Source organism: Hyperolius riggenbachi, chromosome 12 (assembly GCF_040937935.1).
Source record: "Hyperolius riggenbachi isolate aHypRig1 chromosome 12, aHypRig1.pri, whole genome shotgun sequence".
Lineage (NCBI taxonomy): Eukaryota > Metazoa > Chordata > Amphibia > Anura > Hyperoliidae > Hyperolius > Hyperolius riggenbachi.
Genome location: NC_090657.1, coordinates 14332067 through 14476245, shown reverse-complemented (window position 1 = coordinate 14476245; position 144179 = coordinate 14332067). Strand labels below are relative to the sequence as shown.

General features: G+C 46.7%; 4 protein-coding genes across 4 annotated transcripts in view; 3 read left to right on the top strand and 1 right to left on the bottom strand.

Annotated features, from left to right (window-relative positions):
- The window catches only part of PPP1R9B (protein phosphatase 1 regulatory subunit 9B), a 113797-nt gene extending 110279 nt beyond the window's left edge, over window positions 1-3518 (top strand). Inside the window, exon 10 of the mRNA XM_068264335.1 lies at window positions 1242-3518. Within this exon, the coding sequence (XP_068120436.1) occupies window positions 1242-1295 (54 nt within the window). The 3' untranslated portion in view covers window positions 1296-3518. The remainder of the gene's footprint in view (window positions 1-1241) is intronic.
- A 16347-nt stretch (window positions 3519-19865) lies between these two features.
- Window positions 19866-22276, top strand: LOC137541375 (reticulon-4 receptor-like 2). Its single transcript, XM_068262644.1, has 2 exons — window positions 19866-19936; window positions 21073-22276. Exon 2 carries the CDS (start codon window positions 21152-21154, stop codon window positions 22223-22225), a length of 1074 nt encoding a protein of 357 aa, XP_068118745.1. The 5' UTR covers window positions 19866-19936; window positions 21073-21151; the 3' UTR covers window positions 22226-22276.
- A 28717-nt stretch (window positions 22277-50993) lies between these two features.
- Window positions 50994-74010, bottom strand: LSM12 (LSM12 homolog). The gene is made up of 5 exons (XM_068264325.1): window positions 73815-74010; window positions 66202-66335; window positions 61815-61924; window positions 55579-55705; window positions 50994-51670 (listed from the first exon to the last, which is right to left on the bottom strand). The coding sequence occupies exons 1-5, from the start codon at window positions 73933-73935 to the stop codon at window positions 51578-51580; spliced, it is 585 nt and encodes a 194-aa protein (XP_068120426.1). The 5' UTR covers window positions 73936-74010; the 3' UTR covers window positions 50994-51577.
- A 170-nt stretch (window positions 74011-74180) lies between these two features.
- Window positions 74181-127539, top strand: G6PC3 (glucose-6-phosphatase catalytic subunit 3). Its single transcript, XM_068264324.1, is given in 9 exon segments — window positions 74181-74281; window positions 97808-97947; window positions 99353-99570; window positions 104354-104454; window positions 112938-112973; window positions 112976-113015; window positions 119287-119405; window positions 122941-123082; window positions 125491-127539. Coding segments are annotated over 7 exon segments (1011 nt in total). The 5' UTR covers window positions 74181-74281; window positions 97808-97947; the 3' UTR covers window positions 125846-127539.
- The last annotated feature ends 16640 nt before the right edge of the window (window positions 127540-144179 follow it).

Genomic DNA, 144179 nt, shown 5'->3' with positions numbered 1-144179 from the left:
TATAGAGGGTCAACAAATGGCGTCAGTGCATCCAGCAGGGATATGGCTTGCATGGTGTAGCTCTACAGATAAATCACCTTTTCATATGTGATATTTGATATTTTCATGATTACTAAAATTAAAAAAGGTTTTTAACCACTTATCGACATTGTAGAATATTAAAACGTCATGTTTGAGCCTGTTAACGGCAACATGACGTTTTAATACGTTGCGCGTTCCCGCCGCCGCCGCTTCGCACATGGGCGCGCCGCTCCCGCTGCCGCCGGTTCCGTCGGGATTTTGTGTTCATCGATTGGGGAAGAGGACCGACTGGTCCTCTACCCAATCGCAATGCCTGGAATGAATGGACGTGACCGCGATCAGCGGCAACGTCCATTCATAAAACAGGAAGCCGTCACAGTGTAGTTAAATGTAGGAAAAAAAGTGAACACTTCTTATAACAGGAAAGTGATCACATACAGGCAAATACATACTTACTCAATACTAATAAAATTAAAAACTTATATTACCAAAGCCTCCCCCCCCCCCCACATAAAAAAACACTCGTAAAAAATCAGTTTAAAAAATGCAGCTTTTTAAATCTATATTTTATGAGGGAAAATTACTTTTACTTTACTACATAAGGGATTGTAATTTTGGACCAGACAAAAAAAAACAAAACAAAACAAAAAAAGAAAAATAACACCTATATTTCAAAATAATATATTGTCGCCATACATTGTGTTAGGGACATAATTTAAATGGTTTATTAACCGGGACAACTGGGCAAATAAAATGTGTTGGTTTTATCCAGGAGAACGTTTAATTTGAAAACTATACTGCCTGAAATCTGAGAAATAATAAATTTTTTTGCATTATTTTCTTATTTTTCCCATTAAAACGCATTCAGAATAAAATAATTCTTATCAAAATGTACTACCCACAGAAAGCCTAAGTGGTGGTGAAAAAAACGAGGTATAGATCATTTTCTTGTGATAAGTAGTAATAAAGTTATTAGGGAATAAAAGGGAGGAGCACTGACAAGTGAAAATTGCTCTGGTCCGTTAGGGTAAAAACCCTTGGGGGTGAACTGGTTAAAAATGTGTTTTTAGTAGTAAACCTGATTTAAAAAAAGCACAAAAATCATCGCTAAACATACTCCTTAATTACGGCATTTCCAAAATACACTAAAGGCGTAATTTGGGTGTTCCACAGACGTGTTGTTCTCTCAAGTTCAAGTTGTTCTCTCTCTTCCTTAATAGGTGGCCGAGTTAGAGAAGAAACTTGTGACTCTTCAGTGTCCCACTGCTCCTTAGAGCACACATTACAGAAGACGGAGACTGTCGGGCGCTTGGTTGGTGCGCTCTGCCCACCACTGCAAGATATGTGTTACTAGTGAGGTCTCCCCCATCTTACTTAAAACCCCAATGTACACGCAGGGGATTGAGCCTTACTCACTGGCATCCTGACATGTGATTGTGGTTCTCTGTCAACAAAGACCTGGACGTCGCTGGGATTCCAACTGACTGTGTTACGACTGTAGCTCTGAGGCCTACATCTATGTATTTGTGCAGACTTTAGGCCCATGTATTCTCGGTGGAACTTGGAACGTGCCATGTGGCAAGATATTGTATTCAGAGGCCTCTCAGGCTGTATCTCATAGGGACTTTGAAAAGACTGGGATCCATATGCCCCCTGGTGGCCTAAGCAATGACTGTGGCCTCCCTTTCTGGATTTTGCGTGTGTCTGTGCTGTGTTCGTGCTGGTGGTCTCTGTCTAATACCTGCCATTGGCATCTCAAGGAAAGTGTGTACCACTTGCCCTCCCCCTCTTCCTGCTTTCTTATGACGTCTGTGAATCCATGCCTATTCTGCTTGCATATAACTGGAGCAACGCTGTGCTGGAGGCTGCCATCCTGTTGGTTGTCACTCTTTGGATTCACTAGGAACTAGAGGTAACCTCAGGAAGAACATCTCATATAGAAAATGTTCGGTTGTCCGCGGCCACCAGTCAGATTTTTCCTGTTTGGCAGCAGGAATCTAAAAGAAGGTATTGCTTCATGGCCTTGAGCAACCCAATGATTTTTTATATCAGACACCCCGAAGAAGGATGTAGCTAAGAACCAATAAAACTGGACATTAAAAATGTTTTGTTGTCCATGCCAACCAGTCAGGTTTTTGGTAGCTGGAATATAAAAGACTTAAGTGATTGTTGGCGTTGAGCAAACCAATGTTTTTTACGTCAGATATCTTGGCAAACTGAGGCTTGGAGCATCAATAAAATGTTTCAGCAATGGGTGGATTCTAGTTGGCTGAAACTTGCACTAGTTTCCTCTATCTTTAGGGATCCTAGTGGCTGTTTCTGCTTGTTGAACGTGCCACAGTCTCTAGCCAAGGGACCTTCAGTATGAGGCCAGACCTAAAAGCATAGGTGTTGAGATATCTTTACTGGAGGACCCAAGAGATTTAGCAAGTTTCTGGTTTGTTCAACCCATCAGTATGTACCCAAAATAGAAATATCGGCTCTTGGTAGACTAACCAGCTCATCCTTTACTTCAAACATGGTGAACTAAATGGTATGTGTTACTGTAGCCCTCATCATGGTTGCCTCCATGGTAAACAAGCAGAAAATACACTGTAAGAAAATAGGTAAGGAATATGAGAGAAGAACGTGGACGTTTGAGCAAATGACATAAGGTAACGTGTATGAGAGTGTGTACATATGAATGCCTGACTGCACCGACCATGTGTGGCTATCATGACATATCCACCATTTTTACACGAAAAATGGCAATACCATCAAGATACGCCTCTTTTAAATGGCCTTGCCACTCATAAGGTCATTGTATCCTTATTGAAGCTGAGGATACTGAAATCTAGACCTACAGAGGCCTTATAGGCCCATATACCAGTAGTATTCCCTCCGGTGGTAATGCCACTGCGCGTACAGTCATGTGTGACATCATGTGCATGACCAGATTATGCAGTTTACATAGCAACAACTGTGACAACAAGCGTGTCTTTAGTGTGTGTGAATGTGTGTAGTGATTGAACATTAATGACGTACATCTATACACGTGAGCTTATTCCAAGAGTGGTGTGCAGAGCATAGTGGTTCAAAGCAACCAATAGATATACCTCTTTCGTAGATCCACTTTCAGTTAAACAAAAAACAAGATCGGATTGGTTGCTGTGGACTACTACATATCATCATTGCTCTCTGTGCTGCTTTTTAAGGCTATGAGTATACTGAGGTGTTTGCACAGCACACAAAGTTATTCTGTGACCGGTTGTGCTGAGTAATGACCAGACCGGAGCCGGCGTATCCACTTTCCAGCATACCCGTTAAACCAGCGTACATTTTCTTCTGCGCTTGCACAATGCATGCGCAGCACCGCCTCTTCACTATACTTGACAATTCGGCATACAAAGAAGTGCACCCAAGAGGGGCTAAGGTTAGATATCCACAGAGGGGGGTTAAGGTCAGCTGCCCAGGGGTGGGGTATAAGTTGTCCACAGGCGGGTGGAGTTTTATTAGTTGCCCACCGGGGGTTATGAGTTGCTCACTGGGGGGGGGGGGTTATTAGTTACCCACCAGAGGGTTGGTTGTTAGTTGACCACCAGGGGTGTTATTAATTGCCCTCCAGGGGGTTTATTAGTTGCCCACTGGGGTGGGGGGTGCCTACAGGGGGGGGGGGTATTAGTTGTCCACCAGGGGGGCTATTAGTTGCCCACCAGTAGAGGGTTCTTTGTGAGGGTAGGGAGAGGTTGGGTCATAGTACAATATCAGTAAGTATTACTACTGCAGCTATCCTAAGAATAGTGTATGGTGAATTGATAGGTATGTTAGTCTGTTGTTTTAACATGTTATACTAACATACAAGTATGCTACTTTGTCATGTATGCTAGATTGTTGGAACACCGGAACTTGTTTGGTTCATGGAGGCCTTCAGAACGGTACTGTCTGATGGTGAGTGCAGCAGAAAACAGCTGGATAGCACAAGTTCCCGTTCAGCTGCTTTCCGCCAGTGTTTGGGAAAAAGCCAATGGCGTACTGAGCTCAGAAAGAACCTAAAATGAGGATGGCCCATCAGGCTCCTGTTCTGGCTTTGCTGAAAGGAACAGAATCAGACTTGGCGAAAGCACAGTGCAGACACTTTGGTATCCAATAACCTTAAATTAGCCCAACAAATGTGTATGTACAGGCTTTCCTCATCCCCGCTGTATATAGCTTTTTAGAACTGTGAGTTAGTTTATAACATTCTAGGAACATCTGCATCTAGAGCAACACGTGCAACGCAGATGCACAGCTAATGATGACAATGCCACTGGCAAGGAAGCTGCCGGCAGCCATGTTTATTGCTGGCAATCCCTTTTTTGTGAAGGAAAGAAAGGATGGACAGACGGAAATAGGCTTCTGTGGTCATGTGACACCGAGAAATCTGGCGCTGCCCTCTAAAAGAAGAGGGTGGGGCTTATCTGTATATTTTGAACAAAAGGGATGCATGGGGCAAGAGGGACTGCCACTAGGGGGTGTGAAGAGGTATTAGAAAGAGGTTGAATGATGCTGTGCCAAATTACTATCTGTCTATTTATTGGTATGTTATGGGAAAAAAAGTGAATGGATGTACATAGGACATTTTAAAAGTGAAATGGACTGGAAAGTGGAAAAGCAAAGCATTCTGGGGGAATTTGAATCAAAGCAAACTTTGGCATTAAACAGACTCTGATCAATCTCATGTCGTTGCTTTTTTTGTGAAACTTGTGATACGGACAAAGGTGAATGCACCTCACAGACTAAACAAATTGCAGCAATATCGAATAATTCATTAACCTTCTTCATTAACCTTCATGACTGTGGCTGTCAGACTCCTGCAATGCACGCTCCCCCCCCCCCCCCCCCCAACTAAAGACCCAAAGTGGTTTGGGGAGAATGTCGCACCTCTTGCAATTTACAGTAAGGTAGAGTTATTAACATTATAATCCAGGTTATGACTTATAATACTGTATATGCAATGTTGTCATTTATTCAGAGGTTAGGCTATAGCTCAGTTTGCAGGGAAAATAACAATTAAGGGCTCGTTTCCACTATTGCGGTGCAGAATCGCCTGAATTCCACCGCTGATGAAATCGCATGCGGATGCGATTCCCCATGCGTTTTTGCCGCGAATTCGCATGCGAATTCTCATACGTGAGGGTATATGCGATTTTAACTATGTCACTGCCTGTGTGAATTTACATTCGTACCTATGCGAATTCGCGACCAAAAAACGCATGACAAAGCCGCATGCGATTTCCCTATTAAATACATTGCATGCGATTCGCATGCATTCCACTCGCAGGCGAATTCTGCGGCTCTTTTGTGCGTTTTTTCACCGCTGAAAAAAACGCACCTCAACAACGCTACAGTGGAAACAGGCCCATCCACTTGCATTACATGTGCGCATCCACGTGCGTTGGACGCATGCGGATTCGCGATAGTGGAAACGAGACCTAAAGGAGGAAGAGAGGGGAAAAGAAAGGAGGAAAAAGAGGAGGAAATAGAGAGAAGAGGAGAGGGTGGATCCCCAGAGAGCCAGCTCCTTCGGAATCCAGAGAGGAAGGAGAGAAGAGAAGCTAAGTTGAAGGGTCTACGCCGAACCAACCCAGTTTGACCTCGTGTTATCTGGTTGTTCACATAAGTTTGCCCAGAAAATTAAATGATCCCCATCACGAAGGGAATGAGATGTGGTGCTATGGGTCCAGAGAGCCAAGTTTTCCTATCACTGGCCTAGAGGCATAAAAAGTATAAATCAGGCCTTGCATAGTATAACAAGTCACCGTGTACACATAACGATTTACCAGGGCCTTACATGAGAGACAAGCTGTAGGGTCAGCCGTAACTGCTGTAGCTTCTCATTAAGGGCCACGCTTGGCATCACGTTTGGGAATTGACAGTACAGTTGCAGCTTAAGGTATCCATTCCAGGCATACATATATATTTCATGGGTCCGGATGTCTCGCTTGGACATGAAAGGCTCCCAGACAATGGTAACCAGAGGCAAGCTCTTAATTACGGTCAGTCATTAGGCAGAAGCACACCTGGGGACCCCATAAAAACCACAGCTGCTCCACATTTACACTAATAGGTGATCCTCAAACGGTGTGTATAGATAGCCAGTCTCTTGTGTTCTATAGAATTCTAATGATCATGATGTCTTTACTGGAAGCCCGGAGACATCTCCATAAACCACCTCACGGTGATGAGAAAAAGGGACGCCTTCAAACGCAAAACTATTAAGGGACAACTGAAGCACATCTATTTCCTGTTAAACAATACCAGTTGCCTGGCAGTCCTGCTGATCTATTTGGCTGCACTAGTGTCTAAATAACACCAGAAGCAAGCATGCAGCTAATCTTGTCAGATCGGACAATAATGTCATGCCTAGTACACACCATACAATTTTCTGTTAAGGTGGCCATACACTGGTCGATTTGCCATCAGATTCGACCAACAGATAGATCCCTCTCTGATCGAATCTGATCAGAGAGAGATCGTATGGCCACCTTTACTGCAAACAGATTGTGAATCGATTTCAGCCTGAAACTGATCACAATCTGTGGAGCTGCCCCTGCTACCGCCCCCTCCCCCCCCCTGCATACATTACTTGTTCCGGCTGGCCCGAGTCCCCCTCTGTCCCCGCAGCTTCTTCCGCACTCCAGACCGTTCCTGCAGCTACTGAACTTCCTGTCCAGGGGAAGTTTAATCAGTAGAGGGCGCTCTACTGTTTAAACTTCCTGCCGGGACAGGAAGTTCTGTGTAGCTGCAGCCGGTCCGGAACCCAGCGCGGAAAGAAGACAGCGGGGACCAGGGGACTCGCGCCGGCCGGAACAGGTAATGTATACCCGCTGTATTGCGTCGGTCGTCGGGCATTCGAACGCCGCTATCGATGCACACCCGACCCGCCGGTGATCGAGAATAATCTTCCGCATGGACCGACGGGAATCGACGGGAGCGATCGATTTCGGACGGAAATCGATCGTTCTGTCAGCGGTGTGCGTGGCGTTTTCACAGCCGATTCGATCACTGTGATCGAATCGGCCATATATCAGCGGGAAAATCGTTAGGTGTATGAGCCCCTTTAGATTATTTTCTGTAAAGTACTGGGAGAGGCTGGTGATTATCTCTGGTGCATTGTCTTCTGGTTATCTCCTGCTAAGTAGAACAATGCCTAATTGCTCGGCAGATAAATGGTTATGCTGGGAATACACGTTACGTTTTGTGCTTTCGATTCGGCACGCAATCTATTAGCCATTTGATTTTCTGCTCGATTCTCTTGTTTTCCACTCGTTTTTCTTATCTTTTTTCCATTCACTTCTATGAGAAATCGAGCGGAACATCGGACATGTTGGAATTTTATCATCGAAGGCATTGATCGGAACGATTCTTCGCAAAAAACGTACCGTGTAATCCCAGCATTAGATAGATCATTTCCAACATGTTGGCAATTATCTATCTTGCAGGTAAAGGTACGTACGCATGCACTACCGCCGGCAACGACGGGTCCGCCGGACCCTCCCGCTGGGCGGACGTTCCAGCGACAGTAGTGCGTGTGTACAGTCTGTCAGGCAGACTGATAAGGCTGTTTCTTAACGATCCGCTCTTGTTCAGAAACAGCCTTATCAGTCCATCAACAGCGCGTACACACTTGCTACTGTCGGCTGAACGTCCGCCCAGTGGGAGGGTCCGGCGGACCCGTCGTTGCCGGCGGTAGTGTGTGTGTACGCACCTTAAATCTAATGCTGGGAATACAAGGCTCGATTTTGAACCATTAAGATGGCTGAATTGATCATTTCCGACATGTCCGATCTCCCACCCAATCGTTCGCCGCTCGATTCTGCATGGAGGACAATGGAAAAAGATAAGCAACCCAAGCGGAAGATAAGAGAATCGCCCGCGGAAATGGAGCGGCGAAACGATCGAGCGGGAGAATCGAGCGTAAAATCAAGCCGTGTATGCCCAGCATAAAGGTTCATACACACATACCAACTATCTGTCCAACTATCTGCCAAACTGGTCTTTTATGCCTAATACACACAGTAAGATTTTCCGTGCGATAGATGGATTCGATAGATAAAATCCGTCATGTCCGCTACTGCTCACGATCGTTTCCGCGCTCGATTTCTCCTAGCGGTGAATGGAAAAAGATAAGAAAAATAAATGAAGAAACGAGAATCGAGCGCAGAATCGAGTGCGGAATCGTGCAGGAAAAATGATCGGGGCGCAAAATCGCACAGAAAATCTTACCGTGTGTACCCAGCATAAAGCCCCATTCACACCCTCAACAGCGGTCTTTTATGCAGCACAATTGTCAAACAGCTTTTGTTGTGAAACAAGTTTAACCACCCTGGCGTTCTATTAAGATCGCCAGGGCGGCTGCATGAGGGTTTTTTGTAAATAAAAAAAAAACTATTTTATGCAGCCAACTTTAGTTGGCTGCATGAAAGCCCACTAGATGGCGCTCCGGAGGCGTTCTTCTGATCGCCTCTGGCGGCCAAAATTAACACGGAAGGCCGCAATGAGCAGCCTTCCGTGTTTGGCTTCTCCTGTTGCCATGGCGACGAGCGGAGTGACGTCATGGACGTCAGCCGACGTCCTGACGTCCGCCGCCTCCGATCCAGCCCTTAGCGCTGGCCGGAACTATTTGTTCCGGCTGCGCAGGGCGCAGGCGGCTGGGGGGACCCTCTTTCGCCGCTGCTCGCGGCGGATCGCCGCAGAGCGGCTGCGATCGGGCAGCACACGCGGCTGGCAAAGTGCCGGCTGCGTGTGCTGCTCTTTATTTCAGCAAAATCGGCCCAGCAGGGCCTGAGCGGCAGCCATCGGCGGTGATGGACGAGCTGAGCTCGTCCATACCGCTAAGATGGTTAAACAACTATAAAAATTATTTTGCTATTGTTCAAAAAGCTGATAAGAAGTCAATCCAACAGTTTATCAGTCTTGTCAGCTGTTTGAACAAGAGCAAAATACTTTTTTAGTTGTTTCAACTTGTTCCACAACAAAAGTTGTGTGGGGCTTAACCTCCCTGGCGGTAAGCCCGAGCTCAGCTCAGGGGGAGATCTCAGCCCCTGGTGGGGCGATTTTGATACTGTAAAGTGCTGTACGCGCAGCTAGCACTTTGCTAGCCGCGCATACAGCTTGATCGCCGCCGCTCTGCGGCGATCGCCCGCACGCAGCGGCGCAAGAGGCCCCCCCAGAGCCCTGCGCTGCCCGGACCAATGAGTTCCGGGCAGCGCTATGGGCTGGATCGGAGACGTCTAACGTCAGGACGTCCATGACGTCATTCCGATCGTCGCCATGGCGTTCCCCTGTTTGCTATTGTTGCCGGTGACGATCGAACTAGAGGGACACATGCGCCCTCTAGTGGAGTTTCATGTAGCTACCACTCTGGTAGCTTTACATGAAACATAAATTTTTTTTTTAAAAAATTGGATTTCTGCAATTTTTGCAGAAACAATTAACCACCAAGGAGGTTAAAGGAGTTCTGTGGGGGTGTCCTGGAGATAAAAACAGTCACTTACCTGGGGCTTCTATCAGCTCCCTGAAGTAGTTATGTCCCTCTGCCGATCTCCGCCGCCGGCTCCGGCTCCATGCTTTCAACTGCGGCGCGCACCTGCTCGGTTCCGCCCGCGTCATCAGAAGCTTACTGCACAGGCGCAGTACAAGAAACCTGTGTACTGCGCCTGCGCAGTAAGCTTCCAATGACACGTAAGGGAGCCCGCATTATTCGTCTGTCGTCAGACGAATAATTGACCGGGCTGGCGGCGGAGAGCGGCAGATCGGAGGAGGACGGCGTGGGACCTTACTGCTTCAGGGAGCTGATAGAAGCCCCAGGTAAGTGACAGTTTTTACTCCTAGGACATCCCCACAGAATCCCTTTAACCTCCTTAGCGGTAGCCCTGAGTCAGGCTCGGACGGAAATACGCAGCTCAGAGCAGTAATCCTGAATTGGATCCATGGGAGGTGAGGAATGTGCAGAGCTGGCGCAGATCTATCTAGTGGTAGGATTTTTAGGGTCTGAAAGCTTGTGAAAAGATTGCACTGCTTTTGGAAAAAGAATCTGGAAATAATCATACCGCCAGGGGTTATCAGACAAGTTTGGTAGATAGTTGGTAGGTGTGTATGAACCTTAAAGGGACTCCGAGCTCTGAAAAAAAAGGAAAGTTGTACTCACCAGGGGCTTTTTCCAGCCCAGTGCTGGTCGGGAGGTCCCACGCCGGCGTCCTGGCTCCTCTCCTTCTCCCCGCTCCGGAATGGCTGGCAGGCCGCAGCCCGGGCGACACTCTCCCGAGTGTCGGGCTGCTTCTTCCGCATGTGACGCGGATTACGTCACACGCCGGCCGCCTCGCGTCATCACGGCGGCCGGCGTGAAAGTACTGCGCATGCGCGCTTTGTTCGCGCATGCGCAGTACTTTCACGCCGGCCGCCGTGATGACGCGAGGCGGCCGGCGTGTGACGTAATCCGCGTCACATGCGGAAGAAGCAGCCCGACACTCGGGAGAGTGTCGCCCGGGCTGCGGCCTGCCAGCCATTCCGGAGCGGGGAGAAGGAGAGGAGCCAGGACGCCGGCGTGGGACCTCCCGACCAGCACTGGGCTGGAAAAAGCCCCTGGTGAGTACAACTTTCCTTTTTTTTCAGAGCTCTGAGTCCCTTTAACAGAAAGTCTAACTGAAAATTGTATGGTGAGTCCCTAGCATCAGAAACACCTGATCTGCTGCATGCTTGTGCAGGGTCTATGGATAAAAGTATTTTAGAGCCAAATAGATAGCAGGGCTACCAGGCAACTGGTATTGTTTACATGCAAATAAATATAGCAGCCTCCATATTATTCCCACTGCCGTTTCCAGTTAGCTGATGAAGAGACACGCTTTAGGTGGCCATACACTCTTTAGATTAGCAGCAGATAGATCATCAGATAGATTTCTGATCTATCTGATGTGTTTAGGAACATTTTTTATTAGGAACAGATTTCCAATAGATTTCAGTAGGAAATGTATTGAAAATCGATCTGATGGCATTTTTTTGCCATCAGATTTCAATTAGGTCCAATGCAAAATGATAAGCAATCTCAACAGATCGACCTAGATTTTCCAGCATGTCAGATCGATTGAAATCGATCGAAATTGGCCGCAAATCGGTCGGCCAGTCAATCGATTTGCGATCGGCCGCTAATCGGCTCAGTGTATGAGACCCTCTTGACTTAGCTCTGGTCAGACCGTTTGTGGGACAGGTAAAGGAAGCTTTGGAATGGGGAGAAGATGAATCTCCCTTGAAGTCTAAAAGAAAGAAGTATTATAAGCACCTAAATAAAGTTTCCCTATGATGGAAGAAGTAAAAGATATTGATGTACAAGAGTGGGAAAGAACAGTAAATAAGTTGAGAAACAAACTTAAAGTGGATCTGAAATGAAAAACTAACTATAACAAGTAACTTGTCTATATATCTTATCTAAAGTTTAGATAGTTTACACAGCAAATCTAGCTGCAAACAGCTTCAATAGTTTATGATTATTTATTCATGTGATACGAGGCCAGCCATGTTCTGTTTGTCACATTGTCACAGGCTGAGGGCTAGAGATGCTATCAGCTTGCCTGTGTGTAAATTCAGTCCCCTCTCCTCCTCCCCTCTGAAATCTCTGGCTAGTAACCTACTCCTCCTCCTACCCAGACTGAGCTCCCATAAGCCCTTGCTACAGTGCCAAGGCACTCTATAAAGCTGTGGGCAAGGCTTGTTTAGTTTATAGGGAAATAGTGTATTTAAACAAAACAAAACAAGTATTTGGTTTGAGGAATGCCCTATAAACTATATGAAAGGAACACAATTATGCAATGAGTAAAAGTTTATCTCGGATCCACTTTAAGAGATTGTACCCCATGACTGAACAAGATGAGAAAGAGTTTGAATCTGCGGCAATCGTGGATGCATCCATTATGAAATTGGCTGGGAATGTCACCCTGCCATTAGAAGACGCAATCGCTTTCCGAGATTTAATGGATCGTCGTTTCGTTACATAGTCATAGAACTGAAAAGAACTTATCTGGCAACTGGGGAAGCAGCTAGGCCTGAGGTTGCTGTCTTCAGTAGCCAAGGCTTGCAAAGTGTGGACCACTAATAATCAGAGTACAGTAAGACGTGGTGTAGATCAGGGGGCGATTATTACAGCGTTGGATGAACTGAAGTTAGCCACAGATTTCATAGGTGAGGCGGCAGTGGATATGCTCAGATGTATGGGAAGAACAATGTTTTCTACTATGGCTAAAAGAGCCCTGTGATGCCCTGAGCTGCCAACTCATCATCGGAATAGATTTGTACTAAGATTCCGTACCATGGAGTAACTCTGTTTGGTCCCAAAATGGATAAGGCTATTTCCCGTGTGACTGGCAACATTTTGGTATACTGTATGTTTAAACAATAAAGGGATAGATTTGAGGTTTAGATAGATTTTTCAAGACAAACACACATAATTTAGAGCTGTTAAATTGGACATAGACATTTGATTCTTACATGGTTGGTAGCAACGATGGGGTCATCTATTGGTTGTTCATGGTATTAAAGAGGAACTTAAACCAAGAATTTGGCTTCATTCCAATCAGTAGCCGATACCCCCTTTCCCCTGAGAAGTCCTTACCTTTTCCTCGAAATAGATAATAAGGTCTGTATGGCTGATATTGTGGTGAAACCCCTCCCACAGTGTGATGTCATGACCATGGTCCTGACAGTTTGCTGCCTGTGAACCTGGAACCTTGTTGTGGGAAATAACTTATTTTTCCAACCACCTCTGTGCATAGAACTCTCTGTGTGTATTTAGAGCTAACAGCCTGTCTAATTCTCCCTTATCTGGAAGTAATGAGCCACTGTAATTTGAGCTGTCATCTTTGTCTGAACTGTGTGTTGTGCTGTTTAGACAGGCTATTTGTAAACAACCCAACTCAGGGGTATCAAACTCAAATACAAAGTAGGCTGAACACTGTACACTGGGACCTAGTTGCAGGCCAATCTCAATGTCTACTGGCCACCTTCCTCCCTTATGAAGTCGTCTGGTGTCTAGCGGTCCTTCCTTCCCTATACAGTTCCCTGGTGTTTAGTGGCCCCCATCTTCCCCCATACAGTTCCCTGGTGTCTAGAGACCCTCACCCCTTCCTATACAGTTTCCTGGTGTTTAGTGCTATTCCCTTAGCTCCCCATATTATTTGGCTTCCCTGGTGCTCTAGGGCTCCACCTCCAATATAGCTTCCCTGGTGGTCTAGAGGGGGCCAAACATAATGCAAAGTGGGGAAAGCACTTGAGGGCCAAATTTAATGGCTCTGAGGGCCTAAATTTGGCCCGCGGGCCGGAGTTTGACAAGTATGCTTTAACTATTTCTGTGATCCCATCAAACCAAGAAGTAACTACACTGCAGAATCTCTGAGGAACTATAACCTCTAACAAGGAAATATTTTTCTGTAAAATGTATTATGCTGGTGTAGAGCAGAGAGGAAGTCCTCCGGGGTTTAGGTCCGCTTTAAGCACGGAGCCTTCAATGCAGCAGCACCAAGTCTTGTACACCAGTAAGTAACAGAACACCTCTAATGTTCCCTTTGCACCGTCTGCTTGCTGGAGAATTCAGCCATCTGTGTCAGTGAGAGATAACAGACTGCACTGCTGGAAAGAGGAGTACAGATGGTCAATGGAATGCTAATAATTCTGTGCACCATGCAAATTTAATGCAGGTCGTATGCAGCTGAGAACCGGGCCAAATACAATTAACAGGAAATGTATTTGTTTGCCCGACATCCAATCTGCATCCATTAAAGGGACTCCGAGCACCTCTCATGGGCATGTCTTTAAGACTCCGACCAGTACGGCAAAGTAAAGATGCATATCTTTCTGTAGCGTGTGCTCTCCTCTTTCATTTGATGCCTGAATCGCCGTTCTACACCAAATCATTTTTGTTCGATTTCAATTTAAATATCGTGGCTGCCATCTTGGCTATGTTATAACATCCGGGTCACCCCCATCTTCTCTGTTAGAGAAGTGCATCACTGAATGAAGCAGGAAGAGGAAGTGACACGCATGGCCATTGCAAGAGGCTCCTCCAGAGGGGTCATAGCACGACTTTGTTGGAAGTCATCTGGCTTAAAGGCATGCTCATGAGAGGTGCTCGGAGTCCCTTTAAATTTGCTGGCAAAGCAACTCTCTTACCTTGCAACACTGAGTCCTCGATTCATATCCCAGCTTGGGCACTATCTGCAAAGAGTTTGTATGTTCTCCCCTTGTCTGTGTGGGTTTCCTCCTGGCACTCTGTTTCTTCCCACATCCCAAAAAAAACATGCAGAAAAGTTAATTGGCTTTCCCCTTAAAGCCCTAGACTGTGATACATACACCACCGCACAATAATACATACATAGCCAATGCCATATGACTGTGGTGGAGATTAGATTGTGAGTCCCTCTGAGGGACAGTCAGTGACAAGACAACATACTCTGTACAGCGCTGCGGAAGATGTCAGCACTATATAAATACTAAATAATAATAGGCGGACTTCATTCTATCAATTGCCCTTTTTTATCCAATATGAGTTGTTAAAGGTGAACTTCAGCCTAAACAAACATTCTGTCATTAAGTTACATTAGTTATGTTAATTAAAATAGTGTAATTATTATTATTATTCAGTATTTATATAGCGCCAACATATTACGCAGCGCTGTACAGTGTATATATATATCTTGTCACTAACTGTCCCTCAAAGGAGCTCACAATCTAATCCCTACCATTGCCATATGTCTATATAATGTAGTGTAAGTACTGTAGTCTAGGGCCAATTTTTTTTTTTTTAGAGGTAGCCAATTAACTTATCTGTATGTTTTTTGGAATGTGGGAGGAAACCGGGGTGCCCAGAGGAAACCCACGCAGACACAGAGAGAACATACAAACTCTTTGCAGATAGTGCCCTGGCTGGGATTCGAACCAGGGACCCAGCGCTGCAAGGCGAGAGAGCTAACCACTACACCACCGTGCTGCCCTAATTGTAATACAATTTCTTACCCGCCCTGTTTTAAAAGAACAGGCAAATCTTTATTTCATGGGGACAGCCATGTTTTTCATGGGGGCAGACATCTTTTTGGTTGAAAGGAGGTGACAGGGAGCATGAGACACAGTTCCAACTGTCCTATGTCCTGATCACCCCTCCCAGCTGCTAGGCAATGAGAACAACAACATCAGAAATCCCATCATGCTTTGCACAGCATCAGGGGACAAATGCCCAGGCAGATTTCTTTGATGGGGCGGAGCTTAGCTTCTGTGCAGCTAAAAATGAGGCTTGGGTAAGAAAAACAAAGTTCTGATGCTGTGAAACTATTAAAGAAACGCCAAGCCTTTTCAGTGCTGCTGAGTAGATTTTTAGTCTGGAGGTTCACTTTAAGATTGTACAAAGATTGTGCAATCAGATTGTATAGTTTATGACCAATACTTCCTTTAGCTCTGAGTTTTACATAACAGGCATGGAAAGTTCTGGGGAGAGCATGTCTGCCAATATAGGTGCACACAGAAGTGACACAACTGGTGGTGAAATGATTCATGGTGGCTGGCTGGCACTGGCTGCACTTTCTCCCACGAGACGTAAACTGTAGGCCTGCATTTTACGGTACACGCTGCTAAGGAAACCCGCGGTAATGAACAGGTCAGCTTACGTGTGAGATGTATCACTGATTACACTACCCGGCGCAGAAATAGCATAGGCCAGCAGGAAGAATACGAGCATTAAAAATACATGGGCAGCATGCATATTTCATGCCTTAGCTGGTGTTGTGGGGGTAGAGGAACTTAGAGAAGCTGCAGGTCTCCCACCTTGTACAAGCGTCTGTTGGCCATTACTGAGATGCTGCTGGACTCGATGGGTAACAGAGGACCTTGCTGAGATCTTCAACAGGTAGGTGCGAGTCTCATCTTCTCCTGTCAGTATGGGGCAATGGTGTACATACTATAAGGCTCCCCAAACTTATCCCTCCTCATGGGAAGGTTGGCCAGCAGTCACCTGCTGCATCTGCAGACAGGGCCGGTGCTACCATAGAGGAAAAGGGGGCAATTGCCCTGGGGCCCCAGAGCCTGTAAGGGCCCCCAAGGTGTCTCCCCCAACTTAACTGTTGCTCCTCAGTGCCCCTGCAGAGTCTTTGGCTGAGCCAGATGGTGTCATACTCAGCATCAGGGTCCATGGGTGGAAATTTGGCTGCAACAAAGGGTCCCTACTGCCAATTTGTGATTGGGGGGTGTCTATTGGAGGCCCCGGGTTTAATCTTGCCCAGGGGCCCCATTGTTATTAGAACTGGCCCTGTCTGCAGACACTAGAGTGCTGGACAAGGCACCTGCTGTCCCATGTCTACAGCAGGTAAAAGTACAACTCCATCTTTCTGTTTAAAGGGGCACTATGGCGAAAAATTGTAAAATTTAAAATATGTGCAAACATATACAAATAAGAAGTACGTTTTTTCCAGAGTAAAATGAGCCCTAAATGACTTTTCTCCAATGTTGCTGTCACTTACTGTAGGTAGTAGAAATCTGACAGAAGCGACAGGTTTTGGACTAGCCCATCTCTTTATGGGGGATTCTTGGGGATTTATTTATTTTCAAAAGCACTTTGTGAATGGCATTGCATAGCGCCAAGCGGATCGCACAAGTCCAGTCTTATCAGCTGAACGACAAACTGTACACGCGCCCTATTTGACGTCCAAACGACCGGTCGTTCAAACATCCAAACGACAGGTTGTTTGTGAAAATCCGACGTGTGTATGTACCTTAAAGTGAATGTTTACCGAATTAAAAAAGAAAAAGTCAGATACTCACCTAAGGAGAGGGAAGGCTCGGTCCTAATGAGCCTTCCCCCTCCTCTCCCGGTGCCCGGTCCCGCGCAGGATCCCCCGTGGCAGTATTCGACCAGTTCGGTCAAATACTGCCACTTCCGCATGCCTTTGGGAGGTTTCGGAAGCCTTCGGGAGCACTCGGGCTCCCGAAGACGGGCCGCTCCATACTACGCATGCGCGAGCGCCCTCTATGATGCACTCGCGCGTACGTAGTATGGAGCGGCCCGTCTTCGGAAGCCCGAGTGCTCCCGAAGACCTCCGACGTCCCTGCAGTGGCGGACGCGAACGGGGGAGCCAGCGCAGCACCGAGGGCACCGGGAGAGGAGAGGGAAGGCTCATTAGGACCGAGCCTTCCCTCTCCTTAGGTGAGTATCTGACTTTTTCTTTTGTAATCCGGTACCCATTGGCTTTAAGGCTAAAAGTATTAGAGGCAGAGGATCAGCAGGACTGCAAGGCAACTGGTATTGCTTATAAGGAAATAAACATGGTAGCCTCCATAACCCTCTCATTTCCATTGTCCTGTAATAGAGTGGTAGCCATAATAGAAAATCATTTAGAGGTGTGGCTTAAAACAATGCAGGCTGGACTTTTACTTCTCTTGATATAACCCTCTGCCAGGTTGTGAGAACGAAATGTAATTGTTCCACTAATGTAATCTAATTGGCCAGAGTGTGTAATTAGACCGGCAACACAACAGTGTGTACTAATGGCCCATACTCACGAGCAACATTTCTGCACTGTCGCTAGCACATGGGAGTGTGTGCGCGACAGTTCGGCGTCGCCACGTCCCTGCGCGTACACACGCGGAAGAGGGATCAGCGGTGCGACGGAAGCTGTCGCCGACGTTCCTCCTCCCCCCGCCGGAAGCTCCGTGTTCTAAAAGAGGTTGCTGTCGCTAGTCCGCATACTCACGCACCAATCGCCTGGCGACATCAGCGACGAGCGACGGTTCGGGGAGCGCGCCCGTGCAACGCCTCATACGCGCGCGCCGCGTGTTGCGGCGACAATTGTAGCCCGTGAGTATGAGCCATCAGCCTTGGAACTAGTGGACCTTGTTATGACACTGCAGCTAGGGGCTGGTTCTTGCAGACAAATTACATTAACATTATTATTTATATAGAGCTGACATCTACCGCAGCGCAGTACAGAGTATACTGTCTTGTCACTAACTGTCTCTCAGAGGGGCTCACAATCGAATCCCTGCCATATTCGTATGTCCATCATTGTCTAGGGACAATTTTATAGGGAAGCCAATCAACTTATTTGCATGTTTTTGTGATGTGGGAGGAAACTGGAGTGCCCGGAGGAAACCCACACAGACACTGGGAGAACATACAAACTCCGTGCAGATAGTGCCCTGGCTGGGATTGGAACCAGAGTCCATCGTGCTGCCCATTATTTATTTATTTATTTATTGTATTTATAGAGCGCCAACATATTACGCAGCACTGAACATTAATTTAGGTTACAAACAATATTTAGGGGTGACATACAGCAATATGACAATACAGGAATACAAGAAAGACCAGATCACACAGCACAGTATGAGTACAAGGTAATGCTTAGTCACTGGATGGAGCATGGAGATCACACAGCACAGTATGAGTACCAGGTAATGCTTAGTCACTGGATGGAGCATGGAGATCACACAGCACAGTATGAGTACAAGGCAATGCTTAGTCAGTCACTGGATGGAGCATGGAGATCACACAGCACAGTATGAGTACAAGGTAATGCTTAGTCACTGGAGGGGAGCATGGAGATCACACAGCACAGTATGAGTACAAGGTAATGCTTAGTCACTGGATGGAGCATGGAGATCACACAGCACAGTATGAGTACAAGGTAATGCTTAGTCACTGGATGGAGCATGGAGATCACACAGCACAGTATGAGTACAAGGTAATGCTTAGTCACTGGAGGGGAGCATGGAGATCACACAGCACAGTATGAGTACAAGGTAATGCTTAGTCACTGGATGGAGCATGGAGATCACACAGCCCAGTATGAGTACAAGGTAATGCTTAGTCACTGGATGGAGCATAGAGATCACACAGCCCAGTATGAGTAGAAGGTAATGCTTAGTCACCGGAGGGAAGCATGGAGATTAGGCAAGTTAGGTTCACTCAGATGCATAGGATGGGTGCACAGTAATGGAGGTGCATGATCAGGTAGGACACAAAAGGAGGAGGACCCTGCCCAAAGGCTTACAATCTAGAGGGAGAGGTAGGGACACGAGAGGTAGGGGACCAGAGTTCAGCTGCGGGTTTAGAGCAATAATGAGGGGGGTAGGCCAGAGTGAAAAGGTGAGTTTTGAGGGCTTTCTTGAAGGTGTTGAAGGAGGGGGCTGCCCTAATGGGTGGAGGTAGGGAGTTCCATAGTGTTGGAGCAGCTCTTGAGAAGTCCTGGAGGCGTGCATGTGACTGGGTGATGCGGGGGGGCGGTCAGGCGAAGTTCATTGGAAGAGCGGAGTAAGCGGTAAGGTGTGTATCTCTGAGTAAGATCAGAAATGTAGGTTGGACAGGTTTTGTGGACGGATTTGTAGGTCAGACACAATATCTTGAATCTGATTCTGGACTGGATAGGAAGCCAGCGGAGGGATTCACGGAGGGGATCCGCCGTGGTGGAGCGATGGGAGGAGTGGATAATTCTGGCTGCCGCATTCATGATGGACTGCAGTGGGGCTGTTCGGGTCATAGGGAGACCAGACAGCAGGGCATTGCAGTACATTCATCGTGCTGCAAATCAGAATACAACTGTGATTGGGTAAGAGTCATAGATATATAATGGAGGTTTGGTAATATTACAGATTCCACTGATCTCAGCTCTCACCCGACTAGAGAAATATAAATCAGAGAATATCATGCCTGCTGGACTTTGTGGTTCCTCACCCTCAGACTGCAGTGATACAGGGGGTAGACTAGGCTGCGTGGTGCAGCCCCTGATGCCGGAGGGATAAAATGCTCATAATCCTCCCTTATTAATCCCAAAGAGGGATTTGATTTCTATGCGAGGCTTATGCTGCGAGGCACATATCTGACCCACATCTGCAAGATAACGATGGACAGCGGGAGCGGACATCACCGGTATGTGACACAATTCAAATGTCCTGATGGCAGGAGGAGGTGTACTACTCACATTATATCAATACAGCGGGGAAGGGGCAGAGATCAGGGTAACACAATGAAGGAAAAACTCAGCCACAGAGGGGTAACCACAGGCACAGCGTCTTAATCCCAAACTATGGGGCCTACAATGTAGGCACGCACACACACACACACACACACACACTGTACACACACATACATATACACACTGTACACACAGTGTACACACACACTGTACACACACACTATACACACACTCACTCACTGTACACACACTCTCACTGTACACACACACACCACACACACACACACACACACACACTATACACACACACACACACACACACACACACACACACACACACTCTCACTGTACACACACTCTCACTGTACACACACACACACACACACACACACTATACACACACTCTCACTGTACACACACACACACACACACACACACTATACACACACACTACACACACACTCTCACTGTACACACACTCTCACTGTACACACACACACACACACACACACACACACACACACACACACACACACACACTGTACACACACTGTACACACACTGTACACACACTGTACACACACACACACACACACACACACACTGTACACATACTGTACACTGTACACACACACACTGTACACATACATACACACACACACACAAACTGTACACACACACACACTGTACACAAGCACACACTGTACACACACTGTACGGGGGGTAGCGGCTGTGACCTAGCGCCCGTTTAACGGGCGGGCCTTTTTACTAGTATCTTTATAAAGAATAAAAGCCTCGCTGAGAATGCCCTATGAAGAGATGGACTAGTCCAAAACCTGTCACTTATGTCAGATTTCTACAACCTACTGTAAGTGACAGCAACACAGGAGAAAGGTAATTTATGGCTCATTTTACTCTGGAAAAAACGTCCTTCTTATTTGTCTATGTTTGCACATATTATACATTTTACCATTTTTTGCCATAGTGCCCCTTTGAAAAGCATTATCAAACATTTTAGGGTTTAGCAGATTTGAGGCAAATAAAACACGTAAATGTTTTTACTAACGTAGCTTTATTACTATTGTTTTAGAAGACAAGATAGCTCTGAAGAATCCCTAGCTGGATGCTTGTGAAGAATGAGTTGGTAACTACTCAAAGACTTCATAAACATGTTCTCCGATATGACAGTTCTGCTGTCCCTCTTGCACCTTGCTTGTTCTTTACATGCGAACCCTCCACAAACCTGCCCTGAGTCTTGCCTTTGTTATGATTCTTCCAACCTAGTGGAGTGCAGAGGGCTGGAGCTCAACACGGTTCCTCAACACCTTCCTCACAGCACCTGGATGTTGGACCTTCGTCACAACAACCTCAGCCGGCTGGAGCCTTCTTCATTCCAGGCCTTGTGGTCACTTCGCATCCTTCTTCTGTCTGACAATTACATCGAAGTTATGTCTGCAAGATGTTTCCGCTCGCTTGGTTTTCTGGAACGCTTAGACATATCAAGTAACCTGCTCCGCAGCCTTCCTCTTGACTTTTCTCGAGGCTTAGTATCTCTACGAGAGCTGAAAGTCCCTGCCAACAGGTTGGTGGCCCTTACTTATGAGAGCTTAAGACATTTGGAGAGCCTGGAAAAGTTGGACCTAAGTCGGAATTACTTGAGTACTATAGAACAAGGGGCCTTTCGTGGTCTCTCAAGGCTTCGACATCTCCACCTCCAGTCCAACCTTCTTGATTCAGTAAAAGGTGGTTATTTCTTTATGCTTCAGAATCTAGAACTTCTGGATCTATCAGATAACAATATCAGTAGCATCGCTGTGGAGTCCTTTACCTCTCTGCACTCTTTGAGACTCCTGTCTCTCTCGGAAAACCAACTCAGTCACCTCAAGTTCAAGACTTTTCTCAACCTCCAGACCCCCAGCACACACATCCAAGTATCTGGGAACCCCTGGGTGTGCGACTGTGACTTGCAGCGAGTGTTTGGAAAGATTAACAGTGTTAGGCACCTTCACATAGATGATTACGATAATCTGACTTGTGAGGGACCTCCACAGCTCTCAGGAGCAGCTCTGGTCTCAGTGGACAACCAGTTGTGTGTAGCAGAAACAGCCACCGTCTTGGTCATTACGATCACCGTTCTAGTCACTGTCATTGCTGCTATTGTGATGGCTGAACGGAACCGCAAGAAAAACCAAGATAAGAACTGGAATGAGCCTGATGGACCATTTGAAACCCAGGATAAGTGATAGACATGCATTATGCTTAAAGGACCCCCCAAGCGAGAATAAACTAATGAAATAAACAAGTGTAGTTATCTTACATGGTCAGTGTGATGATTGGTTGTTCCCAGGGGCGGACTGACCATTCGGGCACTCGGGCACGGACCGGGGGGAGGGGGGGGGGGGGGCCCAGAGAACCCTGAGCGGGAGGGGAGGCAGCCAGTGAATGGGAGCGATGGGCACAGTGGTGGAGAAGGGGGGCCCCACTTCCTGGCTCTCCCCACTGGATAATGTTTAAGTCTCGGCGCAGTGGCTGACAGCGGGCGGGGACTTACCGCTGTTACAGCCACTGGAGGGAGCTTTGATCTGTGTGCCGCTAATCTGGTCTACTAGACCAGACTAGCGGCGCACAGAGCAGAGCTCCCTCAGCCGGCTGTCAGCCACTGTGGAGGGGAGAGCCAGGAAAGGGGGGGGAGGTGTGGGGGGGGGGGGGAGTTGTCCCCCCTTCTCCGCCACTGTGCCCATCGCTCCCTTTCGCTGGCTGCCTCCCTTACTGGGGACACCTATAGACCTAGCTACATATACTGGGGACACCTATCCACCTGGCTACATATACTGGGGACACCTATCCACCTGGCTACATATACTGGGAACACCTATACAGCTGGCTACATATACTGGGCACACCTATACAGCTGGCTACATATACTGGGGAGTCGACACCTACAAACCTGGCTGCATATACTGGGAACACCTATCCGCCTGGCTACATATACTGGGGACACCTATCCACCTGGCTACATATACTGTGGACACCTATCCACCTGGCTACATATACTGGGAACACCTATCCACCTGGCTACATATACTAGGAAGTCGACACCTACAAACCTGGCTGCATATACTGGGAACACCTATACGCCTGGCTACATATACTGGGGACACCTATAGACCTGGCTACATATATTGGGGACACCTATACACCTGGCTACATATACTGGGGACACCTATAGACCTGGCTACATATACATATACTGGGGAGTCGACACCTACAAACCTGGCTGCATATACTGGGAACACCTATACGCCTGGCTACATATACTGGGGACACCTATCCACCTGGCTACATATACTGTGGACACCTATCCACCTGGCTACATATACTGGGAACACCTATCCACCTGGCTACATATACTAGGGAGTCGACACCTACAAATCTGGCTGCATATACTGGGAACACCTATACGCCTGGATACATATACTGGGGACACCTATAGACCTGGCTACATATATTCGGGACACCTATACACCTGGCTACATATACTGGGGACACCTATACACCTGGCTACATATATTGGGGACACCTATCCACCTGGGTACATATACTGGGGACACCTATCCACCTGGGTACATATACTGGGGACACCTATAGACCTGGCTATACTGGGAACACCTATACACCTGGCTACATATACTGGGGACACCTATACACCTGGCTATCTATACAGGAGACACCTATAGACCTGCCTATCTGTATTGGGGACACCTATAGGCCTGGTGACTACCTATTCTGGAGACACCTGTAAACCTGGCTACCTATACTGGGGACACCCATAGACCTGGCTACCTATTCTGGGGACACCTATAGACCTGGCTATCTAAACTGGGGACATCTATAGACCTGGTTATCTATTTTGGGAACACCTATAGACCTGGCTACTTATACTGGGGACACCTATAGACAGGGGAGGACTGGCCCAGGGGGACGGGGGGCAATTGCCCCCCGGACTGCCCGAATCTTAAGTAATTAGGGCTGGCCGCTGCTATACGCAGCGGCCGCAGACATACCACAGGTGACAGGTTCGCAGTGGGGATCGCAACCTCGCGCGATATTTCCCGGCAAGTTGAAGTATCCAATCAAAGAAGGGGCTGAGGCGGCCGGCCGTGGTGTGCCCTTGTGCGTGGCTGCGCCTGCGGTGGATGTGAGCGGCACAAGGACACAAATAGCCTAGGTCCTCTCCGGCCAGGTGGGTTGAAACTGCTTGACTCCGCACCCCCCCTGGAGCCATTGCCGCCCGCAACGTGCTGCTGTGCCTGCGGTGTCATCGGAGTGAGCTGTCTCACTCTTCAGCTTTCTGTGCTGGGGGGGCTGGGGGCCTGGAGCTGTGGCTACGAGTGGCTGGCTGGAGGAGTCGGACACAGTCCTCCCCTGTGCTGCTGTGCCTGAGGTGTCGTCGGAGTGAGCTGTCTCACTCTTCAGCTTTCTGTGCTGGGGGGCTGGGGACCTGGAGCTGTGGCTACGAGTGGCTGGCTGGAGGAGTCGGACACAGTCCTCCCCTGTGCTGCTGTGCCTGAGGTGTCGTCGGAGTGAGCTGTCTCACTCTTCAGCTTTCTGTGCTGGGGGGGCTGGGGGCCTGGAGCTGTGGCTACGAGTGGCTGGCTGGCTGGAGGAGTCGGACACAGTCCTCCCCTGTGCTGCTGTGCCTGAGGTGTCGTCGGAGTGAGCTGTCTCACTCTTCAGCTTTCTGTGCTGGGGGGGCTGGGGGCCTGGAGCTGCGGCTACGAGTGGCTGGCTGGCTGTCCTGGCTGGAGGAGTCGGACACTCTTGGGGCTGGGAGTTGGAGATGCCACCTATAGCTGCTTGCTGCTGTGGAGGAGGAGGAGGTGTAGGACTGAGGAGACAGGAGGATAGAGGAGGTCGGGTCCAGGTTGCCAGAGGAGAAGGTGTTTTTTATAAATTTTGTTTCTGTACTTCTTCTCCCTTCTTGTCACTGAGTTACTCACACTTTGCTGCCAGCCTGCCTGCTACTGCTGTCAAATTCAATTCTCTGCCCAGGCCAGTGCCCTCTGAGTTTTTTTTTTGTGTGATAATCATCCCCATTCTGACCCTGGCCTGAGGGGAAATGTTTTTTCTTCTTGTGGTGTGATTGGCGGCAGGGGAGGGGGGAGGCAGGCAGTTAGGCACTGTCAAACAGGTAGTTGGAGGGGGGGGGGGGGAGTAGGTGTCAGAAAAGTAGTTTGTATGGTGGGTGGGCAGGAGTGGGGTGTGTGTGTGTGTGTGTGTGTGTGTGTGTGTGTGTGTGTGTGTGTGTGTGTGTGTGTGTGTGTGTGTGTGTGTGTGTGTGTGTGTGTGTGTGTGTGTGTGTGTGTGTGTGTGTGTGTGTGTGTGTGTGTGTGTGTGTGTGTGTGTGTGTGTGTGTGTGTGTGTGTGTGTGTGTGTGTGTGTGTGTGTGTGTGTGTGTGTGTGTGTGTGTGTGTGTGTGTGTGTGTGTGTGTGTGTGTGTGTGTGTGTGTGTGTGTGTGTGTGTGTGTGTGTGTGTGTGTGTGTGTGTGTGTGTGTGTGTGTGTGTGTGTGTGTGTGTGTGTGTGTGTGTCCCTCGCCGCAGCTCTGCAGTCAGCCATTCGCTGCCGCTGCCTCCCAGTCCTTGGCGATAGCACCAGTCCGACCTGGATGTCGGCCTGTACTGCGCCTGTGCGAGCAGCACTGTCAATCACCGCCACTTGGACCGGAGTGTACTGCGCAGGCGCAGTAGTTCTGCGTCTGCAGAGTACGCTCTGGTCCATGTGGCGGTGATTGACAGCGCCGCTTGCACAGGCGCAGTTGGCCTGACGTCATCGCCGGGGGCTGGGAGGCAGCGGCAGTGAACAGCTGACTGCAGAGCGTGCGGCAAGGGACATGCTGGGAGCTTGGGGCTGGACGAGCCCTGGGTAAGTAGCACTTATTTTCATTAAAAAAAAAAAAAAAAGCCTGATAACTCCTTTAAGGTTAGGCATCAGACACAGACAGGTAGATTGTGCGGAGAAATGGGGTTAGGCATCAGGTACATAGTGTGTGTGTGTGTGTGGCTGGGGCTGTTAGTCATCACAATTTGAAGATTTGCACACAAGAAAGATATGGCTTTGGGCTGGGGATGCCGTGAAACGGGCCTCTAGTTTGTGTTGTCCCCCCAGGCCAAAAGGTCCCAGTCCTCCCCTGCCTATAGACCTAGATACCTGCACTGGGTAAACCTATAAACCTGGTTACTTCCACTGGGGATACCTTTTGACCTGGTTACCTATACTGGGGGGCACCTATTTTGGAGGAACTGCTGCCAGATTAACTATTTTTGGGGAACTGCTGCTGCCGGATTAAGTGTATTTTGGGAAACAGCTGCCAGGTTATGTGTATTTTGGGGAACTGCTGCTGCCAGATTATGTGTATTTTGGGGAACCGCTGCTGCCAGATTATGTGTATTTTGGGGAACCGCTGCTGCCAGGTTATGTGTATTTTTGGGGAACTGCTGCTTCCAGATTATGTGTATTTTTGAGGAACCGCTGCTTCCAGATTATGGGTGATCCGCTGCCAGATTACACATATTTTGGGGAGCCGCTGCCAAATTATGTGTATTTGGGGGAACTGCTGCTGCCAGATTACATGTATTTTGGGTGATCCGCTGCCAGATTACACATATTTTGGGGAGCCGCTGCCAAATTATGTGTATTTGGGGGAACTGCTACTGCCAGATGTCTATTTTGGGGGAACGACTGCCATATTATCTGTATTTTGGAGGAACCTCTGCCAGATTGCATGGATTTTTGGTGAAATGCTGTCAGATTACATGTATTTTGGGGGGAAACACTATGGCAGAGTTCAGACTTCCCCGGCAGACCTATTATACCACTGCTAAGGTCATGTATATTTTGCCCCACCCATGACCACGCCCACATTCTATTGCGTGACCACACCCATTTATCAGTGTAAAATGTCTGTTGTCAGTAAATTATTATATCTTTGTCTGTAAAAATATACCGTGCAAGGTGAGAAACACTGGTATGGGGGGACCCATGAGTTGTCAGTCCGCCCCTGTGTCCCCTTATGTGGTCAGTGTGATGATTGGCTGTTCCTGCATCCCCTTATGTGGTCAGTGTGATGACTGGTTGTTCCTGTGTCCCCTTATGTGGTCAGTGTGATGATTGGCTGTTCCTGTGTCCCCTTATGTGGTCAGTGTGATGATTGGCTGTTCCTGCATCCCCTTATGTGGTCAGTGTGATGACTGGTTGTTCCTGTGTCCCCTTATGTGGTCAGTGTGATGATTGGCTGTTCCTGTGTCCCCTTATGTGGTCAGTGTGATGATTGGTTGTTCTTGTGTCTCCTTATGTGGTCAGTGTGATGATTGGTTATTCCTGTGTCCCCTTATGTGGTCAGTGTGATGATTGGCTGTTCCTGTGTCCCCTTATGTGGTCAGTGTGATGATTGGTTGTTCCTGCGTCCCCTTATGTGGTCAGTGTGATGATTGGTTGCTCCTGTGTCCCGCCTACGTGGTGAGTGTGATGATTGGTTGTTCTTGTGTCCCCTTATGTGGTCAGTGTGATGATTGGTTGTTCTTGTGTCCCCTTATGTGGTCAGTGTGATGATTGGTTGTTCTTGTGTCCCCTTATGTGGTCAGTGTGATGACTGGTTGTTCCTGTGTCCGGCCTACGTGGTCAGTGTGATGATTGGTTGTTCTTGTGTCCCCTTATGTGGTCAGTGTGATGATTGGTTGTTCCTGTGTCCCGCCTACGTGGTCAGTGTGATGATTGGTTGTTCTTATGTCCCCTTATGTGGTCAGTGTGATGACTGGTTGTTCCTGTGTCCCGCCTACGTGGTCAGTGTGATGATTGGTTGTTCCTGTGTCAGCCTACGTGGTCAGTGTGATGATTGGTTGTTCCTGTGTCCCCTTATGCGGTCAGTGTGATGACTGGTTGTTCCTGTGTCCCGCCTACGTAGTCAGTGTGATGATTGGCTGTTCCTGCGTCCCCTTATGCGGTCAGTGTGATGATTGGCTGTTCCTGTGTTCCACCTACATGGTCAGTGTGATGATTGGTTGTTCCTGTGTCCCGCCTACGTGGTCAGTGTGATGATTGGCTGTTCCTGTGTTCCGCCTAGGTGGTCAGTGTGATGATTGGTTGTTCCTGTGTCCCCTTATGTGGTCAGTGTGATGATTGGTTGTTCCTGTGTCCCGCCTACGTTGGTCAGTGTGATGATTGGCTGTTCCTGCGTCCCGCCTACGTGGTCAGTGTGATGTTTGGTTGTTCCTGTGTCCCGCCTACATGGTCAGTGTGATGATTGGTTGCTCCTGTGTCCCTCCTACGTGGTCAGTGTGATGATTGGCTGTTCCTGCATCCCGCCTAGGTGGTCAGTGTGATGATTGGTTGTTCCTCTGTCCCTCCTACGTGGTCAGTGTGATGATTGGTTGTTCCTGTGTCCCCTTATGTGGTTAGTGTGATGATTGGTTGTTCCTGTGTCCCCTTATGTGGTCAGTGTGATGACTGGTTGTTCCTGTGTCCCGCCTACGTGGTCAGTGTGATGATTGGTTGTTCCTGTGTCCCCTTATGTGGTCAGTGTGATGATTGGTTGTTCCTGTGTCCCGCCTACGTGGTCAGTGTGATGATTGGTTGTTCTTATGTCCCCTTATGTGGTCAGTGTGATGACTGGTTGTTCCTGTGTCCCGCCTACGTGGTCAGTGTGATGATTGGTTGTTCCTGTGTCCCGCCTACGTGGTCAGTGTGATGATTGGCTGTTCCTGTGTTCCGCCTAGGTGGTCAGTGTGATGATTGGTTGTTCCTGTGTCCCCTTATGTGGTCAGTGTGATGATTGGTTGTTCCTGTGTCCCGCCTACGTTGGTCAGTGTGATGATTGGCTGTTCCTGCGTCCCGCCTACGTGGTCAGTGTGATGTTTGGTTGTTCCTGTGTCCCGCCTACATGGTCAGTGTGATGATTGGTTGCTCCTGTGTCCCTCCTACGTGGTCAGTGTGATGATTGGCTGTTCCTGCATCCCGCCTAGGTGGTCAGTGTGATGATTGGTTGTTCCTCTGTCCCTCCTACGTGGTCAGTGTGATGATTGGTTGTTCCTGTGTCCCCTTATGTGGTTAGTGTGATGATTGGTTGTTCCTGTGTCCCCTTATGTGGTCAGTGTGATGACTGGTTGTTCCTGTGTCCCGCCTACGTGGTCAGTGTGATGATTGGTTGTTCCTGTGTCCCCTTATGTGGTCAGTGTGATGATTGGTTGTTCCTGTGTCCCGCCTACGTGGTCAGTGTGATGATTGGTTGTTCTTATGTCCCCTTATGTGGTCAGTGTGATGACTGGTTGTTCCTGTGTCCCGCCTACGTGGTCAGTGTGATGATTGGTTGTTCCTGTGTCAGCCTACGTGGTCAGTGTGATGATTGGTTGTTCCTGTGTCCCCTTATGCGGTCAGTGTGATGACTGGTTGTTCCTGTGTCCCGCCTACGTAGTCAGAGTGATGATTGGCTGTTCCTGCGTCCCCTTATGTGGTCAGTGTGATGATTGGCTGTTCCTGTGTTCCACCTACATGGTCAGTGTGATGATTGGTTGTTCCTGTGTCCCGCCTACGTGGTCAGTGTGATGATTGGCTGTTCCTGTGTTCCGCCTAGGTGGTCAGTGTGATGATTGGTTGTTCCTGTGTCCCCTTATGTGGTCAGTGTGATGATTGGCTGTTCCTGTGTCCCGCCTACGTGGTCAGTGTGATGATTGGCTGTTCCTGTGGTCCGCCTACATGGTCAGTGTGATGATTGGTTGTTCCTGTGTCCCGCCTACGTTGGTCAGTGTGATGATTGGCTGTTCCTGCGTCCCGCCTACGTGGTCAGTGTGATGTTTGGTTGTTCCTGTGTCCCGCCTACATGGTCAGTGTGATGATTGGTTGTTCCTGTGTCCCTCCTACGTGGTCAGTGTGATGATTGGTTGTTCCTGTGTCCCCTTATGTGGTCAGTGTGATGATTGGTTGTTCTTGTGTCCCCTTATGTGGTCAGTGTGATGACTGGTTGTTCCTGTGTCCCGCCTACGCGGACAGTGTGATGATTGGTTGTTCCTGTGTCCCCTTATGTGGTCAGTGTGATGATTGGTTGTTCCTGTGTCCCCTTATGTGGTCAGTGTGATGACTGGTTGTTCCTGTGTCCCGCCTACGTGGTCAGTGTGATGATTGGCTGTTCCTGTGTTCCGCCTAGGTGGTCAGTGTGATGATTGGTTGTTCCTGTGTCCCCTTATGTGGTCAGTGTGATGATTGGCTGTTCCTGCGTCCCCTTATGTGGTCAGTGTGATGATTGGCTGTTCCTGTGTCCCGCCTACGTGGTCAGTGTGATGATTGGCTGTTCCTGCGTCCCCTTATGTGGTCAGTGTGATGATTGGCTGTTCCTGTGTCCCCTTATGCGGTCAGTGTGATGACTGGTTGTTCCTGTGTCCCGCCTACGTAGTCAGTGTGATGATTGGCTGTTCCTGCGTCCCCTTATGTGGTCAGTGTGATGATTGGTTGTTCCTGTGTCCCGCGTACGTGGTCAGTGTGATGATTGGTTGTTCCTGTGTCCCTTTATGTGGTCAGTGTGATGACTGGTTGTTCCTGTGTCCCGCGTACGTGGTCAGTGTGATGATTGGTTGTTCCTGTGTCCCTTTATGTGGTCAGTATATATAAAGTCAAGGTGCGTACACACTTCCAAATTCTGTCACCCAACAGGATTGGGACTCGATCCCTTGGGCGACAGCGTTGGGCTAAGGCAGTACAGATATACTGCTAACCTCCAAGCTAGTGAAGTGTTCTGCTGCTGTTAGTAGAGAGGCAACCAATTCCTGCATGCATGCCATTTTTATGCAGTTTGTAAATGGACCATACAAGTTAACTTCCTGTCTATTTTGATTGGTCCAATCTCAAGCTGCTAACAATCTGCCAAAATGCGCATATAACTGGCCCACTTTCACACTGCATACAATTTACATGCTAGCTAGGATTGTCGGCGCTAGTCTACTTTATGGGACCCAGCAGGAAAGTTCATAGGAAAATTCAGCTAACCTGATTGGGTGGACGGCACCCTTTTGAACGGCTAAGTTTCCAATAGGTTGTAGTAAACTACACTCAGGCCCAGTGCACACCAAAAAGCGCTTGCGTAATCGCAAACGCTCATCGCTTTTGGAAGTGTTTTTTCAGAGCGATTCTAGGCATGTGCCTAGCAATTTTCCAATCATGCTTAGCGATTTTTGGAGCATTTTGGTGTGGCATATTTTATTTTTTGTTACAGTAGAGCTTTAAAGAGAACCCGAGGTGGGTTCTAAGAATGCAATTAGCATACAGAGGCGGGGTCTGCATATAATGCCCAGCCTCTGTGGCTATACCGCCTCCCCTCAGCCCGCCTCTGCGCTCTGCTGTCCCCCATAAATCAATCGCCGTGCTAGCGACACACAGCGTGTCACCACCCGGCTGTTTACATGCGAAGTATCAGTCTGCCACTACCCCGCCTCCTCCATAGCACCGGTCCCCGCCCGTGTCCCTTCCCTCCAATCAGCAGACAGAGAAGGGACGCAGGTGGGGACCAGCGCTATGCAGGAGGTGGGGGAGCGGCAGACTGACACTTCACATGTAAACAGCCATCGCCAGCACGGCGATTGATTTATGGGGCATAGCAGAGCGCAGGGGGGAGACTGGGACAAACAGTATAGCAACAGAGGCTGGGCATTATATGCAGACCCAGCCTCTGTGTGCTAATAGGAGTCTTACAAGCCACCTCGGGTTCTCTTTAACTGAACAGCTTCTGTAACAAAAATGATTGGTAAATCGCTCTGATCTAGCGCTTTTCAGAGAGATTTTCCACTTTCCTATACTTTACACTGAGGCAGAAATCTGCAAAAATGCTGCAGGACCCGAGTTTGCGTTTGAGGAAAAAACGAATCGCTCTGGTGTGCAGCAGACCATTGAATACATTTACCAAGCGCTTTTCAAAGCACAAGTATTGTTTAAAAAAATCTCTCTTGGTGTGCAGCAGCCCTCACACTTGGCCAATCACAACACTTTGTGCTGTAAGGGGTTATCTACATAATATTTTTTTTTAAGCGCTGGCAAATTTGCAGATCGCCCTGAAAGCACTTGTGCCATCATTTCCTATCAGAGTGTTCACATGTGCACGTTTTGATTTGTTAGAAATCGCAAACGCTCCACGTGTGCCATTTTCTGAGCGTTTTTGCTCAGTGCAAGGTATAGGGAAATCACAAAGGGCTTGAAAAAACGCTTTGTATAGCGATTTCCCGAGCACTTCTATGAATAAATACATTGTATTTATTCTTTTCCGGCTCAAGGAGTCCACTTCCTGACTGACGGCAGGAAGTGAATATCACAATCGCTCAGCAAAAGCGCTTAGAAAAAAGCTCACCAAATCGCTCAGCACTTGCGCTAACGATTTCTAATGTGGACAAGGCCTAAAGGTGGCCATACACTGATAGATTTGCAGCAGATTCGACCATCAGATAGATTTCTGTCAGATGCCTCTTAAAAAGAGTCTGAAGCGAGAATAAATCTCGCTTCAGACCTCATAGTTAGCAGGGGCACGTGTGCCCCTGCTAAACCGCCGCTATCCCGCGGCTAAACGGGGGGTCCCTGATCCCCCCCCCAAATCCCCTCGGTGCAGCGCTTCCTGGTTGGGGCAGGGCTAACCGCCGCAGCCCTGCCCCACGCGCGTCTGTCAGCCACGTATCTCCGCCTCTCCCCCGCCCCTCTCAGTCTTCCTTCACTGAGAGGGGCGGGGGAGAGGCGGCGATGCGCGTCTGCAGGGCCGGGCCGAGGCATAGGCTGGAGAGGCTCCAGCCTCAGGGGGCAGTGCAGGAGTGGGCGCAGAATTCATTCAGCTGTCATTCCTAATTGTGTTTGAAGCAGAAAGAAATAAGAAAAGGGGATACATGGCAGTGACTGCAAGCCAGATAACTAGATATTAAGTTGTTGGGGAGGTTGTGGGACCTGTGGCGCCTCTTAGTCTAATAGCAATCAGTGTGTGATGGCTGGGGTGGCAGGGATGGAGGGGCACACTTTGCTGTCTCAGCCTTGGGTGCTGGAGGATCTTGTCCTGGCTCTGCGCGTCTGATAGAGGCGACTGGAGGCAGGGCTGCAGCCGTTAGCCCTGCCTCCAGGAAGAAGATAATTTACGACCAACTTGCGACCAAGTCTTGCGGGGGTGGGTTTGGGGGTGAAGGGACCCCCGTTTAGCCGCGGGATAGCGGCGGTTTAGCAGGGGCACACATGCCCTGCTAACTATGAGCTCTGAAGCGAAATTTATTCTCGCTTCAGACTCTCTTTAAGTCAAATCTGACAGGAATCTATCTGACGTGTGCCACACACTAGGAACAGATTTCTAATAGATTTCAGAATGAAATTGTTTAACTAGAAGAATGCAACTGTACCTAACGCTGCGTGCTGTGAATTTCTATAAAGCGCTTTTCAAATCGCTCTGCGCTTTGTTTTTGCGTCAGGAAGTGAACTGTTTGCGTCAGGAAGTGAACTGTTTGACCCGGAAAATAAACACAATGTATTTATCCTTAAAAACGCTGGGGAAATCGCTATACCAAGCGCTTTGCGATTTCCTTATACCTTCCATTAAGCAAAAACGCTGAGGCTGGTTTCACAGTGGGACGTTGCGTTTTAGGGGACGTTATAGTCGCTTAACGTGCCCCTAACGTAACGCCTGGTGCTCTCTAAGGTGGACGTCAGAGTGAGCCGTGTTGTGCAGCTCACTCTGGCGTCCGCGATGCGTACTCTTGTGCGCATGCGGCATCACGTGGTCCCGCCGGCCAATCGCTGCACAGAGCGGCCGCTCCAGGAAGTAAACACTGCACGTCACTGAGTGCAGTGAATATTAATTAGCCATGTGCCTGGCTGCTCTCCGCTCCTCCCCAACGTTACTGAGCATGTGCAAACAGTCTAACGCGGCTCTGCCGCTTACAAAGTACTGCATGCAGTACGTTGTCTGGTGGCAGAGCGTTACTATGTAACGCAACGTGGGCACTGTAAACAGCCCATTGATTTTTCATTGCTGTGCGGTGGGCTGCGTTACAGACTGCTCTAACGTGCGCCTGTAACGTCCCACTGTGAAACCAGCCTCAGAGAATGGTACAGGCTGCACTTTGCTGAGCGGATCGCAAACTAACTGCTCAGATGTGAACTCTCTCATAAGGAATAATTACCCAAGCGCTTTTAGGGCAATTTTGAAAATCGCTGGTGCTTAAAAAAACAAAAAAAAACAAAAACACAAACCGCCCTATGTGTGAACGAGTCCTTGTTGAAATATGACAGAGCTAAACTCTATGAATTATTGACCCTTTTTATCTCTTTCCTGCTCTCAGAAGCCATTTAATGACAGGAAAGTGTTTTATGGCTGTAATTACTTATCAGTGAGAGTTATGCAATAGCCTGACCCGGACAGAAACTGTCACTTGCATACCTGATGACTCTTTCAGGTATAAAAAGAAAAAAAGGAACACAGCCTAGTTATGTGTGTGCTTGGCACTGTACATACACATGTCTATCTCATCGTGTCACCTTGGATGTCCTTTAGTAGGCATAGCGGTACTATTCCGTTAGCCGGGCGCAACTCCCAGGTAGCACTAATTACTATTCCCCCTCCAGGCCGCCATGGATAGTAGGGAAAGATGTAATTCTGGTGGAGTTTTATCACCACCTAGTGGATGCGCCCGGCTAATGGAAAAGAACCGACATAGCTTATGCCAAGGGTGTCCATTGTGCAGATCGTGATCTGCTGGTAGATCTCAAAGGACTTCTTGGTAGATCCCACACCAGCCACCTAAGTAATGAGTCGTACTCTTGTCCCTTTGACATGAGCTTAGGGCTGAGACACACTGGCCCATATGCAATTCCCTCCTGAGTTTTCTCCTCCTAGGACAGTGTTTCTCAAACCTGTCCTGGTGACTCCCCAACGGTGCATGTTTTGCAGGCAAACTCATCTATGCACAGGTGGGGTAATTAGTGTCTCAGCTAGGTGGATTCCATGTAGCTGAGACACTAATTACCCCACCTGTGCATAAGTGAGGCTGCCTGCAAAACATGGGGAATCACCAGGGCAGGTTTTCGGCTGGGTGCACACGTAGAAACACTAGCGTTGCGCAAAAATTTGCAGCTAATGGAAGTCTATGGGCTGCAGGAAAAAACAAAAAACGCAGGTACTTATCCGTTAGCCGGGCACATCCGGCAGGTGGCGCTAATTGCATTCATACTTACTTCACATAACAAAAATGTGAATATAACCGCCGCAGGTGGAGCTAATTGCATTCATAGTTAACGTAACAAAAGTGTGTTAATGTAAACGATGGAATTGTGTTTGAAGTGGTCGTCTCGCTGCGGCTAAATGTATTGTAAAGTGTGAGTTAATGGAATTAAAATGAAGCCGCCGGCTTCAGTCCTCTCTCTCCTATAGAACACTGGCAGCCGACGGGGACGTGTGTGCCCCCCCCCCCACAGTCGTTTGTCGCAAGCAAACAACCAGGATTCCCTGCCGCGACGAACAACTCTGGGGGGACATGCATATGATTTTTAAAACCTGCGTTTTTAAAAACGCTGGTTTTGTTGCATTATATTCATAGACACATCAAAATCGCACATAATGAAAGACAATGGGTATGCGTATTTCATGCATTTTTTTCCCCAAAAAATGTTTTGCTGTATTTCCGTTTCCTGTTGTCTTTCTAGTGATTTGCATAAATGGAAATATAAAAATGCATGAAAAACGCATACAAGACGCATATGCAAACTATGCATTAAACCGCAAGCAAAACGCTTTAAAAACACCGCAAACGCACCAAAAACGCACACAACATTAACATAAAATATGACAAACTGCAGCCTTTCACGCTGTGTTATGTGTGAACCCGGCCTCAGAAACACCATTACATTTTATTGCTCCATTTCCAAGCTGCATGAATTATAAAAGTAGTATAACATTTTGCATCAGCTCAGAATTATTTGAATTGCATTGACTATTCTTAGCTGATGCTGGCTAAAATGTTGTGTTCTACTTCTTGGCCAGCAGTTAACAGTTTAACCACAAGATGGCACTATTGTAGCATTCACTATTAACGCTAAAGGGAATCTGAAGCGAGTAAAAGTATTTAAAATAAACACATGATGTACCTGCAAATGAATATTACATACTAATCTCACTGTCAGTTCCTCTCAGAAGCTCACTATTTTCTTCTTCCAGTGCTGACAATATTTTGTCAGAACTAAAATATACCAGTTGCTCTGTTATATATCAGCAGCTGTCAGTTACAACTGAATGTGCAAGGTAATGTCCATGTCTCCCTATGGCTCAAGTGGGTGATATTACAGTGTAACAGTGTGCTGACCAGGAGGCTGTTAGGGGATAATGGCCATTTTTAAAATGGAGGATGGAGAAGTCCATTGATCACGGTGGACAAACAGGACACAGGAGAGGAGAAAGAGATTGAGGAGTTGACTACACAGGAGGCATGTATGACCTGTGTATTGTTGTTTTGACTATTTTCAGTTCAGGTTCTCTTTAAAGTGCTCCCCAGTCTATTCTCAGAAAACACCACAAGTTGCAGCCTAATGGAGGTCCAGGTACAGGGCCTCCTATGGAAAAGAGGACAAGATGACAACACCCTTTCCGCTGAACTGTACTACGGATTCCTGGCTTAGAAGTGATGTTGCAGCTACAGAAATAGCACACTGAGAATGGCATGATCAGATGTTACAGAACGCCCATAGACTGCACTCCTGCCCTGTGCTGCAATGTCAGCGCCAATGATCACATCTGGCTAGTCTGAAGTAAAGGTGACCATAGATCAGGTAACTTGGTCAATCGACCATCCAATACCATTATAAATCGGAAGAAAACCGCTACAGCAAAATGCATGCTCGATCGACAATTCGATCAATTTCAGCCCGAAATTGATCGTACCAATCGGTAGAACATGCTGCAAGATGTAGGGCTGACTTGCTCGATCGGGTGCACAGCGGTTATGGCGAACCCCCCGTGCTGTTCCCGCAAAGTATAAATGTGCTTTTTATATAAAAGAGCTTTTAAACCGCTACAGATTTTAAAAGCCCTTTCTAATGCAATGGGGGATTGTTTTTTTTTTGTACAAAATCACATCACTCCAGTGTGAACCCTCACATAGGACAACATTAGCAAGAGCTTTTAAAATCGCAAAGCACTTAGAAAAGCTCTTGTAGAGTGAACAAAGCCCTTATGCCGGGCATACACGACTGCGATTATGAGCTGGATCGATGCCGGCGCATCCCTGCTCGTCCCCGTGGGCGGCTGCTAATCAGCCGCTCGTTTATTCTATTGTTCTCCCCGCCGGTATCGAACAAAGTATCGATCCGGCGGGGTATCGGACACGTCGGATAATCCTCCCCAGCAGCAGTGTATGCCCAGCATAAGGGCCCTTTTCCACTAGCAATCGCTAGCGTTCACGCTGAACGCTAGCGATTGTTGAATCGCAATTACCGCCGATTCCCCGACGTTCGCGGCCGCGATTTTGCTATGCTATGCACTGCATAGCAAAATCGCGGCAAAAGTCGCTCCGCGGCGCAATCGCGATCAAGTAAAAACGAATCGCGGTAGTGGAAATTACCTACCGCGATTCCTATGTTAAAAAAGCAAACCGTAGCGATTGTAAAATCGCTAGCGGTTTGCGTTTTTGCGATTCAGCCAGCGCAAACGCGCTGGTGGAAAATAATGGCAGTATTTGTATAGCGCCTTTCTCCTGTCGGACTCAAAGCGCTTGTGAGGCAGCCACTGGAGCGCACTCAGTAGGCAGTAGCAGTGTTAAGGAGACTTGTCCAAGAATCTCCTTACTGAAATAGGTGCTGGCTTACTGAACAGGCAGAGCCGAGATTTGAACTCAGGTCTCCTGTGTCAGCGGCAGAGCCCTTAACCATTACACTTTCCAGCCACTGCTGAAAAGGGCCCTAAGAGAGATTTTCTAAACATGCCTAGTATTTTTTGGAGCGTTTTTGTGTAGCAGATTACAAATATTGTTACAGTAAAGCTGTTACTGAACAGCTTCTGTAACAAAACAGCTCTGATCTAACGTTTTTTAGAGCGGTTTTCCACTTTCCGATACTTTTAACATTGAGGCAGAAACGCCTCAGAAATCTAAAAAAATGCTGCAGCCTCCAAGTTTGCGTTTGTGGAAAAAACAATCCGCTCAGGTGTGCACCATCCCATTGAAATACATTACCCGGTACTTATCCGTTAGCCGGGCGCATCCGGCAGGTGGCGCTAATTACTATTCCCCCTCCAGGCCGACATGGATAGTAGGGAAAGATGTAACTCTGGTGGAGTTTTGTCGCCACCTAGAGGATGCGCCCGGCTAACGGATAAGTACCCATTACCCAAGCGATTTTCAAACATCTAGTGTTTTTAAAAACACTCCAGAACCGCTCTGGTGTGCACCAGCCCTTCGTGTGCATTTACTATGTCGCGGTGCACGTCTGTCTTCCGGCGCTCTTCTATTAGCCGCATACACGCTACCGGCGCATAACGTCACACACACACACGCTTCCCGACAAAGCGTGTATGCAGCTAATAGAAGAGCGGCAAAAGCACCTGTTAGTCTTACCGGTAACGGTGTTTCTGTACAGCAGCTGGGATACCATCAGAGTAATGGCTCCGCCCATGCTCTGAAGAAACACACACAAAAAAAGAAAGTATAAAAAGCTCCCGCCCCCCTCCAACCTCAGTGTATAAAAAGTAAGAGACCGAAACACCGGGAGAAGAGGAGTGAAGCACCTCCTAGTGACCCACTCAAAACAGAAGACAGGTATAAGGAAATGCGACAGGCCAAGGGAGGGTAGTAGACGGTATCCCAGCTGCTGTACAGAAACACCGTTACCGGTAAGACTAACAGGTGCTTTCTCATGTCCATCAGCTGGGATACCCTCTGAGTGATAAACAAGTAAATACCCACCTAGGGAGGGACTACCGCCTGTAGCACCTTTCTGCCAAACGACTGATCCTGTTGCGATAATACATCCACTCTGTAGTGTTTGATAAAAGTGGAAGGACTTGCCCAGGTAGCCGCTATCTGTTGAATCGAGGCACCAGCTCTCTCTGCCCAAAATATTGACAAGGACCGTGTAGAATGAGCCTTGATGCTTGATGGTGGAGTGGAGTCTGAGACCTTATACGCTAGTGAAATACTCTCACAAATCCATCTCGCTATAGTCTGTCTAGATGCCTGCTGACCCTTGTTTTTCTGCCAAAAAAGAACAAATAAATGAGAGGACTTCCTGAATTCTCTTGTCCTCGCTAAATATGCAAGGATTGCTCTCCTAACATCTAAGCAATGAAATTCAGCCTCTTTCGCACAGGAAGGATTGTTGCAAAAAAAAGGTAAGACAATATTCTGGGTACGATGAAAATCAGAAGACACTTTAGGTAAATAGTTGGGATTCAGACGTAAAACAACTTTGTCTGGTAAAATAGTAAGAAAAGGATCTTTAATCGAGAGAGCTTGAAGATCCCCTAAGCGTCTGGCCAACGTAATCGCCACCAAGAAGGCGACTTTCAAGGTAAGAAATTTAAGTTCAATTTCTTCAATGGGTTCAAAGGGGGCTTTAGTTAAAACATTCAAAACTAGAGATAAGTCCAATTGCAGCAAAACCTTTTGTCTCACCGGGGTGGATTTCTGGACTGCACGAAAAAAATCCTTTAACAACCTTTCCTGTGCCAAAGGTCTGTCCAGTAATATTGACAAGGCCGAACACTGAAGCCTTAAGGTGTTTAAAGCCGACCCTTTTTCTAGGCCTTGTGGAAGCAACCTGAGAGGACGAAAGGCATAACCTAGGTTGAATGTCCAAGGGATCGATAGGGCATCTAACCCTAGAGAACTCGGACAATCGTGGATCGAGAGGAATTGCGGAAGTTTTGGGGAGGTGAAGAGGTCCATCTCTGGCTTCCCTAACTTTTCTGTGATCTAGAGAAAAATCTCTGGATTCAATTCCCATTCTGCATGATCCACTTCGTGGCGGCTTAAATAGTCCGCCTTCAGGTTCAAAACTCCCTTGACATGGACCGCTTCCAATGACAGGAGATTTTCTTCTGCCCAAAGCAGAATTTCCACCGTCAGTTGAGCCAAAACCGTCGATCTAGTTCCCCCTTGTTTGTTAATATACGCTATTACTGACACATTGTCTGAAAAAATGAGGACATGTCTGGATAAGATCATGTTTTGGAAGGCTAGAATCGCCTCCTTTACTGCCCGAAGTTCTCTGAAATTGGAGGATTTCCTGGCTATTGGTCTGGACCATCTCCTTTGAGCATGATGTCCCATTGCTGTGGCCCCCCAGCCCCAGGCATCTGTATGAATCCTTACTGGATCTGATTGTTTCCAGATCCTACCTTGTGTTAAATGAATGGGCTGCAACCACCAGTGAAGACTTTGCTTTACATACGCTGGAACCTATACTGACTGCTCCAACGTTAGCTGCGTCTTGTCCCACGTCTTTAACAGCCAATTTTGAATAGATCGACTGTGAGACTGGGCCCAAGGTACTGCTGGAATGGAGGCGGTCAACAGACCCAACACCTTCATGATCTGTCTGGTTGACATCTCTTGAAGCAATAAAAGTTCTCTTATTGCCTCTTGCAATTTTTCTATCTTCCCTGTAGTGAGACAAATTCTTTCCCCCACTGAGTCTATCACATAACCTAGAAATACAATGGACTGGGTTGGATTTAGATTCGATTTCTGGTAATTCAGCATCCACTCCAAGCGAGATAGAATCTGGATCACCAGATCCCTGTGCATCCTGACCTTCTCCTCTGAATTGGCAAAGATAAGAAGGTCGTCTAAGTAAGGGACAATTATTATCCCCTGCTGTCTTATCACCTTCATGACTTCTGATAACACCTTCGTGAATATTCGGGGGGCCGAGGCAATTCCGAACAGTAGGGCCTGGAATTGAAAATGGTAGATCTGGCTCCCTATCCGAACCGCAAATCTCAGGAACTTTTGGTGGGACTCTGCAATCGGAATGTGTAGATAAGCGTCCTGTAGGTCTATCGACACAAAGAATTCCCTTCCTTGTAGAAGAGACCTTACCGAATATATGTTTTCCATCATGAACTTTTTGTATATGTTACGGCCAGAACCCGAAGTTTGGCCACTTCTAGTTCTGGCATGCCACTTCTAGTTCTGGCCGGCCAATGCGCGAAGTGGCCGCTGCGCTGCGGCCAATGTTAGAAATGGATTGATTCCTCTGAGGTTAATGTATCTTCTGGCCGCAGCGCAGCGGCCAAACGTATAACAACTTCGTTAATTTAATGCAATTCAGCCGGCGGCAATGTAACAATTCAAGCCGCCGGCTTTTTCTCTGCCTCTCTCTCCTCCTTCCCCCCGCCTCTCTCGCTCTTCTATGGGCAGCCGGCGGGGACACGCGTGTCCCCCCTCCGGAGTCGTTCGTCGCGGCAGGGTTATCCTGCCGTTCTTGCAGAGCGGGTGCTGGCAGAAGGAATGTCTGCAGCCTCCCCGCTCTGCTGCCCTGGCGCCACGAACGACTCTCGGGGATACGCATGTCCCCGCCGGCTGCCCATAAGAGGAGAGAGAGAGGCAGAAAAAAAAAAAGCCGGCGGCTTGAATTGTTACATTGCCGCCGGCTGAATTGCAATAAATTAACGAAGTTGTTATACGTTTGGCCGCTGCACTGCGGCCAGAAGATACATTAACCTCAGAGGACTCAATCCATTTCTAACATTGGCCGCAGCGCAGTGGCCACTTCGCGCATTGGCCGGCCAGAACCCGAGGTTACCGGCCAGAACTAGAAGTGGCCAAACTTCGGGTTCTGGCCGTAACATATACAAGCAACGGATTCAGGGACTTTAGATTCAGTATAAACCTGAATTCTCCATTTGCTTTGGATACTAGAAACACATGAGAGTAATATCCTTTTAGTTCCTGCAGTCGAGGAACCGAGACAATTACTCTCTTTGCAATTAATTTCTCTATTTCTTCTATCAGACCTCTGGCTTTGGCCTAATCCTGAGGAAGCTTGTTTATGAACACCCTGGGAGGAGGTTGAACAGAAAATTGAGGACGACATCCCTCCTTTATAAGGCCCCGTTCACACTTGCGTTTTGCCATGCAAACGGACCGGATACTGATTGGATCAGGACCTGATCCGATCCGGATCCGATCCAGATCCGGTCCGTTTGTATCAGGCATGCATCAGGCTGCCATCCGGATCCGTGGGCAAAATATAGCGAAATTTTAAGAAAGAAATGTTGGGGTCAGCAGAAGGTGCACCTGTAGAATCAGGTTCCTCCGCTGTAGGCCTCACTTCCACCTCCGACATTCTGCCAAACAGCTCCAGCACGTCTGTCACTGCTGCTCCACTCCAGATATGCTGGGCCCATGTGTCCCCATCCGAAATGGCCGCTTGCATACGCATAGGAAGTGGGGTAGAACATCAGATTTTTGTAGGCAGTGTGTTCTGTGCCTTCCGTTCCCCATTGGTTTCTGTGTTCCTGATGGTGCTGTCAGGCTCAGGTCCGGCTCTGGTCCGGGTGCGTGGGCCAGAGATCCGGACCCAAAAAATAGCGCATGTTGGAAAAGAGTCCGGATCCGATCCAGCTCCGGTACGTACGGAACGGACGCGTGTGAACGTCCGCATAGACTTTACATTGCTATACGGAACGTACGTTCCGTTTGTACTGTTTGCGGTCCGGATCAGATCCGGAAAATCCGGATAGCGAACGCTAATGTGAACCGGGCCTTATTTTCAAAATAAACGGATCTGGCTCGATTGCTTCCCATTCTGACTGAAAATAATGTAGCCTTCCTCCCACGGGCTAGAAGTCATTTGTTGTCTTTGGGGGATTCGGTTTTGCAAGTGCAAAACCCCCCCTGCCTTTACCCCCAGGAAAGGACCATTTCCTTTGCTGTGGCTGATTTTTTGACTGTTCCACTATTGGTTTTTTGAAAAGACCCTGAGGTCTGTTTTTAAAACTTTTTCGTCTAGTTGGAAATTGTTTACCTTTCTCTGCGGATCTAGAAAGGTCTAATCTAATTCTTTCCCAAATGAAAGCTCCCCTGAGAAAGGTATGGCACATAACTTGTTTTTGGAAGTTAGATCACCCTCCCAAGTTTTGAGCCATAAGGCTCTTCTGGCTGCGTTGATAAGGGCCGTAGTTCGTGCTGAAATACGAACTATTTCCAAGAACGCGTCCGCCAAAAAAGCTACCGATTTAAGGACTACTGGCAGAGACTTAACAATCATTTAAGTCTGAACCAGATTTAATGTGGGTTAGTAAATTATCCATCCATACCCTTAAATTGCGGGATATACATGTAGCCGAGACTCCTGGTAAAAAGGCGAAAGACGCCGATTCCCAAGCCTTTTTGAGTAACAGATCTATCTTTTTGTCCATGGCGTCCCTTCAGGACACCCACATCCTCAAAGGATAGATCCGAACCTTTGGAGTATTTGGATAAGGCTGCATCCAACTTTGGACACTTAATGAATTGATTAATATCAGACTCAGAAAAGGGAAACTTCCTTTTTGCTGCCTTAGAAATAAAAAGTTTCCTCTCCGGCTCCTTCCACTGTGATCCAATAATTTCCTTAATTGACTGATGGAAGGAAAAAACCCGACCTGACTGTTGGGCAAGACTAGAGTAAACTAGATCCTGAGCTGATAACTCTTTTGGTGTCTCAGGAATCTGCTAAGTGGCGTAGACCGCCTTCAATAATTCATTGACATCGTCTGTATTACACAAAAATCTAGACGCCCTTTTCATATCATCCTCTGAGTCCTCCCCTGAGTAAACATTTTCCCCCTTTTCTATATCAGAAACATATTCCCTGCCCTTGAACTCTTCCACCTCCTCCCCCAGTAGCCCAGGTACTAACGGAAAAGACATTGGCGGAAGGTCAGGAGCAGGCGCAACCGGAGCAGGAGGGATTGTCGGAATGGGAGCGGGAGGAGCCGCCTCTGTTGCAGAAGAAGGACCAGCAACTGCCACTGAGGCAGAAGTAGTAGAGGGTAAAATAGACTCTTTACATTTCTCTAAAGTATCATTCATATCCCTTTTAACTGATTTCATAATGTTTTTTAAAAATAGAGGACGGCTCAGAAGCAATCACTGCATCTATACATGCCTGACACAAAGTTTTTGCATAACTAGATGACAGTTTAGTAAAGCATTGGCAACATTTCTTAGACCTTTGTCGCCCTGCTGAACCTGCACTAGATCCAGACTCCACTCTAGCCTGAAAAATATGACAACATGATAGAGGGTTGATTAGGATCCAATTAATCATGTACAAACATAAAAAGTAAGCAGGGATCAAAGACCCCCACTCACCCCACCATCAGAGTGTGCGTGACCAGCGGCTGCACTGGATGAAGACGACGCCGTAGATCCATCCAGGGCTGTGGAGGCAGCAGCCGGGTTAGCAGAAGACTCCTGCATAATGCGGCCACCTCCACACGCCAGGCGTTTCTTTTAACCTCCTCGCCGGAGGTCGCCGCTCAGGCCCTGCTGGGCCGATTTTTACAAAATAAAAAGCAGCACACGCAGTCGGCACTTTGCCAGCCGCGTGTGCTGCCTGATCGCCGCCGCCCGAGCCCTGCGCAGCCGGAACCAAAGTTCGGGCCAGCGCTAAGGGCTGGATCGGAGGCGGCTGACGTCAGGACGTCGGCTGACGTCACTCCGCTCGTCGCTATGGTGACGATGTAAGCAAAACAAGGAAGGCTGCTCATTGCGGCCTTCCTTGTTTATTCTGGGCGCCGGAGGCGATCGAAAGAACGCCTCCGGAGCGCCCTCTAGTGGGCTTTCATGCAGCCAACTTTCAGTTGGCTGCATGAAAGTTTTTTTTTTATTTAAAAAAAAACCCTCCCGCAGCCGCCCTGGCGATCTTAATAGAACGCCAGGGAGGTTAAATGCTCCACGCCGTCCCGCAATGCAACTTCCGGCCCGCCTCCTATGATGACTTCCGGAACTGACGTCACCGCCAGATATCGTCATAACTCCCAGAACTGCCCTGCGCAGGAGGAAGGCGGCAGCCGGACAGCCCAATCCCACCCGTGGGCGTCCAGGCGTAATGGCGGCACCGGCAGCAGCCACCTCGCGTCCTGCGACCGACTCCAGCCACAAGGTACTGTACTCCATGACCCTCTCACCCTCCGGCGAGGCCATAAAAATAATAAAATGGGAGCTGCACTTTCTTCTGTATTTCCGGACAGAAACACAAATGAAGTCTTCTGTTTTGAGCGGGTCACTAGGAGGTGCTTCACTCCTCTTCTCCCGGTGTTTCGGTCTCTTACTTTTTATACACTGAGGTTGGAGGGGGGCGGGAGCTTTTTATACTTTCTTTTTTGTGTGTTTCCTCAGAGCATGGGCGGAGCCATTACTCAAAGGGTATCCCAGCTGATGGACATGAGAAAGACAGAACGTGACACACGACAGGTAATATATAAACACACACTTACAGCACATTTATACATTAGTGGAACAGTGGCAGGTTCGGACGATTCCTGAGAGATTTCATGCTCAAATCGATCGGAAATCAGCCTGTGGTGTATGAGCAGCGGACAGATCTCTCCAATCAGATTCAATTAAGAGGAGATTTGTCTCTTGGTCGAATCTGCCCATCATTGCTAGGTGTATGGCTACCTTAAAGTGTACCTTAACCCTGGGAGGGGGGAGTTTCACTTACCGGGGTCTTCCCCAAGCCCCCTGCAGCCGTCCTGTGCCATCGTAGCTCCTCGAGTGCCCACCGGTTCCCCTGCCACAGCTCAGTTTAGTTTTCAGCTGACAGTGGGCCTCTGCCAATGCGTCTTCTTCGCCTTCCCCGCTGTCAAGCGCATGACACGCTTGACGGCAGGACAGCCGAAAACTAAGACACGGCAGGGGAACCGGAGGGCACTCAGGGAGCTGCGAGGGCACAGGACGGCTGCAGGGGGCTTGGGGAAGCCACAGGTGATTTTTTTTTCCCCACAGGATTAAAGGATACCTGAACTGACATGTGATAGACATGTGTATGTACAGTGCCTAGCACACAAATAACTATGCTGTGTTCCTTTTTTTTCTTTCTCTGCCTGAAAGAGTTAAATATCAGGTATGTAAGTGGCTGACTCAGTCCTGACTCAGACAGGAAGTGACTACAGTGTGACCCTCACTGATTACAACTATAAAACATTTTCCCAGAGGAAAATGGTTACTGAGAGCAGGAAAGAGAAGGATCAATTGGTAATAGAGTTTAGCAGGGCTGTGGCTACACAGCCCTGGATTTTAGCTCTGGCATACTTCAATGAATGTGTCGTTGAGCAAAAACAAAACAGTCGAAATGTAAAAAGTAGATTTAAATAAAATAAACCTGTGGAATATCTTAAAAAGCCATTTTTAGGAGAAGGAAGATAGATACAATCGTTTATTTCATTAGTTTATTTCCGCTTTGGGTGTCCTTTAACCACTTGAGGACCCAGCCTTTACCCCCCCCCCCCATTAAGGACCAGCGTGGTTTTTTATGATCTGTGCTGGGTGGGCTCTGCAGCCCCCAGCACAGATCAGGTTACATGCAGAGCGATCAGATCAACCCCCTTTTTCCCCCCATGGGGATGATGTGCAGGGGGGGTCTGATCGCTCCGGTCTGCCTGGGTGTTGCGGGGGGGGGCACCTCAAAGCCCCCCTCCCTCTCACCCCTGGTGATCGGGGCTGCACAGGACGCTATCCATCCTGTGCAGGCTGTCCTCTGTCACATGGCGGCGATCCCAGGCCGCTGATTGGCCGGGGATCGCCGATCTGCCTTACGGTGCTGCTGTAGCAGCAGCGCCGTTCAATGTAAACAAAGGAGACAAACGTCTCCTGCGTTTACATTTAGTCTGCGAGCCGCGATAAGCGGCTCGCAGGCTATTCATGGAGACCCGCTCCGTGATCTAACAGGAAACGGCCGCTCTTGATTAATTAGGGAGGCACCTGGCAACGCAGATGTGCGTCGCTAGTCCTCCAGCTACCACTTTGCAGCCGCACGGTATGAGTGTGCAGTCGGCAAGTGGTTAAGGTTCACTTTAAGTCGTAGTGTCAGCAGCAGGGATGTCCAATGAGAAGCAAATTTGCATCAACTTAGTCAATCTACAAATACAATTTTTATGCTAAATTTATGGAAACAGATTTAATATTGACCAAATGCTGAAGCTGCAGTTCAATTAGTCTATTTTTAAGCTCAATACATTTCCATAAACATTTGCATCAGCTCAATTATTTGTATATCTAGTAAGGCTCGCCACACACCGTACAACCTTGGTTGTTCAATCTTACCACGTTCATGTAGTATAAAAGCAGATCAAAACAATCCTTTCAAAGTATGAACCTGTTGGCCCTGATACTACATATACAATAGCAAGAAAAAGTATGTGAACCCTTTGGCATGATATAGATTTCTGCACAAATTTGTCATAAAATGTGATCTGATCTTCATCTAAGTCACAACAATAGACAATCCGTCTGCTTAAAGGGACAATGTCCAAGCTGCAAAAAAAAAACCTACTTAGGGCTTCCTCCAGCCCCTATGACCCTCGCCGCAGCTCCGCTCACAAGTCCCCGACAGTGCAGAGGCCGACCTCTCTGCGTCTGCGCAGTACACTCCTTGCCACACTACATGCGAGTGATTAACAATGGCACTCCTGCAGGCACAGTGGAGGGCGACCTGGCGAGGCCTCTGCAGTGTCAGGGACTGGAAGCCAGCAGCTGAGAGTGTAACTGCGGTGAGGGACATAGTGGCTGGAGGGGTTTGTTACAGCTGCCCTGCTCTATAAAAAAAAAAAAAAACACCAGTATTGGGTTTGCTTTTGCCAAGGAGCATTGCCTGATGTGAATGATGCCTCGCACAAAGCAGCTCTCAGAAGACCAATAAGAATTGTTGACTTGCATAAAGCTGGAAAAGGTTATAAAAATATCTCCAAAAGCCCTGCAGTTCATCAGTTCATGGCAAGACAAATGGTCTATAAATGGAGATATGGCTGCTACTCTCCCTTGGAGTGGCCATCCTATAAAGATGACCGCAAGAGCACAGTGCAGAATGCTCAATGAGGTGAAGAAGAATCCTAGAGTGTCAGCTAAAGGCTTACAAAAGTCTCTGGCATATGTTAACATCCATGTTAGCGAATTTATGATGCATATAACAACAAGAATTGAGTTCATGGGAGGATACCACAGAGGAAGCCACTGCTGTCCAAAGAAAACATAGCTGCACATTTAAAGCTTGCAAAAGAGCACCTGGATGTTCCACAGCAGTACTGGTAAAATATTCTGTGGACAGATGAAACCAAAGTTGAGTTGTTTGGAAGAAAAACATCACCATGTGTAGAGAGAAAGAGGCACAGTACACCAACATCAAAAATTCATCCCAACTGTGAAGTATGGTGGTGGGGAATGATGGTTCGGGGCTGCTTTGCTGCATCAGGGCCTGGACAGATTGCAATCATTGAAGGAAAAATGAATTAGAAAGTTTATTAAGACAATTTGGAGGAGAACGCAAGGCCATCTTGTCCACCACCTGAAGCTCAGCAGAAGATGGGTGTTCCAACAGGACAATGACCCAAAGCATAGAAGTAAATCAACAGAATGGCTGAAACAGAAGAAAATACACCTACTGGAGTGGCCCAGTCAGAGTCCGGACCTTAACCCGATTGAGATGCTGCGACTTGACCTCAAGAAAGTGATTTAAACCAGACATCCCAGAATATTGCTGAACTGAAAAAGTTCTGTAAAGAGGAATAATCAAGAATTACTCCTGACCGTTGTCACGTCTGATCTGCAACTACAGGAAACGTTTGGTTGCAGTTATTAGAGCCAATACTTTTGCCACCAGAATGTTTACATGGTTTGTTTAATAAACACATGGAAACATTATTTGTGTGGTATTAGTTTAAGCAGACTGGGCTTGTTAATGGTTGTGACGGATTTCTGCACAAATTGGGCATAAAATGTAATCTGATCGTTATCTAATTCCAAAGGGTTCACATACTTTTTCTTGCTACTGTATTTGATAAATCTGTACAACCAAGATTGTATAGTGTGTATTGATCATTAGTCAGCAGGGTAGGCGCAGGTACACTTCCATCATGTCACATAGGCTTCAAAAAAAGTGTGGAAAAATAAATATTTGCATTGTTAGACTGCTGCAGCACCACTTGGGTACCATTGTTCAGGCTATGGCTTTCACTTTACTGAAACCTTTTGGGATGCTGGATGCAGCTACCATGTGGCTTTACCCAGGCCAGTAGTGGTCTATCAGCCTATGGCAGTGGTTCTCACACATTTCCATGGGAGGACACACTTGGTGATATACAAAGAAAATTCAAGGCACCCCTTGGTAGACAGGAGGCTGAAGGTGGTAAATTCACCAGGCATCCCCCTCCCCAGTATAGTCATATATGCTTCCAGTATTAGGCAGCCTCCTCCCCAGTTTAGTCAAATCCAGTAGACCCCCACCCTCCTTGTAGGTCACCATATCCCAGAAACACCTTTGCAAAGCACCAAATCCCAGACACCCTTTTGTAGATCACTAAATACCAGAGATACTTGTAGCGCGCTAAATCCCAAAGACCCTCTTGTAGAGCGCCAAATCCTAGAAACCCTCTTGTAGAGCACAAATTCCCAGAGACCCTCTTGTAAAGCGCCAATTCCCAGAGACCCTGTTGTAAAGCGCCAATTCCCAGAGACCCTCTTGTAGATCACTAAATCCCAGAGACCCTCTTGTAGAGCGCCAATTCTCAAAGACCCTCTTGTAGATCACTAAATCCCAGAGACCCTCTTGTAGATCACTAAATCCCAGAGACCCTCTTGTAGATCACTAAATCCCAGAGACCCTCTTGTAGATCACTAAATCCCAGAGACCCTCTTGTAGATCACTAAATCCCAGAGACCCTCTTGTAGATCACTAAATCCCAGAGACCCTCTTGTAGAGCGCCAATTCTTAAAGACTCTCTTGTAAAGCGCCAATTCCCAGAGACCCTCTTGTAAAGCGCCAATTCCCAGAGACCCTCTTGTAGATCACTAAATCCCAGAGACCCTCTTGTAGAGCTGCAAATCCCAGAGACCCTCTTGTAGAGCTGCAAATCCCAGAGACCCTCTTGTAGAGCTGCAAATCCCAGAGACCCTCTTGTAGAGCTGCAAATCCCAGAGACCCTCTTGTAGAGCTGCAAATCCCAGAGACCCTCTTGTAGAGCTGCAAATCCCAGAGACCCTCTTGTAGAGCTGCAAATCCCAGAGACCCTCTTGTAGAGCTGCAAATCCCAGAGACCCTCTTGTAGAGCTGCAAATCCCAGAGACCCTCTTGTAGAGCTGCAAATCCCAGAGACCCTCTTGTAGAGCTGCAAATCCCAGAGACCCTCTTGTAGAGCTGCAAATCCCAGAGACCCTCTTGTAGAGCTGCAAATCCCAGAGACCCTCTTGTAGAGCTGCAAATCCCAGAGACCCTCTTGTAGAGCTGCAAATCCCAGAGACCCTCTTGTAGAGCTGCAAATCCCAGAGACCCTCTTGTAGAGTTACAAATCCCAGAGACCCTCTTGTAGAACTGCAAATCCCAGAGACCCTCTAGTAGAGTTGCAAATCCCAGAGACCCTCTTGTAGAGCTGCAAATCCCAGAGACCCTCCTGCAGATCACTAAATCCCAGAAACCCTCTCGAACAGCGCCAAATCCCAGAGACCATCTTGTAGAGCGTCAATTCTCAGAGACCCTCTTGCAGATCACTAAATCCCAGAGACCCTCTTGAAGAGTGCTAAATACCAGAGACTCTCGGAGCACGCCAAATCCAAGTGGAGCAAAGCACTATATATTAAGAGATGCTCCTGCCTCATGTACTTATGCATTTCCGCACATTAAAATAAAACCAGTTAGGTGGGTGTGTTTAGGGTGTTGAAAACAACTGTGTAAGAAATGGCTGCTCAGGCAAGTAATTTCCCCTTGCTGTATTCACATCACAATTTGAGAAATGTTGAGACAATGATGAATGGAGCCATACTTTAGCTTTTGTTTTTTCGGTTTTATTTTTTTTTTGTAATTTTTTTTGTTTGTTTTTTTCTCAAGTTTTTGTTCTTTTTACAGGCAATTTTATAACCTTGTTCTCAGTCAGAGGGCGACATGCCACGCATTGCCGTCCCGCTGACTGAGAAAAGGTTGGCGATTTCCCCCAACAACGGGAGAGAGCAGAAATAAAACGTAACTTTACACAAATAAAAAGACAGAACAAGGAAAGGGAAGAAAAATCCCGTTGTGGAAGAAATGCAATGCCGGGAAAACATCTGGAATTGGAGCCGGACAGGCTAATAAAAATGACCGGAGCCCAAGGGGTCTTCTGGAGCTCCACATCCCCTCAACCCCTTCCACACACAACCGGTAAACACAATGGCAGCTGTAAGGAAGGGTTGAGAGGGACTCGTCCGGAAATAAAAATCTACCCAATCCCCCACCCCAATCCACCCCCCTGCTCGCCCCCTCCCTTTGTCATCAACCCCCTCCCATCTCCAGCTCTCTGCAGGAACTCCCCACCATGACGGGGTGAAGAGCAGGCAATTCCGGGGCAGTGAGGCTGACACAGCTGAGGGTTCAGGAGGACGTACTCGTCTCTTTCTGTGATGGTTGGATGGGGTTTCGTTGCACCCCCTTCTGGCTTTCCATGTCCCTAAAATGCTTGTCAACCTGAGAAAAGATACATAGGTTTAGTGAAGAAGAAATCTCAGCAGCTGGACTTAAAAACAGATGTACCCCGCCCACCCTCCCCCCCCATCCCCCAGTAGTGCCTTTCCTGCCAGAGCTAGGTGCTGGGGAGGGACCATCAGTGGTGCTGCAGGTGGAAACTTGCTTGGAATTGGTGGGAAATTAACAGTTGTGGGTGGGGCTACATGTGTAAAAGCATTTGTTCAAACGCGTAGGTTTTCTAGGTTTCGCGTAGGCCCAGTTTTTGTTTTTTTTTATACCAAACACCAGTAGTCTCTTCCACTTTCCAGTCACAAGCAACACAACAAGCATGTCATATTGAAGTTCCCCAAACTATTTTAGTCAAGGGCTGGGTCAACATACTTTAGACTACTGGGGGCCGGAGTACACATAAAATGATGTAGAAAAACATTACATTGAACCTAGGTAGTGCAAACAGCGCCTGAAACACCATCCCCCACACGCAAAGCAATCAAGTGTTCAAAATACATACTGTATTTTCAAAAGTCCCCCCAAAACAACTCCCTTCCCCCAGTAATTGCAAGGACTGCAAATTATCCACCCCTACACACACGTGAGCACACAAACTGCTTTTATATTACCTCTAACCACACCACCACCACAATGTTTTTGCGCACCAGCCAGTGAAGCATACACCGGTGACAACCTGCCATACAATTGGACAGCAATGTCACTTGATGCGGAATTGGATTGGAAGCCAGCAAATTACTTCTTGCTGGCTTCCATGTGGAAACGTGGTGCCAGAACTGCTGCCGCATCTATAATACATTTTGTGTGGGAGGGGGCCGTTGAAAAACCCACAGGGGGGCGCATTCGGCCCGCGGGCCTTAGTTTGATGACCACTGTCATATTGTTCTGAAACATCACATTAAAGGTCTAACTAGTGAAGTCATAAGCAGTAAAGGTATTACTACAATTGCAAACATGTCTAGCACAAAAAAACAAAAAACAAAAATAAGTGTAGAATTTGGATGGCCCACAAGAGGGCAATGCTATTTGTAGGTATAGCGGTGCCCAGTGTATAATTTAGATGCAGCAGGTTGTAGTGGCACCTTACTTCATATAGCAGCAAAGATAGCAGTAGCATTGCATAGAGAACTCCCAATACTGGAAGATGGGGCCAAAGCAACTGAGAAACTGGTGCATAGAGTTAAGCAGGGAGGGTAATAGGGCATGCAGGGGTTCAGCAAAGTCCACACCGACTAACTGTAGTGTTAGGTGTGTGTGTGTGTGTGTGTGTGTGTGTGTGTGTGTGTGTGGTGTGTGTGGTGTGTGTGGTGTGTGTGGTGTGTGTGGTGTGTGTGGTGTGTGTGGTGTGTGTGGTGTGTGTGGTGTGTGTGGTGTGTGTGGTGTGTGTGGTGTGTGTGGTGTGTGTGGTGTGTGTGTGGTGTGTGATGTGTGTGTGGTGTGTGATGTGTGTGTGATGTGTGTGTGATGTGTGTGAGGTGTGTGTGTGGTGTGTGTGGTGTGGTGTGTGGTGTGTGGTGTGTGATGTGTGTGTGGTGTGTGTCTGTTGTGTGTGTTGTGTGTGTTGTGTGTGTGGTGTGTGTGGTGTGTGTGGTGTGTGTGGTGTGTGTGTGGTGTGTGTGTGGTGTGTGTGTGGTGTGTGTGTGGTGTGTGTGTGGTGTGTGTGTGGTGTGTGTGTGGTGTGTGTGTGGTGTGTGTGTGGTGTGTGTGTGTGTTGTGTGTGTGGGGTGTGTGTGGGGTGTGTGTGGGGTGTGTGTGTGTGTGTGTGTGTGGTGTGTGTGGTGTGTGTGGTGTGTGTGGTGTGTGTGGTGTGTGTGGTGTGTGTGGTGTGTGTGGTGTGTGTGGTGTGTGTGGTGTGTGATGTGTGTGATGTGTGTGTGATGTGTGTGATGTGTGTGATGTGTGTGATGTGTGTGTGGTGTGTGATGTGTGTGTGATGTGTGTGTGATGTGTGTGAGGTGTGTGTGTGGTGTGTGTGGTGTGGTGTGGTGTGTGATGTGTGTGTGTGTGTGTGTGTGTGTGTGTGTGTGTGTGTGTGTGTGTGTGTGTGTGTGTGTGGTGTGTGTCTGTGGTGTGTGTGTGTTGTGTGTGGGTGTGTGTGTGTGTGTGTGTGTGTGTGTGTGTGTGTGTGTGTATGTGTGTGTATGTGTGTGGTGTGTGTGTGTGTGTGTGTGTGTGTGTGTGGTGTGTGTGGTGTGTGGTGTGTGTGGGTGTGTGTGTATGTGTGTGTATGTGTATGTGTGTGGGTGTGGGTGTGTGTATGTGTGTGGGTGTGGGTGTGTGTATGTGTGTGTATGTAGTGTGTGTATGTGTGTGTATGTAGTGTGTGTATGTAGTGTGTGTATGTAGTGTGTGTATGTAGTGTGTGTATGTAGTGTGTGTATGTAGTGTGTGTATGTAGTGTGTGTATGTGTGTGTATTGTGTGTGTATGTGTGTGTATGTGTGTGTATTGTGTGTGTAGTGTGTGTGTAGTGTGTGTGTAGTGTGTGTGTGTGTGTGTGTGTGTGTGTGTGTGTGTGTGTGTGTGTGTGTGTGTGTGTGTGTGTGTGTGTGTGTGTGTGTGTGTGTGTGTGTGTGTGTACAGTGTGTGTGTACAGTGTGTGTGTACAGTGTGTGTGTACAGTGTGTGTGTACAGTGTGTGTGTACAGTGTGTGTGTACGTGTGTGTACGTGTGTGTACGTGTGTGTACGTGTGTGCGCACGTGTGTGTACGTGTGTGCGCGTGTGTGTGCGCGTGTGTGCGTGTGCGTGTGTGTACACGTGGTGCTAACCAGATTTAGAAACGATGCATAGTTGTATTACAACTGATTGATCATGTCGGGAGGCGGAGTCTCGAGGATCCACCAACCGGAGGCCTACAAGGCATAACATCAGGATGGAGGGGGTTAAGGGAAACAGAATATGGCAACACAGAGTCTTCCAGAACAGACAATGGTAACTACTAAAGAGATCGCTTGCCTAGGATTTATTTGCACCTTTCAAATTGCCCTTCAGTAAATGTTTCTCTAAAGGTGGCCACACACCATACAACTTTTTTAAATATCTGTTCAATTTAAGAATTGCAATCATGTTTTCTGACTGAGTGTATCATTTCAAAAATATGACCAATGTACCACACCTATGTTCAATTTTTCCCCAATTATGATAAAAATGATTGGGAACTCTGAGAAAATTGTTAGGGTGTGTATATTAATAAATTGACAATTCAACATGCACCATACAATCTTTAGTAGAAATTGAAGAGAAATATCTGTCATTCCAGATCGATTTAAATTAAAAAAAAAGCTTTCGATTGAGAGATACGATCGTTTTTATCGAATTGCTGTAAAATCGGATCATTTTCATTGTATCGTGTGTGGCCAACTTAAAGCCAGTGGTTACCAATTTAAAAATAAAAAAAGTCAGATACTCACCTAAGGAGAGGGAAGGCTCGGTCCTAATGAGCCTTCCGTCTCCTCTCCGGGTTCCCTCGGTGCTGCGCTGGCTCCCCCGTTCGCGTCCGCCGCCGCAGGGACTTCGGAGGTCTTCGGGAGCACTCGGGCCGCTCCATACTACGCACGCGCAAGTGCGTCAGAGGGCACTCGCACATGCATAGTATGGAGTGGCCCGTCTTCGGGAGCCCGAGTGCTCCCAAAGGCTTCCGAAAGCTCCCTTCGGCTGCGGAAGTGACAGTATTTGACCGAACTGGTCGAATACTGCTACGGGGGATCCTGAGCGGGACCGGGCACTGGGAGAAGAGAGGGAAGGCTCATTAGGACCGAGCCTTCCCTCTCCTTAGGTGAGTATCTGACTTTTTTATTTTTAAGTTGGTAAACATTCACCTTAAGTCCCACTGGCTGTAAGACCACCCCACGCACAGTCACAGCTTAGAGGCAGGATCAGGCAGCGTACACATACTTACTATTTTACGAACGTGGCTTAGTGCACTGCCCTCCTTTCCTTTGCAGTTTTCCACCTGATATGGTGGGGAGATAACTACTTCATCCATTACTACAATATTTTTTTCTTGCCATTTACAGTCTTTTATCCTGTGAGGAGAACAGAGACACAAGACTTATTATATTGTCAGAAATCAGTAATTATAGTTAGGCTGCCTACACACATTCAATTTAGATTGGCCAATCGCTGACCAGTTTTAACCACCCCCATGCAGTATGAGGGGCAACAGATTAGGCAGGTAAGCTGTCATGCTACAGGGAAGTGGTAAAGCACCCTTAAGGCAGCCATACACTGGTCGATTGCCACCAGATCGACCAGCAGATAGATCCCTCTGTGATCGAATCTGATCAAAGTGGGATCTATTGGCTGCCTACACTGCAAACAGATTTTGAAATGATTTCACTATGAAATCGATTCACAATCTTGTCTATCGGCTGGAAATTGAGTAAGTGACCTTTAGTCACTATCAGTGATATGTACAGTGATTTATGAATAAAAGGATAAGAAAAAAATGCTTTTAAATAATTCTTTAATATTGGCGTTCCCTCTTTACAGGTTTATGCAAATTTACCATAAAATCAGAGATTGTCAGATACTAATTATAGCTGGTATTATTATATGATGCCCTCTGTATGCAGCTGCAATTTGAGCCAATCAAAAAACTCAGCAGAAAGTGGATTTGGTTGACTTAAAGGACCTCTGTTGCGAAAATGTTTAAATTTAAAATACATGTTGACATATACAAATAAGTAGTACGTTTGTTCCAGAGTAAAATGAGCCATAAATGACGTTTCTCCTATGTTGCTGTCACTTACAGTAGGTAGCAGAAATCTGACATTACCCACAGATTTTGGCTAGCCCAGGTTCGTGGGGGGGGGGGGGGATTCTCAGGGTTTTCTTTATTTTTTAAAGCACTTAGTGAATGGCAGTTTAGTGAATGGCAGTTGCTCCGTCCAACTACCAACAATATCTACGGTGTGCAGGGAGGCTGGCCAGCATCTTTGTATTAATACTTTTCAGGGAATGTCTTTATAAAAAAAATACAGGTCATGCTGAGAATTCCCCATGAAGAGATGGACTAACCCAAAATCTGTCAGTAAAGTCAGATTTCTGCTACCTACTGTAAGTGACAGCAACATAGGAGAAAAGTAATTTATGGCTCATTTTACTCTGGAAGAAACAGGCTTCTTATTTGTATGTGTTTTGAATTTTAAGATTTTCGCGATACTTCCTTTTTGATTTTTAAACTACACACACTTTCAATTAAATCTGCATGCTAGCTGGAATTCTATCATTAACCATCTCTAACAAAATCAAGTACAAGAAAAAGGCATGATAAAGTTCAAGTCCAAACAAAATCAAAACTGAATATTTAACCATTTCTGCCACTTGGACATGATCCTCACGTCCAGACGGCTGCTCTGCTGCGGTGCAGCGCTTCGGCACGATCGCAACCCCGTGCTGTCCCCGGTAGCCCTGGGCTCAGTGAACGGGAACATGGTTCCCGATCACCGATCCGTGTCCCCAGCAGAAAAACCGAAGCGCTCTTACTAGAGGCTTCAGTCTTTCTGCAAAAAAAAAAAAAAAAGTTTCCCCGTCCTCCTTGTGCTTCCGGTGATCGAGAAGCACAAGGAGAAAAAAAATAAACTCAAGGTGGCCATCTTGTGGCCAAATAGTAAAATAACATCTTCATATTTTTTACATTACAATTTACACATATAATAACATTAAAAATTAACTTTATTTCCCACACCAAAATATTACCCAAATAACATTTTTAATGGGAAAAAATTTATTTACGATAAAAAAAAAAGTTACCTAAGGGTCTGAACTTTTTAAATATGCATTTAAAGGAGGTATACTACAAACATTTTTTAAATTATAAGCCTGTAAATAATGATGGACGCAAAACAGAAAAAATGCACCTTTGTTTCCAAATAAAATATTGGCGCCATACATTGTGATAGGGACATAATTTAAAGGGATACTGTAGGGGGTCGGGGGAAAATGAGCTGAACTTACCCGGGGCTTCTAATGGTCCCCGCAGACATCCTGTGTTGGCGCAGCCACTCCCCAATGCTCTGTCCCGCCTCCAGTTCACTTCTGGAATTTCTGACTTTAAAGTCAGAAAACCACTGCGCCTGCGTTGCCGTGTCCTCGCTCCCGCTGATGTCACCAGGAGTGTACTGCGCAGACACAGACCATACTGGGCCTGAGCAATACACTCCTGGTGACATCAGCGGGATCGAGGACATGGCAACGCAGGCGCTGTGGTTTTCTGACTTTAAAGTCAGAAATTCCAGAAGTGAACCGCAGGCGTGGCTGGAGCATCGGTGAGTGGCTGCGCGGGCACAGGATGTCTGCGGAGGACCATTAGAAGCCCCGGGTAAGTTCAACTCATTTTCCCCCGACCCCCCTACAGTATCCCTTTAAATGGTGTCATAACAGACAAACGGGCAAATAAAATACATAGGTTTTAATTAAGGTAGCGTGGATTTTAAAGCTATAATGGCCGAAAACTGAGAAATAATGAATTTTTTTCAATTCTTATTAATCCTGTTAAAATGCATTTATAAAAAAATAATTCTTAGCAAAATGTACCACCCAAAGAAAGCCTAATTAGTGGCGGAAAAAACAAGATATAGATCAATAAATTGTGATAAGTAGTGATAAAGTTATTAGCGAATGAATGGGAGGTGAAAATTGTTCTGATGCATAAGCAATACTAGTTACCTGGCTATCCTACGGATTCTCTGCCTTTTAAAACCTCCATGGCATTATGGTTATTTCCAGATTTTTTTTTCCAAAAGCGGTGACATTTTTTCACAAGCTTTCAGACCTTAAAAATCATGCTGCTAGATAGATCTGCGGCAGCCCTGCACATTGCACACCTCCCTTGGATCATGATTACTGCTCTGAGCTGTGGATTTCTGTCCCGAGCCTGACTCGGGGTTACCGCTAAGGTGGTTAAGTCCCATCTACGTCATCTACTTTCTTTGTCAGGTTCGATTCATTGATTCGAAAACAATGGCAAACTGAATCGAATCCTAATCGGACATGTTGGATTGAATAGAACGAAAAATTGTATGGTGTAGATGGGGCTAAATACTTTTAACTATAGACCCTGAACAAGCATGCAGCAGATTAGATGTTTCTGACTATCAGATCTGACAAGAATAGCTGCATGCTTGTGTCTGGTCTTAATTAGACACTCCTGCAACTAAATAGACCAGCAGGTCTGCCAGGCAACTGGTTTAATAAAAAAAAATTATATATAGCATCGTCCATATTCTCACTTCAGTTGTCCTTTAAAGGGACTCTGAGCAGCGGCTAAAAAAAAAAAAAAAAAAAAAAAAAAAAAAGCTTCCCCAGCCCCGCCCCCCCGTAGCATGTGACGTCCCTCAATGACCTCTGGGTCTCCTTCATGGTCCCGCTGGCAGCTCTGTACATGTGCAGTCCCTCCAAGCACCCTGCGCATCATCGCAGCAGTAGCCATAAGGGTCCTGCGCATGCGTCAGTTCAGTCTTTCGAGTACTGTGCATGCACAGGACCCTTATGGCGACAAGCGCCAAAGTCGCCAGCGGGACACCAGAGGACCTCGCGGGCTACAGGGGGCTGGAGGAAGCCCAAGGTAAGCTCAGGTTTGCTGTTTTTTACCGCTGCTCAGGGTCTATTATTTGGAGGCTGTCAGATTTCCTTTACCAGCTGCCTGGCGTCCTGCTAATCTTTCTGGCATCAGTAGTGTAATTCACACACCTGAAACAAGCATGTTGGCAGCCTCCATATTCGTCTCACTTCAGGTGTGATTTCAGCCTGGTTCACACTTGCATTGAAGTGGCAAACACATCTGACCACCGGTTGATGGGATCAGTTTTCACTGCTTTGCCTCTCCCTTTCTCCATATTCCAACAGTGTATTTTTCTATTTAGAACGGTCCGTTTCTTTACTAGTGTGAATAAACATTCTGTTTTCTCATTGCCTCCCAATGCAGCACTAAAGCTTCCGCTCCGCTGGGCTCAGTGGTCCAGAAAAACTGGTGCTGCAGAAAACTTTCGGTCCCTTCAGATCGTACGGAACAGATCCATAGGTTAACATTGGATCCATTCGCATTAGTTCCCTTCCGATCCAGGAACAGACTTTTTTTTACTCTAATGTGAACCGGGCCTTAAAGTGGATCCGAGATAAACTTTTACTCATTGCATAATTGTGTTCCTTTCATATAGTTTATAGGGCATTCCTCAAGCCAAATACTTTTTTTTGTTTTAATCTTCTAATTGCCTATAAACTAAACAAGCCTCGCCCACAGCTCCTTTTGTACCTTGGCACTGTAGCAAGGGCTTATGGGAGCTCAGTCTGGGCAGGAGGAGGTTACTAGACATTGATTTCAGAGGCAGAGGGGAGGAGGAGAGGGGACTGAATTTACACACAGGCAAGCTGATAGCATCTCCAGCCCTCAGCCTGTGACAATGTGACAAACAGAACATGGCTGCCCTCATTGTATCCCAGGAAGAAATAATCATAAACTGTTGAAGCTGTTTGCAGCTAGATTTGCTGAGTAAACTATCTAAACTTTAGATAAGATATATAGACAAGTTACTTGTTATAGTTAGTTTTTCATCTCGGATCCGCTTTAAAGAGGATCTGTAACATCAAAAGATCCCCTGGGGGGTACTCACCTCGGGTGTGGGAAGCCTCCGGATCCTAATGAGGCTTCCCACGCCGTCCTCCGTCTCTCGCTGCAGCCCTCCGAGAATAATGACGTCAATATTTACCTTCCTGGCTCCTGCGCAGGCGCTTTGACGGCTGTTGGCTCCAAACTACACGGAAATACCCGATCGCCGTCGGGTCTGCTCTACTGAGCAGGCGCAAGTTTCCGGCGCATGCGCAGTAGAGCGGACCCGACTGAGATTGCGTATTTCAGTGTAGTTCGGAGCGGAAAGCAGCCACAGCGCCCCCGCTGGAGCCAGCAAAGGTAAATATTGAACTGACAGTCGGCTGTCGCCGGCTGTTCGGAGGGCTGCAGCGAGACCCCCGTGGGACAGAGGACGGCGTGGGAAGCCTCATTAGGATCCGGAGGCTTCCCCCACCCGAGGTGAGTACCCCCCCCGGGGATCTTTTTGACGTTACAGAGTCTCTTTAACCACTTCACCACTGAGGGGTTTTACCCCCTGAGCACCAGAGCAATTTTCACCTTTCAGCGCTCCTTCCATTCATTCGTCTATAACTTTATCATTACTTATCGCAATGAAATGAACTATATCTTGTTTTTTCCACCACCAATTAGGCTTTCTTTAGGTGGGACATTATGCCAAGAATTATTTTTTCTAAATGTGTTTTAATGGGAAAATTTAAAAAATTATTTTTTTCCCCACATTTTTCCTGTTTTCGGCCATTATAGTTTTTAAATAATGCATGCTACTGTAATTAAAACACATGAAATTTATTTGCCCTTTTGTCCCGGTTATAAAACCATTTAAATTATGTCCCTATCACAATGTTTGGCGCCAATATTTTATTTGGAAATAAAGGTGCATTTTTTTCAGTTTTGCGTCCATCCCTAATTACAAGCCCATAGTTTATAAAGTAACAGTGTTATACCCTCTTGACAAATATTTAAAAAGTTCAGTCCCTAAGGTAACTATTTATGTATTTTTTTTAATTGTAAATTTTTTAATTTTTTTTAATTACAAAAAAAAAAAAAAATGGGGAGTGTGGGAGGTAATGAGTTAATTTTTTGTGTAAAAGTCATTTTTTTGTATGTGAAAAATGTGTAGGGTGTAGTTTACTATTTGGCCACAAGATGGCCACAGTAACTTTTTGTTTTAATGCGACCTCCAAGCGTCCTTCCGGAAGCTTGGAGGAAGTATAAGGAGGCTGGACACGTGAGTTTTTTCTCACAACGACCGCGCTGCCCATAGGAGAGCAGCGGATCATTGTGGGGCTTAGATCAACGAACGGGAATGGATTTTCCCGTTCATTGATCTCCGGGCGAGCGGGCGGCGGCGTGTTTACAAGCGGGAGCGCGGACAGCGTCGGAAACGCGGAAAGTACGGATTTCTCCGTCCCTGGGGGTTAAAGGATGGAAAAAGGGACAGAGAAATCCGTACGGGCGGGGGTAAAGTGGTTAAACATCCCTGGGAGGACAGAGTTACTTGCCAATAGCACTTGAGCAAAGGACAGACTGTAGAGAGCACTCACGTCTTATGTATGGTCTGAAAGAGCTGCTGTCCATCCACAGAGACTCCAGCACTGATCGCATAGGCCTGACTCATTTTTTCTTCTTTTTCCAATCGAGCTCTGCTAGCAAGCTGCCAAAGAAGAAAGGCATAAAATGCATTGATTATTTTATATAAGGCAATTGATAAACCTAAAACTTGCACTGCAACACCATCAAACTACAATGCAAAGGCATTCAACTATCCCCTGCAGGCCAGCATCATAATTGTAAAGCCTGGTTCACCCAAGTATGACGACTGATTTTACCACCATCATGTAGTATGAGAGTCAACGGATACTGAATACTATGAGCAGATTGTGCAGCTAAACACTCACACTACAGCCTAGTTATTTGTGTGCTAGGCACTGTACATACACACGTCTATATCATCATGTCACCTCGGGTATCCTTTACAGTGGACCTGAACTCTTGCACAGGGGATAAGGAAAACAGAAAAATGCACCCAGTATGTATATAGAGAGTTTAGCCCGCCTAATCCCCCCTCATCTGTGTCTAATCACAACTGTAATTTAATCTCAGCTGTGTCAGCTCAGGAATCTCAGCACCCTCAGCAGAGCAGCTAATGTGTAAACACAGGATGTTAGCCCAATGTCTGCTTCCATGAAAGCAGGAAGTAGCCACACAGCAGATGTATTGCAGGATTTGTACCAGCAGTAACAAAAATGTTTTTCTTTAAAAGTAATTACGCTGTTGCGTATCTTAGAGCAGAGAGACAGTGCTGTGTTCAGGTCCATTTTAAAGCGACCGGGGGATGGGAGGACCACACCTGTTTACACATTGGATTGTCCTCAGAGTTGGCCGAAATGGTCCTAGGCCACACACCATTACCTAGCCCAGGGCTGGGCAATTTTTTTCCGCTACGGGCCGCATTTCTCTAGTGGCCCACAAGCCTCTACTCCCTTCCGAGCTGTAAGCGGTGAGTTTATGTATTTATTGTATTTATAAAGCACCAAAATACTACGCAGCGCTGGACATTAACCTCTTGAGGACCATGGTGGTAAATAGTGATGGGCGAACACCTGGATGTTCGGGTTCGGGAAAGTTCGCCGAACATGGCCGAGATGTTCGGCATGTTCGGGCCGAACCCCGAACTTTCCGAACATCCAGCTTTTGGGGGCCATATGGGGTCGCAGGCATAAGGGGGGAGCATGCCCCGATCGCGGGGGGGTCGGAAATTCCCCCCACCCCCTCCGCTAGCGCTCCCCCCTCTGCCCGCTTCCCCATTCAAAAGTTTAAGCAAAGTACCTGTAGTGGATGGCCTGGCAGTGGGCGGCACTGTGGAGTGAGGAGGAGGAGTCCGGAGAGTGACGAGTTGAGGGAGGCCGGGCAGCGGGCGGTTCAGCGGAAGTACCCTTGTGGTACTTCCGCCCTTTCTCTGACCTCACGCCCGCTGCCCGGCCTCCCTCAACTCGTCACTCTCCGGACTCCTCCTCCTCACTCCACAGTGCCGCCCACTGCCAGGCCATCCACTACAGGTACTTTGCTTAAACTTTTGAATGGGGAAGCGGGCAGAGGGGGGAGCGCTAGCGGAGGGGGTGGGGGGAATTTCCGACCCCCCCCCCCCGCGATCGGGGCATGCTCCCCCCTTATGCCTGCGACCCCATAGGGGGGCAGTATTCGGCCGAACAGGGCCCTGTTCGGCCGAACAGGGGCCCTGTTCGGCGGCCATTAGAAGTTCGGGGCGAACCCGAACTTAAAAGGCCGAACACCATCAGGTGTTCGGCCGAACGCGAACATCACCCGAACAGGGTGATGTTCTGCAGAACCCGAACAGTGGCGAACACTGTTCGCCCAACACTAGTGGTAAACCCCCCTAGTGACCAGCCTAATTTTACCTTAATTGGCCACTGCAGCTTTAAGGCCAAGCTGCAGGGCGTATACCTCTGCACACAAGTGACCCCCCTTTCTCCCCACCAACAGAGCTCTCTGTTGGTCAGGTCTGATCGCCCCCCATGTGTTTATTTTTTTTTTGGATAAATATTTGTTTTGTTTTTTTTTGTAATATTTTTTGCTATTTTCTATTTTTTTTTTTTTTTTTTTCTAAATCCCCTCCCTCCCCCCAGCCGGCCAATCACGGCGATCGGCTGTCATAGGCTTCTGCCTATGAGAGCCGATCGCTCTCGTCCCCCAGAGGGACAGCCGTGTCACACGGCTGTCCCCAGTGCAGCGCTGCTGCTGATCGCAGCGATGTACATGTAAATACACGGCGGTTTCGCCATGTAACAGTCTCCTGAGCGGCGATCGCCGCTCGGAGACTGAAGGCGGAGCTCAGCTCCGCCCACCAAGCGGGAGGTGCGCGCGATCCCCCGTAAACTGCTGCCCCAGGACTTTTCCGCCAATTGGCGTTAGCTGGTCCTGGGGCTGCCGCCGCGGCCACGCCCAGTGGCGTGACGCGGGCGGCAAGCGGTTAAAGTGGACCTCCGGCCTAAAAATCTACTCAGCAGCACTGAAAAGGCTTGGTGTTTCTTTATCAGTTTCACAGCATCAGAACTGTTTTTTTTACCAAAGCCTCATTTTTAGCTAAGCTCCACATATCAAAGAGACCTGCCTGGGCGTTTTTTCCCTGATGCTGTGCAAAGCATGATGGTATTTCCTATGTTGTTATTCATGTTGCCTAGCAGCTGGGAGGGGTGATCAGGACACAGGACAGTTGGAACTGTGTCTCATGCTCCCTGTCACCTCCTTTCAACCAAAAAGATGGCTGCCCCCATGTAATCACAAACATTTGCCTGTTCTTATAAAACAGGGTGGGTAAGAGATGATATTACCTATCTATTTTAATTACCATAACTAATGTAGCTTAATGACAGTATGTTTGTTTAGGCTGGAGTTCCTTTTTAAAGAGACACTGAAGCGAAAAAAAAATGATGCCATTATGGTTTGTATGTGTAGTACAACTAAGAAATAAAACATTAAGATCAGATACATCAGTCTAATTGTTTCCAGTACAGGAAGAGATAAGAAACTCCAGTTGTTATCTCTTTGCAAAAAAGCCATAAGCGGAATATAACCCTGCATTTCAACTTTGCTCTAAAACATTATTTACAGCATATTATATGCAAAAAGCATTTTTTTTTTACTAGACCAGCATTGGAAGGGTTAAACACAGAGGTTTTAAGTTCCGTGCAGACGTTCAGATAGTTACATTCTATTTAGTTATATGTATATATTTAGAAATGTTACACACTCTTTGGCTGCCCTCCAACTCCTTCTCAGTGAGAGAGATGAGTCACAATAAACACTTAGATACATTTGTGTAAACAAAAAGTATCTAACTCAGCTTCGGATGCATCTGCAAAGATCTCCAGGGACTTTAAAGCCCTGTGTAACCCTTCCAATGCTGGTCTAGTAAAAAAAAAATGCTGGTTGCATATAAAATACTGTAAATAATGTTTTAGAGCAAAGTTGAAATGCAGGGTTATATTCCGCTTTATGCTCTACGACTTCGACTTTGCTGTTTTCTGACTTTTATTATCTCAACTGTTAACTATTTACTTTTTCTCTGGCAGAGGAGAGTTCATTAGTTCACAGACTGCTCTGAAAGAATCATTTTGAATGCTGAGTGTTGTGTAATGTGCACATATTATAGAATGATGCAATGTTAGAAAAAACACTATATAACTGAAAATAAAAATATGAGAATATTTTCTTTGCTGCTAAACTTCTAGTAATTATTCATAGTACACAACCAATTCACTATATCATATTTTTTTCCGCTTCAGTGTCTCTTTAAGGTTACAGACAATATTTAGGGGTGACATACAGCAATACGACAATACAGGAATACAAGAAAACCCAATCACACAGCACAGTATGAGCATGGAGATTAGGCAACTTGAGTTCACTGAAATGCATAGGTTTACCTCACCCAATCGCATCTTACAGCAGCGATCTCCATGGCCCCCGTGGTGTCATGTGACATGCTGGCAAGTACTCATGGCGGGTCACATGACTTTGCTGTGGCCATGGAGATTGGCTGGAAGCTGTGAATGGGCGAGAAACCTATCATTAGGCACCACTCCGCAGGAAGGGTGGAGAGGAGCTTGGCCCTCTATTCAATACACTAATGTGCCAGATATGGCGCGCAGTTTGTCCAGCCCTGATCTAGCATATGCCTGATTACTTCTAGTACCTGGGGATTGATCAACCAAGACAAGCATGCAAACTAGAGCAAAATGAAGCAGCTCACAGCAACCAATCAGGCTTCGGTTGGAAAAAAGGATTCTGAGTTCAGTAGCTGCTCGATTCCTGCACCAGTTTCCATTGTGCTTTGAGAAGCTGCCCCTTTTCAGAAAGAAAAATGCATATACACAGATAACACATAGAAAAACATGGGCAGCCGCTTACCTTACTAATATTTAGAGATGCTAGAGGCGGAGGAGTCTGTGTGCGTTCAGTGAGCACATCTATCTTCGATACATATTGCAGGTTAAGCAGGAGGATGTCGGCGTGGTTGGATTTTCCACTTGAGGGAGGGCATTCTACACATCAGCAGGTTAAGGAAAGAGATGGACACACACGGCACACCAATAAATAGATCCCCAAACACCAATTACACAGCACGTGGAGCACCTGTGCAGTAGCACAAATTCACTCGTAGACAAACTGTTTTGGGCTACTGGTCAGGTGCAGCCGGCCAGCCGCGGTCGTACACAGAGGGGAGGAATGCGCATCCAACAAGCCCTTGGCGGATATGTATAGAGGAGCCCTGCTCCTGCATCATGACTCTGGACTTAGAGACTGAAGCCTCTTTAAAAATCAGTGTTCTTATTGACAAGGATCTATGCCAGACCTAAAACGCCACTATCCCGCAGCCGAATGAGGGTTTTATCACCCTCAAATCCCCGGGGCAAAAACGGGGGGAGCATTTCCTGGTAGAGGCAGAGCTTTCTGCAGTAACTCTGCCTCTCCTTGCATCAATCCCCGCTGATTGCCGCCTCTCCCCACCCCTCTCAGTCTTCCTTCACTGAGGGGCGGGAGAGAGGCGGACATACGCAGTGGATTGGCACCAATGGAGGCAGAGCTACAGCGCTAAGCTCTGCCTCCCTGGACAGTAAAATCCAATTTTTGCCTTGGGGATTTGAGGGCGATAAAACCGGCCGTGAGATAGCGGCATTTTAGGTCTGGCATAGATCCTTAACATACATAAGAGGTAAAAATTGATTTTTAAAGAGGCTTCAGAGTGTATTTAAGTAGCCATTTTTTTTTCTTAATACACGTTCTCTATGAAACAAACATGCAGCTAATCTTGTCAGAAAGAACTCCATGCTTGTCCAAGGTATATGGCTACAAATACTAAAAGCTCATAACACTCTTAAAGCCAGTGGGTACCGCTATAAAAATAAAAAAGTCAGATACCTAAGGAGAGGGAAGGCTCGGTCCTAATGAGCCTTCCCTCTCCTCTCCCGGTGCTGCGCTGGCTCCCCCATTCGCGTCCGCCGCCGCAGGGACTTCGGAGGTCTTCGGGAGCACTCGAGCTTCCGAAGACGGGCCGCTCCATACTACGTATGCACGAGTGCGTCATAAAGGGCGCTCGCGAATGCGTACTATGGAGCGGCCCCATCCTCGGGAGCCCGAGTGCTCCCGAAAGCTTCCGAAACATCCCTTCGGCTGCGGAAGTGGCAGTATTTGACCGAACTGGTCGAATACTGCCACGGGGGATCCTGCGCGGGACCGGGCACCGGGAGAGGAGGGGGAAGGCTCATTAGGACCGAGCCTTCCCTCTCCTTAGGTGAGTATCTGACTTTTTTTTTGAACGGTAAACATTCACTTTAACTGAATGACCGCATCAGCCGATAATAAAGCATGCCTATGGCAGCCCCCAACCTGTAAGCACCAGACAGTTGGCCAAATTCTTTGAAGACGTGGTGTGTCCCAACCCCACTACACGCACATATGCCAGTCAGTCATCTCCCCAACCCCTCCCCCCACATAGCAACAGTACGCGTTGTCAACTACACAGCTGATATGCGGCCGCACTGGTCAGCCCAGCGATGTCAACTCAAGGGGGATCAGGTCCCACATCTACAAATCAACGATGTATGTACACACCTTAAGGGGTAAAGGATCAGCCAGGCAATGTGTATTGTTTACAATCCTATAGATTGTAAGCCTCCATATCACTCACTACAGGTTCCCTTTTAATACCTTATAGATATACTACCAGTAGTGATAAACAAAATTATTGCTAGGTACAAACTATACAATTTTCTGTTAGATTTACCTGTCAGAGAAGTTCCCACATGTTGTAAATTATCTATCTAACCATCTATCTGCGGAGCAATTAGGCATTGTTCTACTCAGCAGGAGATAACCAGAAGACAATGCACCAGAGATAATGACCAGTCTCTACAGAAACATCTAAAGGTCCGTACACACGCCGGACTGCAGGCAACGACGGGTCCGTCGTCACCTCCCGCTGGGTGGGCGTTCCAGCGACAGTGCGGCGTGTGTACAGTCTGTCTGCAGACTGATACGGCTGTTTCTGAGCGATACGCCGGGCAGATCGCTCAGAAACAGCCGTATCAGTCTGCAGACAGACTGTACACACGCCGCACTGTCGCTGGAACGCCCACCCAGCGGGAGGTGACGACGGACCCGTCGTTGCCTGCAGTCCGGCGTGTACGGACCCTAACCAACATCTAACCAACATCTACACGATACGATTCTTTGTGCGCTTCAATTACGATTCTATTTACGATCCGATTAAATCAGACATGTCCGATCGGGATTAGATTCAAATCGATTTGCCATTGTTTTGCAATGGCAAATCGAATTGAATCCAGATTGGACATGTTGGATTTAATCGGATCGTAAATAGAATCATAATCGATTAGCACAAAGAATCGTATCATGTAGGAAACATCTCACAGAAACATCTCACAGAAACATCTCACAGAAACATCTCACAGAAACATCTCACAGAAACATCTCACAGAAACATCTCACAGAAACATCTCACAGAAACATCTCACAGAAACATCTCACAGAAACATCTCACAGAAACATCTCACAGAAACATCTCACAGAAACATCTCACAGAAACATCTCACAGAAACATCTCACAGAAACATCTCACAGAAACATCTCACAGAAACATCTCACAGAAACATCTCACAGAAACATCTCACAGAAACATCTCACAGAAACATCTCACAGAAACATCTCACAGAAACATCTCACAGAAACATCTCACAGAAACATCTCACAGAAACATCTCACAGAAACATCTCACAGAAACATCTCACAGAAACATCTCACAGAAACATCTCACAGAAACATCTCACAGAAACATCTCACAGAAACATCTCACAGAAACATCTCACAGAAACATCTCACAGAAACATCTCACAGAAACATCTCACAGAAACATCTCACAGAAACATCTCACAGAAACATCTCACAGAAACATCTCACAGAAACATCTCACAGAAACATCTCACAGAAACATCTCACAGAAACATCTCACAGAAACATCTCACAGAAACATCTCACAGAAACATCTCACAGAAACATTGTATGGTGCATACTAGGCATCAATCCATTTGCAAATTTCAGGTCCACCAAAACAAAAACATACTGTGCTACTCAGAATCAACACCTCCCAGTCACACTAGCAGCTGATAAATGTACACAGAAGCAGGTAATTGACTGTCAAATCCTAAATCTAATTTGCCATTGAAAAGAGGTTACTGAATGAACTGAAGTCTACACAACAGTCCATTCCCAAATCTAATCTGCATCTGAAAATGTGTTTCTCAATGAACTGACGTTTACACAACAGTCCTTTCCCAAATCTAATTTGTCCTCAAAATGTGTTTCTGAATGAACTGATGTTTACACAAGTCAGTTCCCAAATGTGATTAAGGCCTGAAAATTTGCATCTGAATGAACTGAAGTTTCACAGATACATGCATAACAAATTAAGGCCATGTACACACTGTCTACTTCTATTACCAGCTGGGGATTGGAGACATCTGGCCTGATCTGCACACAGGTGTGTCAGCGCGTACATTTGAAATCGGCGCCGGTAGACTTGGGCGCAGGATACAGCGGTATATGGCTGATCCTGCTTCTGCACAAGTCCGGGCCGATTTAATTACTATTCCCTCTCCAGGTCTCCATAGATAGTGGGGGAATGAAATAATTCGGCTTCCAGCGATTGCTGGAGGCCGAATTATTATGTTTTTAAGCAACTTCGGCTCTGTCTTCTGAAGGAGCCGACGTTACTCACTGAGCGCTTCAATAGGAATGATTCCTATTGAAGTCTATGGAGGCGCCGGCTGCGCCCAAATCTAGCAGCGCTGAAAAGCACTGCTCCGGTGTCAGCAGTGTGGTGCAGGAGTGATGTCACAGTGAAGGAGTTGTTTGGGCTTGGGGATGGTTAAGCTCAATCTACACGATCCGATTCTTTATACGATTCTATTTACGATCCGATTAAATCCGACATGTCCGATTGGGATTCGATTCAATTCGATATTGCAAAACAATGGCAAATCGAATTGAATTGAATCCTGATCGGACATGTCGGATTTAATCGGATCGTAAAACGAATCATATAAAGAATCATATCACGTAGATTGAGCTTTAGAGTGCTGAATCAACTGAAGTTTACACAGTTTCCAAATGTGGTTTAGCCCTGAAAATGTGTATTTCTCAATGAATTGAAGTTTGCATATGAACACAAGTTTGTTCTCAGTCACCACCATGAGCCCCAGAACTGGAATTTACAAGCAGGTTATGCCCAATAAACCGCAATACAGCCAAACACAGGGATAGAAGGACAGCCCTCCTTCCAATTGTGGGGAGCAGTAGTAAGGACTGGACATTTGCTGCACCACAACTACAGTAGAAGAACACCAAAAGTAGCAAAAAGACACATGCTATGCAATTAACATCTTATAAGTGATCCCATTATTATGACAACTAAAATTCATTAAGAGTAACAAAACCATGATATGACAAAAACTGCCTTCAGGTTTCTTCCATGATTGCACATGCCGAGGATGGACAAGATGTAATAAGGAGGCCTAGAAAAAAATAAAGCAGCCAGCATATAAAGCAGTGTATGGAGACTCTACATATGGACAAGCCATGCAATAGATCCGAAGCATGAAATCATAGCAAAAAGAAAAACACTAGGGATTTGCCAGTAGTGTTAAAGGGAACCTGAGGTGCACGCTATAGAGGCTGCCATGTTGATTTCCTTTTACAAATACAAGTTACCCGGCTGTCTTAATCTTGGGTCTCAACACTTTTAGAACCGGTTTACACTAAGCCACGGCAGCACTTGCATGGCTACAGGGACTCAGGCGCATGCTGCAGAAAACTGTCGCATGCCGTCCAGAATCGTGTGATCCGATGGAAAAGCATTGACGATAGAGGCATAATTTCCCCGCCCAAGTCGAGGAAACACTGCAGATTCCACTCCAGTGGAAATTGGGCCTTAGCCAGACTAAAAAAGCATGCAGATCAGGTGCTCTGACTAAAGTCTGACTAGATTATCCACATGCTTGTTTCAGGCATGTGATTTAGACAGTGCCAGAATAATCAGCTGGACTGCCAGGCAACTGGGATTGTTTAGAGGGAAATCAATATGGCAGCCCCCATTTAACGCAACTTCTGGTTCCTATTAAGGGCCCATTATTAAATCAGGCTCAGGTAAAGGTCAGTTTCAGAAAAAGCATTGAAAACTACAGTGATTAAATATATATATAAATTATACAGCAGTGCAACTAAACCAACAGAAGGAGCCATTCATTCAGACCTAGTAAATGAAACTAAAAGTGCCTTCCTCCCTTGCAAACCTGAACATACAACTTCTTCCAACAACAGCCTTGTAAACAAAAGTATCTATGTAGTTAACCTGCCCATCTAAATGGCAGCAAGCACATATATCATTACCAGTAGACCATGATTTAAGTGCAGCTCAGCTGGGCTACCGTCCATAAATTCACATCAAACCAACAGCAAGGAATTAGGCCCAGTGCACACCAAAAACCTCTAGCAGATCCACAAAACGCTAGAGGTTTTTGAAGCAGATTTTCAGAGGATTCTAGGCATGTTTAGAGAGGTTTTCTTTGAGCATTTTTGTGTAGCAGATTTCATATATTGTTACAGTAAAGCTGTTACTGATCAGCTTCTGTAACAAAAATGCTTGGAAAACACTAGATCAGAGCACTTTTCCACTTTCCTATACTTTAACATTGAGGCAGAAACGCCTCAAATCAAAAAATGCTGCAGCCCCCAAGTTTGAGTTAAACTCAAAAACGGTAGTGCTTGAGCGTTTTGCCGAAATCGCCAGCAAAGTGCTCGCATGTGAACGGGCCTAAGTGACAACAACATAGGAGAAAAGTTATTCATGGCTCATTTTACTCTGGGAGAAATGTACTTATTTGTAGGTGTTTCAAATTTTACGATTTTCGCAACAGTTCCTCTTTAAATATACTCATAACTGGTGGGAGCCCATTTAAATGGAACCTAAACTGAGAAGGATGTGGATTTCGCGTACATTTGAATACGGCGCTGGTAGACTTGGGCGCAGGATCCAGCTGTTAAATGGCTGGTCCTGCTTCTGCACAAGTCCGGGGCGTTTTAATTACTATTCCCCCTCCAGGCCGACATGGATAGTGGGGGAATGAAATAATTCGGCTTCCAGCGATTGCTGGAGGCCGAATTATTGTGTTTTTTAAGCAACTTCGGCTCCGTCTTCTGACGGAGCCGACCTTCCTCACTGAGCGCCGCTATAGACTGATTCCCATTACAGTCTATGGCGGCGCTGGCTGCGCCCAAATCTAGCAGCGCTGAAAAGCACTGCTCCGGTGGATTTCTTTTAAAATAATACCAGTTGCCCAACTCTCCTGCTGATCTTGTGTCTGTTATGCTGGGGATACACAGTACGTTTCTGTACCATGCATCGAGCTGCTGATCCAGCCAGCTGATAATATTCAACTAGTCCGATCATGCTGCTCGACCCTCGCCGGCGGACAATGGCAGGGAATCGAGCAGATGATAAGGAGTGCCGGTGGGGACGGGCGGCAATCGTTCCGCTCGGCCGCGGCGGGAGTCGATCCGGCGGCTAATCAGCCGCCGGATCGACCCATGTACTACCTGCATACTTTTAGCCACAGCCCCTGAACAAGCATGCAGATCAGGTGCTCTGACTGAAGTCACACTGGATTAGCTGCATGCTTGTTTCAGGTGTGTGATTCGGCCACTACTGAAGCCAAAGAGATCAGCAGGACTGCCAGGCAACTGGTATTGTGGAAACATCCATATCCCTCTGAGTTTAGGTTCCCTTTAACTAGCAGCACTCCCATAGAACCACCTTTAAGATGTAACCTAGAAACACCCCTGATGCAGCCAAGCAGCATACCCTCCACCTACCATTCACCCCCCACAGCACCTGGAAGATGCAAGCTGCTGGCACCCCAATATGTAGGCAACCCCCATCACCTGCCCTCCATGCATAATGTGCCAGCTATCCCCCTCCACATGGCAGCACCACTTACAGGCCCAGGCTGGCACATGCAGCCCTCCTCCCCGGGCCCCCAGCCTCTCCCCACCCCACACCTCCCTGGCTGGGCCCCCAACTGGCACATGCAGCCCTCCTCCCCCTGGGCCCCAGCCTGGCACATGCACACCACCTCCTCCCCAGGCCCCCCAGCCTCTCTCCCCCCCCCACCTCCCTGGCTGGGCCCCAGCCTCTCTCCCCTCCACCTCCCTGGCTGGGCCCCAGCCTCTCTCCCCCACCCACCTCACCTCCCTGGCTGGGCCCCCAGCCTGGCACATGCACACCACCTCCTCCCCAGGCCCCCCAGCCTCTCTCCCCCCCACCTCCCTGGCTGGGCCCCAGCCTCTCTCCCCCACCCACCTCACCTCCCTGGCTGGGCCCCCAGCCTGGCACATGCACACCACCTCCTCCCCAGGCCCCCCAGCCTCTCGGGCACACGGAAGGATACTGAGCGCCAGCATCTTGCTCTGGTAGTCGAAGGCCACCACCTCCCCCTGCAGCCTCGCGTTCTCGCACGTCTGGCAGGCGATGTGGGAGCCGACGCTGAAACATTCCCCCGGAGCGGCCATCTTCCAGCCGGGCCCTGCGTGACGTGACGTGCCGCGCGCGACTCCTTCTCCAGCAGCTGCCTGCCCTGAATGAGCGCCGTCCGCGCGGGGCACGCCGGGATATCACCTCGCCTGCGCCCCGCAGTCCCCGCCCAGTCTCGCGCGAGCACGCCGCCGCCATCTTGGAAGTGGTATCAGCCCTCATTTACATAGAATGTCATCAATCATAGGAATTAAATGAGGGGTGGAGCCTGGAGGTGGGCGAATCTCACTCATACTCTGAGCCGTGTACCTTGAAGTAGCGACTTCCGGGCGGCTTTCTACTTCCAGGCTTGCTGCCTCACCTCAGGCTCATCCTGCAGAAGGGGTGAGTTTCCATGCTAATAAAATCAAGTGAAACACATACTGGATGAGGTTCATTAGCATAGCTCCCAACTGTCCCTCTTTCTATGCAAATATATATATTTCTCTACTAAAAATGTGTTTGACTTTAAACTTTATTCCCATCCTTTAAAGGGAACCAGAGAGGATTCAATATACATACCTGGGGCTTCCTCCAGCCCCATACGCACGGATCGCTCCCACGCCGCCGTCCTCCGCTGCCTGGATCCGCCGCCACCGGGTCCCGTCATTGCCGCGAGTCGGCAAGTCGGCCAGCGGACGCGGCCAATTCTCCGCATTACAGGGTGCTCTCTCTCCATACAGATACGCATGTGGCTGCTTACTGCGCTGCCGCATGCGTACATGTATGGAGGGAGCCCCTGTGATGCGGACAATTGGCCGCGTCCGCCGGAAGTGACGGGCCCGGTACCGGCGGATCCAGGAAGCTGAGGACGGCGGCGTGGGAGCGATTCAGGCTTATGGAGCTGGAAGAAGCCCCAGGTATGTATAAAATCATTTTCTTTTTTCAACCCCCCGTTCCTCTCTGGTTCCCTTTAAAGGATACCCGAACTGAATTGTGACATAATGAGATAGACATAGGTATGTACAGTGCCTAGCACACAAATAACTAGGCTGTGTTCCTTTTTTTCTTTCTCTGCCTGAAAGAGTTAAATATAAGGTATGCAAGTGGCTGACTCAGTCCTGACTCAGACAGGAAGTGACTACAGTGCGACCCTCACTGATAAGAAATTCCAACTATAAAATTTCCTAGCAGAAAATGGCTTCTGAGAGCAAGAAAGAGGTAAAAAAAAGGGGAATTTCTTATCAGTGAGGGTCACACTGTAGTCACTTCCTGTCTGAGTCAGGACTGAGTCAGCTACTTACATACCTGATATTTAACTCTTTCAGGCAGAGAAAGAAAAAAAGGAACACAGCATAGTTATTTGTGTGCTAGGCACTGTACATACACATGTCTATCTCATTATGTCACATTTCAGTTGGGGTATCCTTTAAAGAAAACCAGAGACGCCAGGAAAAAGATTGTATACATACCTGGGGCTTCCTCCAGCCCCATACGCACGGATCGCTCTCACGCCGCCGTCCTCCGCTGCCTGCATCAGCCAGTTCCGGGTCCCGTAGTTTCGGCCAGTCGGCGTCAGAGTTATTCTGTCATTCCCCAAAACACCCCATGGCCATCCAGACCTCCCCAGTCCCCATCCTTCAGCAATGCCAATGTAATTTTAAAGGCGTGTGTAAACAGATCGACCACTTTCCAGAGGACGCAGATTATGATTTGCTTGGTTTTTAAATGGTTTTATTCTTAATTGAATCATCAGTACTGTGATTAGTAATATACCCAATGTTGAATAAAGATTTTTGTTATACTTTTTCAAATTTTGCTGTGGGAGGTGCTATTTTTTTAAGGGCTTTCTTCCTCTACCATATAATTGCTCTTGTTTTGAGCCCTAGCACACACAGTTATTTGGTTGAGGTGTTGCAGACACTCCCTAGAAACTAGCACGCGGCCAATTGTCCGCATCACAGGGGCTCCCAGCATACCCTTACACGTGCGGCTGGATACTGCGCAGCCGCACGCGTAAGGGTATGCTAGGAGCCCCTGTGATGCGGACAATTGGCCGGAAGTGACGGGATCCAGTACCGGCTGATCCAGGAAGCGGAGGACGGCGGCGTGGGAGCGATCCAGGCTTATGAGGCTGGAAGAAGCCCCGGGTATATATGAAATCTTTTTTTCTTTTTCTATATCCAGCGTCTCTGGTTCCCTTTAAATCGATATATTACTAATTTTAAAATGTTAATATGAAGGAAAATGAACCAGGATAGAAAGGACCAGTGTGATCTGAATTATAAAACAACATATTTTTCTCATGAAATTTTTATGGTATGCGTGACTAGGGGTGTGATCAGGGGCGTGGCTTAAGTGTCCCTCTTTCTCATCTCAAAAAGTTGGGAGGTATGCATTAGGTCAGCAAGATATGGTACACATTCGCCTCCATTCACAATAAATGTGCAGTAAAAAGATTTTTAAAGAAAACCTGTAACGAGAAAAAGTTCCCGTGGGGGAACTCACCTCGGTAGAGGGAAGCCTCTGGATCCTATCAAGGTTTTTCCGTCCTCCTGCGTCCCACGGCGGTCTCGCTGTGCCCCTCCGAACAGCGGGGATGTAAATATTTACCTTCCCGGCTCCAGCGCAGGCGCAGTATTGGCTCTCCGCTCGGAGATCGGCGGAAATAGCTGATCGCTGTCGGGTCGCTCTACTGCACAAGTCTCCTGCGCCTGCATAGTAAAGCAGACCCGATAGGGATCAGCTATTCCCGCCTATCTCCATGCTGAGAGCCGCAACAGCGCCCCCGCTGGAGACGGGAAAGGTAAATATAGCAAGCCTTGTCAGGCTTGTGGAGCCAGGATTGCGTGACGCTTCGAGGGAGCCAGCGCTGGACTGCCTGCAGCTACAGGGGAGGGGAAAGCCTCATTGGGACCCTGGGGCTTCCCCCTCCCGAGGTGAGTACCCCCAGGGGAACTTTTTTTTGTTACAGGTTCTCTTTAACGATTAAAAATTATAGGCAGTGGCAATTAGCATTTTCCACATTGACAATTTTTTTTTCAAATGGGTAAAGGTCGGTAAAAACAAGGTGGTAATAGTTAAAGGATACACGAAGTGACATGTAACATGATGAGATAGACATGTGTATGTACAGTGCCTAGCACACAAATAACTGGGCTGTGTTCCTTTTTTTCTTTCTCTGCCTGAAAGAGGTAAATATCAGGTATGTAAGTGGCTGACTCGGTCCTGACAGGAAGTGACTACAGTGTGACCATCGCTAATAAGAAATTCCAACTATAAAACGCTTTCCAAAGAAATGGCTTCTGAGAGCAATAAAGAGATAAAAAGGCTCAATAGTTCATAGATTTTAGCTCTGGCATACTTCAATGAATGTGTAATTGAGCGAAAACAATAAAACAGTTAAAACTTAAAAAGGAGATTTAAACATAAAATAAAACTGTGGAATATCAATAAAAAGGTCATTTTTAGGTGAAGGAAGATAGATACAATTGTTTATTTCATTAGTTTAATTCCGCTTTGGGTGTCCTTTAAAGAGACTCTGTAACAATAAAAAGATCCCCTGGGGGGTACTCACCTCGGGTGGGGGAAGCCTTCGGATCCTAATGAGGCTTCCCACGCCGTCCTCTGTCCCTCAGGGGTCTCGCTGCAGCCCTCCGAACAGCCGGCGACTGTGCCGACTGTCAGTTCAATATTTACCTTTGCTGGCTCCAGCGGGGGCGCTGTGGCGGCTTTCCGTTCCGAACTACACGGAAATACCCGATCTCATTCGGGTCCGCTCTACTAGGACACTTGCGCCTGCGCAGTAGAGCAGATCCGACGGCGATCGGGTATTTCCGCCTAGTTCGGAGCCGACAGCCGTCAGAGCGTCTGCGCAGGAGCCAGGAAGGTAAATATTGACGTCACCGCTGCACGGAGGGCTGCAGCGAGACCCCTGACAGATGGAGGACGACGTGGGAAGCCTCATTAGGATCCGGAGGCTTCCCCCACCCGAGGTGAGTACCCCCCAGGGGATCTTTTCATGTTACAGATCCTCTTTAAAGAGTACCGGGTGGGGGGGGAGGGCTTAAAGTGGAAGCCTGGAGCAAGAGGAGGCTGCTGACAGGTAATGTATAGTTTGCACTGTGGACGGGAGGGCAAGGGGACACATTGCACATTAGGGGGGCACAGCGAGGCGGCCGGATGCAGCGTCACAAGGCCGATTTCAATGTCATGCTGAAATTGATCGGCAATTGGCCAGTTGTGTATGAGCAGCCGACAGATCTCTCTCTAATCAGTTTTGATTACAAAGAGATTTGTCTCTTGGTCGAATCTGCCCATCATCGCCTAATGTATGGCTGCCTTAACCCAACATGAGCTTCATTTAGTCAATTTTTAAGGTCTGGTTCAAACAGGCCCCGTGTTTACCGACGGAGTTCGGGATTTGGCGTTAAACCCTCCCATTCAAGTGAATGAGAGCGTTGGTACCGGGCTTTTACCGGTGTTTGCGCGATCGTTCAGATCCCGATTTTCCCTGGCGTTCGAGGTGACCCTGGACTCTACATGTCGGGTCCAGGGACGGTTAACCGCCGCAGCTAATGTCCCCTTGCGGGGACGAAAACACCAACCCCAACTGAGAGCCGGCGAAAGCCTAAACACAACACCGCCGCAGCGCCACCAAATGCGAGGCCACCGAAAGCCGGGCAGACGCCCGCGTGAAACAGCGCTAACTTATTCAGGGGAAAAAGTCCCATTCTCCAATATCTTGTTTTGTTTCTGCTTAAACAGTTTTCTTAACTAACGTATTATGGAAAGATTGTGCCAGCAAAAGCCAACTATACACCAGTGCAATAGTAGATTCCAAATGGCTGGGGGAAAAAAATGGAGTAATTCAAGCTGATGGCCACATTGACCAGAGTATGGCCACCTTTAGTTACCACAAAACTGGTGGTGACATTGCTTTATAGTTCACCAAGATGCAGTAACGTTCGGCCATTAGCGATCAAAAAACTGCCTGCTGTAACCTGTGACACTATGCACAATAAAGGTCCGTACACACGCCGGACTGCAGGCAACGACGGGTCTGTTGTCACCTCCCGCTGGGCGGGTTTTCAGCAGACAGTCCGGCGTGTGTACAGTCTGTCGGCAGACTGATACGGCTGTTTCTGAGCGATCTGCCGGGCGGATCGTTCAGAAACAGCCGTATCAGTCCGCCGACAAACCGTACACACGCCGAACTGTCGCTGGAACGCCCGCCCAGCGGGAGGTGACGACGGACCCGTCGTTGCCTGCAGTCCGGCGTGTGTAAGGACCTTAATGCTCATGTTACTTCCTGTAAACATGTGGGAGTTTACAAATGTCATGCCTAGGGAGACCAGCTGTTTGGCTCATGTTTCAGTTGTCTGGTACATACAAGGAGCTGATTAACAGAGCCACACTCACTCCAGGAGCACCACAGATCAAGAAAAGGCTCTAAATTGCTAACATTGCCTGTGAAGCCAACACCTTTTATTTGAAGCCCTATTTTGTATTGTATTCTTAAAATTTAAATACAAAAGAGCTTTCACAAATGCTAAACTTGTGTAGTTACAACAATAGCCTCCTTTCTTTAGGATTGTTTAAAAAATGCCAGGGTCAGTTTCTTTCCAAGTTTCTGTTCAATGGTCCCCAGCCCCCTCCGCGGGTATTAAAGTGGATCCGAGATAAACTTATTTTCAGGGAAACACGGTATGTAACACTTTGCTTAGCTCATGTTATACATACAACATGCATTTTTCTTATATAATGCACATTACACAAGCAGTGAATGCTCTCTGTGTATAACGTGAGGTAAAGCAGCAGGGTCAGTCATTCTATGCCAGGAAAAAAAAAACACTTTTATAAGTAAATAACTACTTACATAACAGATGTATTGTACTGTCCACATTTGATATCAGTGAATTTTATAAAGTAAATAAAGAGAATTCTGTTTCTGGCATTTGCTCTCTTGTTTCCCTCTGACTGAAGCCGATCCTAATCTCATTTTCTCTCTTACTTTTTTTCTCCTAGAATCTGCACTGTCATAGCTAGCTTGCTTTGTAAACACATGCGAGAACAGCATAGATCATGTCAGTTTCACACTGAACTACCCTCAGCCAATCAGTGAGGAGCAGGAATGTGGGAGCGGAGATGACACGCTTTCCTCTCGTCAGCAATGTACTAAATATAGCCAGGCTGACTGAGATAAGGTTTATTACAGCAGAAACATTTCTGATTAGATTGGAGTGCTTGCAATGCAGGGTGAGCTTCCAGGCTGCATAATGAACACAGTGCAGTGGGTAAATGAAATTTAATTTTGTGGCTGACCATCCCTCTTAAACTACTTGACAGTGCTAACCCCCCCCCCCCCCCCCCCTAAAGACCAGGCCATTTTTTTTATTATTATTATTTAGTATTTAGATTGCGCCCACATCTTCCGCAGCACTGTACAGAGTATATATATTGACTTAATTTAACTCCCTCAGATGGGCTCACATTCTAACCCCTACCATAATCTTATGTCTAAGTATGTATTGTGTAGTGTATGTATCGTAGTCTAGGGGCAATTTAGGGGGGGGAGCCAGATAACTTATGTGTATGTTTTTTGGTATGTGGGAGGAAACTGAAGTACCCGAAGGAAAACCCACACAGACACGGGGAAAACATACAAACGCCTTGCAGATGTTGACCTGGCTGGGATTCAAACCGGGGACCCAGCGCTGCAAGGCGAGAGCACTAACCACTATGCCACCGTGCTGCCCCATTTTTACTGAAATGGGCCACTGCAGCTTTAAGGCCAAGCTGCAGGGCCGCACAACACAGCAGAGGAGTGATTCCCTCCCTTTTCTCCCCACCAACTGATCGCCCCCCAGATGTTTATTTTTTTGCAAATATATGTTCTTTTTTTTTTTATACATTTTTGCATTTTTCCCACTCTCCCTCCCTCCCCTGGCCAGCCTATCACAGTGATCGGCTGTGATAGGCTTCAGCCTGTCACTGACGATCGCTCTCTTGTGCCCGAGGGGGACAGCCGTGTCACACTGCTGTCCCCAGTACAACGCTGCCATGGATCACAGCGCTGTACTAAGTAAAAAGATGGCAGTTTTGCCGTCTAACAGTCTCTCAGCGGCGATCGCCACTGGAAGACTTCCGCCTACCAAGCAGGAGATGCGCGCAATCTCCTGCAGTTGCCAGCCCCAGGACTTGGCGCCAATTGGCATTAGGCGGTCCTGGGGCTGCCGCTGCGGTCACGCCCATTGGCATGACGCGGTCGTTAGGAAGTTAAGCAAACTACATCACATACATTACATACATTATGTAGTTTCCATCATGGTGGCGTAGTATTTAGTACTCTTGCCGTGCAGTGCTGGATCCCTTGTTGGAATCCTATCCAGGGCACTATCTGCACAGAGTTTATATGTTCTCCCTGAGTCTGTGTGGTTTTTCCCCTGGGCACTTCGGTTTCCTCTAACATACCAAAAACCAAGTATGTGCTCACGAGTATTTAGATACTCTAATTCGTGATTCTAATGAGGCTTAATTCGGCTGGAAGGAGGAAGTGCGCGGTAGTGAGTTGTGGAAGGCGTCCCATTGGACGCGTGCGAGAGTGTGATACGCATAGAAGCGCCCGGCCATCTGGGTGATTAACCCCCTGTCTCCCATGCACACACCTGAAGCCTCATTAGAATCCCGAATTCGAGTAGCTAACTACTCGTGAGCACACCCCTGCCTAAAACATACAGATAAGCTAATTGGCTTCCCCCTGAATTGGCCCTAGACTACGATACATACACTACATGATAAATACCTAGACATATGACTATGGATGTGATGCTCAGGGCCGGGCCGAGGCAGAGGCTAGAGAGGCTCCAGCCTCAGGGCGCAGTGTAGGAGGGAGCGTAGGGCCGAGGCAGAGGCTAGAGAGGCTCCAGCCTCAGGGCGCAGTGTAGGAGGGAGCGTAGGGCCGAGGCAGAGGCTAGAGAGGCTCCAGCCTCAGGGCGCAGTGTAGGAGGGGGCGTAGGGCAGAGGCTAGAGAGGCTCCAGCCTCAGGGCGCAGTGTAGGAGGGGGCGTAGGGCCAAGGCAGAGGCGAGAGTGGCTCCAGCCTCAGGGCGCAGTGTAGGAGGGGGCGCACAACTCACTCAGCTATCATTCCCCTATTGTGTTTGAAGCAGAGAGAAATAAGAACGGGATACATGGCAGTGACTGCAAGACAGATAACTAGAGATTAAGGTGTTGGGGGCCCTGGGGCACCTCTTAGTCTAATAGCAATCAGTGTGTGACGCCTGGGGTGGGAGGGATGGAGGAGGGGCCTCTTAGTCTAATAGCAATCAGTGTGTGGCGGCTGGGGTGGGAGGGATGGAGGGGCGCACTTTGGTGTCTCAGCCTTGGGTGCTGTTCCTCAAAAGAAAAAACTGAAGAGGTTGTGGAAATTAACAAGACATCGGTGACGGAATCCTCAACTTCCTCGACTTCAAGTGATGAACAAGATTCATTTTAATTCAATCGATAGAATCCCACACCTATGGTAGAGCAGTGCTGGTGCTGATACCCGGAGCAGCGATAATCCAACAGTCAAAAGAGGGATCCACACACAGTCTTCAGGGAAAAACGGGCTTTTATTGTTCCAATGCACACATATAATACACACCAAATCGTCTCAGCCAACTATCGTTTCGGGTCCCCTTTATCAAGGCTCAAGCAGACAACATATACCGTAAAAGCACGTTGTTCCTTGAAGACTCCCTCTTTTGACCACAAGATTCATTTTCTTCACCATTTTTAGGTTCACCAAAAAAGGTGACACGTCGTCGATTAAAATCTTGAAACCGACACTCGTGACCACATGGGATCGTATACAATTCTCGGTCTGACAAGCAAGTCGTTCATTTATTGCAGCTGCCAAGAGCCTTGGCCATGATGTCTCTCAGATATCCACATCTTCAGCTACCGCTCACGCAGGTGTTTTAAGGACGGAAGCAATTTTCGCCTATCAGCACCCCTCCCATTAATTCGCCAATAATTTTATCACTACTTATCACACCTAAACTATCTATATCTTGTTTTTTTTGCCACCAATTACGCTTTTTTTGGTTGGTACATTTTGCTGAGAATGGATTAATCCTAAATGCATTTTAAAGGGACTAATGCTGGGAATACACGGGTCGGTTTTGCCGCTCGATTTCACACCCGATCGTTTTCCGCGCTCGATTATGCGGATGATTTTCTTATCTTCCATTAGTTTTTCTTATCTTTTCCCATTGTTCCCTATGCATTATTGAGCGGTGAAACGATCGGGCGGGAGATCGCACGTGTCGGAAATGATCAATCGAGCCATCGAAACGGCTCTAAATCGAGCTGTGTATTCCCAGCATTATAAGAAAAAAAAAGAAGAAAAAAATCATGATTTCTAAGTTTTTGGCCATAATCGTTTTTAAATAAAACGTACAACCCCCACATTTTATTTGTCTCGGTTATTGCAACATTTAAAATATTTCCCTAGTACAATGTAACAATATTTTATTTGGAAATAAAGGTGCATTTTTTCAGTTTTGCGTCCATCTCTAATTACAAGCCCATATAGGCAAAAAAAAACAAAACAGTAATATACCCTCACAACATATATATTAAAAAGTTCTGTCCCCAAGGTAACTATTTTGTATTGTAATTATGTTGTCTTTTTTTATTAAAGTTTAATTAGCAGCTATGAGGAAGGTGTGTGTGTATGAGCTCAACACCTTCGTCAGAACGCCGAAACGCCTTCGTCTGACGAAGGCGTTGAACGCCGAAACGCATAATGACGCAATAGGCGTAGGCAGCTGCAGAGATCTCGCCGTGTTCCTTTCCTCGCTGGCGCTACCGGGACTCCGGATTCCAATCACTGCTGGCCACAGTATTGAGGCGACCAGACCGGATTTCCAACTTGCAGGAAGCGGTGACAAACACTAATAGTGTGATATGCGATGCTTTATTTGTTTACATTGTGAGTTTTTTTATCTTGCGTATGAAGCCACATAGTTTCGTTCTAGTCTCCCCCCCCCCCCCCCCCCCTTTTCTACTTTCCTAGCAGAAAATGGCTTCTGAGAGCAGGAAAGAGATAAAAAGGGTCAATAGTTCTTACATTTTAGGTCTGACATACTACAATAACCTGAGCAAAAACAATAAAAACAGTTAAAACTTAAAAAGTAGATTTAAACATAAACTGTGGACTATCTTAAAAAGTCATTTTTAGGAGAAGGAAGATAGATACAATTGTTTATTTCATTCATTTATTTTCGCCTCGGGTGTCCGTTAACACTGGAACTCTTCTTTCCTTACCCTACAACATCATATAACTATTCAACCTCCAAATATTATCCAATATGCCTACAATTTGTCATACATCACTTTTCTATCAAAGCAAAGTCTACATGAAATAACATTCTGGGTACAGCAGAGAGTAGTCCCATGTATTAAACTGAGACATACTGTATGTAAGCAATTTGAGTTCTATGGGAGAAAAGCGCTTTACCCATTGTTATTGTGTTGTATTATCGTATAGGGCATTTGTGTTTCCTTGACGATGCAGTGGTGCATGTTACCCAATAGATTGGCATCAGAGCAGGATCATCCACCAGGCAACCTAGGGTCCATTACATCTTAAAGTGAACCTCCAGACTAAAAATCTACTCAGCAGCACTGAAAAGGCTTGGTGTTTCTTTAACAGTTTCACAGCATCAGAACTTTGTTTTCCTTTTTTAACCACTTTATGACAACCTGACTTATAAAAACGTCCTGCTAGATGTTTTTATGAGTCAGACAGTGCTGCTGCCGCTGTGCACGTGTGCGCGCTCCCGCGGGTGCACATGCGCACTCTTGCAGGTGCACGTGCACGTAAAAATTGTGAAGAAAAAAAAAAAGTACACCTTTATTTCGAAATACTATATTGTCACCATACTTTGTACTAGGGACATAATTAAAATCTTGTGATAACCAGGACAAATGGGCAGATACAATGTGTGGGTTTTCTGTACAGTAGCAGTGTTTTTTCCCTTTAAAATGCATAGAAAATAAAGTAATTACTGAAAACAAATATCAACCCCAAAAAGCCCAATTTGTGGTGAAAAAAAAAAGATATATATATATATAATTTCATTGTGATTAGTAGTGATTAAGCTATTGGCAAATGAAAGGGATGAGCACTGAAAGGTGAAAATCACTCTTGTCCGTTAAGGTAAAAACCGCCTTGGGGTGAAGTGGTTAAGCCTCATTTTTAGCTGCACAGAAGCTAAGCTCTGCCACCCATCAAAGAAAACTGCCCGGGCATTTTTCCCTGATGCTGTGCAAAGCATGATGGGATTTCCTATGTTTTTCTAGTTGCCTAGAACTGGGAGGGTGATTAGGACACAGAACAGTTGGAACTGTGTCTCCTGCTCCCTGTCACCTCCGTTCAACCAAAAAGATGGCTGCCCTCATGAAATCACAACATTTGCCTGATCTTTTAAAACAGGGTGGGAAAGAGGTTATATTACCTATCAACATAACTAACAGTATGTTTGTTTAGGCTGAAGTTCCTCTTTAATCCATCTTTGGCTGGCAGGGAGGTTTGGAGTTATTTTACCACTTAACTCCAACAATCCTGCGTGGCCAGTGCAAGAACTAAATGCCATTGCACTGGAATAGCCGGGAGGGAAGGAGGCGGAGCTATCAAGTTAGCAGCAGCAGCATAGGGGGAAAGCCAGGAGGAGAGGACAGAGCTAGAATGTGAGGCTATTGGGAGCACCCGCCCCCCCCCCCCCCCCCCCCCCTCTCTTTGGAGTTCCCCTCCTGTGCTTCTCTTATGTCTGTCATCTCCCTCCTCCCACACTTGTAGGCCAGCGTAGCGGTGATGCGCAGTCCTGATGCTGCTGAAGCCTACCCTCCACATTGTAGAATCTGCCTTCTGTCTTTCCACGCAGCCGCTGGTCTCTGCTTTCTGCCCAACAAAGTTCTCACTCAACATGCGAGAAGAACCAACATCAAGTGGCAGAGATCAGACTGTGGATCACGTGGCAGATATCAGCTGCTGCAGCACAGAAAGGAATGCGGATCTTGACGCGGGAGGGTGAAGGTTTCAGCAGCGTCAGAACTGTGCGCCACCGCTTCACCTGTCTGCAAGTGTACACAGAGGGAAATGACAGTCAGGGCCGGTTTAAAGCGGATCCGAGATGAAAAAGTTACTATAACAAGTAACTTGTCTATAAATCTTATCTAAAGTTTACACAGCAAATCTAGCTGCAAACAGCTTCAAAAGTGTATGATTATTTATTCCTGTGATACAATGAGGGCAGCCATGTTCTGTTTGTCACAGGCTGAGGGCTGGAGATGCTATCAGCTTGCCTGTGTGTAAATTCAGTCTCCTCTCCTCCTCCCCTCTGACTCTGAAATCTCTGGCTAGTAACCTCCTCCTCCTGCCCAGACTGAGCTCCCATAAGCCCTTGCTACAGTGCCAAGGCACTCTAAAAAGCTGTGGGCGAGGCTTGTTTAGTTTATAGGGAATTAGAGTATTAAAACAAAACAAAAAAGTATTTGGCTTAAGGAATGCCCTATAAACAATATGAAAGGAACACAATTATGCAATGAGTAAAAGTTTATCTCAGATCCACTTTAAATGGCAGGGGAGCTCACCCCCCCCCCCCCCCCCCCCCGAATTCTCCCTGTGTAACTGCATTATACTAACTCGCCTGTCCCGGGACACCTGCTCTGTATTCAGCCCAGCTGCCTGCCTTCTCTCCCTGTGCTAATGGAGAAGAGGCAGGCAGTGAAGATGAAGACAGATCATGGAGTACCTGCTGGGACAGGTGAGTTACTAAAATACAGCCACACATTATGCAGGGCCCCCGGGGACATGGAAGCAGTTGGGAGGCGACCACCCGGGGAATCCAGCGGTGCAGGGGGCCCTGCAGAGGTTGGAGGCCCTGGAGCAATTGCACCCTTTACCTTAATGGAAGCGCCGGCCCTAACGACAGTGTAAGGGATGCTGGCACCGCCTCTTGGGTCCACTGCAAGGAGAAAGCGCCGTTATATGCATTGGAGCCCCAGCAAAACATTCAGGCTCCCTATTGCAACAGACCAATGAGGATCCTCCCTCAAACCAGAGAGAATCTTCATTGGTCTGTCGCAATCCAATGGGAGCCTGTTGCTTCTGATGAGTGTGGATCTGTATGGCGCTTTGTCCATGCAGTGGGCCGAATAGAGGTGGCAGTGGTGGTGGAGGAAGCACACCAGGCTGAGACCAGGACTCCGTGATGGTAGCCCGGGCTGTGGGAACCCCATCCAAAGCTTTAGGCCTTGTTCACACTACAAGAGCTTTTTAAGCACTAGCGATTTTGAAAAGCTCTTGCTAATGCAATGTTATGGGTGATTTTTACAAAATCACATCACTCCAGTTTCAACACACACATAGGATAACATTAGCTAGAGCTTTTCAAATCACAAAGCGCTCAGAAAAGCTCTTGTAGTGTAAACAAAGCCTTACAGTGGTGCCCTGGTGTTTGCTATGTAGATTATCACCACACTTAAAGGAGTTCTGTTGCCCTTTTAAAAACAAAAACTGCCACTTAGGGCCCGTTTCCACTTGTGCGGTGCGAATCACCGTGGTAAAAATTTGCATGCGTATGCGAATTTCGCATGTGGGTGTATGCGAATTTTCATGCAAATTCGAATTTTGTATGCGAATTTAACCATGGCAGTGCTGGTGTGCATTTCCATTGATTTCCATGCTGCGAATTCGCATGAAAATTCGGATACCAAAGCCGCAGGCGATTTCCCTATTAAATACATTAGCGGCGATTCGCATGCATTCCACACGCAGGCAAATTCTGATGGCTCTGCCGTGCAGAAAAATCCTGCACAGAAAAACGCTCAGGAAAACTGACAAGTGGAAACAGGCCCATCCACTTGTATTGGCTGTGCGAGATTCGCTATAGTGGAAACGGGCCCTCACCTGGGGCTTCTATCGCCCCCTGCAGCTGGAATGTCCCACGCCGTGCTCGGTCCCGCGTGCGTCAGCGGGAGCTTACTGCGCAGGTGTAGTACAGGAAAACTTCATACTGCACCTGCGCAGTAAGCTCCCGATGACGCCCGCGGGAGCAGCCGCATTTCTATTCATCTAGTTAGACGAATAATTACACCGGGACCGGCGGCGGGAAACAGCGAAGGTGAAGTGGCAGTTTTTGTTTTTTAAAAGGGCAACAGAACCCCTTTAATATGAAACTGACCTTAAAACTGTATTTTTGAACTTACCTGGGGCTTCCTCCAGGCCCCCATTGTCCATCTGTGTCGTCTGGGCCCCCTCTGTTCTTCCGCTGGCAGCTTTGTTACCTATGTGATCCGGCTAGATGTCTTGCGCGACTGCGCATGTGCGGCTCATCCCTGCACCCATCCTAATCGATCGAAATCAGCCAAAAATCAATCGATCGTGTTGAAAGAATCGACCGATCGATGGCTGAAATCGACCACTGTATGGGCCTCTTTAATGATTCTGTCACTAGTAGAAGGCTTTGGCCACACGTGTGTGATTTTACACAATGCAATGTTTTCCAGTGGCGATGCGTGTTTGTTTGCAAGTCCACGATTTTTCATCCACAATATGCCTGCTCAAAAAACTGATTCCCCGCCACATCAAATCGTACAATTCCCACAGATTGCTAGCAGGTGCCAGCGAAGATATGCCTGAAATGCGAAAAATCGCCTGTGTAAAACCACCAACACCGACCACTAAAGATTTTCTAACCCTACACTACTAATATTTTTAGTTTTTATTATTGCATGTGTCTTTATTTAAGGTTTTTTCTCACTTATAGGAAAAACAACAAACAAACAAACAACAAGGAAACATTTCTAAGGGCTCTTTCACATCAGACAACGCAAACAGGAGCCGTTCTCCTGCACGCGTTGTCTGCCTGCGGCGTGCCGTCGGGTATCTGCGGTGCGACGCAATCAGCGGCGGTAGCTGGTAATTCAACCCGACGGAAAACGCCGGCTCGCGGGTGCGTTGGAGGAAAAACTGCGCCCGGGTGCGTCGGAACCGCAACGCATCGAAACGCAGCGTCGAGTGTGAAAGGTAAAATGAAAGTCTATAGACAAAGTCTAACGCACAAAGTCTGCCCTAATGTGAAAGAGCCCTAAAGTGTTTTTCTCTCTGAGGACCTAAAGCACAAACATGGACACTCTGAACAGGAAGTGGGGTCAAAGACAACAAATAATGGCACAAAAATAAAATACCTAATGCTGGGTACACACGGTAAGATTTTCCATGCGATTTTGCGACCTGATCGGTTTTCCCGCACGATTCCGCACTCGATTCTGCGCTCAATTCTCTAATCTTCGTTTGTTTTTTTTATCATGTTCTATTCATGACTATGGGAAATCGAGCGCGGAAACGATCGGGAGCAATAGCGGACCTGACGGATTTTATCGGATCCATCTATCGCACGGAAAATCGTACCGTGTGTATTGGGCATAAGAGGTCCTCAGCTCAATCCACTGATTTAAAGAGAAACCGTGACCAAGAATTGAACTTCATCCCAATCAGTAGCTGATACCCCCTTTCCCATGAAAAATCTATTCCTTTTCACAAACAGACCATCAGGGGGCGCTGTATGACTGATATTGTGGTGGAACCCCTCCCAAAAGAAATTCTGAGGACCATGGTACTGGCAGTTTCCTGTCTGTGAACCTTGTTGCATTGTGGGAATTTGAAGTAGCTGTTTAGGCCCCATTCACACCTAGAATCGCAAAATGCTAGCGATTACCACTAGCGTTTTGCGGGAGTGATTTTTCCACGATTAACGTGGAACAATCACTGGACACTGCAGCGTATTGGGAGCGATCACGATCAGCGGTGCTATGCATACTAATCACGATCGTGAATCGCTGGCAAAACGCTGCATGTTACGCGTTTGCGGTTAACACTAACCACAAACGCGGCAGTGAGAACACTGCCATAGGCTAACATGGGCTAGCGTTTTTTAGAATCCGCTAGCGTTTTGCGCTGAGCGGGAATCGCGCGATTCCCGCTCAAGTGAGAATGGGCCCTTACAGCTGTTTCAAACTGCCAAAAAAACAAGCTGCATCTCCTTCCAGTGGCATCACCTGCCAGCAGTAAAAATGTCACCATGTGACAAATGTCAGAATGTAAATCAGGGAGAGGAAAGATTTTACAATGGCCACATTTATATATTATTTTGTAAAAATGAAGCACTTTGTTTATTACATTATTTTCACTGGGAGTTCTTTTTTAAATCTCACTTCTGTTTCTGCTGATGGAAAGCACTAGTACTGAAAAGTCCTTCATCAATGTCAGCAGTGACAGTGTGACAACTTTCAAAGGCAGTCACATGAGGTAACAGCCCCGCCCATCCAAGTCCCTCCCTCTCGTCACGTGATCAGTGATGCAGTGGGACTGCGTGCAGGGGGCGTGGCTGCGCTAGGGGCGGGAGTAGAGATTGACGTGTCACTCCTTGAAGAGCTTCATTCAGACTGGATTTCGCCTCCTGCCTGCGGGGGTAATTCCCGGCCGGTGGGCGGAGCTAGAGGTGGGTCTGGTGCTGGAGGTGGTGTTGCTAGGAGACGCTGGAGCTGTGTGGAGGGCGGTGTGCTGCTTCCTGGTGTGTGTAGGGGGGGGGGCTGTCAGATGACAGAGCGTCAGGCTGTGCTACCCCCAGCCACTAGTTACTGCTGGAAAGCCACCTTGTAGATCACACTAAAGGCAGCCAGCCATACACTGGTCGATTGCCACCAGATCGACCAGCAGATAGATCCCTCTGTAATCGAATCTGATCAGAGAGATCTATTGGCTGCCTACACTGCAAACAGATTTTGAATTGATTTCACTATGAAACCGATCACAATCTGTGGAGCTGCCGCCCCCCTGCATACATTACCTGATCCGGCTGGTGCGAGTCCCCCGGTCTCCGCTGTCTCTTCTCCGCTCTGGGCTCCAGCTTCACTTTACTTGCTGTCGGGGGAAGTTTAAACCACAGGGGGCGCTCTACTGTTTACATTTCCTCCGACAGGAAGTAAGTAAAGCCAGTCGGAGCCCAGCGCGGAGAAGGGGCCGCACCGGAACAGGTAATGTATTGCCGCTAGCGTCGGTCGTCGGACATTTGATCAACACACTCCCGACCCGCCGGCAATCGAGCTAAATCTTCCGCGCATACAGATCAACGGAATCGATCGTTTTCAGGCGGAAATCGGTCGAACGGTCAGCGTTTGTGCATCAATTTCACAGCAGATTCGATCACAGTGATCGAATCTGCTGTCTATCGGCGGTAAATCAGGCAACTGTATGGGCACTGAGCCGATTTTCAGCCGATCGATCGAAATCGATTGATCGCAACTCAATTGACCAATCAATCGATTTGCGGTTAATTTCGATTGATTTCAATCGATCTGACATGCTGGAAAATTTAGGTCGATCTGTTGAAATGGCTTATGATTTTGCATTAGACCTAATGGAAATCTGATGGCAAAAAAAATGCCATCAGATCGATTTTCAATAGATTTCATACTGAAATCTATTAGAAATCTGTTCCTAGTAAAAAAATGTTCCTAAAGGTGGCCATACACTCGTCAGATTAGCAGCAGATAGATCATCAGATAGATTTCTTATCTGTTTAAGAACATTTTTTACTAGGAATAGAATTCCAATTGAAAATCGATCTGATGGCATTTTTTTGCCATCAGATCTCCATTAGGGACAATGCAAAAAAATCGATCAGTCAACCGATTTGCAATCGATCGATCGGCCAGAAAATCGGCTGAGTGTATGGGCCCCTTAAACACATCAAATAGATCAGAAATCTGATGATCTATCTGCTGCTAATCTAATGAGTGTATGGCCTGCTTTAAAGGTGGCCATACACTTATAGATTTGCAGCAGATTCGACCATCACATAGATTTCTGTTAGATGCCGAATCTGACAGAAATCTGACAGAAATCTATCTGCTGTGCGCCACACACTAGGAACAGATTTCCAATAGATTTCAGAATAGAATCTATTGGAAATCTATCTAAATGCATTACTGGACCATTAGATCCAATGCAACTCTAAAGGGGCCCATATACACTGGTCGATTTCAGCCATCGGACAATTGATCAAATTTATAGAATCGATTAATCGATCAGAAATCGATTTTTTCAAATCGATCGATTTGCAGCCGATTTCGATGGATTTGATCTATCTGACAGGATGGAAAATCTAGGTCGACCTGCTGCTGGCAGCAGATCGATGGCCGATAGAGTTGCATTGGATCTAATGGTGCAGTAATGCATTTAGATCGATTTTTAATAGATTTCCAAATTATTTAATTGTGAAATCTATTGGAAATCTGTTCCTAGTGTGTGGCACACGTCAGATTCCTGTCAGATTCAACTTGACAGGCATCTGACAGAAATCTATCTGATGGTCGAATCTGCTGCAAATCTATAAGTGTATAGCTACCTTATGGGCCATGCAGCAGATTGACCTAGATTTTCCATCCTGTCAGATAGATCAAATCCATCGAAATCGATTGACATCGGCCACAAATCGATGGATGGATAGATTTGAAAGAATCAATTTTGATCGATCGATGGATTCTATAGAATCCATCGATCGTTCGATGGCTGAAATCGACCAGTGTATGGGCCTCTTTACTTCGTGCACTTGTTCTCAACCTTTCAAGGTCTGATCCCCGTATTTATGAAGGGGACATGAGATGTTGTTCCCTGATTGCAAAGGTGCCCATTAATGGTACAATCTTGATTGTATACACTCATATCCCCCAACTGTCCCTCTTTTGGAGGGACAGTCCCTCTTTGGGAGCCCTGTCCCAATTTCCTCCTCATTTGTCCTTATTTCAGGACTCTGGCCTCAATTCACTAAGCTTTATCGAACATTTGATAATTTACTTCATGGGTAAGATCTAATTTTGAATTCACTTAGGTGTTATAGATTTATTGAACTATAGATTAATTGAACGTTTTATCGATAAAACATTCGATAAATGTATAACACCTTAGTGAATTCAAAATTGGATTTTACCCATGAGGTAAATTATCAAACGTTCGATGAAGTGTTCGATAAAGCTTAGTGAATTGAGGCTTTGACCCTCTTTCTATGTAAATGTATATATTTCTCTACTAAAAAAATGTGTTTGATTGACTCTAAACTTTAATCCCATCCTTTAAAACTACTTAAAGACGGCGTTGCGGCGGCAGTCCCAGGACTGCCTAACGCCAATTGGCTCCGCCCCACCTTCATTCTCCCAAGCAGCGATCGGCGCTCGGAGACTGTTAGACTTTTTACTTAGTACAGCGCTACGATCCATGGCAGCATTGTACTGGGGACAGCGGTGTGACACGGCTGTCCCCCTGGGGCACAAGAGAGTGATTGGCTCTCATAGGATAAAACCTATGACAGCCGATCGCCGTGATTGGCCGGCTGGGGGGTGGGAGGGAGGAAAAAAAAATATGTTTATTTATTGAAAAAATTACAATAAATATTTGTAAAAAAAGAAAAATAAACAACTGGGGGGGGGGGGGGGGCGATCAGATCACCTGTTGGTGGGGAGAAAGGGGGGGGATCACTTCTGTGCTGAGTTGTGCGGCCCTGCAGCGAGGTCTTAGGGCCCTTTTCCACTAGCATCGATTGCGATGCTGAGTCGCAAAATCACAAACCGTTAGTGATTTTTTTTATCGCAATTTAAAACAATACAGTTTGTTTTTTAACATAGGAATAGCAGTATGTAATTTCCACTACCGCGATTCGTTTTTGACTCAAACGCGATCGCCCTGCGGAGCGATTTTTGCCTCGATTTTGCTGTGCAGTGCATTGCTTAGCAAAATCGCAATCGCAAAGCTGGGAAAATGTGTTCACTTTGCTGAATCACAATCGCTAGCGTTTAGCGCGAACGCTAGCGATTGCTAGTGGAAAAGGGCCCTTAAAGCTGCAGTGGTCCTCAAGTGGTTAAATTGATATATTACTAATATTAAAATGTTACTATGAAGGAAAATGAATCAGGATAGAAAGGACCAGTGTGGTTTAAATTATAAAACAACATATTTTTCTCATGAAATCTTTATGGTATGCGTGACTAGGGGTGTGACGGGGGTGTGATCAGGGGCGTGACTTAAGTTCCCCTCTTTCTCATCTCAAGAAATTGGGACGTATGTATACTTTGAATCTAGGTAGTCCCTCATATTCCATAGAAGTGGTGAGATTGTACAATTAAGATTGTATCAGCGGCTCGATTGCGGCGCATAAACGCACCGTGTATGCCCAGCATAAGACATGGATATCTGGTAACAAATATTCGTTTTGTCTGCCAGTTCAGAAAATCAGATTGCTCCACTTAAGGTCCGTACACACGCCGGACTGGAGGCAACGACTGGTCCGTCGTCACCTCCCGCTGGGTGGGCGTTCCAGCGACAGTCCGGCGTGTGTACGCACTGTCGGCAGACTGATATGGCTGCTTCTGAGCGATCCGCCGGGCGGATCCACCAGCCGTATCAGTCCGCCGACAGTGAGTACACACGCCGGACTGTCGCTGGAACGCCCACCCAGCGGGAGGTGACGGCGGACCCATCGTTGCCTCCAGTCCGGCGTGTGTACGGACCTTAAGATTGCCATATAAATAAAATGGTTCCTGTGATTAGTATTGTAAATGTCAGCTGCAATGAACCTAGAGTTGCAATCTGTGGTATCATTTGAGTGGAAACTCAGATTGCAAATGGCAAACAGTGGCAATCTATTTTAAAAGTCGTCTTCTTGGTATTTTAGAAAGGAAATATATTCTCGCCAACTTGGCGTTTAGAAAGGAGATATTTTCAATCGTTTCCATTAAAATACCTACCGTACTTTTCTTTTGTGTACTTTTTCAATTGCTTGGTGCTGAAAAGTTACTTTTAGATAAGATGAAAAAGTGAGAGGAAGGAGGGAAGAGGCTGCCATATTTTTTTTCCTTTCAACAGCACCAGTTGCCTGGTAGTCTTGCTGGTTTATTTGGCTGCAGTAGTGTCTGAATTGCACACCTCAAGCAGCCACGTGGCTAATCTAGTCAGATGTCAGTCAGAAATGTCTACTCTGCATGGTTGTTCAGGGTCTGTGGCTAAAAGTATTAAGGCTGATACAAACTTCCAACATACTGCACAACAAGTACATACAGACATGCCAACCAACTAAACAACCAACTCACTTAAAGGGGTTCTTTCGCGAAAAAAGTAGGCAGTTAAAAAATGTGACAGATGACAGGTTTTGGGCCAGTCCAGGGGGATTCTCAGGGATTTCTTTTCAACAGCATTTCCTGAACAGCAGTTTAACTGCCAAAATAGCAAGATACCAGCCGGCCTCCCTAATCACTTGCACACTATTATGTCAGTTAGATTTTGCAACTGTTGTTCAGGAAATGCTGTTGAAAACAAAGAAAGCCCTGAGAATCCCCCTTAAAGAGAACCTGTACTGAGTAAAAATATTTAAAATAAACACATGAGGTAACTTCAAATGAACATTACATAGTTACCTTGCCATCAGTTCCTCTCAGAAGCTCACCATTTTCTTCTGACAATGTTCCCTTCCAGTTCTGACAACATTTTGTCAGATCTGAAATATATCAGTTGCTGTCAGTAAATATCAGTTGCTGTCAGTTATAGCTGAGAGGAAAACTGATGTACCAGGTAATATCCATGTTTCCCTATGGCTCAAGTGGGTGATATTACAGTTTAACTGTGTGCTGACCAGAAAGCTGTTATGGGTAACGGCCATTTTCAAAATGGAGGACGGAAAATTCCCTTGATCACAGTGAACAAACAGGACGCTGGATAGGAGAAAGACACTGAGGAGTAGACTACATGGAAGGTAAGTTTGACTTGTGTATGCTTATTTTGACTTTTAATTTTCAGTTCAGGTTTTCTTTAAAAAGATGGACTGGCCCAAAACCTGTCATCTGTCACATTTTTTTAACTGCCTACTTTTTTCGCGAAAGAATCCCTTTAAATACTATGTGCGCAAGCTATTCAAAAACAACAACGTTTTTCAAAAGACTTGCGCACACGTGGCCAACTTGCGCGATAGTTGGGCAGGTTGATCCACCGGTTGGATTTGGCAAACAACCTGTTATCGGCTCATCGTCTTGTTGTTTGCCAGCTGTACACACACTCAATTATCTTCCAACAGGCCAAGTTCAGGAGAGGGTGGAGCAGATTGTTTTGATGTGTGTAGGTACACACCATACCATTTTCTGTAAAGGTGCCCATACATTAGAACGAGTATGGGCAGATTCAACCAAATTTCTCTCTAATCGAATCTGCCCATACACTACAAGCCGATTCCCATCCGATTTCAGCATGAAATCATCCAGGAATCGGCTGAGTCGCCGCCTCTGCCGCTGCCCCCAAAATGTATAAATATATGTAATGTGTGCATTTATACATTACCTGTCCTGTAGCAGCTCGCCGAGTCAATCCGTCCATCTCGTCGGGTAACAGCCACATACACACTAGCAGTGCATAGCATCTGATGTTAGCAGCTATGCGTCTTCGTGATGTCAGAGTGCCGCCGGCGTGTATGCGGAACCCGGAGATGGACGGAAACCACGTGGTGGCGACACCGGACAGGTAATGTATAAATGCTCTACACACTGCATACATTTATACATTGCGGTGGCAGCGGCGGGAAGGGGTTCGTCATCTTGTCGCTCGTTCGCAATTCGGCCGCCGTACCACCGCGCACCGACTAACCAACCTCTGCCCGACATTTTCCAGCATACGCAATCGACCGTGTGGCCAATTTCTGTCCCGAAATTGGTCGCTTAGTCGGTTGGGCTTGCACTTGGCAGCACCAATTTTCATCCAATTCGATTATAATAATCGAATTGCATGGTCGATTGGTTGGTTGGTTGCCTAGTGTATGGTCCCCTTTAGATTTTCTGTTTGATTTACCTGCCAGATAGATCATTTCCAACATGTTGGAAATTATCTATCTAACCATCTATCTGCCTAGCAATAGCATTGTTCTACTCAGCAGGAGATAACCAGAGGACAATGCACCAGAGATAATGACCAGTCTCTACTGCTGCGCTGATGGCTCGATTTATAATTTCCGGCGTGTCCGATACCCCGCCGGATCGATTCTGCCCTCGATCCCCGCGGGCGGACAATGGGAAGAAAACGAGCTGAAAATAAGGAGCGCCCGCGAGGACGAGCGGGAATCGATCAGGGCGAACGCGGGAGTCGATCCAGCGACTAATCGAGCCGCCAGATCGCATTGTGTATTCCCAGCATTCCAATACTTTACAGAAAATAATCTAATTACAGAAAATCTAACAGGAAATCTAACAGAAAATTGTATGGTGTGTACTAGGCAGGACAGACAGGCAACTGATATTGTTTAAAAGATGGAAACCTCCATATCCCTCTCAGTCCTTTCAGCTCAGGGTAATCCTACAGAGTTCACAGCCTTGGGAACCTGATCAGTGGCAGAAAAAGGAAATGTGGACTTACCCGAGCCATCCTGTAGCTCTTCCAAACAGCCGCCCGTAGCCAGGGAGGTGCTCGGTATCCTTTTTGTCCCTTCTTCGTTCCTGATGGTGACTCTGTTACTCCAGCGACTTTGGCTGAAGTCGCACGAGCGTGCACCCGACGCATCATTATACCGGTTGTCGTTAGCACCCTGCGCATGCTCGCTTCAGTCTTTCAAGAACCGCACGTGCGCAGGACGCTTACGACGACCGCTGTGATGGCATGCCGGAGCTAATGTCACTAGACTACTGGAGCCACCAGCCGGACCACAGAAGGCACCAAGAGGACACCGGGGGACCTTGCTGGCTACAGGGGGCCAGGTAAGTCCAAATGTCCTTTTTCTGCCACTGCTCACGGTCTCTTCAAAGCCACCTACAATGTTCTTCCTGCCTCGATTATAAAATAATTTCTCCCACAGACATTAATGACAGAGATCTGCTCTGCTGAAGAAGTGGAGAGAGAACTATATCGGTAGACGGAAGCATCAAGAATCACCTTCTCCAGAAGAGTTGCAGTTACCTGTTCATGGTACCAGATTGCCGGTAAATACTATTTGAGGTGAGTAGAAAAAGTATGAATGGTGGACTGGGATGAACATACGCATGAGTTTTCCGGAAATCGCTTGGAAATTGGACATGTCCCTTATGGACTCCTTTGGATGTCCGATGGGTACCAGCGGACTCCAGAACATGGTGGATGGTTAGAGCCGGGTCATACATTGGATCCGCAGTAACCGTCCTCACTGATGATTTGGCTTGAGTGTTGGCCTATCCTAAAGGTATGTCTTAGAATACATCAGTCCATCAAAATATTATCCTAGATCAGGGCTGTCCATCTCCAGTCCTCAAGGGCCATAGCCATGCCAGTGTTTAGCATGGACTGAGAAATGGAGAAATATGTTCTACTTGAAGAACCCACACCTTTTCTGATTCAGTCCCATTAATGAATTTGAGTTGTGCCAGAAATGTACATGGACCTCAGCCCTTTAGGACTGGAGTTGGACATCACTGTCCTAGATCAGAGGCATCAAATTCAACCAAGGGGCCAAATAGTTTCGGATCCGAGATTAAAAACGAACTAAAACAAGTAACTTGTCTATATATCTTATCTAACGTGTAAATAGTTTACACAGCAAATCTAGCTGCAAACAGCTTCAACAGTTTATGATTATTTATTCCTGTGATACAATGAGGGCAGCCATGTTCTGTTTGTCACATTGTCACAGGATTTTGGCTGGAGATGCTATCAGCTTGCCTGTGTGTAAATTCAGTCTCCTCTCCTCCTCCCTCTAAAATCAATGGCTAGTAACCTGACGAAGCAGCCCTGAGGTTAGGATATGTGTGTCAGCCAAAATTGTTTGTACGCTCTCCCGTGTTTTAAACCACTTATTGATACATAACCGAAGTCTATCATTATGAAATGGCTAGACCTATCTAGTGCCTTGACACTGTAGCAAGGGCTTATGGGAGCTCAGTCTGGGCAGGAGGAGGAGGAGGTTCCTAGCCAGAGATTTCAGAGGCAGAGGGAAGGAGCAAAGGGGACTGAATTTGTCACATTACACACAGGCAAGCTGATAGCATCTCCAGCCCTCAGCCTGTGACAATGTGACAAACAGAACATGGCTGCCCTCGTTGTATCACAGGAATAAATAATCATTAACTGTTGAAGCTGTTTGCAGCTTGATATGCTGTGTAAACTATCTAAACTTTAGCTATATAGACAAGTTACTTGTTATAGTTTTTCATCTTGGATCCGCTTTAAGTCGTGTGTGTAGATCCGTAGATGCTCATTGGATAATAGTGCGGTGCTGAACGTGTGTTGCAATGTCTGGGTAAAGACCGACTCTCCTCCTTCCACAATGAAAGTATCAGTTTTGGGGTGGAATAGTCCCAGGACATAGATAAAGAGAAATGGATGATTTTGCAGTTTGTCCAGATTACATGAAACTCTGCTCTTTGTTTAGATGGATGGAATACACACCATCGGTGTTGCCTTTGCTGGCATCCTGCAAGAACGTCTCCGAGGCTCTGAACAATTCTGGCTGTGGCTGACTAGTCTGGGTGACCCTGGCACTACATTTCTTCTGTACTTTCCTTTAGCCTATGCCCTCCGTCCCAGGCTGGGACTAACCGTACTCTGGTTAGGGCTCATCTGTGAGTGGCTAAATGTGGTCTTCAAATGGTAAGATGAACCAGCTTCAACACGATCGCCTCTGTTTGTTGTTATTATTATTTATCGTATTTATAAAGCGCTAACATATTACGCAGCGCTGCACGATAGATAAATGGGGTAATAAACAAGGTAGGACATACAGAAAACACAACAAAAACAAGACCATGCAAATGATTTGATAACAGTACAGTGTCAGGTCAAAATAGAGTCTCTATCTAGACCACAAGAGGGGTGATTGACAGTAAAGGTGGCCATACATTAGAACGAATATGGGCAGATTCGACCAAGAGACAAATTTATCTCTAGTTGAATCTGCCCATACACTACAGTCCGATTCCTGTCCGATTTCAGCATGAAATCATCAGGGAATCGGCTGAGCCGCCGCCATCCGCCCTGCCGCTTCCCCACTAAATGTATATATGTAGTGGGTGCAAGCACCCTCATGTATTTTACCATATATATCAGTGGGAACATTAGAGAAAACACCTCCCCTGCTCTCTGTTTCATCCTTCACTGCTCAGCCTGCCTGTTATCAGCCCTGATAAAATCCCTGACTGAGCATTCAGTCTGGCTTTGCTCAGAAATCATTATAGTGGAGTCTGTCTTCTCTGATGTCTTTTCAAGCCCAAGCCTGCCCCTTTCTGGCTCTGCTATAATGACTCAGCTATAATGATTCCTGAGCAAAGCCAGACTGAATGCTCAGTCAGGGATTTTATCAGGGCTGATAACAGGCAGGCTGAGCAGTGAAGGATGAAACAGAGAGCAGGGTGGGTGTTTTCTCTAATGTTCCCACTGATGTATAGGGTAAAATACATGAGGGGGCTTCGTCTCTGGTTCACTTTAAGTAGTTAATCAAATCTACCAGTGATCTCCATACTCCATAATATCCCATCAATACACTTTTGATCAATTTCATACCATTTATTGATAGAGTGGTTACCGGTATATTCTGTCATGCAATTGGGACAAGAGTGGCAGGGGTTCGTGGACACAGCAAGCCTTTCATTAGGGATAACTAGGCAAGTTTTTAAAGTCCAAAACTTTTTTTTTTGCGGCATTGCCATGTATTTTGCTTTAAAATTCGCCTTATACATTTCATGGGCAAAATTGCATTGAAACCAATTGCAATAGCCCACACATTCTCTTTTTCAAAAAGACCGTCTAGTTTTTTGAGAAAATCCATTTTAAAGTTATAATATTTAAATGTTTTTCCAGCAACAGGCTGAAAAAGCACCGAAATCGATCCGGAAATGGCCTTGTGACGGAGCATCAGTCCCCCCCCCCCCCCCTGCCCCCCCACCCCAAGGTGCTTTACATTACTTGTCTGTGTCCGCCGCTGGCTCCTGGTGCCGTCTTCTATCCATATATGCACCCCTTGGGGTTACACTTGGGCGCGTGTGTGATGCCCACGTTACTCCAGCAACCATACGGGGCGTGTGTATTGCCGGAAGACGGAGCCTGGAGCCAGCAGTGGACATGGACAAGTAATGTCAACTGTATTGGGCACCGGGGGGCTCATTGGACATTAAGGGGGACAGCGTCGGGGGATTCGCTGTGTTTGTTGCTTTGTCCTCATATCCCTCACCATTACCACCACACACCCAATCAACCATGACAGCTTGACATCTTACATCCAATCGACATGCTCGGCCCGAAATTGGTCTCATCTTCGATCGGGTATGCACTTGGCGTCACCGATTTCATCCGATTCAATAATAGTTATGAAATCGGACGGTCAATCAGCCACCAGGTCGATAGATTTATGGGCACCTTTAGGGTGGCCATACATCAGGCGACTTGGCGGCCGATCGAACATCCGATTCAATTATTACAATTGAATTGGATGCAAAGCGGTGGCACCAATTGCATGCCCGACCGACAATGCAACCAATTTTGGGACAAAAATTGGTCGCATTGTTGATCGTGTATGCTGCAAGATGTCGGGTCGACTTGCTCGATGGGGAGCGATTTCATGCAATTTCGCAACGATTGACGAATGTGACAAAACCCCCGGCGTTGTCCCCCTGGTTCCCTGTACAAGTTATACATTACCAGTCCGCGGCCTTCAATTGTCCCTCCTCGCATACGAGAGATAACGGCGCTGGAGACTTGGGCGCAGGATACAGCCGGTATATGGCTGATTCTGCTGCTGCACAAGTCCCGGCCGTGTTAAATACTATTCCCCCTCCAGGCCGCCATGGATGTTGGGAAATTAAATAATTCGGCTTTCAGCAAATGCTGGAGGCCGAATTATTGTTTTAAAAGCAACTTCAACTCCGTCTTCTGACGGCGCCAAAGTTACTCTCTGTGCGCTGCTATAGCTGTAATTCCTATTACAGCCTATGGTGGCGCTGGCTGTGCCCAAACCTGCAGCGCTGAAATCGCAGTGTTCGCCCTCCTCTGCTCCGGGCGCATTCCCCTCTTCATACAAGCGCGTCCCATGTGGTTTAGTAAGGACGCGCGTGTGACATCAGATTCGATAAGAGAGAGATCTGTCTCTTGGTCGAATCTGCCCATACATGGTTAGATGCATGGCTACCTTTAGTGTCGGCATTGAGAAGGAAGCCTAGAAGAAGTAGCTCTGTCACTTGGAAGTTCTAACAGTTCCTTCTGTGACACTTCCCTCTGCACTGCTTGCATTGTGTTCTGTAAGCTGTGTCATGCATTGCATAAATGATTACATTTCCTGAAGTCAAACTTCTACTAGAGCTCATGTGTTGTGCATGAGTACAGATAAGCAAATGGAAGCTATTGTTACTATTGTTCCAGATCTTAACAAACATCTGAACACAAAACTGTGCAGCTAATCTGGCTACCTATCCGAGATGAAAAACTAACTATAACAAGTAACTTGTCTATATATCTTATCTAAAGTTTAGACAGTTTACACAGCAAATCTAGCTGCAAACAGCTTCAATAGAATATGATTATTTCTTCCTGTCATACAATGACAGCAGCCATGTTCTGTTTGTAAACATTACACACAGGCAAGCTGATCTGCATCTCCAGCCCTCAGCCTGTGAAAACCTAATTCCCCCTCCTCCCTCCTCCCCTCTGCCTCTGAAATCTCTGGCTAGTAACACCTCCCCCTCCTCCTGCCCAGACTGAGCTCCCATAAACCCTTGCTACTGTCTGAAAATGCCAAGGCTCTCTGAAAAGCTGTGGGCGAGGCTTGTTTAGTTTATAGGGAATTAGAGTATTAAAACAAAAACAAAACAAAAAAAGGATTTGACTTGAGGAATGCCCTATAAACTATATGAAAGGAACACAATTATGCAATGAGTAAAAGTTTATCTCGTAACCACTTTAAAGTGGACCTGAACTGGGAACTCATCTCTGCTCTAACCTTGATCCTGAGCAGTAGATGAAAATGAAATCCTTACTTACCTGGGGCTTCCTCCAGCCAGTGATGATCACCAGATGAAATCCGAATAGGTTTTATTCCGATTTCATCCAGTTAATTAGATCACCTGTGCGGGTTGGGGGGGGGGGGGGGTGTTAATCTTACCCATGAGACGTCTTCTTTGATCCATCCTTCTGCGCCTCCCACGCTTTGTTCCAATCCGCCGTCACGTGATTACAAACACCTCCTCCTTCCGGGTTGAAGGAGGAAGTATATAGTCACATGACGGCGGATAGGGCCCTACATCTTGCAGCACGTCTGACTGATTAATGCCACCAATTTCGTCCCGAAATTGGTGGCATTGTCGATCGGGCACGCACTTGGCAGCACCGATTGTCATCCGATTCCGATTATAATCATCGAATCGGATAGCCGATCGGCCGGCAAGTCGCCTGATATATGGCCACCTATAAGGTATCCATGCATCTGGCGATTTTGGCCGATTAACCAAGAGACAGATCTCTCTCTTACCGAATCTGATCCGAGAGAGATCTGTTGGCCGCCATAAACCGCAGGCCGATACCCGACCAATATCAGCAGGAAATCTTGCTGTAATCGTCCTTGCGTCGCCGCCCACAGCCGCTGTCCCCCCTAGTGTAAATGTACCCCATGCAGTTATGCTTTACCTGTCGCGCCGTCCTCGTACTTCCGCATTCCCAGGTGGTTGCCGCTGTTATAGCACATGGGGTGGGGGGATGACATCACTGGTATATACTGGTAGTCACCTAAAGTCAGAATGCAGGAGTATGCTGGACACAGTGTCAGGCACTCTCGGGCGGCGGGACAGGTAAAGTATAACTGTACAGGGCACCGGAGGGGACATAAAACATGGGGCGGGGCAGAGGCCGGGGGTTTCTGTCACATTCATTGTTTGCCGTTATCGCACACTGTTCCCTATTACACTGCTGGCCAGGGCTGGACTGGCCATAATAGCGGAAGTAACTTAGCTTATGTTAGCATTACAGGCTATGCCACATTTCTGTTATTCCATAGCTCCCAACTGTCCCTCTTTGGGAGCCCTGTCCCTCTGTCCCTCTTTCCTCCTCATTTGTCCCTCTTTCAGGACTTTGTCCCTCTTTCTATGTAAATATATATATTTTTCTACTAAAAAAATTTGTTTGATTGACTAAACTTTATTCCCAGCCTTTAAATTGATATATTACTAATTTTAATATGAAGGAAAATGAACCAGCATAGAAAGGACCGGTGTGGTTTGAATTATAAAACAACATATTTTCCTTATGAAAACTTTATGGTATGCATGACTAGGGGTGCGACGGGGGCGTGATCAGGGGTGTGGCTTAAGTGTCCCTCTTTCTCACCTCAAAAAGTTGGGAGGTATGTTATTCATTGATGGGTTCATATTAATAGGGTTCTCATTGGTTGCAGGTTCCTATTTGGAGAGCGTCCATTTTGGTGGGTTCATGAATCCGGCCTGCATGATGACCACGCACTACGGCAGTTTCCATCCACCTGTGAGACGGGTCCCGGTGAGTGCACAAAGCTCAAAGCAAACTGCTTGTCGCTTCTCCTTTAAATCATCATGTAAAAAAATGGCATAAAGTTTTATGGCCTAAATCTTCCGCACAGCACTCCCTTATACAACGTGGGATATTAAACTTCCAATGCATACTTTTCTAAAACTTTTTTTTATTTAGCAGTTAGTTATAGCACACCTGACGTGAGAGGGGTATGGAGGCTGCCATATTGATTTCCTTTTAAAGCAGAAAACTTCCACCCTGCTCTAAAAGATAAGCAACAGTATGATAACCTTTAAAGGAAAACATTTCTTTGTTACAGCTGATACAAACCCTGCCATAAATCTGCAGTGTGTTGTTCATGGAAGCAGACATAGGGTTAACATCCTGTGTTTACAAATTAGCTGCTCTGCAGAGGCAGCCAGCTGATACAGCTGAGAGATCAAATTACAATTGTGACTAGTCATATATGAGGGGGGGGGGGGGGCAATGCTGAGAATACACGGTTCGTTTTTAAGGTGATTAGATGGTTCGATAGATAATTTCTGACATGTCCGATCTCCCTTTCGATCCTTTCGCCGCTCGATATCTGATAGCAGGGAATGGAAAGAGATAAGAAAAATGAGCGCAAGATAAGAGAATAAACTGCTGAATCAAGCAGCAAAAACGCTCAAGAGGAGAAACGCACGGCAGAAACGGACCGTGTATTCCCAGCATTAGACAGGCTAAACTCTCTAAATACATACAGGGTGCATTTCTCTCTGTTTTCCTCTTGTCCTGTGGAAGAGTTCAGCTCCACTTTAAAGAATGCAAATTGCCTGGCTAGCTTGCAGATCATCTGCCTTTAACCAGGGGATTTATGGCTGATCGGTGCTGCGTGGGCTCTCCAGCCCGCAGCACAGATCGGGAACCACGCAGGGCGATCAGATTTCCCCCCTTTTTTCCCCACTAGGGGGATGTCCTGCTGGGGGGGTCTGATCGCCGCCGGCTACTTGTGCCTTGCAGGGGGGGCTCTTCAAAGCGATTCCCAGCCTCCCCGTCCTTCCCTCCCTCTCCCACAGGCTATGGGCGGCACAGGACAGAGATTCGTCCTGCGCCGCCTCTAATAGGCTTCAGCCTATCACACTGCGGAGATCCCCGGCCAATCAGAGGCCGGGGATCGCCGATCTCCTTTACGGCGCTGCATGATGTAAACAGCGGGGATTTCTTCCCCACGTGTTTACATTTAGCTTGAGAGCCGCGATCGGTGGCTCGCAGGCTGTTCACGGAGACTCCCTCCGTGAACTGACACGGAAAGACCGCTCGTACGAGCGGCAGTGTCCATGTAATTCCACTTATGACCAACTGGTTAGGCGGTCGCTAAGTGGTTAATACCAGGGCAGTGGAGTTGGAGTCGGAGTTGGGGCAATTTTGGGCACCCGGAGTCGGAGTTGGCGTCGTTGATTTCATAAACTGAGGAGTCGGGAGTCGGATGATTTTTGTACAAAATCCACAGCCCTGTTAAGAATTAGACTAAGGAGTCGGAGTCGAGGAGTCGGGGCCATTTTGGGTACCCGGATTCGGAGTCGGAGTCGTGGTTTCATAAACTGAGGAGTCGGAGTTGGAGTCGGAAGATTTTTGTACCAACTCCACAGCCCTGTTTAATACAGATCAGAAGTTTCTGATGCCTGCTGCACACTAAACGTTTTTTGTAGAGTTTTCAAAACCGCTGCAGCCTGTGAAACCGCTTGGCTAATGTATCTCTATGGGATGGTGCCCACCGGCGGTGTGAGGTTTTTAGCAAACCGCAAACGTGGCTCCTGCAGCATTTTTGCGGTTTGCAGAAGCGTTTCTGCCTCAATGTAAAGTACAGGGAAAGCTCAAACAGCTCTGGAAAACGCTAGATCAGAGCGGTTTTCCAGGCGTTTTTGTTACAGAAGCTGTTCAGTAATAGCCTTTACTGTAACAATATATGACATCTGCTACACAAAAACGCTCCAAAAACCGCTAGGCATGTTTAGAAAACCAAAAAAGCAAAAGTGCCTGCGTTTTGCATTTTACAAGTGTGAATTGGCCCTTAACATGCCTAGAATTGCTCTGAAAATCTGCTTCAAAAATCTCTGGCTTTTTCAGGATCTGCTAGAGGTTTTTTGTGTGCACTGGCCCAGAATGCCTCACGGTAATTTCAGGTGTGGGATTCAGACACTTAGGGCCCCATTCACACTTGAGCGTTTTGCCGGCGATTTCAGCAAAACGCTCAAACACTAGCGCTTTTGAAAGCGCTAGTGCAATGAAACCCTATGGGCCCGTTCTTACTTGGGCGATTTGTGCTAATTGCCGCAAATCGCCCCAAAAACGCTAACCGCAAATGCGTCGCCTGCACCATTTTCAGGCGATCGCGTTTCAGTGCTATAGAAGCGCTAAATGCGATCGCTGTGAAATCGCTGCACTGTCCAGTGATTTTTCCTCTTGAAATCGCAGAAAAATCACTCCTGCAAAACGCCGGCAAAAATCGCTGGCGTTTTGCGCTTTTAATTGTGAATGGGCCCTCACTGATGTCCGAAAGACCAGCAGGACCAGTTTAAAAAGAAATAAATAAGGCATCCTCCATATCCCCTTCATTAAAGGTACATACATCTAGCGATGATGATGGACAGATCGACCAGGAGACAATCTCTCTCTGATTGAATCGGATTGGAGAGAGATTTGTTACTGCCCATAAACCGCAGGGTGATTCCTGATCGATTTCAGCATTAAATCGTTTGGGAATCGGCCTTGTGACCCCACATCTGCATCCTCACTGCCCCCTGCGCTTTGCCCCCTAATGTAAAATGTGCCCCCAGCCAAGCACCCCTCCCCCCCCTGTGCCTAGCGCAGTATACTTTACCTGTCTGTCCGCCGCTGGCTCCAGGCTCTGCCCGCAAGCCGCATACACTTGCCTCCGTGTGTGTAGATGTACTGCCCGGTGCCCGAGCCTTGATACTTGCCTGCCGCTGTCTCCGCACTCTTCTATCTCATTGGTGCCCCGCGTGGTGACATCACACTCGCGCCCCATGAGCATATGCCAGCACATGAGCGGGGCGCCAATGAGAAAGAGGAGTGTGGAGACAGTGGCAGACACCTGACGGGTAAAGTATTACGGCACATGCAGCGGGGGTCCAGGGCCGGTTCGCCCATGAGGCTGGGTGAAACTAGTTCCTCAGGCAGAAAGTCCAGGGGGGCGGTACCCGTTGGGGGGGGGGGGGGGCGCTGAGCTGGAGGGGGAAGCAGGCAGGAAGGGGGTATTGCACACAGCTGCAGGGAGGAGGTCCGGACTCCCCCCCCCCCCCCCCCCCCCCCCTCACCTGGGTCCCCCGATCTGCGCTCCGCCTTTAAAAAATGCAGCAGCAGTAGCAGCGTGCGGGATGGCTCACCTCTTCCGTGTTCCAGCGTGCGTTCCACTGTCGTCACTTCCTGCAATGCCACCCACTGTATTGTAAGTTGACGGCATTGCAGGAAGTGACGACAGTGGAACGCACGCTGGAACGCGGAAGAGGTGAGTCATCCCCGCCCGCTGCCTCTTACTAATATACTGCTGCTGCATTTTCAAAGCTAGAGGGGGAGCGGCGATGAAGCAGCATCACAGGGCCAATTCCCAAACGTTTTCATGCTGAAATTAATCAGGAATCGGCCTATGGTTTATGGAGGCCAACAGATCTCTCTCCAATCAATTAGATCAGAGAGATATCTGTCTCTTTGCCAAAATCACTTGATAAATGGCCACAGTTACTGGACTCCTCTGAGTGTGGATAGGGACTCACCCTCTTGTCATCAAAAGACCTGTAATTAGAGCTTCATTTGGTGTCTTTGCATTGAAATCACAGGTGTGCAGCTGCCCCCTGGTGATATGTGCAGCATCTAGTAACCAAGACAAAAGAAGGGCAATGAGAAGACAAAGAAGCCATTCCTGTATGTAAATGTCCAAGGCCCCGACTCCGCATAAGTACATTTCCTTATCAGGCAGGTGAGTAAATCAACACCTGACTGGAGCCAAAGCCCATTTATATGCAGGATGTGCTTCTTTGTCTCCCCATTCACCTATTTTTTTTTTCTCTTGGGATCAGGAAGCCCTTATTATTATCATTATTTTATTCTTAGGAGTTTAAAGAGATTCTGAAGTCTCCCAAAAGAATCATGTTTTTACTTTAACATAATTCCCCCTCCTAAAACGCTGCATACCCGCAGCTGAAAACTCCATAAATCACAGCAAACTCCCCGGGGCACATTGTGGGGCTCCTTCCGCATAGAGGCAGAGCTTTGGGCTGCAGCTCCGCCTCAACACGCGTCTATCAGCGTGGATCTCCACCTCTCCCCGCCCCTCTCAGTCTTCTTTCACTGAGACTGGCGGGGGAGAGGCGGAGATCCATGGGCAGCTTGACGCGTATGGAGGCGGAGCTGCAGCTGAAAGCTCTACCTCCTCCAGCAGCAAAATCCCCAACCAAGAAAGTTGTGGATTTTGCCCGGGGTGTTAGAGGTGATTAATTGAGTTTTCAGCCGCAGGGATGCAGCGTTTTAGGAGGGGCAATTATGTTAAAGAGGTTTTTAAAGTAAAAACCTCTTTTTAGAGACTTCAGAGTCTCTTTAAAGGAGATCTAAACTCTTACGCAGCATACAAGGAATACACTAAAGGTTGCCACACACTGGATGATATGGCCAGTAGCTAGATCCCTCTCTCATTATCTGATCAGAAAGGATCTAGCTGCTCGATTGGCTCCACACACCGAACAAAGATTTCACGCTAAAATGAATTGAAAATCTGTGTGCAATCTTCTTCATGTAATGCCGGAGACAGACACTAGGGGCACTGTGACCACTAGAGGCCCCTAGTGTCTATCCCTTGCATTGCGTCACACAGGGGACCAGGCACATGGAAGAGAAGAAGACGCAGAGGAGAAGCAGTCACGTCACCAGCCATGTGTGGTGGACAGGTGGGAGGTCCTGTGTTTGTCACCAGATTGAATGATGCTAGTGCCGCGTTCCCAATCTATTACCTATCGACCAGAAATTGATTGATCGGTGGATTGATCAAGCCAGATGCTGCACCGATTTCTCGAATCGGCGGTATATCTACGGTGACAGGAAATTTGGGGAGTGGAGGCGCCGCGGGAGTTTGTGCGCCCATCTCAATATCGCCAATGAAGGCAAATTAGAGCGCCAGCTATTTGTAGCTGCAAATTGCGGAGCAGGCGGCCCCAGCGCCTGCTGTTTTAGGCCCCATTCACACTGGAGCATTTTGCCCCGATTTCGGCAAAAAACGCTCAAATGCTAGCGTAATGAAACCCTATGGGCCTGTTCTTACTTATGGGATTTGTGCTAATCGCCGCAAAACGCCCAAAAACGGGCAAAAAGGTGAAACGCAAATGCGTCGTCTGCACCATTTTTAGGCGATTTCCCGGCGATCACGTTTCAGTGCTATAGAAGCACTAAACGCGATCGCGGCAAAATCGCCGCACTCTTCAGTGTTTTTTCCACGTGAAATCGCGGAAAATCACTCCTTCAAAACGCCGGAAAAAATCTCCGGCGTTTTGCGTTTCTATGTGTGAATGGGGCATCAGCCCTAATTCTTCTGCAGGTCTTGTTCACACTGTAGGTGGGTTTTTCTCCCACGTGCGCTTTTTAACCACTTGAGGACCCGCGGTGTTAAACCCCCCTAGTGACCAGGACATTTTTTTACTAAACTGGCCACTGCAGCTTTATGGCCTCGCTGCAGGGCCGCACAACTCAGCACCCAAGTGATTCCCCCTGTCTGTTGGTGGGGTCTGATCGCTCCCAGTTGTTTATTTATTTATTTTTTTAGAAATATTTATTATTATTTTTTTAATAAATTTCCCTATTTTTTTTGTCCCCCTCCCTCCCCCTGCCACCCAATCAGCGTGATCGGCTGTCATGGGCTTCAGCCTATGACTGCCGATCACTCCCCAGCCTATGGAGGGGACAGCCGTGTCACACGTCTCTCCCCCAGTACAGCGCTGTCTTAGATCTCAGCGCTGTACGGGGTAATTAGACGGCGGTTTCGCTATCTAACAGTCTCTGAGCCGTGATCCAAGCGGAGATGCGTGTGCATCAGTGCGCATGATCTCCTGCTAGCCCCATAGAAGGCCGTTCACACCAATCGGCGTGGAGCTGTCCTGGGGGCTGCCGCCGCTTTCACGCCAATCCGCGTGGAGCAGTCGGCAAGCAGTTAAAAACGCCCCCGAACGCTTGTGCAATGAATGTCTATGAGTAGGTTTATATGGTCGACCCGCAAAGCGGTGCGGTTACGCCTCAACGGAAGGTATAGGAGAAACACAAACCGCTCACAAAATCGCTTTGTGCGGGCAATTGCGTTCGCGTATTTTAAGAATAAATACATTGTATTTATTCTCTTCCAGGTCAAAGAGTTCGCTTCCTGACTTGCGTCAGGAAGTGAAGTAAAAAAACACTCGGGAAAAGCGCGTAGAAATGCGTGTTGCACAAAAATGAATCGTCCACCCAAGCGTCGGGAGGAGATGAAAAAAAAACCTCCTCCAAAACCGCCCAACGCTAACGGCCACGCGATCGGAATGCAATGTGAACAAGGCCTCAATGCTGAAATTAAATTGGGTGCCTCAGTGGGCTTGTGGTGGCGATGAAAATAAGAATAAAAAAGTCCAGCGCACATCTTCTTAAAGCGGATCCGAGATGAAAAACTAACTATAACAAGTACCTTGTCTATATATCTTATCTAAAGTTTAGATAGTTTACACAGCAAATCTAGCTGCAAACAGCTTTAATAGAATATGATTGATTATTCCTGTGATACAATGACAGTGGCTATGTTCTGTTTGTCACACTGTCACAGGCTGAGGGCTGGAGATGCTATCAGCTTGCCTGTGTGTAATGTGACAAATTCACTCCCCTCTCCTCCTCCCTCTGCCTCTGAAATCTCTGTCTAGTAACCTCCTCCTCCTCCTGCCCAGACTGAGCTCCCATAAGCCATTGCTACATGGAGTGCCAAGGCACAAAAGGAGCTGTGGGCGAGGCTTGTTTAGTTTATAGGGAATTCGAGTATTAAAACAAAACAAAAAAAGTATTTGGCTTGAGGAATGCCCTATAAACTATATGAAAGGAACACAATTATGCAATTAGTAAAAGTTTATCTCGGATCCACGGTGAGTCTGTTTCCTGTTGGGTGCTATCTGGTGGTGGATTGATAACAACTATTGTCATCAGAAGTTGGAATAACCCCAAATCACAGCAGAGAAATGATGGACTGTTTGTGATAGTATTGTTGTAAGAAGATGTGCGCTGGACTTTTTCCTTCTTATTTTCATGTGAAGTATTTGCTGTACTTAGTTGAGAGCGCACTCCCTCTTGGTTGTAGGGTTTGAGGGACCAGAGTGCTTTGACTATTTGATGATATTTGTGGTGGCGGTGGTTAGGGTCAGGCATCAGTGGGGAGGGAGGGGTAGGTTAGGGGTTAAGGTATCGGGGGTGAGGGGTGGTTAGGGTAAAGCATCGGTGGGGATTACTTAGGGTTAAGAGTCGATGGGGGTCGGTTAGGAGTTGGAAACAGTGGGGGGGGGGGGGGTTTAGTTTAGGCATCTTCGGGGGGAGGGGTGTGTTAGCGTTAGGCATCAGTAGAGAGGGCTTGTGTGAGAATAGAGTTACATAGTAAAATATCGGTTACATTTCCTGATATTTTTGTAATTACCACTGCACAATAGTAGAAGATCTGTCATTTTACCGATATTTTAGTAGCAGCTATTTCCGGCACCCAAAATTTGCATGGCGCCCATTTTGCATGTTCACACTAGACTGTTGTGAGTATTCCATTAAAGTGGATCAGAGAGAAACTTTTACTCATTGCATAATTGTGTTCCTTTCATATAGTTTATAGGGCATTCCTCAAGCCAAATACTTTTTTGTTTTGTTTTAATACTCTAATTCCCTATAAACTAAACAAGCCACGCCCACAGCTTTTCACAGTGCCTTGGCATTTTCAAACAGTAGCAAGGGCTTATGGGAGCTCAGTCTGGGCAGGAGGAGGTGGAGCTTACTAGCCATTGATCTCAGAGGCAGAGGGGAGGAGGACTGAATTTACACACAGGCAAGCTGATAGCATCTCCAGCCCTCAGCCTGTGACAATGTGACAAACAGAACACGGCTGCCCTCATCGTATCACAGGAATAAATAATCATAAACTGTTGAAGCTGTTTGCAGCTAGATTTGCTGTGTAAACTATCAAAACTTTAGATAAGATGTATAGACAAGTTACTTGTTATAGTTAGTTTTTCATATCGGATCCACTTTAACTGATTTAGTTATTTCCTGCAGAGAGGATAATACACCAAGTGTGCCTCCCAGCGTTTTTGTATTTACTAAATGCATGCTTGGAATCCTCGTGATTGGGAATTCCTTCTGAATTTTGTGGGATTCGGAATTTGTCAATTTCCAAGTATTCCTAGTCACTACATGTGTATGGCTACTAATTTGTCATTTGTTTGTGACCTTTGCAGGAAGCCCCTCCGGACACTGCATGATAACCGGCGCCGCCCTTGGCCTGTTGCGATGTACCTCTCTAACCACTCTGTGAGGTAAATGTCCTGGTAAATGTTGTTTGCTGATACTGGCCTCTCTGCTTACAGACTGAATAAGGAGAGCATCCCTAATGCTGAATACACACGGTTCGTTCCGCATCAAATGCGCCGCTCGATTCCTGACGAATCGATTATTCCCGAACATTTCCGAGCGCATTCCGATGATTTTTAGGTCGATTGCCATGTAAAGTATGGCAAATTGACCTAACGATCCATCGAAACGCGAATCGGACATGTCGGAAATAAATGAATCGACGGGAATCGAGCGGCGCATTGACGGGAATCGAGTGCGGGAACGAACCGTGTGTATCCAGCCCATCTAGGGAAAAACTCATTAGAAATAATTCTTAGAGACTCTGTAACAAAAATAGTTCCCCTGGGGGGTACTTGCCTCGGGAGGGGAAGCCTCAGGGTCCCAATGAGGCTTCCCCCCTCCCCTGTAGCTGCAGGCAGTCCAGCGCTGGCTCCCCTGGAGTCTCCAGCAATCCGGGCTCGACAAGCCTGACCTTCCCTGGCTCCAGCGGGTGGCGCTGTTGCGGCTCTCAGTATGGAGATAGGCGGAAATAGTCGATCTCTGTCGGGTCCGCTCTACTGCACAGGAGACTTGCAGGAGACTTGCGCCTGCGCAGTAGAGCGTCCCAACAGCAATCGGCTATTTCCGCTTATCTCCGCAAAGCGGAGAGCAATACTGCGCCTGCACTGGAGCCGGAAGGTAAATATTTACATCCCCGCCATTTGGAGGGGCACAGCGAGACCGCCGTGGGACACAGGAGGACGGAGGAAGCCTCGGTAGGATCCGGAGGCTTCCCCCACCCGAGGTGAGTACCTCCCAGGGGAACTTTTTGTAGTTACAGGTTTTCTTTAAAGTGTATCTGCGAAAAAGTGAATACTTACCTCAACAGTGGGAAGCCTTTGGATAGTCTAGAGGCTTCCTCCATCCTCCTCAACCCCACCGATCCATCACTGGGACCCTTGTGTGGGATCCATCACTTGGCTCAATAGGCTGCCCGTCACTTGACATGCAGCCTGTTGAGCCAATCATAGTGCGGGAATCACGTCCTTTGAAGTGACTGGACCCGAAGGGGCTCTGGGGCAGGACAAGTGGAGCGCCCCGTTATTGGCAGGGAGCGGGCGTAAGTGGCGCTGCTGTCATGGAGCTATAGCAGCGCAGCTTCACGAATCAAGGCCAAAGTCTTTGGTGGTTGCAGAGTGAAGGGCCACAAACAATGGACACTGAAGAGTACTTCCACCCCAATCCTGACCCCAGGGCCCCCCACCTGTCACTATCACTGCTATGGTTATTACTAGGACCTAAGTATACCTTTGCTACTGAAGTTTTCAAGCTGAAAAATCCTTCTTGCCTGCAGCTGTGCACCTATCCATACAGGCTTAAGATCACAGACCAAGTTCTTACAATAGTTCCACATTTACTTTATGTGAATTACAAAATCTGCATCCTCCTGTAGCACACAAAGGAAGAAAGGAAACCGAGAGTCCAATATAGTGAAGTATGTATTGGAATTAGGAGAATAGTTAAATGTAAGTAAATATACTCACAAATCAGGGTTACCGCGCAGGCAACCACTGTATAGGCAGGTGAGGAGATTAGACCCATCCCCACTCAGGATTAAGGTGTCGCTGTCTGTAGATCAGGAAATAAGGGTATATCACCCCTCCACCCCGGGGTGGACACTGGTATTGTAGAACGTGAACAGAGGCGCCAAAAGGATAAAATATGCTAAAATTGTTAACATTTTTAGGGAGGTAGTGGTGGACTCACCATCCCAAAACAGACATGAAGCTGTCGATTATCAACAAGAAAAAGTTATTTACATACTCCAAATAAAACAGGCAACGCGTTTCGCAGGTATATTCCCCCTTCCTCAGGCAATAAAGAGAAGGAGTCAACAAGAAAAATGTATTTACATACTCCAAATAAAACAGGCAACGCGTTTCGCAGGTATATTCCCCCTTCCTCAGGCAATAAAGAGAAGGAGTCAACAAGAAAAATGTATTTACATACTCCAAATAAAACAGGCAACGCGTTTCGCAGGTATATTCCCCCTTCCTCAGGCAATAAAGAGAAGGAGTCAACAAGAAAAATGTATTTACATACTCCAAATATAACAGGCAACGCATTTCGCAGGTTTATTCCCCCTTCCTCAGGCAATAATGAGAAGGCGTATCACACAGCAAGAAGTCTAGTATACGCCTAGCGCCTCTGATAATCGACAGCTTCATGTCTGTTTTGGGATGGTGAGTCCACCACTACCTCCCTAACAATTTTAGCATGTTTTATCCTTTTGGCGCCTCTGTTCACGTTCTACATTTTTCTGCTAGGATGCTGGGTAATGTAGTCTTGCGTTTGTTTCTCTTCCTACAATGTGTGTATGTTGCAGCAGCGACACTCCGATTCCATGCGCAGCCCCTTATTCCATGTGTATCATCCATGTACTGTAGCCCCTCCCATTCCATGTACAGCCCCTTCTTCCATGTGTATCATCCATGTACAGCAGCCCCTCCCATTCCATGTGCAGCCCCTTTTTCCATGTGTATCATCCCTGTACAGCAGCCCCTCCCATTCCATGTGCAGCCCCTTATTCCATGTGTATCATCCATGTACTGTAGCCCCTTATTTGCATGAATAGCTTCCTCGGGCATCAATTTCCCTTTATCATGTGTTGCTCCCCATTTTCAGCTTCCTGTTTCATACATTACAAAGAAATGAACAGCGCTACTTAAAAACAGATGAGTACTTACCTGCAAAAAAGTGCACACCCCACTCATGGGATTCAAATACACAATGAGCACACACATGACCTGTCTACCACTTGGAGGATGTTAGTTTCACTAACAATTTGCAATTTGTTAGGTACTTGTCCCTCCCACTGTCGAAGAAGTCTTTCCTCCATGGGAGGGGACCTAACACTAACTAAACCTACCTGTGCATATGCATAGCCTGGGCGCGCTACCAGTAAATTTAAATTTAAGAATTGCGCAGAAAAAGTGGGATCAGCGCATCACCAGGCCGCCTAACAAATTGCAAATTGTTAGTGAAACTAACATCCTCCAAGTGGTAGACAGGTCATGTGTATGCTCATTGTGTATTTGAATCCCATGAGTGGGGTGTGCACTTTTTTGCAGGTAAGCACTCATCTGTTTTTAAGTAGCACTGTTCATTTCTTTGCTATGTTTGATTTAATTCTGGTCAGCTGCTCCCACTTGATAGTTTTTCTTTGGTGTATATGCAGAGCCTCTGTTTGGGTTCAAGGTGCGTTTTGTAGTTCCTGGGGGGGCTCAGCGCATCTCTGAGCTGAGGCCATCCAGAGGCGGCCTGGTGATGCGCTGATCCCACTTTTTCTGCGCAATTCTTAAATTTAAATTTACTGGTAGCGCGCCCAGGCTATGCATATGCATAGGTAGGTTTTAGTTAGTGTTAGGTCCCCTCCCATGGAGGAAAGACTTCTTCGACAGTGGGAGGGACAAGTACCTAACAAATTGCAAATTGTTAGTGAAACTAACATCCTCCAAGTGGTAGACAGGTCATGTGTGTGCTCATTGTGTATTTGAATCCCATGAGTGGGGTGTGCACTTTTTTGCAGGTAAGCACTCATCTGTTTTTAAGTAGCGCTGTTCATTTCTTTGCTATGTTTGATTTAATTCTGGTCAGCTGCTCCCACTTGATAGTTTTTCTTTGGTGTATATGCAGAGCCTCTGTTTGGGTTCAAGGTGCGTTTTGTAGTTCCTGGGGGGGCTCAGCGCATCTCTGAGCTGAGGCCATCCAGAGGCGGCCTGGTGATGCGCTGATCCCACTTTTTCTGTTTCATACATTGCAGCCCCTCTTTCATGTCCAGCGGCCCCCGTGGGCTGCAGTTGCCCAAGGCGCAGGCCTTGGCGGCCTTTCCAGAAATCCGGCCCTGCTTATCCTACACAGATCATAAATAGGGGAGCTGTAGTTCTCCAGTCCTTGTGCCAATACAGCCCATCATTTCAATGGAGTAAGAGAAAGTGTGTAGCCCCTTGAATAGCTGGTAGGATGTATATATGTGTGTGTGTTCCCGATAGCACACCTGATCTGAGAGAAAACTACTTAGGCCACGTTCACAGTGGTGCGCTGCGGTGTAACGGACACTTTGTGATGCAGTTTACTACAATATACCACCGATGTTCACAGTGCGTTGGCAGTGTTGCGGTATAACAGGTTGTGGTAATGCACTGCATGCAATGCAAGCACGTTGCATCCGGCGCAGGAGACTTGGGTGCAGCCGGCGCCACCATAGGCCATAATTGGAATTCCGGCTACAGCGGCGCACAGGGAGTAACTTCGGCGCCGTCAGAGGACGGAGATGAAGTTACTTTTAAAACACAATAATTTGGCCTCCAGCAATAGCCGGAAGCCGAATTATTTCATTCCCCACCATCCATGGCGGCCTGGAGGGGAACAGTAGTTACCACAGCCGGGACTTGTGCAGCAGCAGGATAAGCCATATATTGGCTGTATCCTGCGCCAAAGTCTCCCGGCGCAGATTTTATACGTATGCCATGCAGTGTGTTTCTAGTAGACGTGCGCATTAACAGTAAAGGCGAAGCATACTTTTCATTTACTGTATGTTTCACTGTACTTGACGTGAGCATAACGTGTGTACCGCTGTCCCGATCCATTACGTTGTTTTCCTGCTGTCACAGGCAAGGCAACGGCCACTGTGAATTTTGTCTTGAAGGACAACTGTAGTGAGAGGTATATGGAGGCTGCCATATTTATTTCCTTCAAACAACACCAGTTGTCTGGCAGCCCTGCTGATCTATTTGGCTGCAGATGTGGCTGAATCACACCAGAAACAAGCATGCAGCTCGTCTTGTCAGATCTGACAATAATGTCAGAAACACCTGATCAGCTTCTTGTTCAGGGTCTATGGCTAAAAGTATTAGAGGCAGAGGGTCAGCAGGGCAACCAGGCGCCCGGTATTGCTTAAAAGGAAATAAACATGACAGCCTCCATATACCTCTCGCTTCAGACAGTTGACATTTAAAGTAAGCACAGAGGTACATACATGCTGGATCCACATACCCCTGTGCATGGCCTGTTCCTTTCCTCATTCAAGTGTTTATACAGAAAGAGGCAGGTATAAACACTGCCCCCCCCCCATTCCCTCCAGTTCTCCACCACACTCACTCCTTTTGAGGCTGGTTTCACACTACAAATTGACGTCGCACAGCCAAAAACAGGCCATCAGGGAACACCGCGTTACTACACGGTGTCATTCTGGCTTTGGAGTTTACAATGGAGGTCCACTTTAACCAGTTAATGACAATTGAACTCATTAAAACATTTTGTTTTAGCCTGTTAACGGCAACAGGACGTTTTAATAAGTCGTTCGTTTGCGCCGCTCCCGCCGCCGGTTACCGTCTGGTCACCGCGATCTGGGATTGGGGAAGAGGACCTCTACCCAGTCGCAGTGAATGGACATTCATAAAACAGGAAGCCGTCACAGTGTAGTCAAATGTAAAAAGAAAAGTGAACACTTCCTATAAAGGGAATGTTCACTAGCGCCATATTGTGGCCAAAAAGTAAGATTACACATACAGACACATACATCCATACACAATATTAATAACATTAATAACTTACACTTCCAAAGTCCCCCCCCCCCCCCCCCAAAAAAAAAATGTTTAAAAAAAAAACAACATAAATAGTTTCCTTAGGGACTCAGCTTTTTTAGTGTATTTTATGAGGGAAAATTACTTTTACTTACTACATAGAGGCTGGTAATTATGGACCAAACAAACAAACAAAAAAAAACCTGAAAAATAACACCTATATTTCCGCATAATATATTATTGCCATACATTGTGATAGGGACATAATTTAAACTGTTTAATAATCGGGACAACTGGGCAAATAAAATGCGTCGGTTTTATCCACAGGAGAACATTTAATTTAAACTATAATGGCTGAAAAGTGAGAAATAATGATTTTTTTCCCATTATTTTCTTATTTTTCTAGTTAAAACACATTTAGAATAGAAAAAAATCTTAGCAAAATGTACTACCCACAGAAAGCCTAATTTATGGCGAAAAAAACCAGGTATAGATCATTTTGTTGTGATAAGTAGTAATAAAGTTATTAGGGAACAGAAGGGAGGCACACTGACAGGTGAACATTGCTCTGGGCTGTTAGGGTAAAAACCCTTGGGGGTGAACTGGTTAAGGGTGAAGTTTTGTTTGTACCAGCTCTCCAGCAATAACACCCTTCGTTATCTTTCCACAGGGGTATTCTTGGCTATGTTCCTCTCCTCACATACGCTGTGCTGATGACAGGAATTGCTGTCTCTAGACTTCTGATCCTGGCTCACTTTCCTCACCAGGTGGTGGCTGGTATAATTGCCGGTAAGAGAACATCTGCATCCACAGGGGTGGCTGGTTATGAGTGTCTGGGCGTGGCCATACACTGTACACTCTGAGGCAGATCAGGTAATGATATTATCCACAAATCGACCATTTACCTGCATTACTGCTTTGCACCATTAGATGTCTGCCAGCTTTCAGCAGCTCTCATCTCCACAGCTGCTAGATTTGTGTAGCTCGATGCAGTACACAGCTAAAGGTGCCCATACACTCGTCAGATTGGCAGCAGATAGATAAGAAATGCATCTGATGATCTATCTGATGCGTTTTTAGAACATTTTTTACCAGGATAGAATTCCGATAGATTTCAGTTTGAAATCTATTGGAATTCTATCTGATGGCATTTTTTTGCCATCAGATTTCCATTAAGGCCAATGCAAACTGATAAGCAATCTCATCAGATCGACCTAAATTTTCCACCCTGCAAGTTCGATGGAAATCCATCGAAATCGATCGAAATCGGCCGTCGATCGGTCGATTGGCCAACCGATTTGCAATCGATCGATCGATCGATCGATCGGGATCGATCGGTCGGCCAGAAAATCGGCTGAGTGTATGGGCTGCTTAAGAGAAACGTGATCACGCACTGCAGTTGCCTGTGGCAACAGCATGCCTATGTAGGATAAATATGCAATCAATATTGCGTGTGTAGTAACGGTCAGAATCCCCAGCCCCTAGTGCATGCTGGGAGATGTGCCATTCCCAGCCCCTAGTGCATGCTGGGAGATGTTCATCCCTGGTGCATGCTGGGAGATGAGTGTCACAAGCCGCTGATGCATGCTGGGAAATGAGTGTCTCTGGCTGCTGGTGCATGCTGGGAAATGAGCATCCCTGGCTGCTGGTGCATGCTGGGAAATGAGCGTGCCTGGCCGCTGGTGCATGCTGGGAAATGAGCGTCCCTGGCCGCAGGTGCATGGTGGGAGATGAGCTTCCCTGACCGCTGGTGCATGCTGGGAGATGAGCGTCCCTGGTGCATTCTGGGAGATGTGCGTCCCTGGTGCATGCTGGGAGATGAGCGTCCTTGGCCGCTGGTGCATGCTGGGAAATGAGCGTCCCTGGCCGCTGGTGCATGCTGGGAGATGAATGTCCCTGGCCGCTTGTGCATGCTGAGAGATGAATGTCCCTGGCCGCTGGTGCATGGTGGGAGATGTGTGTCCCTGGCTGCTGGTGCATGCTGGGAGACGAGCGTCACAAGCCGCTGGTGCATGCTGGGAGATGAGCGTCCCTAGCCACTGGTGCATGCTGGGAGATGAGCATCCCTAGCCGCTAGTGCATGATGGGAGATGTGTGTCCCTGGCTGCTGGTGCATGCTGGGAGATGAGCATCCCTAGCCGCTAGTGCATGATGGGAGATGTGCGTCCCTGGCTGCTGGTGCATGCTGGGAGATGAGCATCCCTAGCCGCTAGTGCATGCTGGGAGATGAGCGTCACAAGCCACTGGTGCATGCTGGGAGATGAGCGTCCCTGGCCACTGGTGCATGCTGGGAGATGAACGTCCCTGGCCGCTGGTGCATGCTGGGAGATGAGCGTCCCTAGCCACTGGTGCATGCTGGGAGATGAGCTTTCCTAGCAACTGGTGCATGCTGGGAGATGAGCGTCACAAGCTGCTGGTGCATGATGGGAGATGAGCATCACAAGTCGCTGGTGCATGCTGGGAGATGAGCGTCCCTGGCTGCTGGTGCATGCTGGGAGATGAGCGTCCCTAGCCACTGGTGCATGCTGGGAGATGTGTGTCCCTGGCTGCTGGTGCATGCTGGGAGACGAGCGTCACAAGCCACTGGTGCATGCTGGGAGATGAGCGTCACAAGCCGCTGGTGCATGCTGGGAGATGAGCGTCCCTAGCCACTGGTGCATGCTGGGAGATGTGTGTCCCTGGCTGCTGGTGCATGCTGGGAGACGAGCGTCACAAGCCACTGGTGCATGCTGGGAGATGAGCGTCACAAGCCGCTGGTGCATGCTGGGAGATGAGCGTCCCTAGCCACTGGTGCATGCTGGGAGATGTGTGTCCCTGGCTGCTGGTGCATGCTGGGAGACGAGCGTCACAAGCCACTGGTGCATGCTGGGAGATGAGCGTCACAAGCCGCTGGTGCATGCTGGGAGATGAGCGTCCCTAGCCACTGGTGCATGCTGGGAGATGAGCATCCCTAGCTGCTATTGCATGATGGGAGATGTGTGTCCCTGGCTGCTGGTGCATGCTGGGAGATGAGCATCCCTAGCCGCTAGTGCATGATGGGAGATGTGCGTCCCTAGCCGCTAGTGGATGCTGGGAGATGAGCGTCACAAGCCACTGGTGCATGCTGGGAGATGAGCATTACCAGTCGCTGGTGCATACTGGGGGATGAGTGTCACAAGCCGCTGGTACATGCTGGGAGATGAGCATCCCTGGCTGCTGGTGCATGCTGAGAGATGAGCGTCCCTGGCCGCTGGTGCATGCTGGGAGATGTGTGTCCCTGGCTGCTGGTGCATGCTGGGAGATGAGCGTCACAAGCTGCTGGTGCATCCCAGGAGATGAGTTTCCCTGACCATAATGACTACATCTCCCGGTATGCACTAGCAGCTGGGGACACTCATCTCCCAGAATGCACCAGCAACTGGTAATGCTCATCTCCCAGCATGCACTAGCAGCTGGGGACACTCATCTCCCAGAATGCACCAGCAGTTGGGGACACGCTGGACTCACAGGCACTACCGTGGTTTAACAGCATTGGCTGCTGCAAGATGGACGCCCTCGATGGACGCAACCAGCGGTTAGATTTTTTTGTACATTTCTTGCTGAAATCTAGTAAAAAATCTTTTCCATAGTGGTAGTAATAGAGACCTCTCAGATCACATTTGAGCCAGCAGGGATCTATCTGTTGGTCGAATCTGGTGGCCATCTATAAGTGTGTGGCCACCTTAACTTTTATCAGTATTCTGATATACTGGTAACCATAACCTATACATATGCTTGTCACAGGAAGACAGCAAACATGTTTACATGGTTATATGTATTGCATAATTTGTCACACACTATGCAGTAAAAAAAATCCAAAATCCTTTGCTCTAAAAGATTATTTACAGCATATTATATACTACCACCATTTTCTTTTACTAGAACAGCATTCAAAGGGTTAAACACAGGACTTACAATCTCCCTGCCAGGAGAGCTGGACGCATCTGAACTGGAGATAATGTTATCTTGTGTTTACTTCATTGTATCAAGTGAGGAATGTAAACACTTCTCTGACTGTGCAGACTCTCCTGAACACAGACTCAGAAAGCATTTCTACTCAAAGTTCAAGATGAATAAAGCAGTTATGAATAAAATGCAAAGGCAGCTCTCAGAGCAAAAAAAACTGTACTTTGGGAACTTGTAATTTCTAAATGAATAATAATACTTACGTACAAATGCAAATATGATAACCGTATGGTGTATACAAAGTAGGAAAACATGTTTTTATTGAATATTATGTCAGGATTTTATACCGCTTTAAAGCAAAATAAAAATGATTAAGTGCAGCTCCTTGTGCTTCTCCCAGGTGTGCTGTTGGGATACGTATTGCAGTCCTATGTCCCCTATAGACGCAGCTTTATGTTCTACACACTGGCTTCCCTGAACCTTCTGCTCGGTGCTCTTCTGGTGTATTGGGGAATCAGTGCTTTTGGGGTAGACTTGTCTTGGTGAGTACAAGCTGTATTTGACTGACCCTTTTTAACCTATCACCTCAGTTTACTGTCATGAGAGGGGACACAGAAAGACAGGAGAGGGCACAGAGGGGACACAGAAAGACAGGAGGGGACACAGAAAGGCAGAAGAGGTCACAGAGGGGACACAGAAAGACAGGAGAGGGCATAGAGGGGACACGGAAAGACAGGAGAGGGCACAGAGGGGACACAGAAAGACAGGAGAGGGGACACAGAAAGACAGGAGAGAGCACAGAGGGGACACAGAAAGACAGGAGAGGGCACAAAGGGGACACAGAAAGACAGGAGAGGGTACAGAGGGGACACAGAAAGACAGGAGAGGGCACAGAGGGGACACAGAAAGACAGGAGAGGGCACAGAGGGGACACAGAAAGACAGGAGAGGGCACAGAGGGGACACAGAAAGACAGGAGAGGGCACACAGAAAGACAGGAGAGAGCACAGAGGGGACACAGAAAGACAGGAGAGGGCACAAAGGGGACACAGAAAGACAGAAGAGGGCATAGAGGGGACACAGAAAGACAGCAGAGGGGACACAGAAAGACAGGAGAGGGCACAGAGGGGACACAGAAAGACAGGAGAGGGCACAGAGGGGACACAGAAAGACAGGAGAGGGCACAGAGGGGACACAGAAAGACAGGAGAGGGCACAGAGGGGACACAGAAAGACAGGAGAGGGCACAGAGGGGACACAGAAAGACAGGAGAAAGCACAGAGGGGACACAGAAAGATAGGAGAGGGCACAGAGGGGACACAGAAAGACAGGAGAGGGCACAGAGGGGACACAGAAAGACAGGAGAGGGGACACAGAAAGACAGAAGAGGGCATAGAGGGGACACAGAAAGACAGCAGAGGGGACACAGAAAGACAGGAGAGGGCACAGAGGGGACACAGAAAGACAGGAGAGGGCACAGAGGGGACACAGAAAGACAGGAGAGAGCACAGAGGGGACACAGAAAGACAGGAGAGGGCACAGAGGGGACACAGAAAGACAGGAGAGGGCACAGAGGGGACACAGAAAGACAGGAGAGGGCACAGAGGGGACACAGAAAGACAGGAGAGGGTACAGAGGGGACACAGAAAGACAGGAGAGGGCACAGAGGGGACACAGAAAGACAGGAGAGGGGACAGAGGGGACATAGAAAGACCGGAGAGGGCACAGAGGGGACACAGAAAGACAGGAGAGGGCACACAGAAAGACAGGAGAGAGCACAGAGGGGACACAGAAAGACAGGAGAGGGCACAGAGGGGACACAGAAAGACAGAAGAGGGCATAGAGGGGACACAGAAAGACAGGAGAGGGTACAGAGGGGACACAGAAAGACAGGAGAGGGCACAGAGGGGACACAGAAAGACAGGAGAGGGGACAGAGGGGACACAGAAAGACCGGAGAGGGCACAGAGGGGACACAGAAAGACAGGAGATGGCACAGAGGGGACACAGAAAGACAGGAGAGGGCACAGAGGGGACACAGAAAGGCAGGAGAGGGCACAGAGGGGACACAGAAAGACAGGAGAAAGCACAGAGGGGACACAGAAAGACAGGAGAGGGCATAGAGGGGACACAGAAAGACAGGAGAGGGGACACAGAAAGACAAGAGAGGGCACAGAGGGGACACAGAAAGACAGGAGAGGGGACACAGAAAGACAGGAGAGAGCACAGAGGGGACACAGAAAGACAGGAGAGGGCACAGAGGGGACACAGAAAGACAGGAGAGGGGACACAGAAAGACAGGAGAGGGCACAGAGGGGACACAGAAAGACAGGAGAGGGCACAGAGGGGACACAGAAAGACAGGAGAGAGCACAGAGGGGACACAGAAAGACAGGAGAGGGCACAGAGGGGACACAGAAAGACAGGAGAGGGCACAAGGGGGACACAGAAAGACAGGAGAGGGCACAGAGGGGACACTGAAAGACCGGAGAGGGCACAGAGGGGACACAGAAAGACAGCAGAGGGGACACAGAAAGACAGGAGAGGGCACAGAGGGGACACAGAAAGACAGCAGAGGGCACAGAGAGAACATATAAATCCAGCAGAGGGCACACAGAGTGACAGACACAGAAGGAGAGGACACGGGGAGGAAGGAGGGGGACACTGGAGACACAATGTTCTGACTTACAAACAAATTCAGCTAATGAACGAACATACAGTCCCCTCCTGTTAACCGGAGACTGTAAATATGAGGAATTTTCTTGGAGTCTTCAGTTTCTGCATAATATCCACTTTCACATCAGTTACACAGAAACACAAGCAATGTTTGCTTCTCGTTTATTGCACTTTGTATCCTATCCTCCAACACTATAAGTGTATATTACTTGCTAGAGAGTTCTTCAAGGCCACGATTCTCCAAGTAACCTCTGCTTTATGCTTCTCACTTCTGTTAGGTCCATTCATCTGGCCACTAAATGGTGTTCCAAGTCAGAATGGATCCACCCAGAGACCAGACCGTTTTCTTCTGTCACCAGGAGCAGCGGGAACCTCCTGGGACTGGGACTGGCCTTACACTGCCCCCTCTACCAGGGACTGCAGAGGAATATTCCAAGCATGGGGCAGAACGCCATTTCACTGCTATTGTCCATCCTGTTCCTGAAGCTGCAGCAGTCCCTTCCTCTTCCCATATCCCCGCCTCCCCTGTACTATGTGCTGAACCTCGTGCGCCATGCGCTCTGCCCCCTCGCGGTCATCATCCTGGCTCCATATCTGGTGAGAGGACTTGGGGACGCTCACAAGAGAGATTGATGATTATAGCATCTTACGGTTCTTAGGGCATTCATAGTCATAGTTGTGTTTATCTATTACAGGATGGATTTATTTTTCTCTGTTCTTTTACCATATGTAACAATTTGCCTACACACTGCCATGAGCCAATTTTTTAGGTTCAGCTTTTTGCCAAGAAGAACAGGTTTGTGAGGAGCCTGCAGTTTAGGTTCAGTTTTGTTTAATTTTGAGTGAAAGGGCAGATGGCTGCTTATACTCGTGGCCAGATTTGAGGTAAGGGCACAAAGGCCATGGCCTAAGGCACTAGGAAGCAAGGGGTGGGAAGTGGGCTGGCACACTAAGGCAGTTAAACTGCTAAACATGTAAACTGCAGCAGTCACAAACCCAGCCGTGCCTGCCTTGCTTCCACAAGGGTGAGAAGTGGAGCACTGGTCCTCCTGTGCTCCCCCCCCCCCCCCCCCAATCCTGTGCTGTACTCCCTCCAAGGGCAGGGTGGGGGGAGCAATGGGGGAGGGGCTACATCAGCCCCGCCTTTCACCCACCCATCCCTGGGGGAGTGGGAACAGCCACTCTTTGTATTTTGGATTTTATATAGATTACAGTGCCTCGCGCACCCAAGATCTAGTTTGCCCTTTATCTTCTGAGTATTTCTCACGTTCTTACATTACAGTAGTGAGTTTTCTAGTTACCATTTTAGGGGTAAGTTAATATTTGGGAGTTGTATGCTATTTCTATTAGGGATGGTCAATGAGATGCAAATAATTTGGAGTTGGTGCAGCATTATGCACATTTTGTATGCAAATGTATGCTTGAACATGAACCAATCAGATCCTGCTGAGGTAGAATTTGATTGGTCTGTTTTCAAGCTGCCTAAATGAGACATAAATACAGGAGAACAGAAAAGTCTGTCACTATAGGTGAATGTAAGCATAGTGACACTGAGTGACAAGATCCAAAATTGTGCAACATAAATGTGTTGAACAAATTTCGATGAAACATCAATGGAAGCAAAAATGATTGCAGTAAGTGTCCAAAAAGCTGTACCTGGGTGGTGGTGGGAGGCAGCAGCAGGGGTGGGCGCCAGTAAGGTGCATAATCCTGGATCAACGCAAAATGATTTGCATCTCACCGACCATTGCTAATCTCTATATCCAGATGTAGGTTTCCCAATCACTTTTCACTAGAAGCTAAGATAAGGTGTAGCTGTAAGAAAAATAAGCAGAGAATAAATACTGGTACTTACCTCAGTAGAAGGAAGCCCCTCCTCCACCCTTCTCGCCTCCACGTGCTGGGACCCTCCAAACATATTCCAACAGAGGCTTGTGGGATACTTGCATGCGGTTGTGCACGGCTGCCCTGCAGACGCACAATGATGACCCGTGCCTGGGCAGTACCACGTAGCCACGTGTGTACGAGCGGCTCCATAGTACTGTGTAGACCATCATTACACCTGTCCAGGTGCAGCCCCGCTCGTACACTGATGGGACCGCGGCCGTAAGGAGGAATAAGGTGTCGGCGAGCAGCGGTGGCTGCAGGAGGATCGGAGAAGCATCTGGATCATCCACAGATAGGCTGCTCTCTACTGAGGGAAGTATCTAACGTAAGAATAGTTTGATTGTAATGCTTCGGTAGGTAGAAAGATGGGGTTTTTTTATACCTTTTTTCAGCTATATAGCGAAGACGATAATTTATTAAATCCATTTGTTCCCTATAAATTGTCCATTTGCATCTTTTCTCATAACCCACCATGGTCACCATTATTACAGCATGTGTCGCAGTATTTCTATTTTATTATGTGTGTATGAACGCGCTCCAAACATCTTCTCTATTTACATAGCACTGAATCTTCCATCCCATTGTACAGATTTCCCTGATTCTTTCATTCACTGCTACAATACTTATTCAGGTTTGTATATTGAGGAGTAAAAAATACATATATCCAGGCACATCGCCTCTAGTTAGGACAGTAAATAAGTTATTAAGGAAAGGGAGGTGCTGAAGGGGGTGTGGCTAGAAAACAGCAAAAATCTATTAACCCTTCACACTCTCACATGCAAATGTTCAGACAAATGAATTCACAGATTCACTCCTCCAGGCACCACTGTTATCCCTACAGCTAAGTTACAAGCCGGGGTTTTAGTTCACAGAAGAATGCATTTTTATGCTTAGTCACCTATACTGCGCAGAAGTACCCAGGTAAACATAGGTGTCCTAACTCTGGCCCTGTAACATGCATAGTGCAGACATGCAAACACATTCACTGCATCAAACCTATCAAGGGATTAGGAACACACATCCTGACGTCCTCTCCTGGGACAGATAGTGCATCTTACCAATCGCACAATGGAGCTAACGTAATGCACCCATGTGTACCATGCACATACACCAGCATAACATTTGCATGTGAGAGTGCGAAGGGTTAATAGATTTTTGCTGTATATTGAGGAGTGACAGTATATCCTATACTAGGTGGACTGCAACATGTTCTCGTTGGGAAGAGATTCATATTGGTCAAGGCAAAGTTACATGAATTGAAGTATAATCAATGTGTTATATTGGCAGTTATACTATGCTATGCAGTGTATTGGCAGTTATGCTATGCAGTGTTATTGGCAGCTATACCATGCTATGCAGTGTATTGGCAGTTATACCATGCTATGCAGTGTATTGGCAGTTATAGTATGCTATGCAGTGTATTGGCAGGTATACCGTGCTATGCAGTGTATTGGCAGTTATACCATGCTATGCAGTGTATTGGCAGTTATAGTATGCTATGCAGAGTATTGGCAGGTATACCGTGCTATGCAGCGTATTGGCAGTTATACCATGCTGTGCAGTGTATTGGCAGTTATACCATGCTATGCAGTGTATTGGCAGTTATACCATGCTGTGCAGTCTATTGGCAGTTATACTATGCTATGCTATGCAGTGTATTGGAAGTTATACTATGCTATGCAGTACATTGGCAGTTATACCACGCTATGCAGTGTATTGGCAGGTATACCGTACTATGCAGTGTATTGGCAGTTATACCATGCTGTGCAGTGTATTGGCAGGTATACCGTGCTATGCAGTGTATTGGCAGTTATACCATGCTATGCAGTGTATTAGCAGTTACACTATGCTATGCAGTGTATTGGCAGTTATACTATGCTATGCAGTATATTGGCAGTTATACCATGCTATGCAGTGTATTGGAAGTTATACTATGCTATGCAGTGTATTGGCAGTTATACTGTGCTATACAGTGTATTGGCAGTTATACCATTCTATGCAGTGTATTGGCAGTTATGCTATGCAGTGTATTGGCAGTTATACTGTGCTATACAGTGTATTGGCAGTTATACCATTCTATGCAGTGTATTGGTAGTTACACCATGCTATGCAGCGTACTGGCAGTTACACCATGCTATGCAGTGTACTGGCAGTTACACCATGCTATGCAGTGTACTGGCAGTTATACTATGCTATGCAGTGTAGTTATACTATGCTATGCAGTGTATTGGCAGTTATACTATGCTATGCAATGTATTGGCAGTTATGCTATGCAGGGTATTGGCAGTTATGCTATGCAGGGTATTGGCAGTTACACTATGCTATGCACTGTATTGGCAGTTTTACCATGCTATGCACTGTATTGGCAGTTATACTATGCTATGCAGTGTATTGGCAGTTATACTATGCTATGCAGTGTATTGGCAGTTACACTATGCTATGCAGCGTACTGGCAGTTATACCATGCTATGCCGTGTACTGGCAGTTACACCATGCTATGCAGTGTACTGGCAGTTACACCATGCTATGCAGTGTACTGGCAGTTATACTATGCTATGCAGTGCAGTTATACTATGCTATGCAGTGTATTGGCAGTTATACTATGCTATGCAATGTATTGGCAGTTACGCTATGCTATGCAGTGTATTGGCAGTTATGCTATGCAGTGTATTGGCAGTTATACCATGCTATGCAGTGTATTGGCAGTTATGCTATGCTGTGCAGTGTATTGGCAGGTATACTATGCTACACAGTGTATTGGCAGTTATACTATGCTATGGAGTGTATTGGCAGTTACACCATGCTATGCAGTGTACTGGCAGTTACACCATTCTATGCAGTGTACTGGCAGTTATACTGTGCTCTGCAGTGTATTGGCAGTTATACTATGCTCTGCAGCGTATTGGCAGTTACGCTATGCTATGCAGTGTATTGGCAGTTATGCTATGCATTGTATTGGCAGTTATACTATGCTATGCAGTGTAGTTATACTATGCTATGCAGTGTACTGGCAGTTATACTATGCTATGCAGTGTATTGGCAGTTATACCATGCTATGCAGTGTAGTTACACTATGCTATGCAGTGTATTGGCAGTTATACTATGCTATGCAGTGTATTGGAAGTTATACTATGCTATGCAGTGTATTGGCAGCTATACCACGCTATGCAGTGTATTGGCAGTTATACCGTGCTATGCAGTGTATTGGCAGTTATACCATGCTATGCAGTGTATTGGCAGTTATGCTATGCTATGCAGTGTATTGGCAGTTATACTATGCTATGCAGTGTATTGGCAGTTACACCATGCTATGCAGTGTACTGGCAGTTACACCATGCTATGCAGTGTATTGGCAGTTAAGTTATGCAGCGTATTGGCAGTTATACTATGCTATGCAGTGTAGTTACACTATGCTATGCAGTGTATTGGCAGTTACGCTATGCTATGCAGTGTATTGGCAGTTATGCTATGCAGTGTATTGGCAGTTATACTATGCTATGCAGTGTATTGGCAGTTGTACTATGCTATGCAGTGTAGTTATACTATGCAATGCAGTGTATTGGCAGTTATGCTATGCAGTGTATTGGCAGTTATACCATGCTATGCAGTGTAGTTGCACTATGCTATGCCGTGTATTGGCAGTTATACCACGCTATGCAGTGTATTGGCAGTTATACTATGCTATGCAGTGTATTGGCAGGTATACCGTGCTATGCAGTGTATTGGCAGGTATACCATGCTATGCAGTGTATTGGCAGTTATACCATGCTATGCAGTGTATTGGCAGTTATGCTATGCAGTGTATTGGCAGTTATACTATGCTATGCAGTGTAGTTATACTATGCTATGCAGTGTATTGGCAGTTACACCATGCTATACAGTGTACTGGCAGTTACACCATGCTATGCAGTGTATTGGCAGTTATACTATGCTATGCAGTATATTGGCAGTTATACTATGCTATGCAGTGTAGTTATACTATGCTATGCAGTATATTGGCAGTTATGCTATGCTATGCAGTGTATTGGCAGTTATACCATGCTATGCAGTGTAGTTACACTATGCTATGCAGTGTATTGGCAGTTATACCACGCTATGCAGCGTATTGGCAGTTATACCGTGCTATGCAGTGTATTGGCAGTTATACCATGCTATGCTATGCAGTGTATTGGCAGTTATACTATGCTATGCAGTGTATTGGCAGTTACACCATGCTATGCAGTGTACTGGCAGTTACACCATGCTATGCAGTGTACTGGCAGTTATACTATGCTATGCAGTGTATTGGCAGTTAAGTTATGCAGCGTATTGGCAGTTATACTATGCTATGCAGTGTAGTTATACTATGCTATGCAGTGTATTGGCAGTTATACCATGCTATGCAGTGTATTGACAGTTATGCTATGCAGGGTATTGGCAGTTATACTATGCTATGCAGTGTATTGGCAGTTACACTATGCTATGCAGTGTATTGGCAGTTATACCATGCTATGCAGTGTATTGGCAGTTATACCATGCTATGCAGTGTATTGGCAGTTATACCATGCTATGCAGTGTATTGGCAGTTATGCTATGCAGTGTATTGGCAGTTACACTATGCTATGCAGTGTATTGGAAGTTATACTATGCTATGCAGTGTATTGGCAGTTATACCATGCTATGCAGTGTACTGGCAGTTACACTATGCTATGCAGTGTATTGGCAGGTATACCATGCTATGCAGTGTATTGGCAGTTATACCATGCTATGCAGTGTATTGGCAGGTATACTATGCTATGCAGTGTACTGGCAGTTACACCATGCTATGCAGTGTACTGGCAGTTACCCTATGCTATGCAGTGTATTGGCAGTTATACCATGCTATGCAGTGTACTGGCAGTTACACTATGCTATGCAGTGTATTGGCAGGTATACCATGCTATGCAGTGTATTGGCAGTTATACCATGCTATGCAGTGTATTGGCAGGTATACTATGCTATGCAGTGTACTGGCAGTTACACCATGCTATGCAGTGTACTGGCAGTTATACCATGCTATGCAGTGTATTGGCAGTTATGCTATGCAGTGTATTGACAGTTATGCTATGCAGTGTACTGGCAGTTATACTATGCTATGCAGTGTATTGGCAGTTACACTATGCTATGCAGTGTATTGGCAGTTATACCATGCTATGCAGTGTATTGGCAGTTACACTTTGCTATGCAGCCTATTGGCAGTTCTACTATGCTATGAAGCGTATTGGCAGTTATACCATGCTATGCAGTGTATTGGCAGTTATACCATGCTATGCAGTGTATTGGCAGTTATACTATGCTATGCAGTGTATTGGCAGTTATGCTATGCAGTGTATTGGCAGTTACACTATGCTATGCAGTGTATTGGAAGTTATACTATGCTATGCAGTGTATTGGCAGTTATACCATGCTATGCAGTGTACTGGCAGTTACACTATGCTATGCAGTGTATTGGCAGGTATACCATGCTATGCAGTGTATTGGCAGTTATACCATGCTATGCAGTGTATTGGCAGTTATACCATGCTATGCAGTGTATTGGCAGGTATACTATGCTATGCAGTGTACTGGCAGTTACACCATGCTATGCAGTGTACTGGCAGTTATACTATGCTCTGCAGTGTATTGGCAGTTATACTATGCTATGCAGTGTATTGGCAGTTATGCTATGCAGTGTATTGGCAGTTACACTATGCTATGCAGTGTATTGGAAGTTATACTATGCTATGCAGTGTATTGGCAGTTATACCATGCTATGCAGTGTACTGGCAGTTACACTATGCTATGCAGTGTATTGGCAGGTATACCATGCTATGCAGTGTATTGGCAGTTATACCATGCTATGCAGTGTATTGGCAGTTATACCATGCTATGCAGTGTATTGGCAGGTATACTATGCTATGCAGTGTACTGGCAGTTACACCATGCTATGAAGCGTATTGGCAGTTGCGTATTGGCAGTTATACCATGCTATGCAGCGTATTGGCAGTTATACCATGCTATGCAGTGTATTGGCAGTTATACCATGCTATGCAGTGTATTGGCAGTTATACCATGCTATGCAGTGTATTGGCAGGTATACTATGCTATGCAGTGTACTGGCAGTTACACCATGCTATGCAGTGTACTGGCAGTTATACTATGCTCTGCAGTGTAGTTATACTATGCTATGCAGTGTATTGGCAGTTATGCTATGCATTGTATTGGCAGTTATACTATGCTATGCAGTGTATTGGCAGTTATACCATGCTATGCAGTGTATTGGCAGTTATACTATGCATTGTATTGGCAGTTATGCTATGCATTGTATTGGCAGTTATGCTATGCATTGTATGCGCTTTGAGTCCTATGGGAGAAAAGCGCTTTACAAATGTTATTGTATTGTATTGTATTGTATTGTTTTGGCAGTTATACTATGCTATGCAGTGTATTGGCAGTTGTACTGTGCTAAGCCGTGTATTGCCAGTTACACTATGCTATGCAGTATATTGGCAGTTATACCATGCTATGCAGTGTATTGGCAGTTATACCATGCTATGCAGTGTATTGGCAGTTATACTATGCTATGCAGTGTATTGGCAGTTATACCATGCTATGCAGTATATTGGCAGTTATACCATGCTATGCAGTCTATTGGCAGTTATACTATGCTATGCAGTGTATTGGCAGTTATACTATGCTATGCAGTGTATTGGCAGTTATACCATGCTATGCAGTATATTGGCAGTTATACCATGCTATGCAGTGTATTGGCAGTTATACTATGCTGTGTATTGGCAGTTATACCATGCTATGCAGCGTATTGGCAGTTATGCTATGCTATGCAGCGTATTGGCAGTTATACTATGCTATGCACTGTATTGGCAGTTATACCATGCTATGCAGTGTATTGGCAGTTATACTATGCTATGCAGTGTATTGGCAGTTATGCTATGCAGTGTAGTTATCCTATGCTATGCAGTGTATTGGCAGTTATACTATGCTATGCAGTGTATTGGCAGTTATACAATGCTATGCAGTGTAGTTATACTATGCTATGCAGTGTATTGGCAGTTATACCATGCTATGCAGTGTATTGGCAGTTATACTATGCTATGCAGTGTAGTTATACTATGCTATGCAGTGTATTGGCAGTTATACCATGCTGTGCAGTGTATTGGCAGTTATACTATGCTATGCAGTGTAGTTATACTATGCTATGCAGTATATTGGCAGTTATGCTATGCTATGCAGTGTATTGGCAGTTATACCATGCTATGCAGTGTAGTTACACTATGCTATGCAGTGTATTGGCAGTTACACCATGCTATGCAGCGTATTGGCAGTTATACCGTGCTATGCAGTGTATTGGCAGTTACACCATGCTATGCAGTGTACTGGCAGTTACACCATGCTATGCAGTGTACTGGCAGTTATACTATGCTATGCAGTGTATTGGCAGTTAAGTTATGCAGCGTATTGGCAGTTATACTATGCTATGCAGTGTAGTTATACTATGCTATGCAGTGTATTGGCAGTTACACCATGCTATGCAGCGTATTGGCAGTTATACTATGCTATGCAGTGTATTGGCAGTTACACCATGCTATGCAGTGTACTGGCAGTTACACCATGCTATGCAGTGTACTGGCAGTTATACTATGCTATGCAGTGTATTGGCAGTTAAGTTATGCAGCGTATTGGCAGTTATACTATGCTATGCAGTGTAGTTATACTATGCTATGCAGTGTATTGGCAGTTATACCATGCTATGCAGTGTATTGGCAGTTATACCATGCTATGCAGTGTATTGACAGTTATGCTATGCAGTTAATTGGCAGTTATACTATGCTATGCAGTGTAGTTACACTATGCTATGCAGTGTATTGGCAGTTACACTATGCTATGAAGCGTATTGGCAGTTATACCATGCTATGCAGTGTATTGGCAGTTATACTATGCTATGCAGTGTATTGGCAGTTATGCTATGCAGTGTATTGGCAGTTACACTATGCTATGCAGTGTATTGGAAGTTATACTATGCTATGCAGTGTATTGGCAGTTATACCATGCTATGCAGTGTACTGGCAGTTACACTATGCTATGCAGTGTATTGGCAGGTATACCATGCTATGCAGTGTATTGGCAGTTATACCATGCTATGCAGTGTATTGGCAGTTATACCATGCTATGCAGTGTATTGGCAGTTATACCATGCTATGCAGTGTATTGGCAGGTATACTATGCTATGCAGTGTACTGGCAGTTATACTATGCTCTGCAGTGTAGTTATACTATGCTATGCAGTGTATTGGCAGTTATGCTATGCATTGTATTGGCAGTTATACTATGCTATGCAGTGTATTGGCAGTTATACCATGCTATGCAGTGTATTGGCAGTTATACTATGCATTGTATTGGCAGTTATGCTATGCATTGTATTGGCAGTTATGCTATGCATTGTATGCGCTTTGAGTCCTATGGGAGAAAAGCGCTTTACAAATGTTATTGTATTGTATTGTATTGGCAGTTATACTATGCTATGCAGTGTATTGGCAGTTGTACTGTGCTAAGCCGTGTATTGCCAGTTACACTATGCTATGCAGTATATTGGCAGTTATACCATGCTATGCAGTGTATTGGCAGTTATACTATGCTATGCAGTGTATTGGCAGTTATACTATGCTATGCAGTATATTGGCAGTTATACCATGCTATGCAGTCTATTGGCAGTTATACTATGCTATGCAGTGTATTGGCAGTTATACTATGCTATGCAGTATATTGGCAGTTATACCATGCTATGCAGTGTATTGGCAGTTATACTATGCTGTGTATTGGCAGTTATACCATGCTATGCAGCGTATTGGCAGTTATGCTATGCTATGCAGCGTATTGGCAGTTATACTATGCTATGCACTGTATTGGCAGTTATACCATGCTATGCAGTGTATTGGCAGTTATACTATGCTATGCAGTGTATTGGCAGTTATGCTATGCAGTGTAGTTATCCTATGCTATGCAGTGTATTGGCAGTTATACTATGCTATGCAGTGTATTGGCAGTTATACAATGCTATGCAGTGTAGTTATACTATGCTATGCAGTGTATTGGCAGTTATACTATGCTATGCAGTGTATTGGCAGTTATACCATGCTATGCAGTGTATTGGCAGTTATACTATGCTATGCAGTGTAGTTATACTATGCTATGCAGTGTATTGGCAGTTATACCATGCTATGCAGTGTATTGGCAGTTATACCATGCTATGCAGTGTATTGGCAGTTATACCATGCTCTGCAGCGTATTGGCAGTTACGCTATGCTATGCAGTGTTTTGGCAGTTATGCTATGCATTGTATTGGCAGTTATACTATGCTATGCAGTGTATTGGCAGTTGCACTATGCTATGCAGTGTATTGGCAGTTATACTATGCTATGCAGTGTATTGCCAGTTATACTGTGCTATGCCGTGTATTGCCAGTTACACTATGCTATGCAGTGTATTGGCAGTTATACTATGCTATGCAGTGTATTGGCAGTTATACCATGCTATGCAGTCTATTGGCAGTTATACTATGCTATGCAGTGTATTGGCAGTTATACTATGCTATGCAGTATATTGGCAGTTATACCATGCTATGCAGTGTATTGGCAGTTATACTATGCTGTGTATTGGCAGTTATACCATGCTATGCAGCGTATTGGCAGTTATGCTATGCTATGCAGCGTATTGGCAGTTATACTATGCTATGCACTGTATTGGCAGTTATACCATGCTATGCAGTGTATTGGCAGTTATACTATGCTATGCAGTGTATTGGCAGTTATGCTATGCAGTGTAGTTATCCTATGCTATGCAGTGTATTGGCAGTTATACTATGCTATGCAGTGTATTGGCAGTTATACAATGCTATGCAGTGTAGTTATACTATGCTATGCAGTGTATTGGCAGTTATACTATGCTATGCAGTGTATTGGCAGTTATACCATGCTATGCAGTGTATTGGCAGTTATACTATGCTATGCAGTGTAGTTATACTATGCTATGCAGTGTATCGGCAGTTATACCATGCTATGCAGTGTATTGGCAGTTATACCATGCTATGCAGTGTATTGGCAGTTATACCATGCTCTGCAGCGGATTGGCAGTTACGCTATGCTATGCAGTGTTTTGGCAGTTATGCTATGCATTGTATTGGCAGTTATACTATGCTATGCAGTGTATTGGCAGTTATACTATGCTATGCAGTGTATTGGCAGTTATACTGTGCTATGCCGTGTATTGCCAGTTACACTATGCTATGCAGTGTATTGGCAGTTATACTATGCTATGCAGTGTATTGGCAGCTATACCATGCTATGCAGCGTATTGGCAGTTATGCTATGCCGCGTATTGGCAGTTATACCATGCTATGCAGTGTATTGGCAGTTATACCATGCTATGCAGTGTATTGGCAGTTATACTATGCTGTGTATTGGCAGTTATACCATGCTATGCAGCGTATTGGCAGTTATGCTATGCTATGCAGCGTATTGGCAGTTATAGTATGCTATGCAGTGTATTGGCAGTTACACTATGCTATGCAGTGTATTGGCAGTTATACCATGCTATGCAGCGTATTGGCAGTTATGCCATGCTATGCAGTGTATTGGCAGTTATACTATATTTCATATGCAGTATATTGGCAGTTATACCATGCTATGTAGCGTATTGGCAGTTATGTTATGCAGCGTATTGGCAGTTAACTATGCTATGCAGTGTATTGGCAGTTATACTATGCTATGCAGTGTATTGACAGTTATACTATGCTATGCAGTGTATTGGCAGTTATACCACGCTATGCAGTGTATTGGCAGGTATGCTATGCTATGCAGTGTATTGGCAGTTATACCACGCTATGCAGTGTATTGGCAGTTATACCATGCTATGCAGTGTACTGGCAGTTACACCATGCTATGCAGTGTATTGTCAGTTATACTATGCTATGCAGTGTATTGCCAGTTATACTGTGCTATGCCGTGTATTGCCAGTTACACTATGCTATGCAGTATATTGGAAGTTATACTATGTTATGCAGTGTATTGGCAGTTATGCCATGCTATGCAGTATATTGGCAGTTATGCTATGCAGCGTATTGGCAGTTATACTATATTTCATATGCAGTGTATTGGCAGTTATACCATGCTATGCAGCGTATTGGCAGTTATGTTACGCAGCGTATTGGCAGTTATACTATGCTATGCAGTGTATTGGCAGTTATACTATGCTATGTAGTGTATTGGCAGTTATACCATGCTATACAGTGTATTGGCAGTTATACCATGCTATGCAGTGTATTGGCAGTTATACCATGCTATGCAGTGTATTGCCAGTTACACTATGCTATGCAGTGTATTGGCAGTTATACAATGCTATGCAGTGTATTGGCAGTTATACAATGCTATGCAGTGTATTGCCAGTTACACTATGCTATGCAGTGTATTGCCAGTTATACAATGCTATGCAGTGTATTGGCAGTTATACAATGCTATGCAGTGTATTGCCAGGTACACTATGCTTCAAATCTCAAATTCAAAATAAAAATAAAAAATTGCACCAAAACAGCAGACTGAGAACAACATCCCATGCTGTGAAACTGTTAAAGAAACACCAAGCCTTTTCAGTTCTGCTGAGTCGATTTTTAGTCTGGAGGTTCACTTTAACGTGTCATGCTGGCAACTCAACTCAACTTTTACTACAGATATACGGAGTGACGGGGAATTCATCTACTATAAAGGATAAAATCTAGTTTCACCCAGTCACAGGACAAAAAACAATATATAAATACAGGTAGTCCTCGGTTAACGAACGAGATAGGGACTGTAGCCAGGTTCCTTCTTAACCTGAACCTGTCCATAAGTTGGAACACTGTGCCATCTCCGTCCCCTGTACCTCCTCTGTACCTCCAGTGTCCCCCTCTGCCCTCTGTACCTCCAGTGTCCCCCTCTGTGTCACCTCTGCCCCTGTACCTGGTTATAGAAGTGTAAATGACATTTTTTTTCTTTGAATTCCAAGTCCAATTTGAAAACATTTTTTTGACTTGTTCCCATGGAAACCGAGAATCCATGCCATTCATATCGGTGAATCGTTCGTAAGTCGGGGACTACCTGTAAATATTAATAGCAGATAAATTGTAAAAGCCCCGAAACTTCTGACACTGTCATGTGATTAGCGCTTGCACGGGGGCAGGCATGGGCTGACTGCAGTATACTGGGGGTTCCCAGTTGGCAAGAACGCCCCTTCAACTATAATCAGCCACATTAGAAAAGAAAATCAGACACTGAGAGAGATTCCTGCAAGTCTGAGCACATTTTATTTGTACAAGGACAAACGGGACATATTACAAAATACTCAGATGAAAATTCATATCCACAGCATGTGAGGGAGACACAGAGACACACACAAAAAAAGGGAGTTTATAGCAGACCGACCTTTCACGGGGGTCCACCCAGAGCCCCCAACTCTGCACGTAATACTGCCGAACAACATGTGAGGATTCCTCTTTATTCATTTAGAAAAAAATATATATATTTATTTACACGACAAAGTACGAGACAGTTGCACAAGTCCACTGCGTGTGATGGTGAGAGAGGGGGGGTTGTAGCCTTAAGACATCGGTTTAAGGTGGACCCACCCACACCCAATCCCATGTTGTCCCCCCCTCCCCCAAGAAAGCTTTGGGGCTTTTCTACAAAAGTATTCCCAAAACAATGTTTGACATCTGCTTCATCATTTAATATGTTGAGAGTTCTTCAGAATTAAAGACATCTGTTTAAGATTCATACATCATGTTCAGATCTGATATACCCAAGCTTTTTCTGTACACTTAAAGGATACCTGAAGTGACATGTGACATGAGATAGACATGGGTATGTACAGTGCCTAGCACACAAATAACTAGGCTGTCTTCCTTTTTTTTCTTTCTCTGCCTGAAAGAGTTAAATATCAGGTATGGAAGTGGCTGACCCAGTCCTGACTCAGACAGGAAGTGACTACAGTGTGACCCTCACTGATAAGAAATTCCAACTATAAAACGCTTTCCTAGAAGAAAATGGCTTCTGAAAGCAGGAAAGAGGTAAAAAGTCTGTCTGAGTCAGGACTGAGTCAGCCACTTACATACCTGATATGTAACTCTTTCAGGCAGAGAAAGAAAAAAAGGAATACAGCCTAGTTATTTGTGTGCTAGGCACTGTACATACACATGTCTATCTCATCATGTCACATGTCACTTCGGGTATCCTTTAAAGGGAACCAGATAAAGAAGATATAGGGTGAATTTATACTTACCTGGGGCTTCCTCCAGCCCAATGCGGTGTGTGGGCTCCCTTGCCCTCCTCTCTGTTCACTGTATATCTCTCTCACTAATCTGGCTGGGCATGCGTAGAAGTGCACGACTGGCATAACATTGCGTAACATTCAACGAATATTGGTTAAACCATACTTAAAGACTGCCAACAAACCGCAACGTTTACACCAACTATCATGGTGGATAACCTTGCGATCGATCGTTCAAATTTTTGCTTAAAGTGGATCCGAAATAAACTTTTACTCATTGCATAGTTGTGTTCCTTTCATATAGTTTATAGGGCATTCCTCAAGCTAAATTCCTTTTTAGTTTTGTTTTAATACTCTAATTCCATATAAATGAAACAAGCCACGCCCACAGCTTTTCAGAGTGCATTGGCATTTTCAGACAGTAGCAAGGGCTTATGGGAGCTCAGTGTGGGCAGGAGGAGGGGGAGGTATTACTAGCCAGATATTTCAGAGGCAGAGGGGAGGAGGGGGAATTAGGTTTTCACAGGCTGAGGGCTGGAGATGCATATTAGCTTGCCTGTGTATAATGTTTACAAACAACATGGCTGCTATCATTGTATCACAGGAAGAAGCAATCATATTCTATTGAAGCTGTTTGCAGCTAGATTTGCTGTGTAAACCATCTAAACTTGAGATAAGATATATAGACAAGTTACTTGTTATAGTTAGTTTCTCGGATCCGCTTTAAAGAGGAACTCCAGTGAAAATAATGTAGTAAAAAAAGTGCTTCATTTTTTACAATAATTATGTATAAATGATTTAGTCAGTGTTTGCTCATTGTAAAATCTTTCCTCTCCCAGATTCACATTCTGACATGTATTACATGGTGACATTTTTACTGTGGATAGGTTATGTAGCTGCTCCTAGCTGTTTTGGCTGTTAGAGACAGCTGTAAACAGCTATTTCCTGTCTGTGAACATTGTTATATTGCGGCAGTTTGCCCAGAGTACCGCGGTCCCAGAGCTTCTTGTGGGAGGGGTTTCAGCACAAAATCAGTCATACAGCGCCCCCTGATTGTCTGTTTGTGAAAATCATTATATTTCTCATGTAAAAGGGGGCATTAGCTACTGATAAAGTAGTATAAAGTTCAATTCTAGGTTGGAGTTTCTCTTTAAGTCCATGGACTTGAGTGAAAATGTAAACTATCGTTTTAACGATTGTTCACCTCCTACCATTTTGTGATAATGGAAGCTGGATAGGGGAACAATCGTTCAGTGGCGGAGTTCCCTGTCCCTTCCTTCTGTGTGTACTTTAGCTTTACAGCGTAAGTGTTCTCACATAAATACGTTTTATAATTGTGTCATGGCTCCTCCAGTACCTGTGGTTACTCTGTGCTTACACTGATAGTAAACTAGCTATAGGGTGATCCCTGTTTGCATCATCACCAGTAGAGCCCCTGATACTTCTGCAGGCAGAAGCAGTAGAGTCTGCCGTGACTGGGAGGTGCTATATGGGGGACAAGTAATATGCATACACAATACTCCTCTAAAGTCCTTCCTCCCCAATGTGGAGTGGATCTTTCAAACATAAGTGCTTTAATATAAATAAAATATGTTGGCTTTATCATTTCTCAAAACGAAAAGTCGAAATGACCATCAACCAATTGATCTACCTGCTTCCTAACTGCCCACAAACAAACCTGCAGCTTATGCCTAGGGTGTGTCTGGGATTATTTCAGGCATGGTTAAAGGATACCCGAAGTGACATGTGACATGATGAGATAGACATGGGTATGTACAGTGCCTAGCACACAAATAACTAGGCTGTGTTCCTTTTTTCCTTCTCTGCCTGAAAGAGTTAAATATCAGGTATGTAAGTGGCTGACTCAGTCCTGACTCAGACAGGAAGTGACTACAGTGTGACCCTCACTGATAAGAAATTCCCCTTTTTACCTCTTTCCTGCTCTCAGAAGCCATTTTCGGCTAGGAAAGTGTTTTATAGTTGGAGTTTCTTATCAGTGAAGGTCACAGTGTAGTCACTTCCTGTCTGAGTCAGGACTGAGGCAGCCACTGACATACCTAATATTTAACTCTTTCAGAGGAAGAAAGAAAAAAAGGAACACAGCCTAGTTATTTGTGTGCTAGGCACTGTACATACACATGTCTATCTCATCATGTCACTTTGGGTATCCTTTAACCCCCTTGCCTGTACGCAGTTTCTGAGGCTTTGCCCCCCAATTTTTATTTTTTAAAGCTTTAGCTAGCATTTCGCTAGCTAAGCGTATGGCCAAAGTTGCTCCGGTCCACCCCATGCCGCCGGCTATACGTACCTCGCCACGATACCACGAAAAGCGCAGTTTCCCGATCGGCTTCCGGCATTGCTATGGCGACGATCGGAGATGACGTCGTGACGTCATCGCGAAGCCTGGGCAGCTGCGCCGGCATGGGAACGCTGGGGGGTAAGTATAACGGAGGCTATTGCGGGCGATCGCGGGGGACCGGAGCAACTTTGTGCATACGCTTAGCTAGCAAACCGCTAACTAAAGCGTAATGCACAGATTTAAAAAAAAACAAAAACGTCCTGGGGTCATGTGATCCTCCGTGGCGGCTATCCCGTATCTAGTACGGGGTTACCGCTAAGGAGGTTAAGCATGTCCATTAAGTGCAGAAACTTAAGAGAGATTGATTACTTACAATAAAGTGCATTGGAACCAAGTCCTAGCCCTGGAATCCTGGTCCCCAAGTCATCCCAGATAGTTTAAGTGAACGTTAATGTATATACAGTGTGTAGTGTATAATGCACAACTATTTACACCGTGTCAATTAAAAAATGTGCTAGCCTGTAAGTGTTTCTCTACATTACATAGGATAAGGTAAGAGTTATGGTGGCACTTCTAAACAATGGATTCACTACCTGGGTTTAACCTAACCTCACGTCATCAATTGCATCATAACATACTGAAATCAGTGTGCTCCAAAGGAGTAGCTCAGGCAGTTGGCTGTGCTGTCTTACCAGGAACAATGGAGTTCATTAGTTTGGCATTTAGGACTGCCGATAGGCCAACAAAGACTAAATATGGCCATTTTCTATTCCATCGTGGTACGTTACGGTAAATACCCTTTCTGCAAAGTGTTTCAGTTATCTCTAGTGATGACCACGTCTAGGAGAACTCATGGTGAAACATGTGATTTCTTTGATCAGCTGATAGATCTGAAAGCTCTCATTCGCTGTGATCACATCCTGATTTAGCACATGATCACGATTAGCAAATCAGAGACTTGCATATCTATCACCTGACCAAACCGATCACATGCTTCTCCATGAGATCTCCTAGACACGCCCATCACTAGATATGTCTAACAAGATGGCTCCATTCCATAACAAAATGGCCGCTCCAACCTCATGTCGGCTAAACTATAGTTTCGTACTGCTTTGAAATAAACAAACTTTAGTGTTTCTCACCATCACTTAGGCAATACTCACACATTCAATCTCAACATATTAAATATGAGCTTGGTTGCCAATAGACTGCATCGCTTATTAAATAAGGCAGCGCAGAAAGCAACAGAAACAAGTAAAAAGTATTAACCCATAGCAACCAATCAGATTGTCTCTTAGTGTAGTCAGGTAAATGAACGATGGTTGGTGGCTACGGGCTAGGATACCGCTGCTGGCCCTACTCAATAAGCCAGTTGACGTTGGACTTCCAGGAGTCTGATATTTTGGCCAAGTAAATGTTAAGCAGAGAGGTGCTAATCCTGGGTACCCGGCTGATGCCACTAAAAAGCAAA

What these genes read in the sequence shown, in the direction of transcription:
- LOC137541375 (XM_068262644.1), top strand. Translation starts at nt 21,152, where the DNA reads ATGTTCTCCGATATGACAGTTCTGCTGTCCCTCTTGCACCTTGCTTGT.
- LSM12 (XM_068264325.1), bottom strand. Translation starts at nt 73,935, where the DNA reads ATGGCCGCTCCGGGGGAATGTTTCAGCGTCGGCTCCCACATCGCCTGC. An exon ending in GAGCAAGATGCTGGCGCTCA is followed by an intron (nt 66,336 to 73,814) that starts GTATCCTTCCGT and finishes GCTGATGTGTAG; the next exon opens with AATGCCCTCCCTCAAGTGGA. An exon ending in TAAGCCACGTTCGTAAAATA is followed by an intron (nt 51,671 to 55,578) that starts GTAAGTATGTGT and finishes ATCTTTTCTCAG; the next exon opens with GTTGACAAGCATTTTAGGGA.